The sequence below is a fragment of the Urtica dioica genome, chromosome 4 (assembly GCF_054948205.1).
Source record: "Urtica dioica subsp. dioica isolate 48M chromosome 4, U.dioica_male_clone48M_v1_H2, whole genome shotgun sequence".
NCBI lineage: Eukaryota > Viridiplantae > Streptophyta > Magnoliopsida > Rosales > Urticaceae > Urtica > Urtica dioica.
Window position 1 is genome coordinate 4,893,558 of NC_142759.1, and position 141,560 is coordinate 5,035,117.

Consider the following 141,560-nt stretch of genomic DNA (forward strand, 5'->3'; position numbering starts at 1 on the left):
AACTTCAAAGCGACGAAGCAGCAAGAATTTGGATTACTTCGATTTTTCCTGTTTGGACTTGTTGTTGGCCCGTCTAGGGCCAACGGGAGCAAAGGCATCTCTTCGACCCACATGGCTGGTACGAGGTCTTGGACGGCGAAACCCTGACTCAACCAGGAGCCGGCCCAAACCAATGGCCAAGTCAAAGCCCAGCCATGGGCCGAGTCAATGGCTCACTCGGCCATTGGCCGGGTCAAATGGCTCACTCGGCCATTGGACAGTTCACTCGGCCAATGGCCGAGTGAACCCTTCAGCCACCAAGGCAGTTCACTCGGCCATTGGCCGAGTGAACCTTCCAGCAGTTCACTCGGCCAATGGCCGAGCGAACCCCTCAGCCACCAAGGCAGTTCACTCGGCCATTGGCCGAGTGAACCTTCCAGCCGCCAAGGCAGTTCACTCGGCCATTGGCCGAGTGAACCTTCCAGCAGTTCACTCGGCCAATGGCCGAGTGAACCTTCCAGCTGCCCCTGCAGTTCACTCGGCCATTGGCCGAGTGAACCTTCCAGCAGTTCACTCGGCCAATGGCCGAGTGAACCTCAGCCGGCCCAAGCTTCTCACTCGGCCAATGGCCGAGTGAACCTCACCACCATGTTCACTCGGCCATTGGCCGACCCAGCAACTCAATGGCCGAACCAAGCAAGTTCACTCGGCCAAGGGGGCTCCCAACCACCCCTTGGCTGCCTATAAATACAAGGGTCCTTCCCTTGACCCAGGTAATCCATTCTTGAGCACTGAAACGCTGCCGAACTCGTACCTCGCTCGTTTCTCTCAAGCTTTGGCTTCTAAACACCCCTAAAACCTCTATACTCCACCTCAATCCCACTAATGTTGAGCGTCGGAGAGGTAAACAGGGGCACCCCCCCTGTTTCCCCTTTGTAGTTCACACCTTCTTTGCTTACTTTCCAGGTGCTTGGACGAGACAGAGACCATCTACAGCTAAGGGACGGCTTGGAATACCAAGCCCGACACGCTCGAGTCGAGACGAGACCACTTGGTCCGGCCTTGGGTCTAACCGTCTGCGACTCCTAAATAGTTGTCCGAAAAACTGCGACAACATTTTGGCGCTAGAAGGAGGGCATCTCTCGACCTTGGCAACATATCCCCTCTACCAGTTTTCTTCTCACTTCTACGACTCTCGAGAGATGAGCCGTAGCCCCGCCACCTCCGTGGGCGCCCGAGCGACTAGCTCGAGGCGCGACCTCCAAAGCTCCATGCACGGTCTCGAAGGGCAACCTCGTGATAACGAGAGCCAGCCCCGAGACTCGGCGAATGACCCCGAGGCCGCAGTCCGAGAGGACACGGCTCGAAGGCTCGCCGAGCTCCTAGACCGCCCCAGCGTCACCGGCGCACTCATCGCCGACCTCCTCGACTCCAACAACGTCGACGACGTCAACCTCGAGACCGACCTCGACCACCTTGCTCACGAAAGGGGACGCACGCGCACGCTTCCAAGGGGACACCCTCGGGCGGCCGCGCCGAGACGTCAACTTTCTTATGAGCACGCGCACGCGCCCTCGAGGGAACACCCTCAGGCGACCACGTCAAGGCGTCAAAACTCGCGCAATACCCGAGGACGCTCGGTCTCGAGGTCCCGGAAGGGACTCTCCAAGCTCACCGTCCGCGTCCAAAACCCTTGTGAAGGTGACAACGTCGATGGTCTCGGCCTCCGCCAAAGGCGTCGCCTGAATGATGCGCCCTTAACAGGGGTGATAGGGACGGCCTCCGGAGACTTGAGAGATCGCCTCAACTCTCAAAGAGAAAATCACGAGTTCGATTTGAGAGAAAAACTCGACGCTCAACGTGAGACCGCGATCGTCTTGGGGCAGCAACCACCCAACACTGATCAAGCACCCAACCAAAAGCGCGCAGCCACGCTTGTGATGCCGGCCGTTGGTCCCGAGTCACGAAGGAAAAGGCGCCGGAAGGGTCAAGTCCCTAACGATCACCCTTCTCCAGCCCCGAAGCGATCCTTCGTCCCGCTCAACACAACGCCCGACTGGATCCTGCGCTTACGCCGCGATGAGCTGGGAAGCCCCGCTCCACTCACAAAGGACCCCGCGAAGCGAGATCGAAGTCGGTTCTGCGAATACCACAAAGATCACGAGCACGTGACGATCGAATGCAAGCAGCTTAAGAAGCGAATTGATTCCCTAATTCGAGTTGGGAATCTCAGGGAATTCGTCGCATCTGTTAGCGAGCCGTGATTATCGCGACTACATTTAAATTCACGCCCGAACTCGATCGGCTTCGTGGTCACTCTCATTTCGAAAATGTAATTTCCTTTTTTCAAAGAAGGCCAAGTGCCATGACAAATTGTAATGACCCCCTTATTGCAATAAAGAGTTATTTCACACATGAAAAAATGTAACGCATACTATTGTATACCTCTAACGCGAGAGTTTCTCAACCTTTGTCTCACAAACGCAAGAAACTCGGGGGGCTAACAGGGACCAACGCTCAATCAAAAAAACAATTCAACAACTCAAAAAATAAAAATAAGAGGGCAACTCCACATGTCTCCTCGAGATGCGTTCATTCCTCGAGTTGAGTCCCGAGTCCACAAGCCAACTAACCATTCCTCGTGCAGGTTCTACATGAGCCCTCGAGTTGAGTCTGGAGTTCGCACTCGCTGCCCAGCTCGTCGGCCGATAGGCAACGAGTTACAAATGGGTTCAAGGTCTGCGTCCGCAGGGCGTATCTGGTCTAGCCAGCGTCCACGGGAAACCTCGCCACACAAATGTGGCATCGCGCTCGCCGCCCAGCTCGTCGGCCGAAAGGCAACGAGTTACAAATGGGTTCAAGGTCTGCGTCCGCAGGGCGTATCTGGTCTAGCCAGCGTCCACGGGAAACCTCGCCACACAAATATGGCATCGCGCTCGTCGCCCAGCTCGTCCGCCGATAGGCAACGAGTTACAAATGGGTTCAAGGTCTGCGTCCGCAGGGCGTATCTGGTCTAGCCAGCGTCCACGGGAAACCTCGCCACACAAATGTGGCATCGCGCTCGCCGCCTAGCTCGTCCGCCGATAGGCAACGAGTTACGAATGGGTTCAAGGTCTGCGTCCGCAGGGCGTATCTGGCCTAGCCAGCGTCCACGGGAAACCTCGCCACACAAATGTGGCATCGCGCTCGCCGCCCAGCTCGTCCGCCGATAGGCAACGAGTTACGAATGGGTTCAAGGTCTGCGTCCGCAGGGCGTATCTGGCCTAGCCAGCGTCCACGGGAAACCTCGCCACACAAATGTGGCATCGCGCTCGCCGCCCAGCTCGTCGGCCGACAGGCAACGAGTTACAAATGGGTTCACGGTCTGCGTCCAAACAAAGACGCGCAAATCGATTATGCCTTCGGTGGCAAATCGAGAACATAAGACGCGCACAAAACAACAAAGACGCGCAAATCGATTATGCCTTCGGTGGCAAATCGAGAAAACAAGACGCGCACAATACAAAAAAGACGTGCAAATCGATTATGCCTTCGTTGGCAAATCGAGAAAACAAGACGCGCACAATACAAAAAAGACGTGCAAATCGATTATGCCTTCGTTGGCAAATCGAGAAAATAGGACGCGCACAATACAAAAAAAGACGTGCAAATCGATTATGCCTTTGGAGGCAAATCGAGAAAACAAGACGCGCACAAAACAACAAAGACGCGCAAATCGATTATGCCTTCGTGGGCAAATCGAGAAAACAAGACGCGCACAAGACAACAAAGACGTGCAAATCGGTTATGCCTTCGTTGGCAAGTCGAGAAAATAAGACGCGCACAACACAATAAAGCCGTGCTAATCGATCACGCCCTCATTGGTAGATCGAGAAAATGAGCCACGCACGATCAACCCGAAACAAAAAGTCGTCCCTCGCGACGCGCGAAGGCCATTCCTCATGATGCAAACCCGAGAGCATTCATCCCGCGTCCGCATAAAAGCGTAGATTTTGAGTTCCCACTCGACCTACGCTCGACCGGAAACTCGGGGGGCTAATGTTGTTGGCCCGTCTAGGGCCAACGGGAGCAAAGGCATCTCTTCGACCCACATTGCTGGTACGAGGTCTTGGACGGCGAAACCCTGACTCAACCAGGAGCCGGCCCAAACCAATGGCCAAGTCAAAGCCCAGCCATGGGCCGAGTCAATGGCTCACTCGGCCATTGGCCGGGTCAAATGGCTCACTCGGCCATTGGACAGTTCACTCGGCCAATGGCCGAGCGAACCCCTCAGCCACCAAGGCAGTTCACTCGGCCGTTGGCCGAGTGAACCTTCCAGCCGCCAAGGCAGTTCACTCGGCCATTGGCCGAGTGAACCTTCCAGCAGTTCACTCGGCCAATGGCCGAGTGAACCTTCCAGCTGCCCCTGCAGTTCACTCGGCCATTGGCCGAGTGAACCTTCCAGCAGTTCACTCGGCCAATGGTCGAGTGAACCTCAGCCGGCCCAAGCTTCTCACTCGGCCAATGGCCGAGTGAACCTCACCACCATGTTCACTCGGCCATTGGCCGACCCAGCAACTCAATGGCCGAACCAAGCAAGTTCACTCGGCCAAGGGGGCTCCCAACCACCCCTTGGCTGCCTATAAATACAAGGGTCCTTCCCTTGACCCAGGTAATCCATTCTTGAGCACTGAAACGCTGCCGAACTCGTACCTCGCTCGTTTCTCTCAAGCTTTGGCTTCTAAACACCCCTAAAACCTCTATACTCCACCTCAATCCCACTAATGTTGAGCGTCGGAGAGGTAAACAGGGGCACCCCCCCCTGTTTCCCCTTTGTAGTTCACACCTTCTTTGCTTACTTTTCAGGTGCTTGGACGAGACAGAGACCATCTACAGCTAAGGGACGGCTTGGAATACCAAGCCCGACACGCTCGAGTCGAGACGAGACCACTTGGTCCGGCCTTGGGTCTAACCGTCTGAGACTCCTAAATAGTTGTCCGAAAAACTGCGACAACAGGACTCAAGAAAAGAAAAGGCTCTGATACCAATTTGTTAAGTTATGCTCGCGGAAAAACACTAAATAACGAAAAAACCAACACAAACGAAGATTAAACTGGATCTTCAAGAAATAACTTGCGCTGGAAGTAACCTTCCTCTGAGAGCGCCAAGAAAAGAAAACATAAAGAAAAGAGACAAAGGCACACGAAATTATCCTGGTTCGGATTCAAATCGAATCCTAATCCAGTCGGAGCTCGAGAGAGTCCATTTTGACGATCCACTATCTGCAAACACAGTACAAGAAATCAGATTACAGATGAACACACTCAAACACGCTGAAGAACCTTCGTCTTCACGTTAGCTCGCCGAATCTGCGATCTCGCTGAGCTCTCTCGAAATCTTCTGTGATCTCTCACGCTCACTTGATCTCTCAATCTCTCTCTCGATTTCTCTCAGTACAGAACAATGAATAGAATAAACGAATTACCAAAACTGGGTTTATATAACCACCCGAGTTGTTGGCTTACATCAAATAAGATCTAACAAACTCCAACTACTCTCATGCCACGTGGAAGATGACGAGGCATCTAGAATCCACACATATGAAAAATGGAAAAAAACCGTATTATGAAATATGGTATCGGGACTTTTGTCCCATAACCATTTAGGAAATGAGACGGAACTGGGATCCCCGTTTAGCACCATTTAGTACCATATTTTTAAAATTGTATTTTTTTAATTGAAAATATATATGAATTTTTTTATTTATTTTTAAATGTATTCATGATTAAAATAAAATGAAAAAAGTAAATATGGGAAATATAAGAATCCCGGAACCGCGAAATATGGTATCGGGAATTTCCGGTACCGCGGTATCATTTTTTACGGTTCCGAGAGTCCCATTTCCCGCAAAATATGGGACGGGACCAAGGGATCCCATTTCTCGGGTTCTATATGACCAGCTTTAGTAAAAACTAAAAACTGAGAAAAAGAGAGAGAGAAGAGATCCCATTTTCCGGATTTCGCCACTGGCTGTGGCGACGCTGCTGATTCCACTGACATACACAATGCTCAAATGAATATATATATATATATATATATATATATATATATATATAGTATTTTGTAACCTAATACGTGACGTAAAATCTATAACATAGGTAATACAGATCACATATCTTCTCCCACTTTCATCCTGAGGCCGCCACGTGGCGTCGCCAGGCAGCGACACGTGGCGGCCCTTAATTTTTTTATTTTCGGCCTTTAATTTTTTTTTCCTCTGTCATCAATATATTTTGTATAATTTTTTTTATGTATATTATTTTTTTTCCTCACTCTCTCATCAATATATTTTGAATAATTTTTTTCATGTATATTATAATCATAATTACTAATACTATATTAAACTATATCAATAACATACATTATTTTGAGTATATGTTATATATATATATATATATATATATATATATATATATATTCTTGAAAAAACTATGTGGTATTAAATTAATATTACACGTAGAATTTATATGTTATTGTTTGATATATAATATAATTTTGCAATTTAACATAACAATGTATATTATTAATATAAATATAAGAAACTTTTCTTACTTTCTATTTCTCTATATCTTTTTTTTTTTAATTTTTTTTATCAAAATTTAACTTTAACTTTTATTTACCTAATTTTTTTTTATCCATAATACTTCTAAGAAATCTGACAGATAAGAAAACATGCAATATTTTGAAAATTGAATCATAAAAGTGTTTTTTTCTTCTATATTTTATTACTTTTTAAAAATCATTGACAACGATTTTGTTAAATTTAATTTAATAAAATTAAAAAAAATTTCAACTTACTCTATTTTTTATTTTTATTTTTCATTTTTTATTTAAAAACAATAATAATTTTGTTAGCTCGCGCATTGCCATATTGTTGAAACTAGTAAATTAATAAAATTAAGAGAACATGAGATATTGGCAAGTGGATGAAAGGATTTAAGTTCTACAAGGAATAAAGAAACATGATAAATTTAAAAGCTATGAAGCGGCATAGAAGTAGACAAAAACAAATGGTAGGTGTCTTTTCTTTAGCAACTAAAATATTTGATATATATAGTTTTTTATTTTCTTGAAAATTAATTAATGTCTTGAAAAACAAATTTATGTCCACACAGTTGGTGAACCTGAAATCGACTATTTGCTATATTTGAAAAAAATACGTATTTGAATATTACGTTTACCGTTTATTGGACGAGCCGATTTTTAGTGGCACATACCTTGTACTAACACTCCGTGCCACTTTACTGCTAGTCTTGGTCATATTTATATTTTATAAATGTATGACAAATGAATCAGATCAAGTCTCTTTGGCTTCAATTTTATCTTGTAAACAATTATTACAACTTCTTTTTTTTCTTTTTTTTTTTTAATATGCATGCTCCTTGCACCCTTATCTCATGCTGGCGTGTCTTTCAACTTTATAGTTTAGTGTAAAAAAAAATCCATAAGCTCGTAGCTTATATGCAGGAGTACATTTAGGTTGCAATATAATCTCTCTCTCTCTCTCTCTCTCTCTCTCTCTCTCAGTAAAATTGAGGTTTTGTTTTGAGCGATAAAATCATGAGATTAGAAGAAAAAAAAAAGTATTCTTCTTTTTTTTTTCTTACTATAAATATGCACGAATTTTTTCTTAAATTAAGTCGATAATTAAAAAAAAGTTTATAAATATCAAACCAAATTAAGGTGATAATTAATAATAATTTATAGATATCAAATCTAAAAATGAGTATATGCGTATAAATTAAATCAATTAGTAATATGTAATTTTTAAATTTATGTTTTTTAATGGTGTATTATTTATTCCCTACAAAATATTATATTATTTATGTAATGAAATTTATTAATTAATATCTTGCATTAATTATATTTTATTTTTAAATAATTTATTACTGATTTAACTATATGTTATACAGAATTGATAAATAAAATAAAATTACATTTTATATATCTAATTAGACATTACAAATAAATAATAAGATTAAGACATTTAATCTAAAAGCATTTAGGTTAAAAAGCTTAATAAAAAATCATATTATTGGAATACTCCTTTTACTGTAAGATATAGTGTAATAGCATTGGAGGGGGAAAAAATGTATTATAAAAGGTGCACCAAATTTGGTATGAAAATTACAATAAATTTAGTGTATGCATTGATGATGCTTTTACCAAGTTATGATATTCTATAACCACTTTAATTAGACAGAGAAACTCATAATCGTTATATTTATTTTTTTTGTTAGTATTCTATTTAAGTCAATTGGAGTCTGATAATTATTTATAATTATTAATATTTTTTGGTTTTATTAATAAAATCTCATAATTATTTATTTAAAATTTATCAAAAATGAATTATAGCATCAATTTTATATGAATTGTCTATAGAGCCCGACAATAAACACTTACTTCATTTTTCCCTTATTTAAATACATTATTCTTGTTGGAACTTAGAATTCAATTGATATTTTTGACTTGGACGCATAAATATAAATGTAATACTTAAACAAGTGGAGAACTTTCGTTTACGTGTTGGAAGTCACATCACTTGTCCTCCATTAACTTTCCTTACTGTTTTTTTTCTAAGAAATCATTTTCCTAACTTTATATATTAATAAATAAAATACATAACGACTCGAAGTGAGTGTGCGCAGTGAACGTTCCTGGTATTTGTATCACAGCCGCCGCGATTTGTATTGCGGGTCCCACACTATCATCAAAGCCGTCACGGTTAATTGTTGAGCATTGGTTAATGGGAAAATATCAATATTATCCCTCGTGTTTAATCGAAATGCAAGATTTATCCCCTCTATTTATAGAAATATCAGACATATCCCTCCAGTTTAATATAAATGACATATACATCCCCTAAAAAATGTTATATTACAAATATCACCCTTTTTTCGTTTATTTTTTACAAAAAAATAATTTGAACTCCTCATACCCTTAATGAAATAATTTTTTATTTTCTATTCTATATACAAAAAGTTTAAATTAAAAAATTTCCTTATAATAAGTTAAGGATTTTTTTTATAAAGAGAGATTTTGATTTTTTTTAATAAAATAGTAAATAAATATTTATTCTGTTAAGGGTATTTTGGGGAGTTCAAATTATTTTTTTGTAAAAAATAAACGAAAATGGTGATATTTATAATATAACATTTTTTTAGGGGAGGTATATGTCATTTATATTAAACTAAAGGGATATGTATGATATTTCTAGAAATAGAGGGGATAAATCTCGCATTTCGATTAAACACGAGAGATAGTATTGATATTTTCCCTTGGTTAATTGTTAACGATATTATTTTTAGCCCAATTAACCGAAATTAATTGATTTAACCGATAATAGTTATATGTGATTATTTGCATTTCGAAGTTAATATGAATAGCATTTAATTATAGATATTGTAATTGATAATGCACTATTAAAGGCCTATTTCAAAAGCAAAATATCATAATTACGTTAAATATTAATTAGAAATAATATGCTCTTATATATACATATGTATAAAACCGAAATACAATGTATCACGTTCAGGAATTGAATGCCCATTTGTAGAAAATATTGAATGCAAGTATAAATAGTATTAAATAGCGAATTGTATTACAACGCCTACTTTCATTATATTTACTATTTTATTCCCAAACAGGATTCAAATAATGATTGCATTATTTTTTTTAATTAGTTAATTTCAGTTAACCTAGGTTAACTGAAAGCTTACTCGGTTAAAATATTTTAACCGAAATTTCGGTTATTTTATCCGGATAATTTTAATTAAAAATAAATCAAAATAAAATCATTAACCGAATTTTTTGCTCTAGGGACAATGTAGTGGCATTTTTTTTGGACCCTGAGTTTTTGCTTTTATTTTATCACATATTGTCGGAGAAATTACACAAACAACATATTTTAGTTGCTAATTTACGAAAACAACAGATTTTTCAAAACCTTACAAAAATAACGAATTTTACTTTTTTTAGGACCAAAATGCTCTTATTCAACACACCCAGTATACAAACCAGATCTATGATATGCAAAAACGCGCCGAGCTCCACGCCCGTGAAAGGCCGTCTCCGTGGCTCCAACACTCCTCTTAGTCCTCGCCGCTTGATTCCAACCCTAATTCCAACACCCCGACGGATTCGATATGTACTATCAGTATATAGTATAGAAACCAGATCTACGAGATGCGAAAGCGCGTCAAGTTTCACACGTCGCGCGGAGCTGGAACGCTCATGGGAGGTTGGCTCCGACACTCCTCTCTAACGCTAACAATATAGAATAATCACATGTATATTATACAATATTTCCACCGTTGTCGTAACTCCGACGCTCCTCTCCGACGGTAACTGTATACAATAATCACATTATCAATGTATTATATACGCTATAAGTATATTGTATACAATATCACATAATCAACATATTGTATACAATAATCAGTATGTGATTAAATAAAATATATATGATAAATATATATATATATATATATATACTATTAATTAAATTATGTATTTATATTGTATGTTAGTCGTATACTGTATATGTTAAGTTTATTGGACAACCACAATCAATGCGACAAAAGAACCCGTGGTCGGAGCAAACCTTTAAAACAACTGAGAAATAAACAAAATAAGGGCAAAAACGGTCATTCACATTTCAAATCCGCTGTCTTCGTAATGTAAAACGTTCACCCATCGTTTAAAAAAAAATGACAAAACACGTTACTAGATATAATTTCCACCCCCCCCCCCGATGTAGTATTTTAAACTTTATCTAATTCATACTCTAAGTAATTTATTTATTTATATTTTAGTAGGGTTATATTTATCCCCTAATCAATATTTAATGGATTTTAAATATTAATTCATCAAATTAACATAGTAAAAGTTAGTAATTATGACGGTTGTTAAAAATTTATCAATTAATTGATTTTTGTTGAAAATCACCAAATCGGGCATACAAAAATGAAAAATATTATCATATTACTTTGTAACTTTTAAGTTTTAAACACTTTGGGTCTTCATTTTAATAAATATTATAAAATGTTAATATCTATTTTTATTAGTGCTTTTTTATTAATCAACACGTAAAAATTCAACTAAATATTAATTAGTTGATGAACTTTTAATAAAATATAGTGTTAATTAATATACAATAATTAAAAATATAATTGTAATAACGTTAAAACACATGGCATAAAAACACCAGTCGACTCCTTGAGTTCTAAATGGTATCTTCCTTTTTAGCTAGCTTCCTGGTTTAATAAATAAATCAGTATTTAATAATTAATACTCACCCCTCTATTTTTAATTATCTCTACCGCAAACCTTTGCGTTTTTTTGTTTACATGCCTTAAAAAAAAAAGTTTAGAAATAAAATAATATGTGTATCTATCGCGGCGGGCGCAATGCCCAGATTTAATTATTTATGAGGTGTGTTTGTGTGCTTCTAGAAATAGAAATAGATACTTATATTTGTCCGGCCCCCATATTTATAAATATCCGATCTTGTATCATTGGCTACTTATAAAGCCCTCCCTCAGAAAAAAAAAAAATAATAATAATAATATGTGTATGTGACGTCACTTTATCTTTTACACTATAATGAGTGCAGAGATTCTCTTTCCTCTCGTCTCTATCGTTTTGTGTGTGTCTTGGCGTGGAGAGTAAAGTAAGTGAGAGAAAAACGAAGAGAATTTGATACGGGTGTTTGACCTCTCTCTCTTCTCATCTGCGCTGTGGAATCTTTACCAGGTCCTATAGCTTAACATTCGTCATCGTTAACCTAAAATAACTAAACTCTAACTTTTATTCATTTTCAACTTGACGACTTCGAATCGGTCCGAGTTCTGATTTACCCTGTAAATCGTCTCATCTTGAAAACAACTTCACCAACCACCAAAACTCGGCTCTTTTACTTTTCTTCTTGACTCTTTCCCTCTCCCTCCCTTGTTCGGTCTCCCTGGTTTGTAGTTTTTCATTTTTTTAGCGTTATTTTGCTTCTTTTTTTGTTATGGTTACGAGCTCCAAAAGAATTGAGCTCTGTTTGGCCGAGAACCTTGTTGTTTGGCTTAGAAGATTCCAACTATTTGCCTTGCTCGTCTATGGTCGATAGACAGAGTGAGAGGAACTTCAATTTCTCGTTTTCTTAATATATTATTATTATTATTTCTATATCGTTCGGGTATTTGTTGAAAGGCGACGTATTTTTGTTTATGAATTGGAATTTTGAATATATTCGACGATTTATTTCACTTTCTGAGGACTTGCAGAAGAGCTTTACATCGTAATTCTGGTGAGTACTTTTTCGTTCTCGTTTCTTTGTAGGCTTTTCAATTTGGTGAAATTCTTAGGGTTAGGTTGAGAAGTTATACTTTCACCGTAATCCAACTTTTATGGTCCCAAAAGCTTCGTTGACTTACAAAAAGCCTAGTCGATAATAGTAGTCCATATTGATTTATTTGCATGCGAAGCTCTGAGAATATGTCAAACTATGATTCATTCTCTTTCTTTTACTTGATTTTTGATGATATACATATTAAGTCCGACGCTTATTTTCCCATGAGCTGATACTCTACCTCAGAATCAGTAGGAGATGATTCTAGTTCATCTTTCGTGTTAACCTAATATATATCCTTTGACCTCTGTTCTGTACTTTGTTCACACTTTCCCCGATCCAGGCCTTGAAAATTGGACTTTGGAATACGTCATAAAATTAATTTTACTTTCTTCCTTTCTTTTTCTTTTGGTTGCCGGGTTTTAGATAAGCTCGGTTGTCTATGGGGACTGATTCTGCTGATGTCGTGGGAGCAGTGTCAAACACTCGCTCTTTTAAGGTACTATATAAGACTCTGACTCTGCAAATTAGTTTGAGTGAAGTATATTGTGAAATTAACCTTTGACATATCTGTTGACTTTTGCATGTCAATTTACCCAAAAGTCATATTCTTTTGCTAAAAGGAAAACTCAACCAAAATATCGGTTAAGAGTTAAATTTTCAATGATTAATAAGCGTAAGGTTGATTTCACAATAGACTTAAAGCTGATGGAATGGAAGGATTGTGATGACTTTAAATTTCAGGGTATAAATGAAGCATTTCAAATAAAATTAGGGGATATGAATGCTATTTTCCCTATTGTAGGTCATCGGTTGTTGATTATAAAACAGTCCTTAAATTCTTGTTGCATAGTCTATTGATGAAACTTCACTTGATTATGACTAATTTACTCGAATTGTTACAGGTTCATCAGCTAATGTGCACAGAGCTCTTGAAACTGGTTGGTGGAGTGTCGAGGGTCTTACCGAAGATAGAAGCCGCAAGGCCTCGGAGCACTTCTGGAATACAGGCTCTGTGCTCGTTGAACAATGCGATCGACAAAGCCAAGCAGATTCTCCAGTACTGCGGCGAGTCAAGCAAACTGTATCTGGTGCGTATGTTACTTGGATGATTCAGAATCACCCCCTTCTTATTTCGGAAGAGACATGACTTGAAGAGCATAACCCTATGTCCACCTCCCATTGGGTGATTGTTTGTTAGCTAGTTTGCGATCTGAATTTCGTCGGGTTCGTTAAATTTCTTTCAGGCTTTCACGGGGGACGTGATCCTTTCGAGATGCAGAAAATCAAGAAACTTGTTGGAGCAGAGTTTATGCCAAATCCAAGATATGGTTCCAGTTATGCTTGCTGCGGAGGTTTGTGATAACACCCTGAATCTTTCATTCCTATTTTTATATAAGACCGTGAATCTTTCATTCCTCACAAAATAGAAAATACAAGATATTACAAGCTTTTGAGAGGCTTCTTCTCTCCCCCTGGGAAACATCCCGATTTTTCACCCAGTAAAGGCCTACCTTTTCCTTTCACTCTCTTCTTTTTCACACTATGTAATTGCTTTACTTAACTATTAATTTCTAACTACTCCTTTTTCCCTGTTGAATTTCATTGGTTATGCAATTTTAAATACATCTGTCATGGCTATGGAATTTTAAGGCATTCGAGAATTTCACACCCGTATTTATCTACAGATTTCTCAAATAGTTGACGATCTTTCGAGTGCAACATTTTACCTGGACCCATATGAGGAAGCTGCCGGAAAAGTTGTACGAGAACTTCTCCAGAAAGATTCTTCGGAATCTGATTCCATGGAAGCTTCCAATCTCAAATCGTTCCAACTCGCAACTTCGATGTTACACATTACGTCGCCCAAGACCATCCTAATAGAGAGAAGGGCGATAATAGCGTTGCGTAGTAAAGTTAGCGAGAACGATCCTACAAAGAAGAAGATACTAAATTTCTTGTTACACCTGTTCAAGAAACATGGTAGCTCAATTACGGTCGACCAATCGGACATCGTGCCCAGTGGCTGTGAAGCAGAGCCTCGTGCGAGACAAGGCCAGTACGAGATGGAGAATTACATGCTGAGGCGAGCCGTGCCTCCAGAGGAATTTCGATGCCCGATATCTTCGAGATTGATGTTCGATCCTGTGGTCATAGCTTCCGGCCAAACGTACGAGAGAATGTGGATCCAAAAATGGTTTGACCAGAGTAATGTTACGTGTCCAAAGACTGGTGTGAGGTTGATGAATTATTCGATGACTCCGAATTCTAGCTTAAAGGAGTTGATATCCGAGTGGTGTACTCTCAACGGTATCACGATTCCCAACCCAAACCTTCAAGCGGAGACACAGAAATCGTGGGACACGTCTTGTACCTCCATAGCTAGCTTCGGGAGCTCGATGAACGACCTGTATTTGCCCTTGGATTTCAGCGAAGTTTCAATAGGGTCCCTCGATAACAGTTATAGTTCAGATTATCCACGCTCCAATGCAGGCAATGGGCTTCGTTCGGTGCAGAACGATTGTAGTTCTAATAAATTTCAGACCTACGCTAATCTGGCATTTCTATCTAATCTTGGCGAGCTTTCATGGGAATCGAGACGCAAGGTTGTTGAAGATGTGAGGAACACTTTGACGTGCGACGATAGACCTTGTTATTATTCTCTAACGACTGAGAATTTCGTTGAACCGCTTATCGCTTTTCTGAGGGAAGCAAGAGATCTCAACGATGTGGATGCTCAGAGGGATGGTTTTCAGTTGCTGTTGAAATTTGCGAGCAAAAGCAGGTAAAGATAGTTTATATTATTTCTGATATGAATACATTGTCTGTTTACCCATTGAGTTATGATGGTTATGTCACTTTGTCCTCAATCTAAAAAATCATCAGAGCGGTATTAGTAAGTTAATCGTGGCCATTTGGTCAGTTTATAAGTTGAAAATTGTATCGGTTCAAGGGTTTCGGCTGAAATGTTTTGTTCAGATTTTGGATTTTGTGGTCTGAAACTGATGGGCTTTTTTTTTTCTTTCCTTCTTTGATGCAGAAATGGAATCCCGTACCTACACGAAGACGCGTTTAATCTCGTAGCGTCGTTCCTCGACTCCGAAGTGACCAAAGAAGCTTTCTCCGTGATCGAAACACTCTCCGGCCATCCACACTGCCGAGCCAAGATCGCAGCTTCTGGCGCCCTCGTACCAATCCTGAGAGCCCTCGATTCTCAAGCCCTGAAAATACTGCTCAACCTCTCGGCCGACCCCGACCTCTGCGCACAGCTCGTATCCTCAGGCTGCGTCCCCAACCTCGTCCCTCTCCTCAGCAGCGAAGCCTCGTCTCTCGAGTCGCTCTCGGTGGTGAAGAACCTGTGCAGCACCGAGGAGGGGCGGGCCTCGGTGGCCGACACGCCGGGCTGCATTGCGGAGATCGTGGAGACTCTCGAGGTCGGCGCTCCCGAGGCCAAAGAGTGCGCCGTGGAAATCCTCTTGCTGATGTGCTCTCAGAGGGTCGAGTATTGCTGTCTGGTTATGGACGGGGGCGTGGCTCCGCTCATGAGCCTCGCGGTCAACGGGAGCGACAGAGCCAAGGCGGCTGCGCAGGAGACGCTCAGGCAGCTGCGAGACGTCCGGAACGAGCCGGAACGGCCCGTCGCCGTCGACGTCGCCGTCGATCATGAGGCCCCGATGGGTTCCGTAACGAGCTCCCCGGCTCCGGAGAAGAGACCGGGATTCTTCGCGAGGAGGAAGATTTCCGTGTTTGGTAGGAAGAGATGATGCCACGTAGTTAGTTTTGCTTGATGATTTTTTTGTTCAATGCTAATTAATTAGGTATGTTTTGTTTTTCCATAGTTTCTGATAAGTGTATAGTCTAAAAGTATGTTGTATTTTGTAGTAAGGTATGGTATATATATTAACAATTGTGTACGTAGTAGGTGAGCTTTGCATAGTTTACAGGTTTGGTGCTTGTTCTTTGGGTAGTAACAATTATTTTATTATGTATGAAATAAATAATGTGTGCTTGAATTCAAATTATGGATTGTTTGTTACATTGTTTTCAATATTGGAGTCATATATCCAGTTCCGGCCCACCATTAAGGGTGGTAAAGCCATTTCTTTAGGTCCATAACTAAGAAGAATGTCCACAGCTGAATCGAATGTCCAGAAAATAATAAAACTGCATCAAACTTGAAGCAAAATAATAAAAATGAATTGTTGAGAGTGTAATGCACTTTAGTCATTCTCCCAATTAATTGTCCAACGTACAAGATTTGTAAAAGCCCATTTAAAAGTCAAAAGCCCATTGTTTTTAGTCCAGTTAATTACTCATTGCATAAAAATTAACTATATTAGATCATTTTATTTTAAAAGATGATAATAAGATGTAAATATAATATATTAAATATTAAAATTTTAATTTATCTTTAATATTATCATTATATAAATATATGTATATATGTATGTGTTTATTTGTTCGCGGAAATCTCCCGGGTAATTTAGTATTCTCCGGTTCATCACTTTGATAATGGTATCATACACTTTACCTTTTTATTTACGGGATATCCCGGTAAATCCTTGGTATACTAAGGTATACCCGTAAAATATTTCAACGCTTAATTAAAAAAAATAGGTTGAATTAGAGAGTTTCGACTAGTTTATTTGGCTTTATAGGGTTATAGGTAAGAAAAACTCATAAAAAGTTAGGTAAAAAAAATTAAAATTTCAAAATGTGGGTTAAAGTGTGACTTGTACCATATAACATGAAACCCATTTCTTTTATGTGCCTCTCCTCTTTGCAGTGTGTTGAAGGCTTGAAGCTCAAATTCAGAGTGGGCAATGTACCACGTCTCTTTTGAAGCTTTGGGACACAAAGATTTCGGTAATCACGCGATTTCTTTCGTGAATTTGAGTTGAGACATCCATATAAAAAAAGAAAAAAAAAAAGAAGAAGCCCTATTGAGGTCTCTTTCCTTCGTCCCTTTCTTTATTCCACTCACTCTTCATCCATTTCACAGTCAGTCTAATCCCAAGGCCAATTTTGAGGTAGCTATTTGGAGAGATTATGTGCTTCTTTCGTATATCTCATTTGGTACTAAATTCGATTTTTTTTTTTAGTTCGTATCAGACATCGCACACAGCTTTGAGAGATAATCAGGAACAGCAACAATGGCGACGGAATCGTCGGAAGGGGAAGACGAAATGAAAGTGAGCGGAGGGAATCAGATTCTGACGATCGAAGACGACGATCTCCGAGAGTTGGGGAAGAAAGCCGCTTGGAGTGTCAGCTCTTGCAAGCCCGGCAATGGCGTCTCTGCTCTCCGCGACGAAAATCTAGAGTCATACTGGCAGTACTCTCTCTCTCTCTCTGTCTCTCTCTCTCTCTCAAACGAGCTCTTTTTTTATGATATTGATTGTATCATGATCAGATCGGACGGTGCTCAGCCTCATCTTGTAAATGTCCAATTCCAGAAGAAAGTGAAGCTTCAAGTATGAAAAGAATTATACATAAAAAGTTTGCATATTTATGGTTTTATTCAATGCAAAAAGAAAACCTAAATTTTTCGGGGATTTTATTTTTCTTTTTTCCCGTCACTCCCAGCTTGTGGTTCTATATGTGGATTTCAAGCTGGACGAGAGCTACACGCCGTGCAAGATATCGATTCGTGCCGGCGATGGATTTCACAACTTGAAGGTTATTTGTCTTCTGCGAAGTCTTGATTTCGTAGTAGAATTGTTATTATTAATTTTTTTATAGGTTGGTGAACTTAATTCATTTAGTCTAGTTATAAAGCTGGTTTTGCAGTAGGCTATTGGCACTTGGAATTGATTCGATTGTTTTATTTTTACTAAATTCTTATCCTGTAGTAGTATATGCTATCTGGGTAGAACTTATTTTGATCGGCGATCTGTTCTTGTAATATGTATGTATGTAGGAGATTAAAACTGTCGAACTTGATAAGCCAACGGGGTGGGTGTACCTTTCTCTGTCGGGAAATGATCCAAGGTAAGCAACAAAGGCACCGCCTTTTTCCTGCTTCCAATTTTCCTTTTGTAGTGCTTAGTTTTGGCCGGTCCTGTGTCTTAGTTATATTGTTTATTCCCTTGAATAGTCTATATTCTGGAAAATGTGATCGCGAAGTAAAAAGGCCACATCTTGATTATTTAGATTGTTCATCTTCATTCGTTGTTTTCTTGTTAGGTATTAGTCTTATTACTCTTATAACAGTTCTATTGCTACATTTATAATTCATGCAACAACAACAACAAAAAAAGTAATTATTTCCTACTCTATCTGTAATATAGGAGAAATAGGTAGGTCAAAAGTGCTTTAGATCGCCTTGATTTTTCTATTGTAGTTGTAAGTTGATCAATCAGTTTGAATACATAAAACTTGGTACCGTTTGAGATTATCCGGATGCATTTTGAAACAAAAACTTGGTACCGTTTGAGATTTTTGGATGCGTTTTGACGCAAATGGGTTTTGCAGGGAAACTTTTGTCAACACTTTTATGTTACAAATTGCTGTTTTGTCGAATCACCTTAACGGGAGAGACACTCATGTCCGCCAGATCAAAGTTTATGGGCCTCGACCGTGAGTTTTTTTCTTTTATGCTTGCTCTTTCGTACTTGTAAATTTTACCAATAAATAAATAAAATCAAAATTAACTGTAACGTTGGTTTTAGGAACCCGATTCCTCATCAGCCGTTTGAGTTCACTTCGAACGAGTTCATTACCTACTCAACTGTCAGATGAAACCTTTTGACTGGAACGGAACATTAGAAGAGACAAAGATTGAGTGGTGAAGTGAAGAGACACTCTGGGAGCAGTATATTTGTAGTTCACTTCAACATGTTCATTCTGAATCTGATATGTACCAGAGAAAAGAGATGGTATCTTTTTGTCACCGTTATCGACATTAACTGTAAAATCGAGATTGAGTTTAGTTTTTATTCTTTTTTCCCTGCTCGGAAGCTTCAGATCATATTTATTTCAATCCAACGCGTAATCATGTGAATATAGAAATGTCCCATATAATGTTTTAGCATTGCCCAACACTATGCAAAACTAGTTACTCGTAAGCTTTTACAGGCCTAGTAATGTAGATATAATATAAATAACAACATATCTTTAGAATAAAATAAGTTAATTCTTAGAACGAGGAATTTTTTGCAAACTCTTCAGAAAGCTTACAACTTTACTACAGAAAAACGCATGTGAGAACAACCTTTTCCCTCCAGCTTCTTCAATAATTCATTATTAGCATCTGAAAAGTCAACAGCAACAGCAACTGCAACTAAAACGATTTTTTACAATAGCGGATAAAGCAAAAGTAAAAAAAGAAAAAGAAATAGACATTGAAGATTGAACTACGAATCTTTCCTCTTCGACGGTCTTCTTCAATTAAAAAAAAATCACTTTTGTCTTCATTTTTCGGAAGGGACGACTATTTTTGTTTCTTTTTCTTCATTTCCATATACTAAAAAAAATGTTTTAGAAAAAAGAAGTGTTAGAAAATGATTTCTTCATATTTTATGCATTTTTATATTTATATACATATAACATATCCATAGATTTTACTTGGGTTGTTCGTTCTTTATTTATTTAGCTTTTTTGTTACTAAAACCAAAGCAGTCATATTAATTAACACATGCACTTGAAAAAAAAACAGCAGCAAATAAATATTTGATTGGACTTGGGCCCACGCTCTCCTCTCATAGTTGAGCTGTCTATTATTAAAACAGATAAGGTTTTGGCACGTCTAATTCGGATATGCTTAGATAATTTTCTTAAACTTTTTACACTTATTTTGAATAAAAATACTCCTCAACCTACTTAAACTTGATATTGACGGATTCCGACAAAATTTGATAAATTTCGACAAACGTTAACGGATTTTAACGATCTCAAACGGCATTCATTTTAATTTTTTTTTAACTCTATCATTAGAAAAAGATATTGAATTTTATCGAAATTAATCAAAACTAAGAAAATAATAACTCTCTTTGACAGCATCGACTACAAAAAGAATCGTTGTTGCTTTTAATTTAAATTAATTTTGATTAAATGGATTAGCTGCAATAAATTTTTAATATTTTCGGTGACTTCGCATGGCTTCAGCTTCAGATGACATAAATAAACATCTTTGATTGATAAGTACAAAATGTAAAGAAATAATAATAAAAAAAGGGAGCTTGAGTAGACTAGCCAATCAAAAACATAAAATTGTTAAAATAACCAATGTTTGGTTTATTTTGCGAAATAACCAATAAATCAGATTAACCCATTTGATTAGACAAAAATCTCTTAATTTAAAATGAAGGGTATATAAAGTAATTAACAAAAAATAAAATAAATAAATGGAAACATTACAATAAATAACTATTCCATTAATAGATTAAAAAAATCTCTAAAAATATTACGAGATCTTCACCGCCGATCTTCAACACCGAGTCAACTTCCGCAATTCTTCGTCGATTTTCACCGCCTATCCGTCTCGAGCCGCCAGTTCTCCGACCGGAGACACAAAGTTGCCAATTCTCTCACAAATAAACCAAATTAATACGAATAAATTGAAATAAACATAAACAAACTTAAATTATATATATATATATATATATATATATATATATAATGATATTAACACAAATAAACTTTTAAATCAGGTAGAAATGCTGAAGCAACTATATCGGTATCAACACAAATTTACATACATATATCGATATTAACACAAATAAATAAATATACCTTGCTTTCATCTTCTTCATCTCTCACCATCACCACCTATCTATGTGCAATGATGAAGCACTCCACCCACGACGAATCTCCGCCACACACCACGCCACGAAGAACTCCAACCTCAATTCCACCTTGTGCGACGACTGAGCAGCGCCAAACTTAGATTTGAAAAAACATTCTACATATAGAAAGATCAGATATGAAGAATCAAGGATTTGGCCATGGATCTTATTATTCAAATATGATCAAACACACTTACAACCTGTCTCTTCTCCCTGTTAGCCTCAATGTCGTCCACGTCTAGCCGATCTAACATTGAGATCTTGTCATTGATCTTCTCATCCAGCGCATTTGCAATCGTTAGAATCCTCTCCACAATCTTCTCAAACCACTGCCACAATTACCACAATAGGTTGAAAGAAAAAAAAATGCTTGATTTAAAGTGATTGCAAACATTAAAGAAGTGTACTATAAAAATAATATAATGACGTACGTACATTTTTTTGCATGGATTTTTGATCCATGAACTAATATAGTGATTGCAAGAGTGATCGTAAACACCAATAGATTTTCTATTGTCTTGTGCTATTGTCCGATGTCAGAGTTAATAATTGTGTAGAGAAAGAGAAAGAGATCAATTAATAAAAGCAAATCAAATTAAAAGTATATTGACTGTTGACTTATTCTTTTTATATATTTTTTAAAATAAAACGCAGCAATCTCGAGAGGTTACTTTCGACCTTCAAAAATTGTCTGAAACGTCACATCAACGAATTTGGCTATTTCTCAAAACAATTTTAAACGTTAGCTAATACGTAATCTCAATGTTTAAAGGTGTCTAATCCGTGTAATTTTTCTAAAAAAATCACTTATACATAGCAAGAAGGTGTGTGTTAGCCTATACTGTCAAATTCAAATTTCAATAAAAATAAAGAGATTGTAGAACTCAATTGACCTAATTTCTCTCCCCTATCCGAACTTTAAATAACTCGAGTGATTTCATGAGTGATAGTAAATGCACAACATGATAGATAAATACCATTCATTACTTTCCAAGTTTTAGTCGAGAGTTACAAAACAAAAACAACAAACACATTTCTCATCCATATAAAGATAAAAAGACACCAAGCCTTGCCCTTTTCCCTCATTCACAAGCCGGTTTCGTGTCGAAGCTGCTCAAGCAGATCGCAAAAGCCTGGAAAGCCGAGATCGGATACGCGTAATCCATGGTGAAGATATCTTTCCCGATCTTCCCGAACTGCAATATGACCCGCTCTTGCTCCGGCTCAACCGCCGCCACGAGCTGGAAGTTCTTCACCGACGCGACCGTGACTCGACCCTTGAAGTTGAGGCACCAGCACTGAAGCTGCTCGTGCCACCTCGGCGCCTTGTTCTTCAGCGCCAGAGACTCTCCTTCCTCTCTCTCCTTCTCTTTCTCTCTCTCCTTCTCGTCCTCGAACGGGGTCGGGGTCGTGTTCGTCGGAGTGAAGGCGGTGCCGCCGGGTTGGACGGAGGAGAGGGGTATGGAGGTCATTACGCAGTTGAGCCTCCTCGGGCCCCTCGTGCGGAGGACGTTGAGCTCGTACGAAACGCCTCCGACTCCGTAGTGGCACGCCGGGACCCGCGGGGAGACCTGCCTCGAGTGGAACCTTCTAGAAGCTCGGTTGCTCGTCGCCGGGGCGTGGTCATAAGGCGGTTGGCTGTCGTAGATCGTGAACTTCGTGCCCAAGAAGTTCGACCTGTGCAGTAATTGAGCAATTATTTTCTTCACTACGTTTGCTTGTGAAGAATTTTTTTTAGTGTAAATAGTCCATCAACTATTGATTTTGTAAATTTTTAGTCAGTTAAAAAAATGAAAGTTTAGATTTTTTATTTTTTATTTATTTATAAATGACTAAAATTACAAATCAATAGTTTCGGGACCATTTAGTTACGCGACCAAAATCCCACACGCATTGTAATCCATGGACTAGTGTATTTTTGTAGGAATTCTCTTGAAAATAGTCATCAGGCAAAATATAATTTGGCTGATTACGGCTACACTTTCTAGCTCAAATGATTCCTGAATGCCTTTCTGTGAAACAATTTAGAGGTTCTTTCTTACTTTACTTGCCTGAGTTTGCCGACATAGTTGGTACTGGCTCGGGAAAATTCATCGGAAGCCAAAGATATGACAAAGTCCGTTCCCGTTGCCCTTCTTATCCTTTTGGCTGCTAACAGTGCTTTGTCTTTATGCCCCTCAGCTGTTAATCAGTTCAGTAAGCTGCTTTTAACTCTCAAATTCCACAATCCACTTTTATAACACAGAATTTCTTCGTAAAATACTCACAAGGCACGAGACCCAGATACAGGTAGTACGTTAAATTCGCTCTGTCCCGTTTGATGAAACACTGTATCGGAGATTCACGAGGACCCGGCTACACAAAAATAAAAATAAAAAGTGTTAAATATTTGAAGGATATTCGTGATTCCTCTGAAAAATCAGACAAGTGGTCTTAGATTCGTCCCGATTTTTTTTTTCTTAGCACCAGCGGTTTAAGGACTCTAAAAACTTAGCGATCCGGATCCAATCCCTTTGCGTAACTTCCGTCAATTTTGCAAATGAAATCACAATTCTGCGATAATGCCAAGTGCCATGGCCTCGTGGATCTAAGTCGGGTCTAACCCAGACACCACGGTTACGAAAAATAAAATCATCACCAAATCGACTCAATTCAAGTTTTAACAACAAAATCTGCAAGTCACACCCAAAAAAAATGATTTGTTGACCACTTTTTACTCTATCAAATAAAACCACGCAAATCGCACACTCGAGACTTACCGAAATCATGCAAATTTTCAAGGATCACGAATGCAAATAAAACCTATTATTATTATTATTACTACTATCAGTACCTGCTTGAGCGAAATCGGGAATGTGAGCCTTCCACACTGCTCGGGGGTCTTGACGATCTCGTTGATGATGTGTCTCCACGACCGGCAAACCGAGGCGCAGAACACCACGACCGCCCGGTCCGGCCACGAGGCCTCGCTCTCCTCGACCCTCCTCAGGATGTCGAAGAGCAGCTCCGGGGGCAAATTCGTCCACTGGGACTGATTCTCGGCGGCAACGGAGGAAGAAGAAGAAGACGAAGGCCTCGTGGTCGTGGAGATCGGAGAAGCTTTCACCTCGTCGGGGGCGATCGAGGTCTGAGATCTGTAGCTCCGGCTCCGCCAGTGTTTCCCTTCTCCGACCCGCCTCGACATTGTTCCGATCCCGTCTTTCATTTCCTTAAGCTCCCGGACTATGCCTTTGAAAGACATACTAGCATTTCACTCAATCAGACCTGCGATTTTAAGAAAGAAAACAATTAGTTGTGAAGCGACTGAACCTTGAATCTTCCGTTAGATAGCATAAAGTCAGAGTAAAGATTTTATTTATTTATTATTATTATTAACACGGAAAAAAAAGGAGACTACTTTAAGCACTCTATGAATGAAACTACAATACCATCCCTGGTTATTAGGTCACTAAATTCTCTCATCTTTAAGCAGGGTCTTTAAGCATAAGACTTTCTTTGTGTCAAACAGTTTGAGACCCAAACTAACAAAGAAATGGACTTTACAAAGAACAATAGTAATTAAATCGAGAGATCGAAATTCCAACAAAAAGGAAGAAGAAGAAAAAAAAAAAAAAAAAAAAAGGAATGCAAACGCTTTGTTCTTTTCCACGCTAATAATAGCATTTATATAAATAAATAAAAATAATAATATTAATATCAAAATAGTGAAGGAGAGTGAACCTGAGCATGAAGAAGCGATCTAGATAAACTAGCTCCAAAAAAAAAAAAAAAAAAAAAAATCTCTGATTTCTTTCACCGGAGAACAAAATTCGCCTGGGAATAAAATTCAGAGGAATCGTTTTGATGAAGATGATCGAAATCAGCGAGCGACACCGATTCTGGTCTCGGAGACAATCAGACTCGGAAAAAAAACCCTGAAAAATATCAACGTCACAATCGAAGCCCTTTTGCTTGTTCGAATAGCTCGAAGCTCTAAACTGGATCCAGGAATTCTTTGCCTATATTTCCTTTGATTTTAATATTATTAATACTCGGTTGGATAAGAAGAAGAGTACAGAAATAATTTAATTTAAAACAAAATGAGCTGTAATTCATTTTCAATTAATTTATCATTTTTCTTGTGAATGGATTTGGGAATCTAAGCTGTATATATATGTACTTATTTCTTTTTTTGTTAATCGTACTTATTCATTGATCGTTACACTTTACTGCTGTCTTCTATATTTTTTCAGTAATAAGAAAAATTATTGGAGAAATTCCACAAATATCTTATTTGAAAATGACTTGGTTTAAACTTTAAATGTGCATATATATATATATATATATATATATATATATATATATTTATATATATATATATATATTTATTTTTTTTAGATTTGTAAACAACTAAGTGACTAACCTATTTATATTGGTGATTTTTAAATTATAATAGCCAATATTTCTCATACTTCCAAAATTACTATTGGTTTCATAAAACTTCGTTCTTATTTGTTTGTTAATTCCAAATTTTTTTCCACTTATTCATCATCGAATTTGAATCATGGAATCGTTCGTCAAATCGGAGACAAGTATTTTGCTTTTTCGAATAGTAAATAATATTTACTATCGAATGGCCGGACTATAAATATTATTTACCATTAAAATTTCAGAGTTTCAGTTATGGTCTTCTATGAGTTAATCGAATTGGAAATAATAATTACCATATTTTATAGTTAATCTAAGAAAGAATTGATCGGAGATGTGGGCTAGGGTTTCGATTATGGTGTTCTATGGGTTAATCGAATTGGAAATAATATTTACTTACCATTTTTTTTAAGTCTGAGAACGGAGACATCTTCGTCGGCTTCGGAAGTGGCAAAATCAGAAAATTGGTGGCGGAAAAGGAGGTCGGAGGCAATATCGGAGGATTGAAGGATTCGAAATCGACGAAGAGTTCGGAGGCAATATCGGAGGATTGAATGATTCGAAATCGACGGAGAGTTCGGAGGCAATATCGGAGGATTAAAAGATTCGGATTCGGATGCAAAAATTTTGGTGAGGGGTAAGATAGAAATATAATATTGTTTGGTAGTGGATTTGGCTAGTTAACTAATTTAAGTGATAATTGGGCTAACAAATAATTGATCGGAGATGCGGGCTAGGGTTTCAATTATGGTGTTCTATGGGTTAATCAAATTGGAAATAATATTTACTTACCATTTTTTTAAGTCTGAGAACGGAGACGTCTTCGTCGGCTTCGGAAGTGGAAAAATCAGAAAATTAGTGGTGGAAAAGGAGGTCGGAGGCAATATCGGAGGATTGAAGGATTCGAAATCGACGGAGAGTTCGGAGGCTATATCGGAGGATTGAAAAATTCGGAGTCGGAGGCAATATTTTTGATGTGTATTTGATGAGGGGTAAAATAAAAATATAATATTGTTTGGTAATGGATTGAGCTAGTTAACTAGTTTAAATGATAATTGGGTTAAAATTTTAAAGGAGGTGACTAATTTTGGTTAGATACCTAACCGGTCCTATTTTTTAGATGATTTGCTTATTATTTTTACTAAAACATTAAAATAAAATGGAAAAGACTAAAAAGAACAAAATAAGTTTATTATTTTTACTAAAACATTAAAATAAAATCGCAAAGACTAAAAAGAACAAAAGAAAAAAGAAGTCTAATGAAACTTTAAGCAACAAAAACTTTAAAAAAATGTAGTACTTCTACAGTAAAAGAGATAATTTTAGGAAAAAAAAAACTAAGATATTCTAAAAATATTTATTAAATGAGACTAGACTAATTTTTATATAATAAAAATAATCTAATACAAATTAAAGGTTTTTTTTTAAATATTTGTTTTTGTAAAATTAAAAGGCTTTAGTAATGTTTGATGCACATGCTGATACTAAGACCAGCTTACCTTCGACGTATTTTTGTATAGATTTATGAGAAAAATTATTTTGTATCCTTTATATCAACGTTTTTAAATAATATTATTTAACATAGGACGAGAGAGTAATATATAATCGATGAGACAAGACTCGCAGTTCTTATTTTCCTGATTTTATATCAACTTTACTGTAAGGTGTCTACTTGTAAAAGAGCGAGGTTCAATCATCATCAAATATAAAAAGCTTTAATCTTACATTTTTTTTTATGTATTAAATGCTTAAATATCTAATATACTGTGTAATTTAAGATTGGTAATACTAAAGTGAATTTTTTTTTTGGGAAAATATCAAGAGTATCTTTCGTGTTTAATCGAAATGCGAGATTTATCACCTATATTTTTAAAAATATTGGACATGTCTCTTTAGTTTAATATAAATGATATATACCTCCCCTAAAAAATGTTATATTACAAATATCACCATTTTCGTTTATTTTTTACAAAAAAACAATTTGAACTCCCCAAAATACCATTAATAGAATAAATATTTATTTACTATTTTATTAAAAAAAATCAAAATATCTCTTTATAAAAAAATAATTATCTCTATATTAGACATATCTCTTTAGTTTAATATAAATGATATATACCTCCCCTAAAAAATGTTATATTACAAATATCACCATTTTCGTTTATTTTTTACAAAAAAATAATTTGAACTCCCCAAAATACCATTAATAGAATAAATATTTATTTACTATTTTATTAAAAAAAATCAAAATATCTCTTTATAAAAAAAATCCTTAACTTTTTATAAAGAAATTTTTAATTTAATTTTTTGTATATAGAATAGAAAATAAAAAATTGTTTCATTAAGGATATTTTGAGGAGTTCAAATTATTTTTTGTAAAAAATAAACGAAAAATTGTGATATTTGTAATACATCATTTTTAGGGGATGTATATGTCATTTATATTAAACTGAAGAGATATGTATGATATTTCTAGAAATAGAGGGGATAAATTTCGCATTTCGATTAACACGAGGGATACTCTTCATAAATTAATTATAAAAAGAAACCTGGATGCCGAACACTATATTTGTGCTGAAAAATTAAAATAACTCGCCAAAATTATGTTTGCACAGAAGAAAGAATTTACTGTAAGCGATTAAGAGCCACCGCTTTTGTACAATGCCACCGATGAAATATTCAGGATGATTTGCAAAATAGTTAAAACTTGTCTAAGATTACAAGAATAATCAAAATGTGCAGTAATCATGTTTCAAAAATAAAAATTGATTTATGATTAAAATTTTTGAATTGATAAACTGTTTATAATAATTGTCAAAATTTTTAATTTTGATGTAAAAAAATATTTGACAATGTTATTTTGGTTAGTTTGTTAGAAATTTGAACGTTGGCTATTTTGCTAATCAATTAGTTTTGAATGAATATTTTGTACAATATTTCCATGTTTGAATGATGACATTTCTAGGGCATGTTACGGCTGAACGAACAAATAACTGAACGAACAAATAACTGAACGAACAAATAACATCATCCAATTAAAACGAAATATCAATTTTTCCGCGAAAATAATAAAACTAATATTATTTTTATTTTCTTATGAGGTATATAAGAAGGATATATAATTTTACTAAAAAAAATAATTTAAAAAACTAAAATAGGTCAAGGGGACATGTTGACCCAGGTATGTATGAGCTATATGTGTCCACGACCGTAACGACCATCACTTTTAATTAGTAGTGTTAATTATGAAATGTAAAAGACTACACTATGAATGTCGGAGTAATTATGACTATGACTTACTTTCAATAAATCGTTATATAAAGTATAAACAAATTTATTAACGATGTAGTGTGTTGACAAATAGATGTTTTTTGGTTTCTGTATAAATATAATAAAAATAAATCATTACGTAGAAAAACAGTCCATTTAATAAAAATAGAAGCTCAGAAACGCATAATGACATCTTTGTGTTCAGATGAGTGTGATGGACCCAACCACCACGTTAGCGCATTTATCATCCTAGCAATCTGCACCAGCCGGGAATCGAACCCGGGTCTGTACCGTGGCAGGGTACTATTCTACCACTAGACCACTGGTGCTTCTTGAGAGATATATCTAATTTTAGTTATATAACTAACTTAAATAGACCATGATTAAGGCAACATTAGTGATGTCAAAGGTTTGTAGCTGGGAAACTATAAGACTTGGTTTTAAAGTTTAAGTAACTACTTATTTTAACGGAAGTCAAGAATTAATCGAGTACAAAAATTTAAAAAGTGAAGGATGAGAGAAGATTTTTTATTTTATTTTTATTTTTAGAAGAGATATCATAGTTCAAAGGGTGCAAACTGCAAACTGATTCTTTGCAAAGTGTAAGATTATACAGTTTTTGGACACCTTTTATACAAAACACGTAATGGGCGACTGACACAAATCTCTTGTGCCATAGATTAACCTAACTAATGAGATAAGCAGTATTACAATGGGATTTGGGAAAGCAAAGTTAGTTCGTTTAAACTCTCGAGCAGGAATGGAAACTAAGCAACACATTTAAAATGGTTTGCTGCCCTTAAAAAAAAAATTCAAAAACAAAATTAGATTCAAAATCGATCAGCCATAGATCATGCCTATGACTAAGAAGGTTTCAAACACCAATGATGTAATCTCACTTTCATGCATGAAAGAATACTTGTCCTCTACAACTTTATTCCCGTAATCAGTAATCTAAACGTTAATTTATTCACCGTCAACGAGAACCAAACTATGGTCGAAACCCGCAACGACTTGCGAGACTCTGCGACCTTCCAGAGAGTCGAGAAAAGCCGGTTCGGGCTCGTCGATCGAGCTTCCCAACCCAAGCCTTCCGTTCTTTCCGCAGCCCCAGACCCACACTTCTCCGGCGGCCGTGAGAGCCGCGGAATGTGCTCGGCCACCACACACCGAGACGGGCTTTTCCGTTTCCAGACCCTCGAGCTTCGAAGGGGCACTCTCCGGCCCCGCTCTCCCGAGCTGTGAGCTCTGATTCCAACCCCACGTGATCACGGTGCCTCCGGGCCCGCTTTCCGTATCGTGTTCGGCGATTGCAAGAGAATGGCCGAGACCCGAGGCGATAGACAAGGGTCTGAATCTTGTGTTGACGGGAAATATTCCGAGATCTTGTCGAGATCTTCCTAATTGACTGTATACGTTGCTTCCACAACTTAAAAGGACTCCGTTACCTTAAAAAAGAGCAATGTGATAAAAATAAATATTCATGCAATTTACAAGATCCACATGATCCTATTTAAGAATTGTTGACATTCATTGACAAAAGATTAAGGAGTATCCTAGAGACCATGAACTCTCCCAAGAGCACAAGGTTCAGTCAATCTGTGTATCATTCTCCCGAATAATTATTTCTAATCTCTATGTATTATAAATTCACCCATTAATTAGCTACTACCTATTACAAGTTGCACTTTTGGTAAAAATAGAGATCCCTAGGTTGTGCTTTAGAGGGGCTTGAACCTAGGACTTCTTGGAAATAAACCAAGGGCCTGACCACCCAACATAAAACGCTCAGATTTCTACACCTAAGATCTTAACAAACCCACAAGTAGCAACTTGAAAAAAAAAAAAAAAAAAAAATCGTACCGCAGAGGATGAGGGAATGGTCGAGTCCACAAGAAATGTCGACAACACCGTCGTCAATTTCTGTAATTTGACACGGATCCCATACAATTGGCATGTTGTTCTCCTTTTCCATTGATTCCAAAACCAGTTTCTGGGCAGCCTCGAGCGTCGAACTCGAGAGATCTCTTCGATTTCTGATGGAGTTTGATTCGGATTCTAGCGACGACGGCTCTAGAGTTCCTCCAATGTTTCCTAACCTACCGTCCGCAGAATAGCCCCACCCAAACAATTTCCCGTCCTCAGTCTGAGCCAGAGCATGTCCCCAACCAAATGAAACCTTCGATCAAAAGAGCCAAATAAGGATTTTGTTAGGACACTCAGCACCAAGATAATTAGTTGATTTTTTCTTCTATTAAAAAAAAATTAGTCTATAAATCAGAGATTTGTAAGAATCATCTCCGAGGAATGAATTAGTTTTGTGTAAGGCTTAGCATTTTTTGAGAGTCCTATCATTTCTATCAATGGAAATCGAAGGTTCTTATTATATTCACTAAACAGATTTCTCGTTTCTTAATTCTTACAGATTACCAATATAACGTGCTCTTAATATCACTAAGAAACATGTCTTCCTAGATTAGTTTCACACCTTAATTATCTTTTCCCCGGAAAGTGCTTCGACTTTGGAAGGCAAAACAGCCTCGATGACTTCTTTTCCGAGACCAAGCTGGCCGCGCTTGGACTTTCCCCAAGTCCACAGAGAGCCATCGTCTCCGATCGCAGCTGAAACAACTCCGGAGCCAAAAGCAGCCTTGACTCTCACTCGGTCCAGCCCTATTACTCTTCTAGGCTCATTCCATGAATCTCTTCCAAGGAAAAAGGATAAGAAAAATCTTAATTATGTCCGAATCTTTCTGGAATGAAATCGACATTCATTGGAAACCACTTAGAAAGCCTTCAAACCATCACCAATTAACCATAAATAGTTTTTTAAATACTCACATCGTCATATATTGCAGAAATACCATTCAATTCAATTCAACCATCAACAACAGACTCACACAATGATCAAATTCAGGCTAATAGGGAGCTTAATTCCTTTCCCATTCAAAAAAGAAAAGAATAAGGAACAGAAATTTGAAGTTTTTACCTAGGGGAAGAGAATCCACGGCCAAGCTGAGCTTCGAGGTCTCGTCCCCAAGCCCAGAGGTGTCCGTCGGAAGTGACGGCGAGCGAGTGATAGTGACCGGCTTCGACAGCGGAGATTTCCGATGGAATCGAACCTACTCTGGTCGGTTCGAAAGCGTCGATGCCGAGGCCGGCAACGGAGCTCGGCAGTCCCAGCGCGCCGTGGCTTCCATCGCCGAAGCTCATCACGGTGCTCGAGAATCTTCTTCGGACAGCCATATTTAGAATCTTGCTACGATTGAGAAGTGATCGTACGAGCATTTTTGACTTTTCGGTCCGGTACGGTTTCTGAGTGTTCGCTTCGGCGGAACTGCTGTCCGGTGACTTGACTTGATGAGCGAGTTTGCACTTCGTTATTACTTACGGAGATGGGAAGGGAAAATAAAATAAGGAAAGAGATTTATCTCTTCGATTTCTACAAATATCAAACAAATCCCATAAGTTTAATATAAATAATATACACCTCATTTAAAAAATATTATATTACAAATATCACCATTTTCGTTTATTTTTATCAAAAAAATAAATTAAACTCTCCAAAATATCCTTAATAGAATAAATATTTATTTACTATTTTATTAAAAAAATCAAAATCTCTCTTTATAAAAAATATCCTTAACTTTTTATAAAGAAATTTTTTAATTTTTTTTTGTATATAGAATAGAAAATAAAAAATTATTTCATTAAGTGTATTTTAGAGATTTCAATTTTTTTTTGTAAAAAATAAACGAAAAATGTGATATTTGTAATATAATATTTTTTTACGGGAGGTATATGTCATTTATATTAAACTGAAGGGATATGTTTGATATTTCTAGAAATCGAATAGATAAATCTCACATTCGATTAGACACGAGGGATACTCTTTATATTTTTCCAAAAAATAACCACAATGATTAATATATTTGTACGTCAAAATTTATCCAAAATAATCTACTAATCATTTACTGTACCAATTCTATAGTGCCCAATTTAAAAATTATTATCTAATTAAATTTGTTACAAAAAATTAGATTCGTGAACACTTTAATATAAATTTAGTTTCTCTATTTAAAAAGAGATGATAATTTTTTTTAGGGTTTTAAATCTTCATCCTTGCTTCGCTACTTTCTTCGTGGACTCCAATTTCGTCTGTTTTCCATTGTCAACTAGCGATAAATTTATGATTCTTCGCGATCGTTGTTCGGAGCTCAGTGTCGCTATCATCTCCGCCGTTATGAGTTTGTCTCCATTGTACAAATTTATGTCGATTGATCCCGTCTCTAATGCGCATTTTTTTAATTTTTTTTCCTTTATGTTTAAATAAGCTATAGATAGATCTGATCTTATAATGTGTATTTTTAAGACCATCTCCAACCCATAACATCAAATTGGTGTAACTTTTACATCAAATTGGTGTAACTTTTACATCAAATTTAATGCAACTACGGTGTTTTCACTTCAATATTTTTTTTTATATATACTTTTCAATATTACTTCATATCAATTGCATATTAATTCCTCTATTGATTTGTTACGTCAATAATAATTTTATTAAATATTAGACTATTTTTTATATCAACAATATTAAATTAATTTATATTAATATTAAATATTATGTAAAGGCTACAAAAATAATATTAAAAAAATCACCCTAAAAAACAATCATATTTTTGGATAACATACATAGAATAAAGATTACATAAACATTGCATTTCATGGGCAAAATTAAATACTTAATAAATTAGGGGAAAAAATACACCCAAGAAAAAGTAATTGGTGTGTATTTTATTTTGTATGTATTGTGCTTAATTAATGTTATGTATTTTATTTATGTTATCTTATTTATTCTCTTTTTTAATTGATGATATGTATTTTTTATATAAATTATGATCAAAATAATAAATTAATTTTTTTGGGGGTGAATTTACAATTAAAAATTATGTTATATCAAATTTGGTGTGTGGATGAATAATCTCACACCAAATTTGGTGATACACTATTTATTTACATCAAATTTGATGTAGGATTTGGTGTGGGTTGAAGCAAACTCACACTCTCCAATCCACACCAAATATGTCACTTCTCACATTAAATTCGGTGTGGGTTGAAGTTGCTCTAACAGTGTGATTTTAATTCGATTTTACAAGTCTCATACAAAAAAATGATTTCTTTGTTAATGGCGTGGATTACACTCGTACGTCCCAGCAAACGAAATGTGTAACTGATGAATGCATAATTTTTTTTGTCCGTAATATATTGACTAAAAGATTGGTAACTCATTATTCTTATTATATTTGTAATTGTTTTTGTGGTCTACTTTTTATTTTTGTAAGAACTTCTTTTTGAGCTTGCTCAAAAATCTAAACTGTTTTGGCTTTTATCAAAATATTTTCGTTGAGGAGCCATTTTAATAAAAATAATAATAAATAATAATATAGTTGTTAAAACAAATTGATCATAGTCGTAGAGGATGCGAAGTGCTCTATTTGCGGATGCTTGGTATTGTTAAAATGTTATGCGTAGAGACTAAATATCGTAAATGAATGCAAAGTATAACCTAGTTCCTCTAAAAAAACTGGGCAATTAAAAAAAAATCGCTCATATGGGCATGACTATGTTATTATGGATTTGTGGGCATATATGGAGCAAGAGAGATCAGGGCAGGGAATTTCGAATACAAGATGATAAATAAATACTCTCCAAAGCTTAGTCTGAACTGTAAATGCAACGCTTATCTGAGCAAGATGAAATGTGATATCATCAACTATGATTTTCGACTTGGTAATGAAAAGGTACCTTAGTCCTTGTGATTACCTTTTAATCTCCTTCGTTTCACACTTACTCGTCGGGATTATCTTTCAAACTCCTTCATTTGAAATCGTACTTACTCTTTTAAACTTTTAAAAACTAAACTAACAATTTATTAGGAAAAAAAAAAAAGATTTTTGAATTAATAATTCTACATGGTATCAGAGCAAGTTATGCGTTATGTGAGATTCGAACTAAGCACAACTTAGTCTGATAACATGTAAGATAACCAATTGACCCAAATAATCTTATTTGTATGAATGTCAATATTTAATATTAATACAATACATATCATTCTAAATTTATCCGGTTATAATTTCATCCCAACTTTCGTTTTCCTAATAGCTCAGTTTTAATTAGTTGTCTTGTTTTATCTAAAATAAATACATTAAAATGCATAGTAAAGGTTATAATAAATATGTAAAATACCTTCTTTTTTGTTATAAATGTAAAATACCTCATTAGAAAGGAGGATTTAGTCTCAACAAATCCTATCTATATAATTTACCAAAAATAAAAATAATATCATCAAACAATCTGTCCAACATACAAGAGGGGCTGGTTCGTTTTTTTTTTCTTTCCTAACCTAACGAAGTCAGTGGCAATTGCCAAAAAAAAAAAAAAAATCAACGAAGGAACTAAAATTCAAAATTTTAAAGAAGAAATTAGAAAAATTAAAAATTAAGGATGAAATTGTTAAAATTTAAAAGTTCGAGTCAAAATTACAAAAAAAATCAAAATGTTTGAAATTAAAAGAATCAAATTATGATTGTGGATGTTCATATGGAATGGGTGTAGAAAGAGTCCGTCCATCCCTTTTTCCAGTTTACGAAAGTAGAAATTCTATTTGGTGAAGGTAGATCCGCAGAAATGAAATGTTGTTTTTGTTGAATTTTTTTGTCCATTTTGCTTTTTTTATTTTTTTATTTTTTTTTATTTTTTTATTATTTTTTTTTATCTTGTTTTATTGATAGTTGGATCATTTTGCACTCATGATCATACTCAAATTATAATTTTATTACAAAAACCCTTAAAAGTTAAAACTAGTATAACTAAAAGAACGAGATTAGACACATAATTATTTAAATCCGTTTTGTTAATCTATAGTCTAATTATTTAATAGTTAAGAAAATAATATAGCTAAAACAACATACATAAACCATGTTACGGTAACAAAAGTTGGTGGCAGGGGTGGTGGATTATCCTCTATTTTTTACTTATCAGAAGTCACATCTCTATAAATGAAAAATTATTTTTGATGTAGTACTGAGAATCACTTCTCAGTTGCTAAAATTGCTTACAATTGTATATTGATCTTGTTTGAAAGTTGCTGAAGTTAGGAATGAGGATATGTAAGCTGTGTGTGTGTGCATGCGTGTGTTTTTTAGTTTTTGTTTTTGTTTTTTTTTTTTACAGATTTGTATATGTGTGTGGTTGTACTTGTATGTATGCGTACGAGAGAGAGCATTTTTTTAAACATAATAATAAATAAATAAAAAAAATAAATAAAAAAATTAAAAAAATACCAGTTTACTTTTAATTGCTTAACACCAAAAGCTAACAAAAGAACTATATTTGTTACAATATAAGATTACAAAATCAGTTATCTAAGATTTCGAAATTCAAGGAGTAAACAACAATTCACCCCTGAATTTTTTTTTTTTAGGAAACGTGGTCGGAGTCAGGAAATATCATAGAAGCCCTCACGTATGGCGGAGGAAAACCGTGGTTACAAACAAGAATGAAACAGAAATCAACGGAAGATAACAGAAATAAACTCAAACAACAAGGGCCCTAGGAAGCCGTGCGGGACCGCAACTCGCGATCATCGACCCTAATGGCCTCTTCCGAACAAGGCGGGACTAAACCCACCCCTGAATTTATTCGTGTAAAAGTTGAAAGAAGAATATATATATAATTAAGGGATCCCTATAATTAATCCTTTTAAAAACTTATAGCTATTTTTGCAAGAATATCCGAATTTTTTTGTTCTACGGACAAAATAGACAACGGCTTAAACGACCACGTACCTATTTGGAGTCTCTCAGCTCACTCCTTCACACTCTCACACAGAGATGGCTATGGCTTCTTCAATGGCGATTCCGGTTCCCACTCCAACACGCTCGTCCTTTCGCCGAGTCAACAGGTCTGCTAATAGAGATCTGATTTTATCTTTATCTTAATCCATTTTTCTTTCTTTGAAAGAATTATTTGAACACGCGATTTCGGACCTCGTGTGGCAGATATTCAGGTACAATGGCGTTTGCGAGCTTGAGCAGAGAAAGTGCTTCCCTGGGCGTGAAGGTCACCGAAGGAGAAGGCGCTTTACCCAAAGTCGTCTTGACTTCTTCTCATGGAAGGTAATTCCAATTTAATCCAGTCCATGTCAATTTTCAACGCATTTCTCGATTTATGTGGAGATTCTGATATAATACACAGGATTGTTAATGTTAATAGCGATGTTAAATTGAAGCATTTGCTACTTTGCCGACGATTATAAATGAAAGTTATAAAATTCGTAATTTCTTATTTTGTTTTGTTTCCGTTGCTCAGATTCATGTCTGATTTTTTCCGTGTAAGGAATTGAAGTTGATAAGAGTAGAGGAATTTATTTAGGATTCATCAGTGGTTTAGAGTTTTGAACTGAAGCCGAGGCATCGTTTGGTAGTGTTGATGGAAATACAGGTAGTACAATATTGTTTAAAGGAAATGACATATGCTAATGAATGAAGTTTGAGATAGAGATTCATATGTTATAAAATGGTGTCTTTATTTTATTTTTTGATTGTTCCTTATTTTTTTTTTCCTTTTTGCAGTGAGGCTGATATATACTTATTTGGGGGTTGCATTACATCTTGGAAAGTCCCAAGCGGAAAGGACCTACTGTTTGTCAGGCCTGATGCTGTATTCAATAAAAAGAAGCCAATCAGGTTCTCTTCGCTTTGATTTTCTAACACTTGTATAGTTGTATGGCATGGTTTAGTAATTGGATCATATGACGCTATACTTTGTGTCTTGTATTGCTGAACTGTTCAAAATGACCTTCACAAACAATAACCCAGTTATGATAATACCCAACATTGTGTCAAGTCGTGTTCAAGGACTTTTTTTGAGGATTCTGAAATTCATTACTTTCTATTTTCTATCATAATTATCTGGAGCATGGTTTCTTAATTAAATTTTTGTTGCGACAGTGGAGGAGTTCCACACTGTTTTCCACAGTTTGGGCCTGGAAAGATCCAGCAGGTATGCTTGTTTTATGTCCTGTTTTTTCTTTTCTTTTCCCCTCGGTCATCAAACATTAGTTATTATGTTCCCAAAAATATTCGTACATCACAAAATCTCTTACGTGCATTTTTTTTTTCATATTAAATATTCAAGCCTTGATTTCTTAACAACGCCGTAAATTTTATAAAAATGTGCTGATTCTACAGCATGGCTTTGGAAGAAATTTGGATTGGTCTGTTGTCGACACTGAAAATGTAGAAGGAAACCCTGCTGTAACTTTAGAGCTAAAGGACGAACCTTACAGTCGTGCCATGTGGGATTTCAGCTTTCGGGCTTTGTATAAGGTTAGCTCCGAGAATAACGTGTTACTAATAGTAATAAATCATCCATATCCACAATAGGTATTGTACATAATTCGTTCCGTATGTTTTTTTGTTTGTTTTAATTGTCATTCCATCATTCCTTATGTTACAGGTACTTCTGAAAGAGAACAGTCTTTCTACTGAACTCGTGGTTACAAATACAGACGACAAGCCATTTTCATTCAGCACCGCACTCCATACATATTTTGCTGTAAGTATCGAGTTACATATTGTGGTTTGTTGAATCTTTATACGAATTCGTTTCCGAACTCATAGTGACAATGTGAAAGCAAGTTTTAGGTATTATATGATCTCAGATTAAATCATAATTGTAAAGCATCTTTCTCCTTTATGATGCAGGCTTCTGTAACAGGGGCGTCAGTTAGAGGCTTAAAAGGCTGCAGATCTCTAAATAAAGACCCTGACCCAAAGAATCCAGTGGAAAGCACTGAAGAAAGGTTCGTTTCGAAACCTTAAGAAGATTTTACTTTTTCTATTCCAATTCAAACAAAACTGATCTGATAAGAAAAATGTAGTTTTGTATAGTGTTTTTTTTTTTTTTTTTTTTTTTTTTTTTTTTTTTTTTTTCCCCTGATAGTTGTCTTATGTAAACAGGGACGTAGTCACTTTTCCCGGATTTGTAGATTGCGTTTACCTCGACACCCCTAATGAATTGCTTCTCGATAATGGCTTGGGTGATGTCATTTCTATCAAGAATACAAAGTGAGTATAAAAAAGAGCTCAACATTCGGTTAACGTTTACTTGGTTTCTGTAATTTTTGTTATATACATATCTCACATTCTTGGCACCCTGTAAATTTTGCGTCGTAGTTGGACCGATGCTGTGCTGTGGAATCCGCATTTGCAGATGGAAGCGTGCTATAAAGATTTTGTCTGCGTAGAAAATGCTAAGGTGTGACACTCGTTTCTAAGTTTCACGTGTCACTATTTTGAACAAAAAAAAAGGTCTTGATTAGTGCAACATTCTTCCTCATATGTGTAACGTTGTTTTTGTTTTCTCTCACGCCTCTTTCAGATCAGAGACACAAAGTTAGAGCCTGGACAATCTTGGATTGCTACGCAGCATCTCAGCATCAACTGAAGTGTCCAATTTTGTAGCCTTTTCTTTTTCTTTGCATATTCTGAAGATTTGATATGAAATAAAAGCATACATTGACTCAAACCTGTGGTGAATCGAGAATGTAAATGATTACTTGATTATCACCAATAATCTCCACAAGAGCACTTCCCTTCCTTGAAAACATGGAAACGAACTCTATCTCGCAAAATTATGTCTCTCTCGTAAATATCTGATATGAGCTTCGCTGCATTATGGCAGTCTTGACAAACTCGCAGGTTATTGAAAACTCGAACAGGTTCCCCCGAATTACTCTTGATCAGCCCGAATGTGATAGCAAGTTTCTCACTGTGCTGCTGAATCGCCGTCTGTTTTTCTGCTTCATCAAGGTCGAGTAACAAATCGCCAGTCACAGGTTCGTATCCTCGTTCTCGCAGTCTCTTGGCTACTGATTCCCACGCACGATTTATTTCCTGGATTTGCGGATGAGACCTGTCCCCGGAAAAAAATTCATGGATGATCCCATTCGCGCTGATCAAACTACAGCCCGGGAGTTTCAAAACTCTTGAATCTCTCATCCGATTCCGAACGTTCACCGCTTGGTCCCACTCTCCCGCCGCGGCGTGGATTTTCGACAACTGAATATATCGTCCATCGTGTTTAGGGTCGAGTTCAATCAGCATATTTCCTATCTGCTTTCCTAACTCGAGGTTTCTATGGATATTACAGGCGTTGAGAAGCGCCCCTAAAATGGTTTTGTTTGGCTTCAGAGGCATTGCATCGAGAAAATCTTTTGCTTCTTTTAGCAAGCCTGATCGGCCCAATAGATCAACCATGCATCCATAGTGCTCTATCGTGGGGTTTTTGATGCTCCGAAATAATAGTTTCCCTTCATCGATCAGTCTCGCGTGGCTACAAGCAGTTAGAATCGCGGTGAAAGTTATGCTGTTAGGCTTGATTCCCGAGTCTTGCATCTTTTCAAACCATTCGAGAGCTTCTCTTCCCCGGCCGTGAATCGCAAAGCCTTCTATCATTGCAGTCCATGTCGAGACCTCTTTTCTCTTCGTGTCTCGGAAAATCTTGAGAGCACTTTCAATGTCGCCGCACTTGACGTACATGTCGATAAGAGCACAACCCAATCTCGAATCAACGTGAATTCCGTTTTTTTCAATGTAGGAACAGATCCAATTCCCTAGTTCCAACGCTCCGAGACGAGAACAAGCCGCGAGGGAACTCGTTAGGGCTACATTATCAGGTTCAAAGCCGTCCATTTGCATCTCGTGGAACAAGCTCAAAGCTTCTTTTTCCAAACCCGCGTTCACATATCCGGAAATCATTGTCGTCCACGAGATGATGCTCTTCTTCTCTGGCGTGTTTCTGAAGAACTCTTCGGCTTTACTCATCTCGCCGAGTCTCACGTACCCGTGAATCATCGAGTTCAAAGAAACGATGTCTCGCTCCGGGATTCTGTCGAAAATGAGATTCGCTGATTCGATGTTGCCTTTTGCAGCGTAGACATGAAGCAGCGAGTTCAAAGCGTAGATTTCCGACCCAAATCCCATCTTGACAATGCGAGCGTGGATTTGTTTTGTTTCTTCCAAAGCTGACAAAGCCGAACATGCTTTGAGCACGGATGGGAAAGTGTAGTTGTTTTGAGGAGCAGACCGGCTGACCATTCGACAGTAAAACTTCAAGGCCTCTTCTGGTTCGGCACTGTTTGCATAGGCTTTGATCATCGCGTTCCACATGAAAGCATTGGGACTTTTAAATCCGTCGAAAACCTTCCGAGCGTGGATTAAATTACCGGGATTTCGTAAAGCGTAGAAAGCTAAGAGCTTGCTTGCCGGGACTAAGTCTGAAACTTGGCCTGTTTTCAACATCCGGGCGTGTATCTGCTTTAGCTCTTCCATATCAGAACATCTTTCAAGCAAAGATAATGTATTTGAAGTTACAGAAGCCATGAAAGATGTCACTGCAGTGCAGTTGAAGTGTTTTGTTGGCTCAAATTGCTGAAGCAAGAAAGATATATGGATAAGGTTCTCCAATGCAACGTTTTCTTAGTGGTCCATTTCCTTTATAATTTTCTTTTATCACTTTCGTATAGTCAAGATGTTTTTTTTTTTTTTTTTTTTTTAAATCCTTGAAAATTATTTTGACCCCACAACCAAAAATCAAATAACATCAATAAAAGATTCGTAATCGTCTATTTATAATGCAAGAAAGAACCACCGTTTCGGTAGGAAAAAAAAAAAAAAAAATCTCAGATCATAAACACAATTTGAATAAAATCCCAAGCACTTCGCTGAATTGCATTTCTATTTAACGAGGATATTAACAGAATTGTCAACAAACTAACCGAAGAACTCGAACAAACCCCAACCCATTAAGGAACATAAAAAAAAAACCCTATAGGAGCTCAGAAAGCTCAACCAAGACATAAACAGCCCAAACCCAGTAGACCCACTTAGTCTTCTTCGATCAAAACTCAAGAAGCCAACATGGAAATCAAGCAGACCAAGAGGATGACTATAATAACAGCCCAAACCCAGTACACCCACTTAGTCTTCTTCTTCTTCATCTGCGCCGCGTAGTAGAGACTCCCGGTCCCGCCGCTGACGAACTCGCCGGCTCCGGCGACGTTCTCCTCGATGTCGTCTATCCTCTCTCCCTGGGCCTCGACAAGGACCGCCATGTCCAAGAAAACCTGCCCTAGCCGGTCCAGGCTCCGGCGAAGCTCCACGACCCCCTCGTGCCTCGCCTTGTTCCCCAAGTCAGCCTCGCTCTTCCCTTCGAACATCTCGACCCTCACCGCCCCCGAAACCATCTTCTCCACCAGATCCTCGCTCGGCAACTCCCCCGTGTTGCAGTAGTACTTCCTCCTCAGATCCTCTCTGTGATCCGCCGCGATCTTCTCTCTCAGCGAGTGGAAATTCACCACGATCTCCCTCAGCTTCGCTCTCAAGCCGTTCGTCACCGAGACCCGAGAACGGTCCAGCGGAGTCCCCGCCCCGTGGGCCCCGCGGCTCTCCGCGTTCGACCTGTCGAGGCCCTCTAGCCGCTCCTTGACCGTCCGAGTCTTTCGGAGAATCGATGCCACGTCGGAGTCTGTGCGGTCCCTCAGGCCGCGGAGGATCTTCGTGCTGTGCGTCGATTTTGCCTCCTCGTTCAGCGATCGGAGGTCGGACAAGAGATTGGTTATCTCTTCGATCTCTGACCTCACCGCCTCGACTTCTCTCTGAAAATCGGAGATATTCTCTTCTCCCTGGTGTTGCTGGCCCTTCTCGAGGTCGTGGCTCGATTCGCTGTCGATCTTGGCTTGTTTCTTGAGATCGACATAACTTAGGAACGATTTCGTCATCAGATCGTTCATCTTCGCTGAGACTGAGTGAATAGTCAAGAAACCTGGAGAGATAGTTTTCAAGTTAGAGAACGATAAAAAATTTAAGTCGATATCAATTTCGATTTACCTTTGGGATAATCAAGAATCGGATGATGTTTCTCTGGTCTGATTCAGTCTCTGATTCTCTCTTTTCCTCTCCAAGATCTGAACTTCGCGTCAGAGAAACACAATGATCGGAGTCAGAAAAGAATAAAGTGTGTAACGAAACCCTAAGAGAACGAAAACGAAATTTTCCTTGGAGAATAAGAAATGCAACGGAGGAAACAGAAGCGAAAATACCTTGGAGAATAAGAATCAATGGCTTTTTCCTCTCTCTTTTTTTTTTTTTTTTTTTTTTTTTTAACTTCGGAGCGAATTTAATTACTCTATTCCTTTGAGTCGGAGAAGAAGAAAGTGTTCTGAATGAATGGGAGAGAAATGATGAAGAAGAGAGAAGAGGAGAAAGAAGGAGAGTCTTTCTTATAAGTTTCGATTTATTTCAAATTCAAATTCTGGTTTAATAGCCGTTTATTTAATATAGACGGTGAATGGGGAAAAAACGATAGCGCGGATTTAGGTAATGAATCGGTCGTTTATACGAATTTTGATGTCGTTTTTTTATATTTACATGCCAGATTTGTTTACTTTCGGAAAATATGTTAATTTGTTTACTGGATTTCTGGTGTCATATCATACCCGAGCTTGTTTGTATTTTATTTTTGTTATTTAAATAAAATAAAAAAAACTTCAAGATTAACCTCTTGAAATGTTTGTTTTTAAGTAGACAATTGTTTTTGTTGTAAATAGTCTGTTTTAATTAAGGAAAACAACATGTATCTAGCCAAACAAACATTTTTTTTTCTTGATAAACCAAACTATTCTTTGTCGTACATTGGATGGATATTCATCGAAATAAACTCTTTAAAGTGTATATTCACGTCTGCGCATCTATAGCCGAGCAAGCCTTTGTCAATGCGTTTGCACTATGTTGACTGCCTTAGTCTTCGATTCGAGCTCACCAAAGTCTACCATAGGATCACATTTCCAAAATTTACGTAATTTAATGTTTCATTTCAAACCCTCGTTGTAAAATCTCAAATCCTCAGTATGGTATAGTTTTCCAATATTCGATGTAGTTGAGATTTTAGCCCAATCAAATTTATCCTTGGCATGTTTTCTCAATTTAGCTAAATAGCCAATTAAATTAATTAATGTACAAAATAGCTAGTTAAAATTTGTCTAAAAGCAATAAAATAGCTAAAATTTACAAAAATGTGCAAGTAACGTTTAAATTGACCCTCCCAATAATTTTTTTTAATGTCGTAAATTACTCATATATAGTGTCAATATTTTTATATACTGACAGAATTAACAAAAAAAAATTGACAACGTAATTTTGATTATTTTATCAAAACTTAATACTTAAATAATTTTGTTAATCAATGGATTTTTTTTTTGGTAGTTTCAATCGTATTTTGTATTTTTTTTTCTTCTAAAAGTAATGTAATAACAAAACCCTCCGTTTTTAAAATGATTCAAAGAATAGTAATTGGTTAAAATAAATTATTGATATATTTCTTTTTTACATTAATCAATCGCATGTAGTATGCCAATAAAAGTGCAGTGGACCAAGAGACGAACGAGGATGTTGAATAATACATATTTCCAAGGTCTAGGGGACTTTATTTAGTATCCTGTTTAAGAGCAAAAGTTTTGGCAAAATTTAGGTACGCACGTGAACAAGAAATCAACACGTTGATTAGTTTTGTGTCTTTCCTTTAAATGGAAACAATTGATTAGTTTTGTGTCTTTCCTTTAAATGGAAACAAAACAGCAAGCCAAAACTAATCACCCATACTACTCTCAATAACGTTACAATACAACTTTGCTTCACTCATCACGTCGTTCTACTTCATCAAAACTACATAGCCAAAAAAACATATTCGTAATCATACCACAACGAAACTGGCTAAACTGAGATTTATTAGCGAGAAAAAAAAAACTTCATTTATTGTGACAAAAAAACATAAAATAAAAACTGTGGACGAGCTTACATCTTTGGCTGATTCTTGGCATTCTCAGCCTCAAGTCTCCGAAGTGTTGACGAGCTAAGCTTCTCTCCGCTGGAACCTTCGGAAACTAGGTCCACCACTTCAATCTGCTTAACATATATAGATATCGAAAATAAAATGGCTATTAAGAAAAAAAAAAATGATTTGGACACTTCTAGGAAAAAAGAAAGAACCTTGAGTTGTGAAAGCCCTCTTTCAGCTCTCCTCTTATTCACAGAAATTCCACCAGGTAAAGTTTCTTTGCTGAGACAACCAAATAATGGTTAATCCGAGTCTCAAGAAAAAAAAAATCAACTGAAGGGTTATTCAATTGAAAAACGCTAACCTCACAACAATGGCTTCCAAAGCTTCATCAACAATAGAAGGTCCGTAAGGGTCAGTAATCGGTTCAGCTTGAACCGCCAATTCTGGTTTAATTGTCTAAACCCCCAGAGATTACAGCTATTTAGTTTTATACAACGATCGCAAATCCAAAATATAATTATAGAAAAGCTTAGAGCTTTGGAAAAAGTAGTAGTAATACCTTAATGTAATTCTCAACATTTCTCATCCTTTCCTCAATGGGCTGGATTAACTCACCAAACTGTAAAACATTGATAATAATAATAATAAATAAAAAAACGTCAAATGAATTCAAGAAATAAAAAATCCAATATTACTTCTGTTATTAAATCATAAAAATGAAAAAAAAAACGTTGACCTGTTTTTTAGCGAGCATTGGACCATCACAAACTCCGATCACAATCCTATCTCTTGCCATCTTCGCCGAGGCCTGAACTATCGAGATATTATCCAACTATTAAAAAAGGTACAAAATTGACATATATATATATATATATATATATATATATATATATATACATAGAGAGAAGACCTTGAGAAAGAGACGGTGACCGTCGTGTAAGCGGTCAAAAGTACCGCCGAGAACCACAGCTCCGTAGGAATTCTCCGGAGACAACTTCGATTTTATGTCCGATTCTTCCAATACAGCCATATTTCTTTTTTACAATGCAGGAAGCGGATCTGGTTCGCGGTGGTCGAAGAAAGTAGCGTCGGCGAGTTGGGGATTCGAGAGCGATTGGGATTTCGAAATGTAATGGGTTTCGGGGAATCGTTCGAGATCGTTGGGTGAGGAAAATCGGGACTGTATTCAATGATAAATAGACAGAGATTCAACGATAAACATCGTTCGAGTTTGATGAGTGAGCGAAATGGGTTTACAGTCAAATAATGCCCAGAGAAGATAAAGACGTACCAGAAAGAGCTTGCTTAGCCGATACACACAGAGAAGAGCGAGGGTTTTCCGAAACCCTAAAGAGAAGAAAACACTTAAGTACGGACAAAAATGTCGAAGCAGGAATAGCTTGGTGAGAAACAGAGAAAGAATTTCAACTGTCTTTATTTTCTTTCAATTTTTTTTTCTTTTTCTGGTTTTGCTCAGTGAAAGAGAAAGGCGCTTAATTGCGTGGGTTTTTTTTTTTTTTTTTTTTAATACATGTCTCTCTCTGTCTTTACGTTTTTTTTTTTTAAAGTACAAAAATAAATAATTTGTTGTTGTTATAGGGTTACTGGAGCGAGATTACAGACACATGTTTAACTAGTCAAATAATGCCGCTTGCGATAAACAATTTGTAATAAATGCATATAAATAAATAATTATTATTTAATAAATGCATATAAATAAATAATTATTATTTAATAAATGCATATAAATATAATTAATGCATACAATTTGTAACGAGAAAGGGAAATATAAATAAATAAATGCATATAAATAAATATTTTCTGTATTTATGGGAAACAGTGCCGATATAAATAAATTTTTACAATCCATACTTATCTAATTTGTAATTATAATTCACATATATGCATATAAATAATCATATTAATAACTATTATTTCATTTTTAAGAACATGTCTATTTTAGTCTTTTTACTATAATATATTTATTTTACCAAACGCTAAATCAGCCTTTGTTACCAGCAACAGCTGTTTTATAAATAGTTTACCAAACACCTGTCAGTTTTTGAAAAAAACAGTTTTTGAAAAAAACATTTTTTTTTTAAAACAAAGCTATGTCAAACGGTGCCCTTATTGCTTACAGAGTTCAGACAGATATGGGTTCGGTAGAGTTTTGAGTCGCTCATATGGAGCGAAGAAAGAAAGAAAGAAAGGGTAGGCGTGTAATTTCGCCTCAAGTTGTTGGTCCAATCCGTGTGAGTTAATCCGAAATTAACCCGAACCAAACTGGCGGTTCAAAGCCGACCGGATCAATTAAGTCTAACCTCTCAGTCAACATTTTCAGATCAACAATTTCAACGATCAATAACTTCAGAAACCCCCAATTTCAATACCGAAAACCCTAAATCAAAGCCGTATAATTATTAATAACAAGCAACAAATTACATACATCTTTTGCGCCTGTCTCCTACTATCCCAATTTCGTCTGGTCAAGCACCACAGAAAAACTACGAGTCTCTTCAATATTGGTTTTCAACTTTCAAGATCATACTTGGAAGCACGGGAAAAGAACTACTAGGTAGATATTACTAAGTTCTAATTAATATATAAACATATATATTGGCTGCAAGATATTACTTAATACAAGCATACAGAACACATTTCGTCCAATTTGATTATAATTTTAAAAAAGATGGATACTAAATAAAGTTGATTTATTTCGAGCATCTGAAAGAATACACTTTGGCCCTCTTTCAATTCACAATTCCGATAGAAATGTGGCCTCACCATATCTCAACGAGCTATACAGTAACCAAATATCTGACGGAAAAAAATAAGTACTCGATAGAAGAAGAATGATTTTCATATTTCGCAGGCTCTATGGGGATCAGCCTTAAAACATCCCTCAAGGAAATTTTCGAGCTCCGACGAGTAAATTTTGGGAAAATTTCTGTAATGATCGACATGGGGTGACGAGACGAAGTTGAATGCCTTAACTTCCTTTCCAATCCGCCTTTGCTCTTCAAAAAACAACTCGATTGACCGGTACGGAATCACTTTATCGGCCGTGCTGTAGAGGTAAAGCTGAGGACAAGAGGGCTGGTTTCCCATGAGAACCGATTCCAATTTTCTTAACCTCCTGCAAAACAAAGCAATGCATAACTGTTTTCTCAATTTTTTTTTTAATGCTTTAGGGCAATTAGTCTTTGAATTGTGTACGAGTGACATTTTGGTCATCAAACTGTTGATTTTGTAGAATTTGTCTTTTTTTCATAAAATATAATTCTTTTATTTTCTTTTGATGAAAATGGAATTAAATACAAGCAACCTGAAACATATTTACAAACTTAAAATTTTATCTTATTTATTTAAAATTTGAAAAGTCTCATTAAAAAAATATAATTTTACTCTTAAAACTCGAAATTGTTTTATTTTGTCTAGAGTTTCTTTTATAAAACTCACAAAAACTTACTCAAAAAAGTTTAATACTTGTATGAAAATTACTAAAATGTAAAAAATCAACCACTTGAAGACCATTTTTCACCGAAAAAACAAAGTAATTTGGGTGACCAAAATGTCACTAGATTCAGGGACTATTTGCGCAAAAAATAATGAGAATCGGCTATTACTTACTGATCAACATTGGGGAGCTTTAATATGTGAAAGAAGAGCTTCTCTAGTAACTGTAGAAGCATGGTTTCGACCAAGGGCTGGTCGTTCTCTTGTTGTTGGCTTCGTTTCTTGAGAATGGCAGCGGAGAATCCTGCTGCCCAGACCTGCAATCCGATTCTTAAAATGGCGAGACACATTTTCCACAAAAAATATCATCAAATGAAACAAAAAGACAGTTCGAAGTCAAACCAAAGTTCATCTGTTTTCAGCAAAGTCAATCCAATCTCCTAGATGGTTATGGACAAGAATTCATAAAGCTGGTATTCAACATTCTAATCTGATCGAATCATATGTAACTAAGAACGTATAATTTTCCGACTAATAATCACACACACATGCATAAAAGGGATAGAAGAATTATGAATGTGAAATATGCTTTTGTACCACAATATGTTATTCCTTACCTATCATTACTAGCTAAGCAAAAATCAGAGTTTGACACTGCAATACATTACTATATCTATATCGATTCAACAACTACACATCCTTAATGTGACAGTGATTCCAAAACCTGAGGATTGAATGGTTCAGCTCCCCCAGAATCTACAACACACCCTTTAATCCTCTCCATCATGTCCTGGTTTCTCTGCAAAAATATTTCAAGAATCGAACCATATCTGCCCAAAAAAAAAAAAAAAACTCGGTTTTTCTAAGCTTTCATTCATTCCAAGAAAGACAACAAAACTTGCTACCAACGGAAAGAGCACATACACAAACCAACCAGTATTGCTAAACGTGTGAAACACCAAGCACCGTTCTCGACCGTCCGATCCTCTCTCCGATACCCAGGAGACGAGCTCATTGGTCAATTCCGAAATCTTAATATCGACCCTCCGACCGAAATCGAACCACAAAGTTTCTCTCACGTCGGTCACGAATGTCACGGCATCGAAGCCTCTGGTGTTGTACCAGTCCACGTACCTCTTCAAGTGCTTCGTCTCGGAGCCGAGCCACCCCAAGAGAACAACCTTCACTTCGCGTTTCTCGCCGCCGTGAGCGACGGAGTTTCCCTCTCCGCCGGCGACGACGCCACCGGGTTTCTGGCTCCACGAGAAATCGCCGTCGTTTGGCCGAGAATCCGGAGATTTGGAGTGAAAGCACTTGCTAGGGTTCGAGCTTAGGGACGAGAAGGGGAGTGAGAGCCTGAACCGGTTCGGGTTCGAGTAACGACATGCTATCGAGGGTTTGGCGAAACGACGACAAATCATGGCCGATGATTGCGTCGTTTTGACGAGCAAGTGGCGATTGAGGCTGAGAAACCTCACCGGAGCATCCATGGCGGAGAATGGGGTTTGGATTTGGGCGAGAAGAGACGAGCAATACGATTCCAACGAAATTGATTATGATATTGTGAACGATTCTTCGTTAGTTAAGGTATGACCGTATGAGTAACGAGTGTAATTATGATTATGTAACTTTGTCAAATGTTTTACTTACATAACTGAACTATCTCGTTACTTCTCTCAATTTCAAGCATTTATAAACTCTTAATCTCAAGTGAGAATTCGTGGGCTTGGCTTGAACACTAAACTTATTTGTGCTTACAATAATCATGCAACAGTCCAAGACTCCAATGACATTTTGTGATGTTAATTTTCAACGTCGGCTCAAACTTACATATTTAACATGTATCGTACCATCTCAATAAAAAAAAAAAAACATGTATGGCATGTTTGTTATTTTCCGCTCGATATTTGTTTATATACACGTGTTAGAGTTAATGACAACATAAATATTTAATATTTTCGATTTTATATACTATTTTTTTGCCATAAAAATACCAAATGTTACTAAATGAAAATAAAATTATACATTTTAAGATCAATGTATATATAATTTTCGATCTGAAATCACCAAAAATCGTCCACCTCTTTTCGAGTATCCTCTCTGCCGCGAGGCCGTCGGAGGTCCACAGTTTAGTCATCGTCCGAGTTCCGAACAAATAGAGAGACGCCAAGCACTAAACACTCGGATGCCGACGAGAAATCAATTCTAAATAACACGTGGCTCCATCTCAACCGTCCCTCACAATCATCATTGTCATCATAATTTTTCCATTCCTCTTCATCGATGATTCTCACGTGTTTATGGTGGTCCATCCATTCGTTTAGCACCTACTACACCTCCTGTGCACTCAAAACCAGACCTTGCCATCGGTATAACTTTATCCTACTTATAATACATATATACACACATTTGCATTTTGGTGGATTTAAATGGATTAGATTTATGTTGCAAAGTACAATTGTATTCATAAATTAAGGTCAAAGTTCTAGGAAACTAAGCAAATAAAAAATAAATTAGCGAAGAGAGAGAATGAACTTCGAGAAGTTCCTTCGAAGGATAGGTCTTCAGAGAAATACTAGAGGACCGGTTGATGCTAAATATGACTTCCATTCAGTGTTGAACTTGTTGGACATGATATTTTTTCGTTTCTTATTTTGTTTAATTGCTTAATTATTGTTAAAGGAAAAAAATTAGATTGCCTTTAAAATCTCAACTTTCAATGTGAAATATTATAACGGGCGTCTTGACTCTAAAGTCTTAACACATTTGTGTTTGATATTAATGCCAATGAAAAAAAAGTGGTATTTAAGCTATAAAATCGAAAATATTAATTAAGTATTTATATCCCTATTAACTCTCTCTCTCTCTCTCTCTCTCTCTCTCTCTCTCTCTCTATATATATATATATATATATATATATGTATATATATATGTATCTTAGTCCATTTCATTCTTTTCAAAACTCGCCCAATTTTTTAAGTGGTGGATTTTATTTCCTATTTAAGTTTGATAAAAAAAAAATGCTATCAAACTGATACCCAAATCCAATGTTTAATTGTAAATACATGTGGGCAATCATCGTCATTTTCTGTTTCAAAGCTTCTAGCTTTGGTCGTATCTCAACAAAACAAAGTAAAAACGACTTGTCGTTTGAGATTAACGGAGCGATGACAACGACACGATTTGGCGGTGCGCTCTCTAGAGAAAGAATCTGATTGAATCATTGGTTCAGTGGCCTCCAACACTTCCATAAACTCCGCGGACCACATTTTTTATTTTTATTTAAATTCTTTTGAATTCATATTAATTCTTAACAACTAAGTATCTCTCTCAACTTCCCTCGTACTCTACAAGTCTTCTGGTTGTCTCTGAGACATTACTTATAAACACACGAGAATGTCTTGCTCTTCTAGTGTATCCACGTCAAATCTTAGAACAACCGAGCTCTTAAACCCCATTGCCAAATCAAGCAAGCTCTTTGGTCCCGCAAGAACGCTTCACTATAGTAAGATCAATTCTATTTTTTTATTTTTTATTTCTTTCATATGATTTGAGATTGGATTGTGAATAAAGAGGGAAACTTTGATACCGTGTTTGTGATTTGATTTTGTTGCAAGAAAGCAAGTGTGAAATAGGGAGAAGAGGGTTTGCTTTCAAAGGAATTGTGGCTTCTGGGATTTCTTCAGTGATGGGTTCTTCTTTGGCAGCTGACCCAACTCAAGGTTTACTATTTGTCTTCTTCAAAACATGGATGATGGCCATGTTTCATTTCTTGGAAAGGAAAAGGAACTAATTTTTTTTTTCTTTTTTTTCTTGTTTTTTGTCAGGTCTTGAGAGATTAGAATTTAAGGCAGATGGGTACAATTTTTGGACGTGGCGTGGTCACAAAATCCATTATGTGGTACAAGGACAAGGCTCTCCGGTTGTTCTCATTCATGGCTTTGGTGCTTCTGCTTATCATTGGAGGTTTTTTTTTAGCTCTTTAGCTATATAGCCTTTGATTATAAATGGGTGTTTTTTTTTTGTATTTTTTTTTTTTTGGGGCTAAGGGTGTGTTTGGAACCTAGATAATGGGAGGGAAAAATCCCTCATAATTTCTTTGTGTTGTTTTTTTTATTTTTATTTTTTTGTTAGGGAAAGATAGAGATATCTATTAGCTCTTACTGAGCATCAGCCAAATTGGCTAAAAGTTGAGTTCTGAGGTCTCATTTGTGAGACCTTAAACACCAAGGGAATGAGCAAAATGTCTTCAGTTATGTTTCCTTCTTCCAGATCAAACGAAGAAGGATTCCGTAGCAGAAGGAGCAGTTCTTTAGAATCGGAATCGAGTTCAATTATGTTATTTGTTCGGTGGATTTGAAGGAAAATGGAAGTGAAAGGAAAATGAGTGGGAAAATGCATACCTAAAGAGAAGATTCCACTTTCTAAACAAAACCGGGTGGAAAATGAAATTAAAAGAAATTTGGCATTAAGTTATACCCTTTTGATTATCATTATTTTCTTTGGATGTTAGAGTTTTGGTGACCTGAATCGGTTTTTCCGGGCCTGAAAAGCCCGTGCTGCGACAAATCTGATTTTACAGTTTCGCGACTTTGGCATGAAGTTTTGTTTCCTCTCGGATTGTAACCAGTTTTTCCGACAAACTGATAATCCACTTTTCTTATTGGGTTTTTCATGTATATTTGTGTTTTATTGCTTTACCTTCATTGATTTCTAACACTTAAGGATGATAATTTTTCTAATTCTATGCAATGAAGGTATAATATACCGAAATTGGCGAAGAGCCATACGGTTTATGCCGTTGACTTGTTGGGGTTTGGGTGGAGTGAGAAAGCACTCGTCGAGTACGATGCGATGGTGTGGAAGGACCAAGTTATGGATTTCTTGAAAGAAGTTGTGAAGGAGCCAGCTGTTTTGGTGGGAAACAGGTAAATTATTTATTTATTTATTTAATCAGAATGAACATGGTTTCGTGATATCTATACTTAAGCACGAAATAGCGATGATCATCAATGACGATGGACTTGATTGATATAGCCTCGGAGGGTTCACTGCTTTGGTGTCGGCGGTCGGGTCGCCGGAGCATGTCACCGGAGTCGTGCTTTTGAATTCAGCCGGGCAATTCGGAGATCCGAATAGAGAAATCACGATGCCTGAAGAGGAATCAACATTACAAAGAGTCGTGGTGAAGCCGATTAAGGAGGCTTTTCAGCGTGTAGTGCTCGGAGTTCTTTTCTGGCAAGCTAAGCAACCAACTCGTATTGCCTCCGTCTTGAAAAGTGTGAGTCCACTTGCCAATTTTTCTTATCAAAACTTAAAAAAATAGTTCTCTCGAGTTTCAAAATTATTATTTTTATATCTTTTTTTGTCGCACAATAGGCGTACAAGTACTAGAAAAAATGCGACAACAGAATGGAGTTTGATAATCATAAGTGATAGCATACCCAAAAAAAGAAAAAATAGAAAAAAAAAATCAGTGTAGATTCGGACAAATTTGACATGCTCTCTCTCTCTCTCTCTATATATATACATATTTTTTTCTATATAGGTGTATAAAGATACTGCAAATGTCGATGACTATCTCGTGAACTCCATCACTATGCCAGCGGCGGATCCAAACGCCGGAGAAGTTTATTACAGGTCCAAAAAGAAAATTCTTTATCCATGTGTATTGATAAAGAATTTTATCTTTTTAGGCTAATTTTATTAAAATTTTTGTTGTTGGCCCTCACAGATTGATGTCTCGGTTCATGTTGAACCAAACCCAATACACTCTGGACAGTGTCCTGAGCGAGATGACTTGTCCGCTTTTGTTGGTGTGGGGCGATTTGGACCCGTGGGTGGGTCCCACCAAGGCCGACCGGATCAAAGAGTTTTACCCGAAAACGTCCCTCGTGAAATTGCAGGCCGGGCATTGCCCGCACGACGAAGTCCCCGAACTCGTTAACAAGGCTTTGCTCGATTGGCTCTCCACTCTGCCCACTAATAATATTAAGGCTTCTCTTCCATCGCTTTAAAAAAGCACATTTTTCAAATGTATCTCTAGGTTATACTTTTAGAGAACCGATTTGGAAGTAATTTATAGAATACGCAGTTCCTTTGTGAGACAATAATCTGCGAATGTAATATTCAATGGTCACAGTTTTATCTGACTTTTGGTGCTCATATAATATACTTTTTCTTAATTTGTTTGGTTTATTTGCATGTTAACTTTCCCTTTCTCTCCAACATGAGTTTTTTTTTCTTACATTGGCTACTTTGGTAATTATTAGGAATTTTTATTTTTATTTTATTTAATCTTGTTTGTAAAGTATATATTTGCACAAAAGTATAACTTTTGAGGTAAAGTTTATATCAATGATCACAGTACTTGGTGAAGTATACATTTTTGCATGTTCAAATTTTGTTGGCCAAGAAATATGATTTTTTTTTCCCCCATCTGCTGTTGTGTTATTGATGAGTTTTCTTATTCTATAATTGCGATACTGTGAATATTACGGAAAAATACATCCAGAGATATGTTCCATCTGAGTTATAAACAGAGTGGATTGTTGTCGAAGCTTACAAGCCATCAGCTAGATATTTCGGCTATAATGTGAGCACAAGGAGATCTATAAATTCTGCACGGTTTCTCTGCGAAACAAAGCAATCATTCTCCGAAATGGAATTACAAAAGGTATTACTCTTAGCTGGAGAAATTGCGCATATATTCGTTGATCTGCAGATAAAAATCGACTGAAATTTGAATTCGCCTCTCTCTTTCAGGAGTGTCATAGGAGGAGAAATGCAAGGAAGATTGATAAGCTTTCACATGTCCCAGAATAGAACCATGGTAAACATATTATTATCAACATTTATCAAATTTTCTGTTTTGTCCATTTTTAATTAATCAATAGACTCCAAAGTACATCCTCCAACAATAGTCAAAATGGACAGAAAATAATTATTGGGATATGATAAGATCAGTATAAAGGAATAATCAATTCTATTGGACTATTAAGAAGCCACGTGAACAATGTGAATCAATATGCAATCAAGATGCTTATATAATTTCAAATTCATATTGAGAAGAACAATTGAGAGCTAATCCACTCATGACCAAATAATTCAGACATTTCCAAAACTTGGTTTTCCAAAACATTGTTGGAGCAAATTACAATGGGTGAGAAAAGTAGGGTTTTGGTGATAGGAGGGACTGGTTGCCTTGGAAAATTCATAGTGAAAAAGAGTGCTAAATCGGGTCACCCGACTTTTGCACTTGTTAGAGAGACCACAACTTCTGATCCTCAAAAGTCGGCTCAACTTCAGGGCTTCAAGAGCTCAGGAGTTACATTACTCCATGTGAGTGAACATAGTAGCCTTATGAGATTGTTGAGACGTGATCATATATAATAATTGAATTTTTTTCCCTCAGGCAGATCTCTATGATCAAAAGAGTTTGGTTGAGACAACAAGTATAGTTGATGTGGTGATCTCTGCTGTGAAGGTGAGATCCAAATTTAATAAATAAATAAAATTAATTATTAAATTTGAAACATGGTAAATTGGTAATAGAGATTTTAGCCGTCTGGATTTGGGATGGATGTGGATCAGGTCCATCCGATTGAGCCGGTCCGTCAAGCTTTTCGGAACAAAGCAAACATAAGGAGAGCCATTGAAGCCCAATGAATTCCTTACACTCTAGTCCTCTGCTACAGCTTCGCCAGCTATTTCCTATCCAATTTTGCGCAATTCGGCTCAAATGTCCCTCCGCGGGATAGAGTCGAAATACCAGAAGACGGGAATTGCAAAGGTATAACCACCATTTCAAAGTTTTTCGAGTAGTAAATCTGAAGCAACAAAGTTGTTTGTTTTGTTATTTTTTCTCTCAGCAGTGTTTGTGGGTGAAGAAGACAATGCGAGTTATACGATTAAAGCGATCGATGATCCGAGAGCCTTGAACAAGATCCTTAAGATAAGACCGCTGAAAAACATGTTGTCCTTCAATGACGTTGTAGCTCTTTGGGAGAAGAAGATTGGCAAAATCATTGAGAGGATATACACCTCAGAAGATCAGCTTCTCAAGAAAATTAAAGGTAAAACCATGAACTAGTTTTGTTTGTTAATTTTGTTTGTTTGTTTGTTCGTATGTTTTTTGTAAACAGTGCTGATAATTTTACATTACAGACTCTCCTTATCGAATGAAGATTGCATTGTCTATATTTCACTCAGCATTTGTGAAAGGCGATGATTCGATCTTTGAGACCGAAGGCTCTTCGTGTGTCGAAGCAACAGAGCTTTATTCCAAGGTTGAGTACACGACCATTGACGAATATCTTGATCGCCTCGTGTAGAATCTGCTATGATTATCGTCCTCTCTTTTTCTTCATGAAAAATCAAATCGGTGTATGTGCTGATACAGATGCGTAGGATTTTTTTGTAAGTGGTTGTATTATGAACGAACGCTCCCATATAATTTCGTCATTGTTTGAAGTTTAACTTAATATTAAGTATTAAAAATCGATAAAAGCCGAATTATTCTTGTTGTTGACGGAATATTCCATGTGCTTAAGAATACCGTCTTGTTCTAGCATGATTGCTTCCTTATTATGCCATTAGGAATATATTATTGATGAAAATATGATTTTTTTTGTTTTTGTTTTTAATGTCTGGAAACTTCTCAAATATAATGTGTGAAGGGAAAATCACATATATATTCATTTATTTCCTAAAAATTTACCTTATATCTTCATATTAAAAAGATAGTTTTTAGTAAATTGATAATATATTTACTGGATTTATTAATTTTTTGCACTAAGAAATTTATATCAAACAACAACATTTTCTAAAATATCAACTTATTATACAAAGATTCCGGGATTCAGTATATCAACGTATTTGAATAAAATATTTAAGCTAATTTGATCAATTTTGAGACGGGTGAAAACATAATTGTTTATTTCCACTGTATAGATACTTATTAAACGTGAAATGTGCTCTCTGAAACTCCTCATTAAACCAGATTATAGTTTTGTCATGGAATTTTTCTTTGAAAAAAATGGTCTTCATTTAATTTGTGACAAAATTATGAAGAGATTTTTCCCGTCTAATTTTGGGACCAATACGGACCGATCGAGTCCATCCTATCGAGCCCAGTGGAAAGTGTTTTTAGGGACAAATGACAAATAAAGCATTAGAAGAGCGAGACAAAGTGGTTATCATAGGAAGTGGGAAATACAAAGGTATATATATATGATCAAATCACGTGACTTGTGGCACAAGAAAGTCTCAAGTTTGTAACTGAGATTTTTTTTTTTTTTTTTTTTTTGCTTGTAATAGAAATGTTTATGGACGAAGAAGACATCCTTTGTCATTGTTTATATCATAATTTATTTCATGTGACACACACGTGCACGCCCACACACCCTAGTATGTTTCAGTTTAACATATTCTCCAGTAGATGAAAAGAATTGAAAATCCATCAAATTTATAACTAAAATAACCAATACAATTAATCCCATAGTAGAGTCGTTTTTATCCCTACTTAAATTATTGGTATAAGTGAAGCTACAAAAAAGTACTTGACCATGTTAAGTTCCATAATTAAAAAAAAAAAAGGCACTTGGCATAACTAGACAAAACATAGGCTATTATTTGTATTTATAAATCTTCATAACTAAATTCACGTGAGAATATACATGATGCAAAAAAAAAAAAAAAAAAAAAAAAAAAAAAACTGTCTGCCTTAAATGAAAAAAAAAAGTTTATAGGCATATGGTCAACACTTACACATTGTCATGTCTCCTTCAAAAGAGTTAACTGCAGCAACAACTCTAACACTTCCTAACCTAAGTTGATAAGGAAAATCATAACAAGGTTTTGCTACCGTACTTCTTAACAAAATAGCTACATATAGGTATGTCTATCTAAACTAAAGAGCAATACCCCAAAACATGAAAGTAAAATATACTGGAAAAGTCTACGTACGGGCAATTGAATAATCAGATCGGCTATATATTCTTAAATACTTAATAAGTCTTTGAATTCACAATGATCAGAACTGAGCAGATTATATTTATATATATAATAATATAAGACCACTAATACACACACAAAAGAAAAAATAGCTCAACCTAGCTTACGCATGTATATATAATTAAAAGTTATTTTTTCATCTCTATTCACAAAAATTGATCCCCTGTCTAAACTAAACTGACATCATTTTTTAAAAAGATTAAATATAAAAAATACATAAGATACTATACCTTAATCTAATGCACATATATACTTGAACTTAATAAAAGATAAAAAGAAAATAACATAACACTTTACACTTAAAGTTAGAGATGTTCAGTAATTGTTATTCTTGACTATATCAACATTCCAAAAGTTAGAAACACTAACGAATTTCATACCATAAGTTATTTTAATTAATATTTTTCATATCATCATCACACAACATATATAGGTCCTTTACTAAGTTTTATTGCACTATAATACTCCAACATTTTCTCATAAACAAAACTAAAAAAATTATACACCCACGTAGATATACATATAGATATGGATCCGGATGTATATCATAGGCTTGAACAACAGCCTCTCTTGATACACGTTATATATTTGAAGTTGCAAAGCATCCAAGGTGGCACGAATAGAGTGGTTCGAGGGTTAGGTCTAGATCGTTCCTCCTCGTAGCCTCCGGACCTTCCTCGCCGTTACTATACATTCCACTGCGGCAACTTATTATCGTAAGGTATATTTATAAAAATGGCCAATAAATAATAACAATTATAACAGCTTTTGAATATATACTTTTCCCTGGTATAATAAAAAAAAAATGCTACATACTTACCGTACCAGTTTATACCGTAAATGGTCAACTGAGACAATTTACACATTGTGATAAGAGCAAGTAATCTTTCAATTAATTATTATAACGCTACTTATATATGTGCCTAATGATTATATGTACAATGATCATAGTAATAATATACTCCTGAATTCTCTTTAAATTATGTTTGACTAGCTGTCTAATATTTACTTGAAATTGAGTTTTAGATCCCTAGGTCTCATGCCTCACCTCACAATATCAGGTAAAGTGGATTACTAACAACCGGATTGGCCAACAACTCTAAGCTGACTAGTTATATATTATTATTGCCATATATATACCTAAATACACTAATGATATATTACATAACCATTCCATTTGATAAGTTTGATATAACTAGAAGTTATGTAGAATTTTATAACTATTTGAGGGATATGATAATATATATATTTACCCCATGTTTAAGCAGGGAATATTTTGGGTCGGAGGAATCACAAAGGAAGCATTTGCCATATGTGTGTGTGGCTCCCATTGCATCATCTGCTCAACATTTTTCTCCTTTTCCTTTATCTATTGTTAAATAATCCAAGAGAATAATTGTTGTCAATATAATATAATAGCAAAAAATCATAATCACGTTTAATAAAAAATTCGCCCCTGCAATATGTGATCAGTCTCTTTTCTTAAATAATAATAGTAGATGCTTTAACCACAATTAATGAATCCAAATCTAATATGTAATCGAGTATACATCAATAAAACACGGTTTAAAGAAAAGAAAAAAATTATAACAGCATAGAACTGTAGTAAAAAAAAATTTAATAAAAATCAGAACATTATATTTTACCTGTTTTTCGAGCATGTTGTTCTGGTCTCTCACTGCCTTCTCCTGGAGAAAAACACAATTATGGAAGCTATATGTTTGACATTTTTTTAAAAAATAGCAAAACAACTTCTGAATTTTTTAGATACTTCCAAATTAACCTAAAAATTGTTTCTATGCGCTAGGGTCTTATATGCCTACAAATTCTTAAATAAAAAAATAACGACTATCTTACCAATATATTCTTTCTATTACATGATTTTATCTTATATATCGTTCTTATAAAACGTTGTTAATTACTTGAAATTGGCTGTTTTTGTTTGTTCGCAAAACCTGTTGTTTTAAGAGATGTTGAGAACATCTAGGCTGAGACATTAAATTCACTTTCCACGTCAAATTTCTATGACATGAAAATTATGCAATCTCTTTTTTGTCTGATTTGTTTCTGAGCTTTTTTTGATCGACCAATGAAGTTTCACTAAGTACATTGGGAAACCCTAACCAATGACACTAAGCTGGGAATGTGTTATATAAAAAGAATGTTATAAGGTTACACACTTAGGTTTTTGTGAGAGTCGTCATCGTCGAAAACCTGATCTTAGGTGTGCATTTTTTACTCTGATGTTATTGATCGCCATTGTTGGAGTTTTGTTAACAAAGTTGTTTTGAGTTGTTCTAATTATTATTAAACACGCATTGTTATAAGAGCTGTGAAACACTGAGAGAATATAGTGAGTAAAAAGTGAGAGAAATTCAAACAGAGGGGAGTCTGGGTTAGAGATTGCTAGGGTAGCTTAAAGTTAAAGAAAATTAGAAGATGATCATCTATAGTTGTCCCACGTAATATTTATTCTACCAGCTCCCCGAAAACAACGTTCGACTTGCATGTGTTTTAAGTATATAGCTAGCGTTCCTTTAGTGACGTTCTATTTTCACCAAGAGTATCAATCCCTCTAGAAGTAAGCACGCGTGGTCGAACTGAGTTACCAACTCCTTATCTCTTTTCTTACAGTTTATTTTAGTTTGCCTAATCTGAGAAATTGCTAAGCTGTTCATAACTTGTTAGAACATATCAAGAGACATCACGAAAACAGTATTTTTATTTTTCATAAAAAAAAATATGATTTCTATATTATTTGATATATTCATCGTAAGAAATAAAGTGTGATATTTATGCAGCCAGGTTACCTTTTTCTGGAGCTCGGATATGGTCTCGTACATAAGTTGATTCTGCAATACATTATCAGCTTTTTGGTTATTTAACGTGTATATATATATTATATGTGTAAGAGTCAAACAATAGGCTGTAATACGAGAACATACTTTTCTTGATCGAACATGTTTTAGAGACGTTTCAAGTTGTTGCTCCAAATTATGGAGTTCCTTTTGACTCATAGTGTCCAGATCTTCTCCCAAATAGTGCCTGAAGGTTTCAAAAGAGAATTATTTTTACTTTATAATAGTAATGATATACATAGTCTAATTATGGAATAACAGATTATAAAACATATAAAAGGAATTTATGTACCTTCCGTTTCGTTGCAAAAGTTCAATCTTAGAAGAGAGCCTAGCAAATTCCACACTCCAGTTTTCATTCATCATCTAAGTACATCAGAAACACTATAGTGCATAAGAAAACAAAGAAAAGTACGAAAACCTAATAATAGTGTTTTTTTTTTGGTAGTATATCATCAAATCCAGTTCATAAACTAAAAAAATAATTATTTCAAAGAAAAAACTACAATATTAACCATATCATCAGAAAGCAACGGTGAAACTGCATTAATGAATTTATATATAGGGGCTCTCTCATACATACAGTTAGAAGTTCCCTTAGAACACGTAGTTATTTTAACAGTACTTTGCTTATAGTAAGAGAAAAGGTGAAAAACAAAATGTATGAGAAACCTGATAGTTGGATTCAGACTGCATTGTTGACAATTGTCTCTCAGCATAACAGTACCGATCATAGCGTTCCAATATCTTCTCCATTCTGTCATAAATTAACAAAAAGAACGATAAAAACATTACCCATATGATTTTATAAATTAAAGCATTCACAACTCCATGATGCCAGAAATGTAGATATACCTACACACACACATATACATATAATCTAAAGTTCAAACAACTAAATATACTTTCTCTCACTATTTATAGTAATTTAAAACATAAATTTATCAAGCAATTACTAACAAATAAGATGATTCTTTCCTCCAAACAAATAGGATAATTTACCAAACAAGTTAAATTGTTTCAGTAGTAGCTACGAATTCTCTTACGGAAAGTCAAAAACAACTTTTTTTTGGAGCCTAATACTTTGCTTTAAGTGCACGAACAAACGTATTTCGAGATACACACCTACCTTCGAATTGTCATTTCTGAAATGAAATTTTTTAGAAATGGTTTTAGTTGTTATTCCAGCGTGTAAGGTAATATTCAATGAGTCTATTCTAAGCTAAAACAAACTAGCTATGAAGTAAGCTAAAAACTATGAATCGTCAAGGTTAGAATAAGAATTACACTTGCGCGGAAATCTATGCTCAATATATCATTCTATAATCTCTTAATTATCACACTGACGCACTCTTCTAAGATATTTAAACACGAAAATCAAAAGTTTATGAATTGTGAAATTAAGGATTCTATATTTGCATTTTATAACTTTCTTTTGAGCTCATATTATGGCTTTGAGCTTAACACAGAGAAGGCATTTGGTAATGCTTCCGTAAGCTACGTTTGGTTTTTTACTTTAACTATATAGTCTTAACTTAATTTAGTATTTGTTGAAACTGCTTATTAATAACTTCAAAACATGTAAATATTTTTTTCCCAAACACTTAATTAAACAGTTTAGCTAACATCTATGTGCTTTTGAGAGTATCAACGTTATTTTTCTTCAGGACAATCTACAACAGTTATCTTAGAAGAACACAGTAATAGTAAACTAGTTATAGGGGTCCTATGACTTGCTTTTGACTACAAAAATTCAAACAAATACATATACAAACACTGAAATACATATATTATGTTCTATGCATCAAGTTAGCTCTCTCTCTCTCTCTCTCTCCCTCTCTCTCTCTCTCTCTCTCTATATATATATATATATATATATATATACACTCACACACATAGTTATATAGACCCTTATTCTACTTTGCAATTTTACTAGGCAAGACACACAAATGAATACACTGACTAATAAGAACATAAAGCAGACTTTTTAGTTTTAACGAATGTAATATTATATATGAGATACGAGAATTTGTCATTTTAATTACTCGCAAGAACTTCGATCTTTTTAATCATGGTACAATTCCTTATATACCGATAGATTTGTAAACATGTAGGTAATCACAAATCACATGTTGGCGTCTGTTTTGATTCTGCTTTTTTTTCTTTAGAGAGAGAAAAAATGAATCTGAATATAGTATAACTATGATTTATCTATATAATTATCTTAAGCTACACAAGAATTAGTTACATATTATATTAAAGGGTTATTAAGTTATATAGCCACACGGATATAGTGAATTGAGATATAGCTCACCTTTGATTAATTTATTGTAAATAGCCAAGTAGACTTATTAACAGATAAGTAAAAGACTTATTTAAAACAGCCAAACATATATTTTAGGTAGTTAATAGGCTGCCACTTACGCAAGTTGGCTATTTACAAAGTATTTACTAAATGTTGGCTAATTTACAATTCCTATAGTTTAGGTGGCTTACGTAGCCAATTTTTTGTATATTAAAAGAGGGCACATCCCAGACTTGAAAACATTTTAAAGCAAATTAGACATCTCTATTTATTTTAATTACTAATAGCTTAATTGCATTTTCCTTAGTAATTAGTGGGTACTTCAAATTGTGAAAGTATTATGGGGTTCCATCTCAAAACCAATTGTTAATGAGAGGAGTAATTCATGACCTTTATAAGGTCTTGTTAGTTCCCATTCACTTTCGATGTGGGATTCCTAACACGCCCCCTCAAGATGAAGGCTCTTTGCGTTCGCTCATCTTGGGCCGAATCCCAATGATTGGATCGAATATCCGTTTGGGCTTAATGAGAGGAGTAATTCATGACCTTTATAAGCTCTTGTTAGTTCTCATTCACTTTCGATGTAGGATTCCTAACACAAATTAACATATATATATAGACAAGACCATAACGCTTTAGCTTCTTTAACAAATTAATTAGTATATATGTATCTAAGAGATCAAAAACTTAGTCAAATATACTTCTTTAAAAAAATACTATTACATTCATATTCATAACATTTACCAGAAATACATAGGATTATAGGGATTTAACAGCACTTCTAACAAACAAAGATAGCAGAATAATGATCCCTAGAATAAAATTCTGTATTCAATGCTTTGTATAGAAAATATAACATCAGATTAGATATATTATCAACCTCAAATTAAATTTCTATATTTTAAGTTCACACCTATGCTACTATGTGTTTGATTGTTGTAAAAATAGCCCAATGTCAGCCTTTACCCTAAAAAGATATTGCCCATTGGTTTGTTGTTTCATTCTTAGTCTATTTTCTTTATGCAAACTAGACGGATCAAATAATTAAGGCAATACACCACATGTTATACTAATTAATTAATTTGGTTTACTTGCAACTAATTATATTCCCTTATATTTTCTGTTAATAAAGGAAAACAGCTCCCCGGAACCTCAAAAGCTAATACACAGAAAATATGGATTATATACAAGAAAAATAATAAGTATTATACTTGAGGGTACGAACTTCAAATGAAACGATATATTTTGTTTAAAGTTTTGTTAAGGAAAAAAAAACATTAAAGTCATCACAAAATAACATCATCAAATATGTATCCAACAAAGCATGGTCAATACATTGGGGAAAAATGTTTTAATTTGCTGTATTTGTAAATTAAGCTCGTAAATTGAACTTCATCAATACAAGTTACGATATGCTGGAACCGCAAGTAAAAAAATTGCAAGCAAGTTGGAATTGAACTCATAACAACACACATGTTATTTGTAATTACTTAATTTGATATCAAAATAGATTTGACATTCAAGAAACAAAAATATTTTAATTTGCTGTATTTTCTTATCTTTTTATAAGAGATTGTCAAACACTATCTATTCTAAATAACTTAAACTTTCTTGGTAGATCTAGGTTGTAAAGATTTAACCTATCAATAAAATATTTTATTTCCAAATAGGTTGTAATGTACAGTCAATTCAGATAAATAAACTATACAAGCTGTACACCATATGCATGTTATTTATAGCAATTGTACAGCAGATTTTAAGGATCACATATTATTAACCACATATTGTTTTTCTTTTTCTTTTGCTTTTTATTGTTCTCTTTTTGTACTGTTAGTAAATCTTTTATCAGATAAGACCCTCTGATAAAAAAAGCTACCAAAAAAATAAGGCCATAAAGCTCATGAATATGAATGAAACAGAAAAGACTCTTACCCAAAGATCTATATCTCTCACACAATATAGGCTGTATTATTAACAGCTCGTTTAGTCAAATCCATAGCGTTTCTACTTCAAAATAATTAGGTAAGGGACAGCTGTAGCAATTAGAAAAATAAAGCAGTTTTTAAAAAAATATGTAGAGAGTACGTTGTAGAAGTGAAGATCACTATATTATAGATCAGAAGCGAGATCTCATTTTTTTAACGTTTTTAAAGGGTTAGTGCTACTAAGATTTTCATCAATATTTTTAATTTAGGCATACATGAACTATTATTGTTATTTATCTCTCCAAAACCCATAGCCCTACTGATTAGTATACACGAACATAACTTTTACCTAATCCTTAACCCAAACTAAACAAATATCACTGACATAAGAATTCGGTGATAGAAAAGGAATTGTTTTATTAATAATCCATTAAATAGCATTACTAGTCAAATCTTTCATTTTGACTCATGGATATTATGTCTCCATATACACATACTTCAGGAATAATCAACATAAAATAAAAATAATAATAATAACAAAACTTTATATCGTTGACAAAAAAAAAAATGTAGAGAAACAACAAATCGTTTTAAAAAAAAGAATGCTAAGTAAAAGAACCCAATTAAAAAAATTCATCAAACGGTTATATGATATATATATATATATATATAGAGAGAGAGAGAGAGAGAGAGAGAGAGAGAGAGAGAGGTATATGTATATATATATATGTGTGTGTGTGTCTGCGAGTAATTCTTACCCAGAATCAGTGGAGTATTCAAAGAGCTTTCCTTTGTGAGAGAAGACAATACAAGCAACTTCAGCGTCACAGAGGACAGAGATCTCGTGGGCTTTCTTCAACAATCCATTTCTCCTTTTGGAAAAAGTCACTTGCCGATTGATCTTGTTCTCTATGCGTTTCAGTTGAACCCTACCTCTTCCCATTTTTTATTTATATATAATTTCTTTCTTTTTTTGCTAGTAATCGTTTGTTTCTTGTGGGGAAAATAAAAGCACAAAGAAGGCAAGTTCACTCAAACATAAAAAGAAACAAATCCCCAACCTGAAATCTGAAAACCCCAATTTAAGAGAGGGCTTGAAAGAGGAAAGAAAAGGGTTTGTTTTCCAAATGTGAAGGTGTCTCAAATAACATGTGAAATAAAACCGCTTACTAGGTATACTATATATATATCTGTAAAAAGGAAAGAGAAGTGAATGGAAGGTTATTGAAATAAATTATGATTACTACGGATGGGTTTGTGTTAATTGGGAATTGAACTAATATTGTGGCTGAGAGAGAGAGAGAGGGAGAGAGTACACATTTAGTGGTTTTGAGGTCAAAACCACGGTTGTTTTTTGGAGATGCGTTGTCGATCTTTGATTGGTTGTCTAATTGTGTGCATGTCGTTATTAGCTGTAGTGGAAAGTGAGAGAGGATGGGATATTACAAGGGTATTGTACGGACACACTCAAAAAAGCATTCATTGCTTCTGTACCATCAATCTACCAAAGATTCTTCTTCACTTTGATTTTTTTTTTTTCAATATTATTTTTATTTTCATTTTATTACTTTTTGACGCATTTCTCCTTTTTTTTTTTTATTGTTGCTCGAATTACCCCTTTGTCGTCTTTTAAATTTTAATCCTGATAGTAGGGCTAGGGCTAGGACTAGGGCTATTCCTTACTTTCGTTTATTGGAGAGAAAAACATAGTGGTTTCTTTCGTGGAACAAGGATGGGTCCGAGCGTCCTTAGCACTGAAGTGTAATATTTTAAAAACAAACAATGTATTTTGTTATTTAAATATATTACCTTGCTGGCACTTTATTGAAATATTTACACGGTCAAAAGAGAACCCGACTCTTCCCCTACTCATCTGAAATTTAGTAATATATGTCCTTTACAATTTCATAAAAATAAAAACTATTTTACTCTACTCATCGACCATATATTACACTACCAATTACCAAGTACTATGAGCACATGTGGTTCTATCCACAGCCTTTCATTGTCATAGGCATCTTCTTTTATCATTTAAAACGTATTAATTAAGCAATATATACAATATGTAGTATATTTTGGTCATCTGATAAAAAGCACTTCAACTAAATAGCAAAATTTTCACCACTCTTTTAATATTGGCAACAGATTCTATAATGGTATATATATGATAACAAATATCAGGGTAGAAAACTATATATAAAACGCTGATTACAAAATACTTAAAGCTGTGGATCTTTGATTTTTAACAAGGCTGCCTATACTAGATTACAAGTATAATTCAAAGGTTACTCGACCGGACTTCCAAAAAGGATGTTCGGCGAGGTTTTAAGGAGATCCATTTTAAAAAAAAGACAAGCAAGTATAATGCATATTTATTTTCGGCCGACATGCTCTTTAATTGACAGCGAAAGCGATCGACGCAGACTCTCTTAACCCCGACGACACTCTCCAACTATTTCTCGGGTACCAACTCTTCAACACCACCTATATGGTATTCATATAGTTGCACAACCTTCGCCGAGTTCCATATCGGCCACTTGATGTTGCGGAGCACAAGACATATAGAGAGCTCCCACGAGTTTCGAGCGTCCTATCTTTGCGTCTTTCCTTTCCTTGCCACAAAAATTCTCATTAGTCATCTGTGAAGGGCACATTTAGAATTGTGGTATGTTGTCAAATGAACCTCCGTGCCGTCACCGAATTGTTTATTGTGATTACGGATACACCAATTCAATTTAGGTTCAATTTTTTTTTTTTATTTACTGATTTACATATACTAAAATTTCGAGATTGGATTACTAAAGGTATATTCGAGATTAATTATTGTACCCTGTAATTTGTCAGTTTCTTGATGAAATATATATTATTTTTAATTCTCTTGTTCTTTTTGGCGAAAGTACTTCAATTTTTTGCAAAAGTAAACTTTTAACCAATTATTTAGGGTCCGTTTGGGACCTAGTGTGACGACCCGACTTTTCGGACCGTCATACTTATCTTAATTCTCTTACTTTAAAAAAAAATAGTGGAATTTTTTTTTTTTTTAAACATCGTTTCATATATTTATAAAGTTTGGACTTTAAAATAAAACAATCTTTGGAAGATAACCAACACTTGAAATCTTACAAAATATTTAATGAAGATAAGAAAATTACTTAATTCGGAATTCCAAACTAAAGTAGATGGTTGGAAAATTCAACGGAAATAAAACCATAAAAATTTAATTTCAGTTTTGCAAAACTAATTAAACTTGGAAAGTATCTTAAGCATAAAAAATCTCAAACCGAATATTTAGAAAATTGCATAGCGGAAGTCTTTTAAATAAGCGAGCGGAACCACAACCCAACCCCTTAGCCATCGAACGCCGCTGATCCACCCTCCTCACTTGTTCATTTGTTGCTTACCTACAATACGGACGAATATACATAATATGAGCTAACGCTCAGCGAGAATAACTATGACTCACAAAAAGATGAGTAATGCGATGCATGATCCGGTTATTAGTGTTTTAAACTCTAAAAGTGTCATGGTCTTTCGTATCATAAGTCTTATCATATTTTATTCGGGGTGCCCCTAGAGTAGTCGTACCAATTTCAGTGTACACTTTGGAAACGAACTACGGGGCTGCGACCTCCCATAGTTCGCACCATCTAATAACATATCATATGAGAAAACTCCCTTTATGAGCCCGTAGGTCGGCTCGAGAGAATTCTCTTAATACCTCCGTAGCTCGAGGCGGTACGACTCTCTTACTTATCTTATCACTTGATTATTTGCGTTACATACAAAGATGACATATGACATAAACATAAATGAAACATGCTAATAAATAGAACATGTTATGCCAAAATTGTACTACACTCATACATAAACTCATCATAACGAGTCATAACATAATAATCACAATTCACTCAATAACATATACATGCACATAAGAGATATCACACAATCAATCATATAACACATATAAACCAATTCAGATCACACACTCATCGTAAATTAATTTTGAACTAATCCGTATTGTAGTGAGATTATTCTCACCTTGTTACGGGAACGTGCGACTTTAAACTATCGAACGATCGGAAACGTATTTGGCTCGGGACCTAAACGAAGAAAAAAAAATGAATAAAGCTTATCACTAACTATCTCTGGTACACTTAAAAAAATACATACAAGGCTGCTGGAAAAAGAATTCCAGAACTGAAAATTGGACATGAAAAGACCAAAATACCCTTAATCCTAAAGTATTGGGGAAAAAACGTTTTCTGGAAAAATTCTAAAAAAATTACAGAAGCTAGAGAATAAAAAACTGAACGTTTTCATCTTCAGTGGTGTTACCAAAATCGGATCCCAAATAACAGAACTAAATTAAAAGCATAAAATGTAAAAAGACGCTTTAAAAAAAAACTTCTGGAACCTATCTGCGCACTGGTCCAAAATTTCAGTTTAGAAATAGTTCTGCTAATTAAAAACTCATCAAAATTTTATCATATAATATAAACACATAAATGTAGCTTGTATAAAAATATCATTCAAAAATACATCTTCTAGGTATTTTAAAAAAAACAAGACATTGCTGATTGAATCAATGTAAAACTATATGCGCACCGATGGTAAATGTTTTTTTTATAAAATAAACCATTCAACTAAAAATCATAAAATTTTAAACACATACCGAAGACATCTATACTATTCAGGTATAAAAATTCCAAATCACCATTCCTTTGTTAGCTATTTTATTTTAAATCAAAACCTTGCTGTTTGAAACAGAAAACAAAAATTATGCGCGCTGATCATAATTGAATTTTTAGAAACAAAATGGTTTGTCCAAAAATTATGAAATTTAATATACATATTATAAACATCTTGATTATTTCGGTATAAAAAAATCAGACTAAAATAATATGCGTAGCTAATAATGATTCATATGTTTTCTTACTGCCTAAAATTTGACAAATACAACACGGTTAAGACTATATATATATTTTTTTTCTTCATAAATATATCATACCTAACAAAAATATGAACACCATAAGAGAGACCAGCAAAAATCTGAAAATACCTTGAGGAAAACGTGAAAGACTGCTCTTAATTCTTCTTAGAACCACAAATTAGGCGATATTAAGTCTTTGGGTTATTAGGGTTTGTCTTTACTGATAGGGAAAGGTATATAGGGGAGATAGAGAGATTCTACGAGAGAGGGAGGGAGAGGATTTTTGAAAGAAAAAGAAACTACTTTTGATTCATTTTTTTTTTTTTGAAAAGGTTGTAGCAAAGGCCTAAATAAAATCGGTAGAAAAGGAATACTAATTGCTTCCTTAATACATTATTAGCTTTAATTGTAAAAAAAAAAAAAAGAAACATAAAAGTCAACTTTTGCTGCTAGGAACATTCTCTATCCGTAATACCTATATGCATATATATACATTTCATATACACACAAATATTAAAGTGGTAAGTCTACACAAATATACCCATGTATATAAAAAAAATTAAGACATAAATGTATATATTTTCTCCTTCTTTTCGTCGGTTACAGTAATTGCAAAGTATCCCACATTTAAAAAAAAGAAACTTAAATGTGTATATATATATATATATATACATACATATATATTATCTCTTAGCTAATTTTTTTTTCTTTACCGCTTATATATATATATATATATATATATATATATATATATATATATATATATATACTTAGAAAGTATGTTCTAATGGTAATATAAAACAGCCAAACGTGTATGAAGACCTATATAATATCATCATACATATTTAATATATAACTATATACATATATACCCATAACGATCTTTCATATATATATATATATATATATATATATATATATATATATATATAGATGTATATATATACACCTTAAAAATTCAATAATTTTTTTTTTATATTTCCCGACCTAAAAAAATAGCTCATATCAATCAACAGCGGAACAAGCTAAAGCATATACAGCAGTAGCACATAATAAACAACTCATAAATAAAATTCTCATACACCAAATTTTAAATTCTGAAATGGCTAAGTTTCGGGGTTTCACAATCTCCCCTACTTATTAGAATTTTCGTCCCGAAAATTAACAAGAAGAAAAACGTGAAAATTTTTACTTGAACATATTATACTTCTAAGAAAAGGTCGGGATAACGCAATCTCATATCATCCTCGCGCTCCCAAGTGGCGTCTTCGATTTTATGATTCCACCAAAGTACCTTGACTAACGGAATCACCTTGTTCCTTAGGATCTTTTCTTCATGATCAAGAATTTTTACTTGCTTCTCTTCATACGTCAAGTCTTCGTGTACTTCGATAGGCTCTTGGATTAGCTCATGATTTGGATGGGACAGGTACTTTTTAAGCATCGAGAAGTGGAACACATTGTGCACCGATGCTAACTCGGGTTTCGAAGCTAGACGGTAGGCTACATTTCCAATTCTTTCTATGATTTCGAAAGGGCCAATGTACCTCGGGCTCAATTTTCCCTTCTTGCCGAAACTCATCACCCCCTTGAGAGGTGCTACCTTCAAGAACACGAAGTCTCCTACTTGAAATTCCAGTGGTCGCCTCCTCTTGTCAGCGTAGCTCTTCTGTCGGCTTTGTGCAGTTCTCATTCGATCTCGTATCTTCTTGATGGCTTCAGTGGTGTCTCGAATAAAATCTGTCTTCTCGAGGCTATTTTCTCCGGATTCGAACCAGTGAATCGGAGATCGACACTTTCTACCATAAAGAGCTTCATATGGGGCAACGCCGATTGAAGCTTGGTAGCTATTGTTGTATGAGAATTCAATAAGTGGCAGCCTCTTATTCCAACTCCCACTAAAATCCATGACACATGCTCGTAGCATATCCTCTAAGGTCTGAATAGTCCTTTCGGATTGACCATTCGTCTGTGGGTGAAAAGCGGTACTGAACTTCAATTGCGACCCCATCGACTTTTGCACACACCTTCAGAAGTTAGAAGTGAAACGACCGTCACGATCTGAGATGATGGATAAAGGAACGCCATGCAGTCTCACTACGTTATTAACGTATAGTTCAGCCAACTTCTCCACGGAGTACGTGACTTTTATCGGTATGAATATGGCGGATTTGGTCAGATGATCCACCAATACCCATATAGCATCATAGCCCTCAATTGTCTTAGGTAAACCAACCACAAAATCCATTGTGATTTGTTCCCATTTCCATTCAGGAACCTCGATTGGTTGTTATTCTCCAGCTGGTCGTTTATGTTCGGCCTTCACTTTTTGGCAGGTAAGACATTTACTGACGAACTTAGCAACGTCGCCCTTCATTCCGTTCCACCAGAAGTGGTCTCGGAGGCCTTGATACATCTTCGTGGAACCTGGGTGAACTGAAATGGAGTCTCATGTGCTTTGGTCAAAATCTGTCTTCGTAACTCATTTTCGTTGGGTACATAGATCCTTCCATTGAAAAAGAGTACATCATTCTCTGCGAGAGAAAATTTTGACTCCTGACATTGCAGTGCATTGTCCTTCAGCCTTGATATCTCAGGATCACGTCCTTGCGCTTCTTTGATTCTCTCAAAAAGATCTGATTGTAAGGTCATGTTGGCTAATCCCCGTGTGACAATTTCAACCTCCAAGTTGTTGATTTCGTCAATGAGTTGAGGAGATAATGCATGCATCATCGATAGTCGAGCCTCATCTTTCCTACTTAACGCATCAGCTACCACGTTCGCCTTTCCGGGATGGTAATGGATACCACAATCGTAATCCTTAACCAATTCTAGCCACCTTCTTTGTCTCATGTTCAACTCTTTCTGAGTGAAAATGTACTTTAAGCTCTTATGATCGGTAAATATCCCACACCGAACACCATACAAGTAGTGTCTCCAAATCTTGAGGGCAAACACCACTGCGGCTAACTCCAAATCATGAGTAGGATAATTCCTCTCGTGGTTTTTGAGTTGTCGTGACGCATAAGCCACGACTTTGCCGTTTTGCATTAACACAGCACCGAGACCTGTCTTTGATGCATCGCTGTAGATAGACAAAGGTTCTTCACTTTCAGGGACTATAAAGATTGGAGCGGTGGTGAGTCTTCTCTTCAACTCGCGAAAACTCTGTTCACACTTCTCGGTCCACTCATACTTCTTATCTTTCTTTGTGAGGGCGGTGAGTGGAGCAGCTAATGTAGAAAATCCTTCCACAAATCTTCTATAGTAACCTGCTAGACCGAGAAAACTCCTTATCTCTGTCACACTTCGAGGTGGCTTCCAATCATTCACGGATTCTATCTTGGCAGGATCGACGGAGATTCCGTCTTTAGAAACCACGTGTCCGAGAAAATGCACTTTATCCAACCAAAATTCACACTTCGAGAATTTGGCATACAATTGATGTTGTCTCAGCGTCTGGAGTGCAACTCGTAAGTGTCCCTCGTGGTCTTCGGCGCTCTTAGAGTAAATCAGTATGTCATCGATGAAGACGATAACAAACTTATCCAAGACGTCGCTAAAGATCCTATTCATCATGTCCATGAATGCTGCTGGAGCGTTAGTGAGTCCAAAAGGCATGACAGTGAATTCGTAATGACCATAGCGGGTGCGAAAAGCTGTCTTCGGGATATCGTCATCCTTGACCCGTAATTGATGATAGCCGGATCGCAAGTCTATCTTCGAGAATACCTTCGCCCCCTTGAGTTGGTCAAACAAGTCATCAATCCTTGGAAGAGGATACTTGTTCTTGACCGTCACTTTATTTAGCTCTCGGTAGTCAATACACATGCGAAAAGACCCATCCTTCTTTTTGACAAATAGAACGGGTGCTCCCCAAGGCGAATGACTAGGGCGAATAAATCCCTTATCTAACAATTCTTGAAGTTGAGATTGTAATTCTTTGAGCTCGGCAGGGGCCATACGATAGGGTGCTTTGGAAATTGGACCTGTTCCAGGTAGCAACTCGATTGCGAAAGAAATCTCGCGTTCGGGCGCTAAACCAGGTAGATCTTCAGGAAAAACGTCAACATATTCCCTCACCACTAGCACATCTTGTAGTTTTGTTTCGACCTCCTTCGTCTTGTCCACCACAGACGCTACGTATCCATGACACCCTTTACTCATCAATCTCTTAGCTTGCAATGCTGACACCATCATCTTTGGTTTCTTGAGTGGTCTTCCTACAAAGGTGAACCTCTTCCCCGTCACCGGTTTGAAGGTTACTCTTTTTCGCCGACAATCGATCACTGCATTATTCTCCACCAAGAAGTCCATACCCAAGATGGCATCAAAGTCTTTCATTTCTAAGACAATGAAGTCACTCTTTAGCTCTTGTCCACTTATAATTATCGATACCTCTTTCAGACAATATTCCGATAATAACATATCGCCAGACGGTAATGCCGTCCTGAAAACCTTCTTAGTTTTCACTACACTGTCGCCTAATCTCCTAGCCAGTTCTAACGAAATAAAGCAATGCGTAGCACCAGAGTCAAACAATACTAAGGCATCAAGATGAGCTATAGGAAGCTGACCTGCTACTACATTCGAAGAGCTGGCTAAGGCGTCGGCGTAGGTGTAGGCGTAGATATGAGCTTGAGCTGGTGGTGGCATTTGGGTGGATGTAGGTGCTTCCAAACGACCCAAAGAGATTTGTGGCCCTTCTAGTGCGGTCGACATGTAGTTGAGTCGCCCGTTCTGATTATGAGGCTGGTACTGTCCACTATGAACAAAATTCGGCTTCGAGCAGTCCTTGAGGAAGTGACCCGGCTGACCACACTTGAAGCAGGTCACGGTCCCTCTCCGGCACTCTCCAAGAAGCATCTTTCCACAAGTCTTGCATACTGAAAAATTTGTTCCCTCTACCTTGACCTTGTTGTTGGCGTTACCTCCATTACCGGGATAAGTCCTTTTCTCCCCATTCCCATTTCCATGGGGTTGCGTTTTGAAGCCTTGATTGTTGTAGTTAGTTTTGTGGCTACTTGGTCGATTTGGCTTTTTATTGGTGTCGGGACCCTTGTTTTGAATTTTCTCCTTTTTCGAGCCTTGTAAAACTGAGTTCGTTCCTCCTTTACTTGGATCATGTGGTATTCGGTACTCGTAGGATTTGATAAAATCTAAGATGGTGGAAGATGGGTTACTTCCCTTTAACAATGGATTTATTCCGAAACAGCTCAAAACACCCTCATCCTTTTGCATCTTCTTCCCTTGGTGTATTTTGTTCCTCGATTCCTATATCTTAGTTTCTTGAGCTTTGAACCGATTGAGTGAAGTGGTGTTTGGAACCACTAGCTTTGGTCAAGCTATCAAGGCATGAAACTAAGATAGTGCTCTTAGTAATCCTTTAGAAGTACCAACTCAACTGAGATCACACTATTGGTATTTCTATTTACACTAAAAAAAAAAAATATTCTTCACATATTGCCGTAGAAGATTTCATTTGAACATGAAATAAGACATAATCATAACGTAAGATGGCATCTTGTAAGCCATTGAAAAATTCGTAAAAGAAAAATGTATAAATACAATCGGAATGGAGGTAATAACATCTTATAAATAAGGAAAAAAAAAAGAGCGGGGTTTTGTTTGGTAAGGACCACGATCCAATCATCCATAAAATAGACAAGTCTTTGGTTGTCAATAAAATAACGAAAACATCTTGACTTCTAGCTCTTCCGTAAACTTCACTACTAATTTCATTTCAATAATAATAAAAAAAAATTGCAACTAAAACATATTAAGCTTACTTGAGTAAGGGGGACAGCCGTGCGATCGAATAGCGAAAGGGGGTCGTAGGTTCGTTGCTCTGATACCAACTGTGACGACCCGACTTTTCGGACCGTCATACTTATCTTAATTCTCTTACTTTAAAAAAAAATAGTGGAAATTTTTTTTTTTTTAAACATCGTTTCATATATTTATAAAGTTTGGACTTTAAAATAAAACAATCTTTGGAAGATAACCAACACTTGAAATCTTACAAAATATTTAATGAAGATAAGAAAATTACTTAATTCGGAATTCCAAACTAAAGTAGATGGTTGGAAAATTCAACGGAAATAAAACCATAAAAATTTAATTTCAGTTTTGCAAAACTAATTAAACTTGGAAAGTATCTTAAGCATAAAAAATCTCAAACCGAATATTTAGAAAATTGCATAGCGGAAGTCTTTTAAATAAGCGAGCGGAACCACAACCCAACCCCTTAGCCATCGAACGCCGCTGATCCACCCTCCTCACTTGTTCATTTGTTGCTTACCTACAATACGGACGAATATACATAATATGAGCTAACGCTCAGCGAGAATAACTATGACTCACAAAAAGATGAGTAATGCGATGCATGATCCGGTTATTAGTGTTTTAAACTCTAAAAGTGTCATGGTCTTTCGTATCATAAGTCTTATCATATTTTATTCGGGGTGCCCCTAGAGTAGTCGTACCAATTTCAGTGTACACTTTGGAAACGAACTACGGGGCTGCGACCTCCCATAGTTCGCACCATCTAATAACATATCATATGAGAAAACTCCCTTTATGAGCCCGTAGGTCGGCTCGAGAGAATTCTCTTAATACCTCCGTAGCTCGAGGCGGTACGACTCTCTTACTTATCTTATCACTTGATTATTTGCGTTACATACAAAGATGACATATGACATAAACATAAATGAAACATGCTAATAAATAGAACATGTTATGCCAAAATTGTACTACACTCATACATAAACTCATCATAACGAGTCATAACATAATAATCACAATTCACTCAATAACATATACATGCACATAAGAGATATCACACAATCAATCATATAACACATATAAACCAATTCAGATCACACACTCATCGTAAATTAATTTTGAACTAATCCGTATTGTAGTGAGATTATTCTCACCTTGTTACGGGAACGTGCGACTTTAAACTATCGAACGATCGGAAACGTATTTGGCTCGGGACCTAAACGAAGAAAAAAAAATGAATAAAGCTTATCACTAACTATCTCTGGTACACTTAAAAAAATACATACAAGGCTGCTGGAAAAAGAATTCCAGAACTGAAAATTGGACATGAAAAGACCAAAATACCCTTAATCCTAAAGTATTGGGGAAAAAACGTTTTCTGGAAAAATTCTAAAAAAATTACAGAAGCTAGAGAATAAAAAACTGAACGTTTTCATCTTCAGTGGTGTTACCAAAATCGGATCCCAAATAACAGAACTAAATTAAAAGCATAAAATGTAAAAAGACGCTTTAAAAAAAAACTTCTGGAACCTATCTGCGCACTGGTCCAAAATTTCAGTTTAGAAATAGTTCTGCTAATTAAAAACTCATCAAAATTTTATCATATAATATAAACACATAAATGTAGCTTGTATAAAAATATCATTCAAAAATACATCTTCTAGGTATTTTAAAAAAAACAAGACATTGCTGATTGAATCAATGTAAAACTATATGCGCACCGATGGTAAATGTTTTTTTTATAAAATAAACCATTCAACTAAAAATCATAAAATTTTAAACACATACCGAAGACATCTATACTATTCAGGTATAAAAATTCCAAATCACCATTCCTTTGTTAGCTATTTTATTTTAAATCAAAACCTTGCTGTTTGAAACAGAAAACAAAAATTATGCGCGCTGATCATAATTGAATTTTTAGAAACAAAATGGTTTGTCCAAAAATTATGAAATTTAATATACATATTATAAACATCTTGATTATTTCGGTATAAAAAAATCAGACTAAAATAATATGCGTAGCTAATAATGATTCATATGTTTTCTTACTGCCTAAAATTTGACAAATACAACACGGTTAAGACTATATATATATTTTTTTTCTTCATAAATATATCATACCTAACAAAAATATGAACACCATAAGAGAGACCAGCAAAAATCTGAAAATACCTTGAGGAAAACGTGAAAGACTGCTCTTAATTCTTCTTAGAACCACAAATTAGGCGATATTAAGTCTTTGGGTTATTAGGGTTTGTCTTTACTGATAGGGAAAGGTATATAGGGGAGATAGAGAGATTCTACGAGAGAGGGAGGGAGAGGATTTTTGAAAGAAAAAGAAACTACTTTTGATTCATTTTTTTTTTTTGAAAAGGTTGTAGCAAAGGCCTAAATAAAATCGGTAGAAAAGGAATACTAATTGCTTCCTTAATACATTATTAGCTTTAATTGTAAAAAAAAAAAAAAAAAACATAAAAGTCAACTTTTGCTGCTAGGAACATTCTCTATCCGTAATACCTATATGCATATATATACATTTCATATACACACAAATATTAAAGTGGTAAGTCTACACAAATATACCCATGTATATAAAAAAAATTAAGACATAAATGTATATATTTTCTCCTTCTTTTCGTCGGTTACAGTAATTGCAAAGTATCCCACATTTAAAAAAAAGAAACTTAAATGTGTATATATATATATATATACATACATATATATTATCTCTTAGCTAATTTTTTTTTCTTTACCGCTTATATATATATATATATATATATATATATATATATATATATATATATATATATACTTAGAAAGTATGTTCTAATGGTAATATAAAACAGCCAAACGTGTATGAAGACCTATATAATATCATCATACATATTTAATATATAACTATATACATATATACCCATAACGATCTTTCATATATATATATATATATATATATATATATATATATATACAGATGTATATATATACACCTTAAAAATTCAATAATTTTTTTTTTATATTTCCCGACCTAAAAAAATAGCTCATATCAATCAACAGCGGAACAAGCTAAAGCATATACAGCAGTAGCACATAATAAACAACTCATAAATAAAATTCTCATACACCAAATTTTAAATTCTGAAATGGCTAAGTTTCGGGGTTTCACACCTAGAACATGTGAAGGAAAGTGAAAATTTATAGGAAATTAAAATAATACAGGGATTGAATGGATTTTTTTTTTAAATTGTTATATTTGAAAGTTATGGAAAATACTAGTGAAATAAAATGAAAACCCTAGCATTTTTTCATTTAATTTGATTTTCATTTTATTTGGATGTTCTAAAAATGTTAAATGAAAAATACAAAGAAAATGAATCCCAAATCAAATTTTATTCATACTACAATCTATATGAGAGCTTGTTTAATATATATTATGTGTAGCTTTAGAGAAGATAGATTGACAATCTACGGACTGGATTTCATAATTGATGCAGGGCAAATTGGGCTATAGTTTCAAGAATGTTGAGATCACTGAAACGGACAAAAGAGTAGTGTTTTCTGAGTGGAATCAACCTAGTAAACAAGACCCACATAGTGGGGTCTCGGGATTTAAGCCGAATTCTGACGTTTAGGCTTTCAAAATGACGTTTTGTGTTCTTCTCAATTAATTTAATTATAGCTTTTATTATTGTATTAAGTAGATTTAATTTATGCATTAATTTTCAGTTTTGGATTATGAAAAGTTTCTTGATACATTTATAAATCATGAGCACCTATTTTGTAATGGATAGATTTTTGATGCAATGAAAAAATTGAAACTTGAGTGTTTCTCCCAAATCCGAGCGCGTGAGCGAGCTCCGAGTTGATGCCCGAAAACCGGCATTCGTGCACGAATCAACGGTGATTGGATGCCCCGAGTCTAGCATTCACGAGCGAATCAATAGGCGAAGGAAGGTTCTTCGATCGGTTATTCGTGCGCGAATCAACGATCAAGTTCGACTATCCGGTTACGTTACTTTTTATTTTGGTTTTTATAAATCAATCTCCTATCTTTGAAATCTCCGCTGCATCAGTTGGTATCAGAGCCGAAGACGATCGTGAATCATGCAGATTTTTGCTGGATTCATTGACGACGACTCACACGTGTTCAAGATTGATGTCGAAGAAAAAGAATATTTCTTTGATCCAATCGGTGATCCTATCTACGATGAAAGCGACGATGAAGAAGAAATAATTGGTGAGCAATTGAGCAGTCCAACTTTTTATGAAGAACAAGAAGATGACGAAGAAAAACAAGAAGTCGTGAAGATAGCTATCACTCCAACGATTAATAGTCAAGCCGATCGAGCCCATGATGACTTCGTTGATGTGTCCTTTTTGTTTGAAGTGGTGTTTCGATCATCAGAATTCAAGAATAGCATCATCCTCCTTCCACACCACCTAAAGATGCATCGAATTCGAGGACGAATTCTGTCAAACACGGGGAGAATGATGCAGGGTAAATTGGGCTATAGTTTCAAGAATGTTGAGATCACTGAAACAGACAAAAGAGTAGTGTTTTCTGAGTGGAATCAACCTAGTAAACAAGACCCACATAGTGGGGTCTCGGGATTTAAGCCGAATTATGACGTTTAGGCTTTCAAAATGACGTTTTGTGTTCTTCTCAATTAATTTAATTATAGCTTTTATTATTGTATTAAGTAGATTTAATTTATACATTAATTTTCAGTTTTGGATTATGAAAAGTCTCTTGATGCATTTATAAATCATGAGCACCTATTTTGTAATGGATAGATTTTTGATGCAATGAAAAAAATTGAAACTTGAGTGTTTCTCCCAAATCCGAGCGTCGTGAGCGAGCTCCGAGTTGATGCCCGAAAACCGGCATTCGTGCGCGAATCAACGGTGATTGGATGCCCCGAGTCTAGCATTCACGAGCGAATCAATAGGCGAAGGAAGGTTCTTCGATCGGTTATTCGTGCGCGAATCAACGATCAAGTTCGACTATCCGGTTACGTTACTTTTTTATTTTTGGTTTTTTTAAGTCAATCTCCTATCTTTGAATCCTCCGCTGCATCAATAATGATAGCTAAGGCTATTAGTATTTGTTATATTGGTTCGACGTCATATATAGAATACAGTGAAAATGTCATAGTAGCTCACAAGCTACCAAATCCATGCAAATTACACGCGAAGTAGAAAAAAGTTCATTGTCTTTTTTTCCCCACAAGAGTATGATATTATTTAATCTTAAAGAGCAATAAAGACCTTTCAAAGGTCAAAGCATCTATCAATAGAAGCAGAGCCATCCATTAGGTTTTTCACACTCACTTGGTCTCTACCCGCTGTGTTGAGATTATCATTATAACTGCAAAATAATTACAACAAGAAAATAAATACGAACTAAATTCAATATATAGGTGATTAAATAGTTTATTAATATTCTTTTCAAAAATAACAAAATTCTACCAATGTTTGTATAATTATTGAGTCGATCCGAACCAAAATAATATTTAAAAGAAAGAGGGATATTACTTTTACCTAATATGCATAGCATAATCAGGTTGAAGAGGCTCAAAGTTGAATTCCATCGGTTGGTTAGCGAATGTACCATTTTGCCCTTCGGCATCACATACACTAACTTGCTCCAACTACATTTCATCATCAAGAAATATAATTAGACCCTAATTGTATATAATTTATTCTCTTTTATTACAAATTATGAAAAATATTTATTAATCAAACAATAACATAATAGCTCTTCGGTGTAACATTACTTTGATGCTCGTATATATGACAACATCAAGTGCAACTATGTACTTATGGAATAGAGGAATTATAATAACAATTAGTATTACGTGCAAAAAGTTCAATACTTAATATTGTATTTATGAAAAGTAAAGTATAAATAACATGAACACAAAATCAATAACATAAACGAACTACAAGCGAAAAAAACAGAGAAGAAAAACAGCATATCTACAACCAAGAATCAATGAATTAACAAATGGGATATATAACACACCCCGGAAATTCCATTTCAGTGTCTAGTTGTCAACTCTTTTGAGGAATTCATACGTGAAACACTTGCATTTAAATATAATGTACATTTAGCAAATTATAGAAGACACAATTTATTAGTAAAAATGTTATTGAGATTATGTTACACGAGCCGTTGTCTTAGTAATAATAGATTTCAAATCCATAAATTTTTCCACACGGTGAAGCTTAAAGGTTATTTTTGTAATTTTTGTTTCAGTACTATCTAATATTTTAGTGCTGATTGTGTATGTATGTTATAATTTACATTGCATATGCGTTATATCATCGTTAGGTATCGCGACATGGCATTTCTAACATGATACAAGATGATGGCTCCTTTTACAAATGACTCATCTTCTTGAACCGAATCTCGTTGACTAGATTGAAAATAATCAAATATCATAGGATGTTAATTATTACTATTAGATTTCGTTTCAAAATCATTTGACAATGGGAGAAATGATTGTGATCTTATAAATGATGTTAGTTCCTATTCTATTTTCCATACGAGATTTATAACGAACCTCAACAATAATATTAGCATGTCCTTTAGAGATAATTATACAAAATAACATTTTGAGACTAATTGATTAAAAAAATTGTGGAGGTTGTAAGTTTATAACAAAATAACCCAAGTTTTGAGTTTGTCTAGTTTATTTCTTACATTGTCTATAAATTTTGACATTTTATAAGGTAGGAGTGTGCACGATCCAGTTCGGTCTAAAATTGACCTCCAAATCAAACCGGACCGTTTTAAACGGTTTGAAATTTTTTAAACTTGATCGGTACGTTTAAGAAAATAAACTAAATTTAACCAAACTGTTTTAGATGGATCCGATCAGGTTTATACCGTTTACGTTTTAAGTTATTTTATTTTATTTTTTGTACAAACTTAATTAGAAAATAGAAAAAGAAAAAAAAAGCCAATTAATATTAACATAAACATATATTCATTAAAATGTCCAACTCAAATGAGTTCATACAAATTTAGAATTATTATTTTTTTTAACTTAAAAAATTAAGACCGGTCCGGTCCGATCTAAACCGTGGTCTAAAATTTTCAAATCAGACCGCGCCGTTTTAAACTGGTTTGAAAATCGGACCGTACCGAATTACACAAAAACCGATTTAAAACGGAGAGGTTGTTTAAAAACCAATGGTCTAATCCAATTTAGGTTTTTCATTTTTTTTTTTTTTTGCACACCCCTAGTACAATGTACCTAACTTTTTTTATCTCAATTATGGACTAGGTCCAGGTCCAAAAAAAATATTCACACTTGGTCATTGCATTTATTGTAAAATTCAAATATATATATTTTACTAATTTTAGATAATATCTTAACTATTTCGAAAATTTATAAGTTTAAATTAGTCATTTAGCTAGAAGAACGTCTTACATATATTTAGGCATTCAATATGCTTCGCAAAAACATAACATTAGCCTTCTTATATGGATACTTGAAAAATTAAATAATTATTTTAGAACAAAAACAAAAAAGCGCCAATGATCTTATTGTTTTAAATGAACAAGTTTTATTGTCAACGAAACGTATTAACGTAATTAACAGTAAACATTTAAATTACCTTCCTTTTCAGTTCACTGTTTACTTCAATCAAATCTTGTTCCTGCAAATTAAATTAATCCACATTTTTGTCTTTCAGAACCATATATATAAAACATTTAAAAAAAAAAAAAAATTTCTTGCTACACGTCAATCGTACAGCGCACATACCTTCTTTCTAAGAGCGGAGAGATCATCACTCAGATATTGGTTCTGCACGAATAAAAAACAGTGTACTCAGTATAGGACTGTTTTAAAAGACTGCTTTCATGCATATACCTAAACAGTGTCAATATATATTCAGAGTTTTCCTAACAGAAAATAAAGAGTAGCTAATTAGAAAATAAGATTAAAGTATAGGCAATGCAACCTTAGTTTTTCTCTGCTGGAAGCTGTTTACAGTAGTGTGATAATATAGAAGTCAAAATTATCACAATCAGAAAATGATAGTGTCTAATGGTATAAATACCCATCAAGACTCGTCTATATCATCTGAAAATTTATGCTTAAACTCTTATCTATATTCCACACACACGAGGGCATAAATGCTCTAGTTATTTCTGCTGTCCTTTTTCAATTTATTTATTGTTTATTTTATTTTAACCCTTCAACGTGGATGTGTACATAGTCTAGATTCAATCACTAAGTTCTAAAGCCTTTTTCTTGTACTTTTGACTATATCCTTATAGTGTATTCCTAAAAGCGACCATTATTCAATTTCAACTCTTTGTATATTTTGCACATATAAATACCATGTATGTTTCACATGTAAATCTTTTAGTAAGTTCCAGTAGCGCATGGATCTAAAACAATAAATTGTTTTGGGCCACAGTTATTTTATTTAAAAAATAAAAATATATAATACGTTTATTTTTTTTAAAGGGTGAAAAAATAAATTAAACATAATTATAAGAATCTCATATAAATGATATTTGACAAGATAAAATTTAATTCAATTTAATGTAAATTAACAGTGTATTTCATCTTGATTCTTTTTAATATTATCAATAAATTGTTACAATATTCTTAAATTGTAAACACTTTGTTAAGTAGTAATGTAAAGGAAATAATAAAAATTATAATACATTAGTTAGGATATTGTTCTTCTCAACTCTGGTTTATAACTTTTAACCTAAGCCGACATGGTTAAATCATTGCTTTTTTTTAACAACATAGTTGAATTTAACCATTCATTTAAATAATTTAAACGAATGGAGCAAAGTAGGAGGCTAATATGATTACAGTCCTATCAGGGCCTTCCGCGATATGCATCTCTCCATTCATTTTATGATGTTTTGCAAGCATAAGGCTTTTGTATGACCATAAAATTGTTAAAATTTACTCAGTTTGCTAAATTTAAATGTCGTTCCCTAAATTTTGTTTTGATCTCGATTTGATTTATCGTACCATGAGAGAATGTGTCACGGTGCTTTCCAAATACTAATTAATAAAAAATTCCTCAACCAACTAGAATTTAACCCTAATTAATTGTATCCATCATCATAACTTTGCACATACCTAATATAGAAGGGTGTACATTTTTTTTATTAAATTTGGCTAGCTATTAAATTTTGTTATTAAATAGCCAAATATATGCATTAATCAACTTATTAAATTAATTACTTAATCCTTAAATTGGTCCATGGTTAATAATCATGAACAATTTATTAACCTATTAATATTTATTAACCAGGTCTAACTATTATTTTTGTCAATTATATTCATGTCGTCAAATTTTTGGATACAAAAAAGTTGTGAAACTAATTATTTAAATGTGTCATGAGAAGTATTTAGCTATGCTGTCATATTTTAGCATGTATTATTTACTGAACTACTTTCTTATATTATGTTTACCATAACTTTGAAACTTATATATATTGCCAAACAACTTATTATGTTGCCTTCAATATCTTTTGTTTTGATCACACCCGGTTTATATGATCACAACTCTCTCTCTCTCTCTCTCTCTCTCTCTCTCTCTCTCTCTCTCTCTCTCTCTCTCTCTCTCTCTCTCTCTCCATATATATATATATATCAATCAAATTTTAACTGTTAAATACTATTAGGAATACCTTTATTGACCTAATTTGCTTTAATGCCATGTCAAGCTTATGCTCAAGATGTCCAAGGTCCTTCAGTCCCAATTGCTCCAAATCCTCCCCAAGAAGGTGCCTAAAAATGTAAGAATATCCTTAAAATATTTATTTTATATTAACATGGAAATCGTATATGTATATAAACATCATCGCACAGTCACACTGAGTGCAATTTTTTTTAATGAATTCAATTAAACCTCCGATTTATTATCGAGTAATTAATATTACCTCTGGGTGCGTCGCAGGCTCTCGACTTTTGCTTTCAGCCTTAAGTACTCTTGGTAGCTGCTCTGCTGATTGTGAAACTCACCGTGATTAGTTATAGACTGAATTATATATAAAAGATGTGTTCATATATATATATGGAAACAATATATAATATATATCTCATTTCACTAACACTTGATCACATACAAAATAAAAAAAAAAAAATCATATCATTAGGCCTCAGAGCCCTTAATAATATTGCTTACCAATCAGATGTTATTATCAGTAGGTCCACGCACATGAGAAAGTTTTATTTCAATTAAATTTTGTAGAGCTCCGAATTAAAAAAAACTGTCCAGTTATTATATATAGTATGACAAAATTAATAAATGATACAACCAAAAAATGAAATATGGCTTACTATAAATGACTTTCATAGTCTCCCTTTTTTAAGGTCCTGTCACATTTGTCCACAGACATTGTAATTTAGTGTAAATACTTTACGCATATACCTGTGAAATATTTTCCTTTCCAGATTGTATTCCATCCTGACCTCCATAGCAACAGCTTTCATACCTTTCAATTGTCTTGGCCATGCTGGATCATGATTATCAACAAGAATTAGCTTTCTTAGACTATAAGATGAATTGGACCCACTAAACGCTTATCATATATATGTATATATATTGATTAAAAATCAAATCTCTTAAAAATCAAATCTCTTGGACTGATCATGGTGATAATTTATCAGTACTACTTACGTGGTAACAGTGTTCATTAATTATTACTTTATTGTGCTATATGTGTGTAGTGTACTGTTCTCTTCAAATTATGCTCCAATTGGTCGACTTTACCAAAGTCATATAGTGAATTATGGACCTCTTTATCCCATGGCGTATATGGAAAAAGGGTATATTTGATAATATAAAAAAAAAAAAAACATAAGGGGGGTATAAAAATTATTCAGGGTGTACATGAAAAAAAAATCATATAAATTTGGGTTAAATGTATAAAATTGATAAATTTTGTGGTAAAAGTTTAATTTTCAAAAAAATGCGCGCGCAGATGCACCGCCAGATCCTTAGTTATCTCCGCCCTTGGCTCTATCAAACCTGCTTAAAGATATATAAAGAGATTTACAAACTATATATGATACATCAACCCTTTGTTTCTGTGTGTGTGTATAACTACTGTTTCCTTATCTCTTTCCCTCGGAAAATCACCTTTGGAAGAATTTTTTTTATCATGAAACTTGTGAAAACTTTTAAGATAGTATACCCTTTCAAGTCACATTGCCTTCGCATTAGTACTATAATGACAGTTTAGTATGACATTATGTCATTGACATATGTAATCTTTGTACTTGCAAGAAATTCTCTCTCTTAGAACTATGAAAGACTTATTTGAAGATTATGAAACACTATCAATTTCTTTTGACTCATAAAATAGATCATAAGTAAGAACGACATACAATGAGAGATTAAGAGATTAAGTGAACCTGTTAACATATGCACACCAATTATTGACCAAGGGATAAACTAAGATTCAACTTTTTAAAGAAAAATGTGAAGCAAGTGTATAAAGATATATATATATATATATATATATATATATATATATATATATATATATATATATATATAAACTTTTAGGAAAAATAATGAAACATGTTGTCAAATTTATTTTGTCTAGATTTATAAACCAAGGCCCCATATAATTTTGTCTAGAATTTTTTTTTTTTTTTTTTTTTTCTGTATGCATGATGCTAATTTTCTCTAGAATAAAACACACATGACTTCTCAATCACATCAAGCCTGCTTGAATGGTCATAAATTTCAAACTTTATATCAAATATATTCTTTATTCTTAACTAGTTGCATTATCTTGAATCCTTTGCAGTCTGATTTCCAAGAAAAAAATATGCCACTCAGAAGAATAAAATCAAGTAATCAACTGAGTAAGCATGACTGAATATACAAACAAGCAAAATCTCAATACCACCATATATCATGAATATTCTTCTAAAATAAAATAATAAAAATAGAATACACTATTAGACACATGAAAATCCTAAGGAAAAGTGAACGCAAACTCACTTCATTTTTTTTTTCGCTCAAAAAACACAGAATCACTTGACCAAAGGATTAAAGTACTATATGTATAATAAAATTAAATTAAATCGATCGAGTCGATCATTAATAATGTACAAAGTGACTTCTCTAAGAAACTTTTATAACAAATTCCACATATATACTTTGAATTCGAAAATGAAATTAACAGTCATATATTGACACATCATGTCACTCAAAAACGAATTTAGTACATACAAATTTGATAGATCGGATCAAAATAGAGACTAGACTGGGTTGAATTTCATTTTTATTGCTCTTAATATCTTACACATCAAAGAAGAGCTTGCAAGCTAATTAACGTCCTTAAAATATACGCTTCGTCAACTGTAAGTTTAAGTACAAAAGATCATAAATATTCCTACTGTTACATTGTTTAATGAAAATACTAGAAATTAATATAAATGATTATATAGAAACATAACCTTGGTGCGCATGTAATAGTTGAATATTGTTGGATGAAAAACAAAATCAAAAGTGCTCTAATTCAAATGTATTAAATTATATAAATCTAAGAATAATGTTACAACATTCGAAATGGTAGTTTCATCACCAATCAGGTAGATGAAAAAGTAGTAATTACTCAGAAAATTAATATAAAAGAAGAGTAGCAAAAATAAGAAAAAGAGTAAATATATAACTATAATTACAGAATAGATTAGAGAACAAATCATATAAATTGTAAAAAAAAAAATCATATAAATGATATATGCTTCTAAGTATTGATAATCATAGCTTTTTTTTGGTACAATTTATGACTCATAATTAAAGGATCTATCTTTTTGAACCAGATCTCTTGATTCAAGAATGTTACTAAATGAAAAAAAAAAAAAAAAAATTATATGAAAATATCAAAGAGTTAATCGGATCACTGAAGAAGAGTATCGAATACTCAGTTCTCCCTCTTTATTAACTCTTTCTATTATTATTTTTTGGAAATATTATTACAAATACAAAATTTCAAACCCAGACATATCATCGTTTAATGTGAATGTTTCTTTTTAGAAAGAAAAGGAAAAAAAGGACAATAGCTGAAAAACACAGTACAAAACCCAAGATCGCAATACCAAAAATACACCCAACACCATAACAAAAACTCTCACCCAGTTAACCGTAACTAAAAGTAGATCTGTTTAATATATTCACATAAAAATAGATTAAAAATAAGAATCAAATAACATATATACCTAGAGCCACTGCAAAACTCATAGAGCTTGCCGCGATTGGAGAAAATAATGAGTCCAACCTCAGCGTCACACAGAACTGAGAGCTCATAAGCTTTCTTCAAAAGCCCATTTCTTCTCTTAGCAAAAGTGACTTGACGATTAATCTTGTTCTCGATCCTCTTCAGCTCAACTTTTCCTCTTCCCATACTTATAGATAGGACTGTAATTTTTTTCTTCTTCTTTTTTTTTTTTGCGATCTTCTACTTCTTCCTCTTTTAGGGTATTGTATTTTCTGGCCCTCTTATGCAAAAGACGTACGAGCGCTAATTATAGGCTCCAATATGTTTTTGTGTTCCAAGAGAGGAAACGATAAAAGAACACCATATCCGGAGAGAGAAAAAAAAGGGTTTGGGAGAAGGGTTGTAATGATAATAATTATTATTATGTTTATTATTATTATTTTTTATTTTTTTTTAATAGAACGGATATTATGTTTATTATTTTAGTTGATATAATTTCTTTTATTATCAATGCAAATATCAGAGACATGTACTTTTTGCTTTGACTCCACTATCAGTTAACTTTGTGTAATTAGTTCTTAAGATTCCAAGAAAAGTAAAAAAAACATATAACTGTGACAGAAGAAGAGAGTACACTTGTTACTATTTATCTACTGAACTATAAATATTCATTCATTTACCATGGAATAGAAAAATGTGGCTCTAAATGGCCACATATCACTTCCCTATCACTTCTTGTATTTCTAATTTCTTTTCTTTTTTTTCGAAATTTGCTATCAACTTAAGACATGGAACGAATTTCATTTTAACAAACGTTTCAATCTTTCTAAAAGAATAGCTTTAAAGCTGTGGCAAATGAAATCACTCAATAAAGTATTTCCATTTTAGCATGATTTTAGCCACATTATATCATTTCGGGCTCCAAAATGGTGTATTTCCATTTTTATTTGTTGTTATTTTCATATTTCGGTATAAAAAAAAGTTAGAAAATTCGTTTTTTTTTCTCGTGGTTGTTCTTCATCTTTTCTAACCCTTAATCTACATCACTCTCTCTTGGTTGGTTTTGTAGGATTTTCTAATTTTTTCTTTCAAATTGCTTAGTTAATAATCAATCATAACTGTTAATAATCAGTAACATGTATTTTTGTTTGGTTGATTTTTTATGAATTTTCAGTTAATTTTGGTTAATTATCATTAATAGGGCGCTATAGTATGGTTTCGGATTTTGTTCTTTTGAATTATCAATAAATTTTTCGTTAATTATAGTTAAAATTTTAAATTATCGTTAGTTATCATTAATAAATAATTGTGTTTTCAGATTTTTGGTCCGGTAACAATTTTAATTTTTTTTTATATAAAAGAGGAATTTATGTGTAATGATTTTGTTTTTGAATTTTTAAAAATAATTAATTGCATGTATTTTAGGGAAGTAGTTACTTAATTTGTGGGATTTTAATTATTTTCTTTTTTAATTTATGAAAATACATTAAAGAGCATTTGGGTAATAGACTAACATGTCATGGCTAATTAATTAAATGTTTTAAAATGTTTGTCTGATTGAAATTACAATCTTTCAAAATGGTGGTTGGTTGGATCTGAGGTGGTAGTAGATCTGGGTTTTTGTGGTTGGTTTTTCTGCTTTAGCGGCTGGTTTTTGGTTTTTGGTTTTTGGTTTTCAGTTTAACTTTAGGGTTCTTGGTTGGAGTATGGATCATTTCAATTTTTATTATGTTTGTTTTGTTTTGGTTTGTTTTGGACTCGGATTAGCCGTAGTCTCAACTCCCGTAGTGGATTTCCTGTTAGGTTTTTATCTATGCAAGTTGAAGAGCCACCCTATTCGTGGTTTTCGGACCGAGTTTGGTTGGATTTTTCCATCGCCATTCTTTGGGTTTTTTAACGAGCCTCTTGTGTGCTCTATTGGTGCTTGTAATTCTTCCCGTTGTCGGAAGTTTGCACATTTCGTACTTTTACCGGAATTTAATGTTAGATTAACCTCGACTTAGGTCTTGGTAATCCATGTACTAAGGTGTTATTCTCTTGTATTGATGGGTTTTTTATCCAATTTTAATGGAAAATCCGTTCTATTAAAAAAAAAAAAAAAAATGGTTGGGTTTTTTTTTTTTTTTTTTTTTTTATTTATGGTGTTGGTGTCGTTTAATAACTAATACAAACGAAAATAGTAATTGGTCATGTCTAGTAGTTGTCCTATATATCTCTAACAACTAGGGTTGCTACGTGTCAGTAGACGGATAGACGAGGACCACCACAAGCATTAACAAGTTTCTGAAATGAATTATTATAGCTAGCTTATTTGTGATTATAATTAGTATAATTCACCATTATTATCATATACTAACGCACGAAAATTAGTATAAAATCAGTTGGGGCTAAGAATTTAGAATCCTTGATCTATCGTGAATGTGTAGGATTTTATATAAAAAACTCGATCGGCTATATTAATGATATAAGCAAAGCTTAATTGCTAAATAAACTTTGCCCTAATTCTGCCTAAATTGGGAAACTACGAAAAATATAGTGATTGAAACTTGAAAGGCAACAGATTTTAGAGTGTAGTGCTAGCTACATATGTTAAGTTCAATGTGTCCTAATTTGGGTCTTCTTGTAAGATTTTTTTCCCCCTAATAAGTGAAATATGAAGAAAACTTATGATTAAAGTTGAACATATTCTTGAGTTGTAGAGTTAAGTATTGGTAAGATTGTGAAGACTTTGCAACGACTATGTTGAAAGTCAACATGTGATTTAGTGTGTGTGTGTATATATATATATATATATATATATATACAAGCAAAATATCCCGCGCGTTGCCGCGGATTGCTTCATATATTTTTATATTAATAAGTTAAGAGATATTAAAAATATTATTATTGTTTGTGGGCTTTTTTTATATTATTATCGCTAAGAAAAGCTCTAAGAACCATTTTGTGGCATTATAACTATCAAATTGAAAGATAATTTTTTTTATATAAGTCCCTTAATATCAAAATCTATTTACATTACAATTTTGAAACTTTGAAGTAATTAGGCAAAATTTGGACAAATATGAAATGCAATAAAATCCTTCACAATAATCTCAATTGTAAAAATAATTTTAAAGCCCATTTAAAAAATCCCAGAAGCCCAGCCCAACAGTCTTTTCTCCAACTCAATTCTTGATGTTATATTTGTTTAACAATATGCTAATACTCTGATTCTTTTAATTTTTTTTTTTTTTTTTGCGTTTGTCAATCAAGAGAAAAGTAAAGGACCAAACACATTAATGTCGGATATTAGGGTTAAGAAAAAGAGTCTCTCTCAAGTTTCGAATTTGGGAAGAAGGGAATTCAAAGCAATTCCAACTTACCGGTTTGTCTTCGTAATACTCTCTCACTATATATCTAATTTACCTTATTTTGTTCTGAATTTGAAAATACAAATTCGAGCTAAATTGCTGCATTAGTAATTTGACATTTAGAGAGGTTGTTCTTCAATAGCTGAATTTATGGTCCCAAGTATTTTTCACATATTTCTTTAATTACCAAGTCATTGTAGGGGTTGCTTCAATTGGAAGATAGTAAAGAAACATTAAGTTGGTAAAAAATAAATCTGATTTATGAATTATTTTATGCATCACATTTGTGTCTTAAAATTGAAAGATACAAATGAAACTGTAACTCGAGCTAAAAAAAAATCAGAACTAAAAAGAAAAAGAAATAACGAATACATATATGTTTTGCTCAGAGAAAACAACATATCTCTTTTACTTTACTTTTGAATATCTCGTCCATTCTCTCTCTCTCTCTCTCTCTCACTCACTCTCTCTCTCTACGTCAGCGATTAGGTTAGGGTTTTTAAAATCTTTCCATCGAAATTGGTAAGATTTTCTTGATTTCTCTTGATTGTATTTTTTTTTTCTCGCTCTCAGATTAGGTTTTTTTTTTTCTCATTCTCTCGTTCCCTTTCCTATTAGGTTTCCTTTTTCTGTTTCAAAAACTACACCTTTCCTTTTAGACTGTTTATTTATTTGATAATTCCCCGTGTTTGTCAAGGTTGGATGTGGAACCGCTCTGCGCCAATGTCGAGGTTGAAGATCGAGCTGGAATCTAGCTCGTCCAGGTCGCTTTGCTTCTTAGTGATGGAAGTTTGGTAAGATTTCATTTTGATTTGTTCAAAATTTTCAGGGTTCCTTATTTTTTTAGACGATTTTATTTTATTTTGTCTCTGAATTTTCTCAATTCGAGAGTTTGATTATATGGAAGTGTTATTCAAAAAGCTCAGAATTCTCGAGATCTCAATCAATTTGGAAGCTATGTTCCTGCTATGATTTCGTATTGATATGATTGATGTGTGGTAAAAAAAAAGGCATTCTTTGGCGAAATGGGTTAGTTGAACTGCAAGCGCTTTTCAGGTATTGGGATTTCTTAGTCATACATCCGCATTTATATTTTACAAATTCGGTATTAACAGACACTACTAGAAAAAGAAGAATTGGTGGCACTTGAACAATGGCACTTATTTAAAAAACTGTCGTCTATTCAAAAAAATTGGTGGCAATGATATATAAAATGCCGCTAAAACATTGTTAAGCTAAAAGACGGCATGCATAAATCAATTGCCACTAAAACCTAAAAAAGATGGCACTCATAACCGCCATAAAAAATATATGTGATTTTATAAATTTGTATTTAGTCACAAAATTTTTAAATTCTATTTCCCAAAATTAATTACAAGTATTTAGTAAATAAAAACCGAAACTCAACTTTTTCCCGCCGTCAAATTTGCACTAAATTATTTTCCCTCTTCATCTTTTTATCATAGTGGTTGCTTTTCCTATATTTTCGTTGGATTTTTTAAATTAGCTCATATTTTTTCGTAGTAGTTACATACCACTATCTTGTGAAAACAAAATCAGGGAAACTTCTATATTCTTTCAATCAAAAGCATTATTTCTTACATTCAAATTGAATGATTCAATTCAGCAAATGTGATTTTATTTTATTCTTATTTGCAGTTTCACCTCGCCGATCAATGGACAACCATTGTGGACTTCGTCGCTCGATGGCAACACCATGCTCCGGGGATACATCCGACGCGGCGGCAGTGAAGGAAGATAAAGTGAAGTTGAGCTCAGTCTTGGGGAAGGAAAGAGGTGATAAGGAAGTTCAGTCCCAAGGTTTTAGAATATAGCAAGGACAAGGAATAACGTGGACAGAAAGGGGACTGAGAGATTGGATAGAGGATACGCGCCGCGCCAATGGTTTGTTTCGAGAGGGAAGTGTCGGTGAAATGTAGAGGTCCGACGAGGTCTTTCTGTTGCACGAGATATGTTCGATGAAATGTCTCAACGAGTTGCAGGAGGAAATCATATGTATTTGTCAAATTTTTTAATTGTTGATGTTTGTTTTATAAGTAGAAATATAATGTCTCATTCAGTGGTTGAAATTTTTTTGTTCATTTTATCAGTTCCCAGGATTTCATGCTTCCTTGATGAAGAGTGTTTCCTGGTGTTGGGAGCAATTTGATGATCCATAAGAACTTCCACGATGATGCTGGAGATATTTTATTGTTTACTTTTGCAATTGAGAGGGTGATTTTTAGTTACAAAAATCCTTCGGGATATTTTGGAGGAATTCAGTTCTTTTTTTTTTTTTTAGATGTTGATCAAAGATTTGATTGTTATGCTTTTATAATTTGATGCAAATTTTTCTATATATTGGATTACGAACGAACACTGTTTACAAATTAAATGATAATGTTCAATAATAATTTCTTTGGGACAAAGTATTCAACAATTAATTGAAAAATAAATAGTATCCACAAACAAAAGACCAGTTATTATTAATATTTAACTAAATCAAAATTTAAATTATTAATGTGTTTTTAGTGGCGGTTATATAGAAACCGCCATCTAAATTTGACCGCCACTAAAATCACAATAACTTTTAGTAGCATTCAGATAGATAGCACTTTTTAAGCGCCATCTTTTATTTATAGTAGCACTTAAAATCCGCCGCCTATTGTCATTTTCCTAGTAGTGAGATGCTTTATTTTTTGTATTTGCCTGGTGATAGAAATATGTTAAGCATTGCTCAATATATTGTAATTCATAGCTCTTTATTTTACGTGAAAGCTTGCTGAAAATATGACAGATATGTTGATTTGTTTTTTTAGCTATTGAATAATTGAGTATCATCTTATATGTTGAGCATTTGAGTTTTCTTCAAAGAGAAAATCAGGCTTGTACATGAAAGCTTGCTGAAAACATTATGTTGGCAGATATGTTGATTTGTTTTTTTAGCTATTGAATATTTGAGTATCATCTTATATGTTGAATATTTGAGTTTTCTTCAAAGAGAAAATCAGGCTTGTACATGAAAGCTTAAAGAGAAAATCTTTTGGCTATTGAATATTTGTTTTCTTCAAAGAGAATATTGGGCATGTACATGAAAACGTGCTGAAAACATTTATGTTGGCAGATATGTTGATTTGTTTTTTTAGCTATTGAATATTTGAGTATCAGGCAGAGAGAATCACGCTTCAAAGAGAATCAGGCAAGATTTGTTATGGTTAATTTTGTAGGCAATGAACTGAGGTTTTTTTTGTCTAAGGGTCTGATTTTTGCTTTGTTTTCTGTATAGATTTGAGCAAGGTTTGGTAGCTATATATATAGACTAAAATGACTGACGTCAAAATTCCAGAATTTTCAGGATAAGAAGTAGAGTCCAAAAATCCAAAAATTTCAGGATAAGAATCCAAGACATTCTGTCATCTGCGACATGTGCGACATTTATCTAGAAGTCTCCTTACAATTTTTTTTTTTTTTTTTTATCTAATAGCCTGAGTGGCAATTTTGTAATATCACTAAATGGCAAGTTATGTAATTATAAGAATTTTAAGGGGCAAATTCGTCACTTCACTTTTAGACGTAACAGTAAAATGAGTCTGTATGAACAGTAAAACTGCGTTTCTCTTTATATATATATATATATATATATATATATATATATATATAGAGAGAGAAAGAGATCAATTCAATTTAGGGATTATTCCTATTCTATAACCTCCACAATGATTTTGGACCAAAATCAAATAAGTTCAATTTAATCCTAAACTATGACTATCTATTTTCTTTAAGTACAAAAATACCCTCAATAACTCACTGTGACTTTTTATTGACATTAATACAAATAAGTTCCAATGTTTATTGACATTAATTTAAAAAAAAAAAAAAAAAAAAAAAAGACCAAACAAAATCCATAACAACTCAGTTACACACGGCAAAAAAAAAAAACAGCATACACGGTCAAGTCTCACGGCCAAGTCCAAAACACGTCCAAAAATCAGCAAATCCATGTTAAATTCATCCAAAATTCGAAAACAGCCCAAATCAACAATCCCAAGCATAATTCCAAACACAAAATCGACTCACAATATCAACAATTCTCAAGATTATCAAAACCCCCAATTTCTAATGAACATACCCTGATTTTTCGGCCAAAATAATCAAAATAATTTCCGACGCTGAAGCTCCTGGGAACGACGGTCATGGCCGCCGAAGAGCAGCCCATGGCCATCCCGGCTGCGGCGACCTCGAAGTGTCCGCCGGAACAGCCCGCCATGGATTCCGCGTAGAATTTCTGTGGTTTTTAAAGTTAAAAAATCAAAGAAAAAACGATTCTCGGGATTCTGGATAATTTTGAAAAGTTTCTGAATATTTCTGGGTTTTCGTTGAAGATTTATTGACGTTGATGTCAATAAAAATGCATATTTATTGACATCAATGTCAATAAATCTTCAAATGAATTTTCCAGAATCGTTGAAGATAAATCTTCAACGAAAACCCAGAAACGTTGAAGATTTATTGACATTAATGTCAATAAAAATGCATATTTATTGACATTAATGTCAATAAATCTTCAACGTTTCTGGGTTTTCGTTGAAGATTTGATTCTGGATAATTTTGAAAAGTTTCTGAAAATTTCTGGGTTTTCGTTGAAGATTTATTTACATTAATGTCAATAAAAATGCATATTTATTGACATCAATGTCAATAAATCTTCAACGAAAACCCAGAAATTTTCAGATTTTTCTTACCCAATTCCTGTGAAATTCACTATCCTCGGTGGGTTCTCTTCCTTTCCCGGCGTTCGCTTCCCGGTCGGTCTCCACGGCGACGCGCGGCGTTCTCGTCTCCTCGGTGGGTTCTCTTCCTCTTCCTCCGCGAGCTCAACTCCGTCTCACTCTCACTCTCTCTCTCTCTCTCTCCCGAATTCTCGTTCTTCTTCTTCCTCGCTCAACTCGGCGACAAACCACGAGAACCTCAAACTAATTTTAGTGGTTTGAAACACCCGTGATAAGCCTCGACGGAGTTCTTCTTCTTTTGGACGCAAGAGAGAGAGAGAGAGAGAGAGAGAGAGAGAGAGAGAGAGATTTTAAACGAAGAAGAAGAAGAAGAAGAAAAGAAACGCAGAAGAAGAAAAGAAATAAAGGATAAAAAAAACAATGAGAAAAAATTGAAAGAAATAAAAGGATAAAAACGTAATTGTGTAAAAAAGCAAGTCATGTTTTTGGATTAAATTAGAGATATTGGATTTTGGTCCAAAACTATTGTGAAAGTCATACTTTAGGAATAATCCCTTCAATTTAAATACTTTAGGTCCAATCAATTCATATTCTTGTTTTTTAAGCCCATGTGAGGCTAGGACCAAGTCAAGGGTCAAGCCCATTAATTAGGGGACGAGCCGAGCCTAGCCTGGGGATTTAGGTCCAATAAAAAACTTTTAACTTGTTATGTTGCTCAAGCATTCGATATATATTTATTTATTTTCATAATTAGATTTTCTGCTTTGGTTGTAGTAAATCCGTGTGTATGGTTGATATACATTCAATTTTGGGTCTCTATTGCTAAGAGAAACACAATATAAATTATGTTTCCTAGATAAATCTTTATTATCTAGTATGAAGATAACGAGATACAAGTGTTGCTCAATTTATTTATTGCTACTATTTCCAACATTATGGTAGATCAACGATATCAACTCAAGACACTTTCTATTTGCAGGCTCGGGCTCTATACCCACCACCTTCCCAAACAAAGCTCTCATATCTTCACTGAGGACGTGAAGCAGTCTACATATTATTTAGGGTAATTAAGCTAAGTAGCTTCCTGAAAATAGCCAATTTATTTTTAGCCAACGTTCTGTAAATAAGTGGTAAATAGCCAGGAGGATTTATTTACAACAAAAATTGGCCGAGACTACCCTTCCATTTTTCCCGCCCACTATCTTCCGGGTCATTAATACGTGATCAGCTGTAATATTTGGATATTAATGCACGCGAAAATCGAGGAGTAATTAAAACCATCAGTTGCGTTCACATTAACACGCAACCGCTCAAAAAAATTGTTTAAAAAAAAAGAGATGCCCAAAAATCGCAGATAAGAAACTGCTCAAATTTGAACTGGAAAAAAGATTCAACACCTTTATTTACAATCGAAATCGAAACCCAGAGAAGAAATACAGCGACGACGAAGAAGAACGAACACGGGTTAGTAAATAAATCAAAAATACGATTTGTATCGGTCTTGTTTTACTGCTCTTCAGGAAAAAAAAAAGAGAGAGAGAGATTTGGCCGCCATCAATGCCGAGCCCGAGCACCCCCCTCCTCTCTCTCTCATCGTCATCGTCTCCTTCATCTCCTTCTCCTATCTTCTTTTTCATTCCTTGCGCGCCATCAATGGCCGAGACCGAGCACCACTCGCGCGTGTTCCAGCCGAGAAAAAGAGGACAGCCACGAGCCGCCGAGGATGCCGAACCGAGAGGAGACACCGGGAAATGACGCGTAGAGCACCGGAGAGTTGATGGCACAGCCATAAATCGTCATCCTCTCCGCGATCTGCGTCCAAGGTCCCGAGCTGCGACACCGCGAAGAACAGTTTTTTTTTTTCCTGGTTGTTGTTCATAGAAAACATATTTACAGTATATCCGTGTAAATAAGAAGCATATTTACAGTATATTCATTGTAAATACACAACATATTAACAGTATATTCATTGTAAATAAGAAGCATATTTACAATATATTTACAGTATATTTGAACTGAAAAAAATTCTGGAAATATTTTGAGCACGAAAATTCTGGAAATTATGAATATATGGAAGACAAAATAATATCAATAAATGAAGAATATATTTACAGAGTTTAACCACGAAAATAGATACTAATTACCTAAAGTCAACGCTAAAAACTTCCAAAAACATAACAATAAATGGGCTATTAATTTTCAAAATCTGCATAAAATTTCAAATTTGAAAACTTCCCTATTCGGTTTCTGCGAATTAAATAAGGGCAAAAGTGTAAACCTAATTTAATTAATAAGCTGCCACGTAAGCAATATGGCTATTTACAGCATATTAACGAAAGGTTGGCCAATTTTAAATTGCTACACTTTCTGTGGCTTAAGCAGCCAATTATTTGTATTATTTATCTGGTATTTTAATTATAAAATATAATGGTTTGTAAATTATGTTCGTTCCGTTGAGGCAGATTAGCAAGTGTGTTTTTAAAGTCCATCGCAGACTCAAAATATGTATGATGATCAAGTTTGGTGCATTTTCATTTGGGGAACCAAATCCTTCACGTCTAATCAACAACAACAACAAAAATAAATTAGACCTATAGAATTTAAATAAGTTGATGTATTCATCAATGATATATACCCTGGGCATTCCTTGATTCTTTCTATACCAGCCATAAAAACCATGAATTATAAAGTTATTGCCTCCCTTGCAATCCAATGGCATAAAGGCCGGCTAGAGCTGTGAAAAGGATCAGACTGGGCCAGCTCAGCCCTTGTTTTTCAAGCCCATGGGAGGCCAGGCTTAGTCACAAGTCAAACTCATTAAGGGATCATTTCTAAACTTCAAAAATATGACTTCAATATATGTATTGATACAAAAATACCCATTTTTTTTTTATTTTGTTATTTTTTAATGGTCACAAAAGCAAAGGTAGAGATCATTTTTCGTTTGTTATGTGGAGTTAAAAAAAATAAAAATAAAAACTTGGAAAATTTAAAACGATTATGAAAAAATTCTTTAAAGATTTATTGACATCGTTGTCAATAAATCTTTAGCAGACCAAATTCTTTGAAGATTTATTAATATCCAGAAAATTTATTGATATCGATGTCAATGAATCTTCAAAGAATTTCCCACATTCGTTTGGAGATTTATTGATATTGATGTCAATAAAAAGATAAAATGTTAATAAATCTTCAAACGAATTTCCAGATTCTAAAAGCTATTTTTTTCAGATTTCCCAAATTATTAGGTATATACGAGACTTTGGAGGGAGTGAGATCATGAAACACGTTGATATGGACATAAATCTCTCTCTCTCTCTCTCTCTCTCTCTCCGCCTTCACGTCAATTCCTCTCCTTCTCCTTCATGATTTCTTCTTTTTATTCTTCTTCACCCAAAATGACAAAGAAACATCAAAATCCAAACCTTCAAGTTAAAGTCAAAGTCACGACAAATAAACATAAATCATCGCCGGTTATTGGAGAGAGGCTTAAAACGAGATTGATTTTGGATGCGTATTTGTTGATTTTCGATAGGTTTGCTTGAATATTTTTTTATCGAGATTTTTCAAGTTTTCAGAAAAAAAAAAAAAAAAAATCATAATGCTAACAATGTCGATAAATCAAGTAGATTATTGACGATCATGTAAATAAACTAGACAGAAGAAATATCAAAGAAAAATGATATTTTATTGAGGGTAGTTTTGTACCAAAAAATATAATGAAGTCATATTTTTGGATTAATTTAGACATATTGGATTTTGATCCAAAAGTATTGAGGAGATCATAGTTTAGGAATAATCCTTTTATTTTATCTTAAAAAATTAATAATTTAACTCCCTGTGATTTTTTTTTTTGCATATTAGTCCCCCTTAATTTCCACGTTATTATTGTACTGAGTAGTGGACAGATGAATATAATTTACAAAAAATTAGGTAATTAACCAACTAAAATGTTTGGGATCAAAACGTTGACCATTTAGCAATCTCAAACGGACTCGCTTCTATATTTACGTCAATTTACACGTGTACATACATGAACGTGACTATTTAACTAAAATTTACGAAACATTGATTATATAAGAATATGAAACTGTAAATATAGTTATATATATACCTAATGGACCCTATAATTTATTGGGATCAAAATAAGACATCAGAATATAGTATCTCATATGAAATAAATGACAAATTATAGAACAAAAAAAAATACCTTAACTTATCTGATCTAGGGCGCAAATGGTGTTTGTGGTGGCGGTGGCTGTCAGCGCGGTGGAGGTTTTGGCGTCGTTGGTGGCATTGGTTGTTTCCAGCGGCCTGATCTCTTTGTTTGGCGGCGCTGACCAATATTTACATAGAAGTTCAGACAGAAAATAATTATAATCATAATTTTTATGCTCTAGACACAACTAGTTTTTGGCACATGATGGGTTATTCTAAAATGCTCGAGTATTTGTCCTATTATCATTATTTCTCTTATTGCAATTAATTTCCAGCCTTGTTGGGAGGACATGGTGTTCGTTCTTAAATGATTAGTAGGATATAGTCAACAAGCCAGCTAAGCCATCATATGGGTGTGGGTCAGTTTTAAATAGATACTAGATAGATACAAACAATTTAATAGTTATATCTGAAGTGTAAGCGCGTAGTTCGCATAAAAAAAGGTTGAGGACGTATCTACTCTGAATTTAGAAGAAAAAACAGTGAAAAAATCGGTAGATAGATACAAGGATAAAATTAACAAATTTCCGCTGATTAGCCATTTTATCTAAGCTATCTGCTAAAAAATTAGTAAATGTTGATAAAATAATCAAGTATTCTGTTAAATAAATAGTTTGTTCCACATTTATTCAATACGGACGTAAAAGTAAATGTATTATTCAGGTCCAAAACGACATTTGTATGACACGAACATTGTTTTAACATTTCACGACGATCTAATGCAAATTCAATTTTGAAAAAGACTCATGTATTATTATTAGTACTATTATAGATTGTATTGAAAATTTGAATCAAATAATTGGACTGTAGTCCGTACAGATTTGCCAATCCTTTAGTTAGATGGATTATTATAATGACCATGACATGAGCTGACGTGGGGAGCGGAAGGTCCCAAACCTCATTTATTTTATTGAATTACTTCTTATTTAGACCCAACTTGCATTACGAGATCTAGGAATCACAATGGGACAGCTACTTATTTCATTCATCGGAATGTCGTTGGTTCTTCGATGCATCTTATCAATGTAGTCTTTGTTTTAGGTGAATCGCTAGTATATATAGTTTTTAAAGGGAAATTCTTGTTAACAAAACAAAATTAGCTACGGACTTACAAAGATCTCGGACAGAGACCGGTACTTCATTCAACAATCAAATGTCTTGAAATGAAAATGAGAAACTCAAATAAAAATAAAAGAGACAATTATGATATAACTTGTCAATAATAACTCTTTTTGACCCTTTCAACAAAGATCTTTTGCAAATCTTGGAACAAGCCAAACTAGCTAGCACTGTCAATAGCAGACCAAAGCTCGAATCCTACGCCAGCCTCAAAATCTCAAGGGTCTTCAAATCTAGCACGAGTCTAGATCTGAACTGGCTTTCCAAATTACATCAGACGAGCACACGACTCCAAAACACCATCCGAAGTGGTGGACTACCACCAGGGCCGGCCCAATGATTGTTGAGGCCTTAAGCGAAACATTAAAATGAGGCCTTACAAAAATAAATAAATATAAAATTCAAAAGTAATAGTATGACTTTTTTAACAGCAATTTTTAACATTGTCTTCTTAAATTAAAAGGAAAAAAAAAAAGAGAAAATGTCTTTGGGTTCGTGATTTTCGGTACCCTTCTTTCCGGAACGGCAATACCGAGAAAGTCGCCTCTGATCTCCCACCCATGGGTTGTTAAGTCCGTTACGGCTCTATCTACCCTCGATCGATCGATTTGTTGAATTGTTGAGCTATTTTGTTGAATCAGTGCTAATTCGCGAATCAGTTAATTAATTAACTAACTGAATTGAGTTAGAATAATTAATTAATTGATTGGTTGAATTAAGAATTAGCTTAGGTTCTGATTTTTTTTTTTGTGAGTAAAGTTAATTTACTAACTGGCTGAATTAGGAATTAGGTTAATTAATTGAATGCTTTGAATAGGAATTTGAATGCTTTGAATATGAATTAACTTAAGTTCTGATTTTTGTAAATTTTTTGTGAATTTCCAATCCAAACATTTAGTTAATTAATTAGCGTAACTCAATTCAGTCTGTTAATTAATTAACTGATTCGCGAAGGGTATAATTGTCTGCTAAGAAAAAATGGGCTATTTCCTTAATTAAATGAAACTTAGGTTATTCCCCTAACAAAAAGTGTAAAATGGGCTAATGGCAACAAATTTCACATAGTTTATTTTATAAAAAAAATTCGAGGCCTTTTTTTAAAAAATATGAGGCCTTTTTTTAAAACTTTTTTCACAAAAAATTTGGGGCCTTAAGCCTTTGCTTAAGTGGCCTACCATTAGGGCCGGCCCGGACTACCACACTAACCACCTAAGAAAGACAAAGACTAAGCATATACAGTAAAAAAAAAAAAAAAAAAAAGAGACCTAGCACTCTGCAAGCAAAAAATAACACAACAAATTCACCCCTAACTTCACCTAGTTCCTCCAGCCACATATCTCCCGATCGCCGTTCAGGGCCTCGTCATGGCTGGGGCGCTGCGGTCAGTCTTGTTGAAGTAAAAGCAGAGCCAGACACCACAAAATCCTTGCCGCCGCTGAACGACCATCACCGGAGCCAGACGATGGACCACGTGCAAGCGTTGGTGAATTGCTAGTAGGTTGTCCTTGACGTTAACCTTAAGTAAAAAACAGTAACATTAAATATATTATTATTATTATTAGAGAAATATGTATCCCATGTGTTAACTTAATTGAATGCTGCGATGATTCAATGGTTTCTAGAGAAATATCATACATAAACTCTTTTTTTTTTTTTTTTTACGATTTTCAATTGAACTTCTTAAAACTATTTTATTCAAAAAGGCAAGTTGATCGACAATCGGAGAATCATTGAAAAAGTCATCCGAATGTCATAAAAAGGTCGACATATTTGACTCAATAAAAAATTTCAGGGTATAAAGTATAAACATATTTACAGTAGTGATATAAAGATATAATTATGATATTTAAAAAAAAAAAAAAAAAAAAAAAAAGTCGCTGCAACTTGTATCATAATATAGACCCAACTTGCATCATGAGATCTACGGATCACAATTAATGGGACACATACTTGATGTATAGAAGCGACGTTGGTTCTTCAGTGCATCTTGTATCAATGTAGTCTTTGACATAGGTGGATTGCTAGTAGGTTATTCTTGATGCTCACTTCTCTATTAATAACAGCAACATTAAATATTATTATTATTAGAAGATAAAATATGATATGTATCTCATGAGTTTATTCAGGTTATTATTGATGCTCACTTCTCTATTAATAACAACAACATTAAATATTATTATTATTATTAGAAGATAAAATATGATATGTATCTCATGAGTTTAATCGAAATGTGGTAACTATTTCCATGATTTCTAGAAATATCATGACTTTTTAGTAACTTTCAATTGAACTTCTCAAAATATATTTTGCAAAAAGACAATCAGATTGACAATCGGATAAAACAATTTCTTAGAAAGTAAACCAAATGTCGTGAAAAATTCATATTTGACTCGATAAAACTTTTAAAAGTATAAGATATATTATTTATAGTGACGTAAAAAGATAGATTTGATATTTTTATAAATCTTGAGAATAGTGCCGCATTTCAATTATGCACAGGAAAAACATATGATATTTTTGTTACTACTACTAGGACATACAAAATAGTTTTGTAAATAAAAAATTATAAATTATGAGAAAACATCCATTGGATTTTGGTCAAATTAGGCATCCATACATTGCGTTAAAAACTAATAAAAATATTGATTTGGAAATTGAATGAAAATTAAGTAAAATTGTCACGGCTATCAATTTTTTTTTTTTAGTAACAGAGCTACTTGTGATTAAAAAGAATAAAATTATATACGGTGATATTAGGCATACAACTTATTTAAATCTCTTACATTAAAATTGTAGTCGAATTATCTAAAAATTTATATTTTTTAAAAAATATAGTTCAAACTAAAGTAAAACACATGCATCATAGTAAATGTAGGTTCTTAATTAAACTATTTATTTAATATGTAAATCATTAAATTTTAATTTTCAATTTAATTAAATATAGCCGTTTAACTATTTCATAATGTTTCTTAATATATGCATCAATCAATCGGCCACAAACTCGGTAACATTGGAGGGAGGGACATGGATTCACACGAGCCTAAGTTGAATCCAACATTTCTCTAAAACTGTCAGCAATATATATTGTGATTGCGTATAATCTTTTAATCACTTTTTTTACTGATGAGAAACATTTCAAACCCATTTGGCTCCTCTTGAATTCTTGAATATAAAAAAGGAATGAAGAAGAGAGAGGAAGATTATCTGACTCGAGAATCAGAATAGAATGAAAAGAATGTATTGATTTGATTGATCTGATTCTAGGTTCAGTCAAACCTTTTATACAAACTAAGAAAGAAACGACACAAATAAACTTTAAATAAGAAAACGACATAACTCTTTATAATTACAGATATTAAAACTCAAAACACCCCCTCAAGATGAACTGAATATACTCAACAAGTTCAGCTTGGACAACAACGTAAGAAGAGCTGGTGAGGTTAAAGGTTTTGTAAAAATATATGCAATCTGAATATGAGTTCTTATAGGAAGTAATTTTACTAAACCACATTGGAGACATTCTCTGACAAAATGAAGGTCAATCTCAATGTGTTTAGTTCTCTCGTGATACGTTGGATTTGAGGCAATGTGAATGGCTGCCTGATTATCACAGTAAATCACCGGAGAGACTTCAGAGTTGATCTAGAAATGCTTTGCTAACTGTTGCAGCCATATGACCTCGCTCATCACAGCAGCAAGCGCTCGATATTCCGACTCTGCAGAACTCCTAGACACAGTCGATTGCTTCTTTGACTTCCATGAAACCAAAGCATCACCAACAAAGACACAATATCCTGTAACAGACCGACGTGAATCAGTGCACGTACCCCAGTCAGCATCAGAAAAAGCACGTAAATTTGTAGAAGAGTTAGAGGGATAGAATAATCCTAAGCCAGGATTTGACTTCAAATATCTCAGTAAATGATGAGCTGCTTGTTGGTGCTGAGAAGTTGGAGCTTGAACAAATTGACTTAAGCAATTGATTGCAAAAGTAATGTCAGGCCGTGTAATTGTGAGATACAATAGACGTCCTATAAGTCTCCTGTAACCTGTTGGATCATCTAACAAAACACCATCAGTTAAATTCATAGTCAGTCTAGGATTCATGGGAGTTTTGACTGGTTTAGAGTCAAGAAACCCTGCATCCTCTAATATCTGTAGAGCATACTGCCTTTGACACAAGACAATCCCTGTATCCGACCTAGCAACTTCTAATCCCAAAAAATATTTTAAAGTGCCTAAATCTTTCAATCTAAAAAACAGAGCTGAGAAAACTCTTAACATCAGAAATCACAGATTGATTAGGACCAGAAATGATAATGTCATCAACATATAATAAAATGACCACAGAAGTAGAACCATGTCCTTTTGTATAAACTGAATAATCTGACTTGGATTGGACAAACCCATTGTTTTGAACTGCCTCTGTGAACTTCAAGTTCCATTGCCTTTAAGCTTGTTTCAATCCATAAATGGATTTGTGTAATCTACAGACCAACTTTCCATTTGAATTGCTTTGCACCCCCTGCACATTATAACCCAAAGGCAACTCCATGTACACTTCCTCAAATAAATCTCCATTTAAGAAAGCATTACTAATATCTAATTGTGATAAAAACCACTTTTGAGAATAAGCAATACTTAACAGAAATTTAACTGAGACAAGTTTTGCAACAGGAGAAAAGGTATGTAAAAAATCAACTCCCTCTTTTTGTGTGAACCCCTTGGCAACCAACCTTGCTTTTCTTCTAGCTAGTGTACGATCAGAGTTCAACGTATTTGTGTAAATCCAACGACATCCTATAGCTGTCTTGTCCGGTGGCAAAGTGATTATAGACCATGTATTATTCTTATGCATAGCCTCCAATTCCTCTGTCATTGCATCTGTCCATTCCCTTGACTTGACTGCCAAGTGATAGAATTCAGGAGCTGGATTTGATGTGACAGAGAGAACAAAATTTATGAAGGACATAGATAATTTTCCATAATCAAGAACAGTATCAATAGAATGCTTGGAAGAATAACTTGAAACTGTTTTTAGAAGATTGCAGTGATAGTCTCTGAGATATGCTGGTGGAATATGAGCTCTTGATGACTTCCTTGATCCTGTCTCTGATTGTACTAATTGATGTTCTATCGCATCACTTTGCACAATTTCTGGACTAGAGGTTTGTGGAGTAAGAGACTCATTACCAATAATAGTATCACTCTCAGTATCATTGTCAACAGAGTTCTCAATAGTATTATGAGGAATACTAGAAGAATTTCTGATAGGTAAAGGTATAGAATCAAAAGGATCTTTGATTTTAATCTCAGTGTTGCTTTCATGAAAAGGGAAAACTTTTTCATGAAAAACAACATCTCATGAAATAAAAACCTCATTTGAATTGAGATCAAATAACTTATAACCTTTAATACCTGCAGGATACCCAATCATAACACATTTACGAGCTCTAGGTTGAAATTTAGTTCTGTGTGCTTTCAAAGTCGAAGCAAAACACAAAGAACCAAAAACCCTTAAATTCTCATATTCAACTTGTTTTTGGAACAATATTTCATAAGGAGACTTTTGAGACAAAATAACAGAAAGACATCTGTTAATAAGATAAGTTGCAGTGAGGACGCAATCAGTCCAAAATTGAACAGGAATCTTGGACTGGAAGTAAAGTGTGAAATCCAGAAAATTAGATGCAAAAAAAAAAAAAAATATATATATATATATATATATATAATTATGGAATTTTTTTTTAGATTTATGTGCTTTTATGCTTTCATTGGAAGGTTTTAGATAATATGGAGTAATTTCTTCAAAAAAAAAAATGGAATATAGATATACGTTTAAAATTATACATAAAAGAAACATTATTTGTTTCTAGTGAAAACATCCTCTATAATATATATATATATATATATATATATATATATATATATATATATATATATAATCCTTATAAAATATATTGGGTTTGCACGTGGTTTTTTTTTCTTTCTACGTAAAAGATATACTAATATTTACATATATAGATAATATGTTATTTGGTCATTATAATAAATAATATATATATATATATATATATATATATATATGTATCAGATAAAGTTATATACATAGTTATCTACCAGGTGTTGTTGGCGCGATATATGATACCGATTTTGATTTTGTTTTTTTTTTGTTGCCGATTTGGGCTTTTTCTTTTTAGCAAAATAATATATAATATAGGTGAATTTCTCATCACGTTCAAACTTTAATAACCAGCCTTATAAATAGATTAGGTTTAGGGTTAGAAAGGGTTTACGCTCCCAGCCTCTCTCCTTCTCTCCATCTCCCTCACTTTTCATTTTCATAAAAACCCTAGCCACAAATATATATATATATATATATATATATATATATATATATATATATATATATATATATATATAAAAGAGATCCTTCATAGTTTTGTTCTAAGAGCGTTAAAGTTTTGTTTTCCATCACGACTGAGGAGTTTAGGTATGAAATTCGTGGTCATATCAAATTATTTTCTATATTGTTTGTAATTTTTTTTGTGAGCTTTTAGATATATAAAAAAAAATCCCGGTTCGGTTTTATTCAAGCACTGATTTTCATACGCTTACCTTGGCTTCAAAAATAATTATTTTTCATCGATTCTTTTTGGAAAAGTTAGGTTTATGTTTCTATCTGAATCTTTAATCGAAAAATATTTTTATGAAATAAAGAATATTTTCTGATTATATTCCGATCAGTGCACGTACCAGTTTTACAGTTTTGATCAAATTTTAGAAATCATTTTTAGACGCTTAATGTGAATTGTCCATTAATTATTTTTATTCGAAAGTTTTTGCAATGGTTAGTACTATGTGTCGTTTTTCTAAATATGTAATTTATTTTAAGTTTCACTGAAAAAGTTTTACGGTATAAGAATTTTGGAAACGATGCACAGATTGGTTTTTACAAGTTCTTTTTTTAGTCAAATGGTTGCATCTTATTTTATTTTTAATTAATAGTTAAAAATTTATTTTGGCCGTGATGATTTTACAAAAAGTGCTCAAAATTATATTTTAAACGTACTGGAATTTTTACAAAAGTTTTTCCAGAGTTTTAGTTTTCCCCGAAACCCTAATAGCCAAGGGTATTTTAGTAATTTCACGTCGGATCTCGTTTATGAAAATTTCCAGAAACTAAGTCATGTATTAAATCCTTTTCTTACCTGATAAGTAATAGTCAACCTTTTCCGTTTAGATTCCGAGTCATTAAGAGCATCTTGTTCCTTCGATGGTGTTCGATCGTAATTCCGATATCCAGGTGAGAATAATCTCACTGCAACACGGATTAGTTCAAAAACTATACTAAGTATTATGTGATATGAAGTATTTATGTATTGTGTGAATTTGTGTGTGTGTGTGTTTGTTCGGAATGTGCTTGGTATGATATGGTATGACGATATGTGAGTTTATGTTATCTTATGCTGTGTATTAGAATATCTATAACACCTCTTATCTTTCTAGCTATGTTTCATGTATGTTTTTATCTTATGTCGCTCATGCTTTTAACGTAATAAACACGATTAATAAGTTAAGTAAGCAAGAGAGTCGTACCGCCTCGAACTACGGAGGTAACTAGAGGAATTTCTCGAGCCGAACTACGAGCTCACATAGAGAGTTCCTCATATGTTTATGTATTTGACTGGGCGTTCTATGGGAGGTCGCAGCCCCCCTGGTTCGTTACCAAAGTGTACACTGAAATCGGTACGGCTACTCTAGGGGACCCCCGAACTAAAATACGATAGACTTTTAATAGGGTATCTCATGTCACGGTTAAATTTTAAACTACTAATAACCGGTTCATGCATTTTATTTTATTGCTTATGTTTTGTGAGTTATAGTTATTCTCGCTAAGCGTTAGCTCACTCTATGTATATACGTCCGTGTTGTAGGTAAACAACATATGAACAAGTGAGGAGGGTGGATCAACGGCGGCGATAGCGAGAGGGTTGGGTTATGGTTGCCGTTTTCGAAAATAAAAGACTTCCGCTTTACTTTCAGTTTTTCAATAATCTAAACCCAAGGTTTTATTTTTTTCATGGTTTAAGTTATGTTTTTCATTTCCGTTAAATGTTACGACTTTATTTATGGTATTTATTTACAATGGTATTTTTGGGTTTTAGTTTCCGATTATGCAACTTCGACTTTTTAGTTGTTTTCGTTCAACAAGTTTTAAATGAAAATTTATTTTTAGGTTATGAGTTTTCAAACTTTATATTTTAAATTATGTTTTAAAAAAAAAATTACCTCAAATTTTCTTAAGTTTTAAAAAAGTAAGATAAGTAAGACGGTCCGAAAAGTCGGGTCGTCACATAAAGGGCTCTAGCAACATTGAGCAAGTGCTGATGCTTTCTTTCAACCACGAAATTTTGTTGTGGTGTTTTCACACAGGAATACTGATGTAAAATACCATGCTTAGAGAAATACTCAGTAAAAGTAAGCTCTTTTGCATTATCAAATCGAAACTGCTTCACATTAACAACAAAATGGTTAGAAACAAAAGCACAAAAATTAGGAATGATGGTATGAACCTCAGATTTGTATTTCATGAGAAAAATCCAACAAAATCTAGACTTGTCATCAACAAGAGTTAAGAAAAACCGATGACCATTCCTAGAGGGAACACTGTATGGACCCCACACATCACAATGAATGAGGTCAAAGCAAGAATCAGCAAAATGATGTGAAGAGTGAAAAGGCAACCTATGTTGTTTTGCTAATGGACAAATACAGCATGGTGAATGATTATCAACATCATTAGCATGATAAGTTAAACGGTTTTTCAAAACATCTAAACATTTAAAAGAAAGATGACCTAAACGTTGATGCCATATCTCTACAGAGACTTTATTCAGGTAGGTAGTAGGACTTTTGATGCAGTTTTTGGTGAGGATATAGAGCTCATTACTCGTTTCACCCCTGCCAATCATCCTCGAATCCTTGACATCCTGAATCTCAAAATAATCATGAAAGAAAACAATTTTAATGTCAGATCTTTTAGTTAGTGCCCTTATTGATATCAAGTTGAACTTGAAGCAAGGCACATAAAGAACATTGTATAGAACAAGATTGTCACTTAGCACAATATCACCAAAATAATGCACCAGAATCACTACATGGTTAGGCAAAGTAACAGTGGAATTCTGCAAGGGTTTAAGTCTAGTGAAAAGAGATCTATCAGCACTAATATGACTAGATGCCCCTGAATCAAGAATCCAAGAGGCACAAGCAGAATTAGTATTATTTATAAAATTAACCCAACCATGTAAACCTGTGTTGAAAGTCGTTAGGTTGACTTCATTGGATGTGGTCTGACCAGAGGAGGCTGATGTTGTGAGTTGATTAGACAGATAATTGATAAGCTAGTGGATCTATTCAGATGACAAATTGGACGTTCCAGCAGATGCTGATCCATCAAAACCTCCACCATTGCTTTGTCCTTCCACAGTATTTGCTTGTCCTTTGGCCTTGAACTTGAAACCCGGTGGATATCCATGTAGTTTGTAACATTTATCCATTGTATGTCCAAGAAGCTTACAGTGCGTGCAGAGAGGATGTTCCTTGGGCTTGAATTTCTTTTGTTCTTCATGGATGGCCATAGCATGAGAGCTGGTAAGATCATTGGATGCCTGATTATCCAAAGATGCGGATTTTTTAGTTTCTTCTTGACTCAGCATGGCATAAACCTTGTTTATTGGTGGAATAGGCTCCATTAACAACACTTGGCCACGAGCATGCTTGTATGTATCATTCAGCCCCATAAGGAATTGCATAACATACTCTGACTCCGCGAATTCATTCAACTTCGCTTTACCACCACATGAGCACGCGCAAGTACATTCCGGCTTGAATCCACAGAGATCTTGATGTACTGCTTTCAACTTGGTGAAATAGACACCAATCGTCTGCTGATCTTGTGAAAGATTGGTGAATTCACGTCGGAGCTGAAAAATCCTTGGACCGTTACTCTGTTGGAACCGATCTCTCAGATCATTCCATATCTCCTTCGCAGTACCTCCAAAAAGGATGCTCGCAGCAATTTCTTTGGAGACTGAATTCAAAATCCAGGCGATGATAGTACTGTTGTTGCGACTCCATAGGAAGATTCTTCAGAAGAAGGCTTGGTTATGGATCCATCAATGAAACCTAATTTGTTCTTGGATTCAAGAACAATCAGCATCGACCGGCTCCATGAAAGGTAATTCGTGCCAATCAAGACATTGGAGACGAGACTTCCTCCATTGGAATCGGAGTGATGTAGAAAATACGGCGAGAACGAATCTTCAAGAACTGACCTAGATCTCGAAGATCCAGTAACACGAATCGCTTGATTCTCCATCGATGAAACTTCTGAACCCACCATGATTGCAATGAGGAGAAACTTGATGTTCGAGAGACGAGAATCAAAAGGCGGTCTACGATCTCAGATAGCGCGAAAGAGCTCTGATACCATCTTGAATTCTTGAATATGAAAAAGGAATGAAGAAGAGAGAGGAAGATTATCTGACTCGAGAATCAGAATAGAATGAAAAGAATGTATTGATTTGATTGATCTGATTCTAGCTAGGTTCAGTCAAACCTTTTATACAAACTAAGAAAGAAACGACACAAATAAACTTTAAATAAGAAAACGACATCTCTCTATAATTACAGCTATTAAAACCCAAAAGCTCCACGTACGTAATGCACGTAGTCTCCATTCGAATTATAGCATACGCACTACTACGTACGCACCAAATCTTTCGAATATTGACTCCGTCTAGATTTCTCAAATTAGCGTTCCGATCATTCACATGATTTTTTTTTTTTAATAAAATAAGCTAAACGCCAAATCTGTCCGTTTTGCAAATATTTGAATATCAATACTTTGATTTGTTTATAATCATTAATAGGCTAGGTAGTTGAAATTTTGGTTCAATAATTAAGCGCTAGCTAGCTTATTGAAAACGAATATGCAATGCAAAATATTTTGATATCTAGATATTTTTAAAATTATCTTCAACTCGATCGAGATGTAACCAAACCCCCACGTTGCTATACAGTAGAAATAACCGCATCAAAGCTCATGCATTGAAGAAGAAGGAGAAGAAAAAAAATTGTAATTTCGTGCACTGATTTGGACATGATATATAGAGACGCAATTCAAGTATTTGGAACATTTTTTCTTTTAATGTTGTGTTTGATTGGGTAGTTGGCTCAGGGCAGGTCCTTACTGGGGTCGAAGAAATAATAAAAAGAAACGGTGATTTGATTGAATAGTTAAAGTTAAAGATTTGCAAAATAGTTACGGTTTACCTAAGATTTAAAGAATGATCAAAATGTACAATAATACATTTTAAAAAACAAAATTAATTTTAGGATTAATATTATTGAAAGTGATAAATTGTTTATAATAAATTTCAAAAATTTTAATCTTGGTGTCAAAAAATATTTGACAACTCAACTTTGGCTATTTTGTTGAAAATTTGAAACTTAAGTTATTTTGCTAATCAGCTAGTTTCAAATAGTTATTTTGTACAACTTTTCCCAAGAAAAAATGAGCCACTTACATAGACAAACCTACGAAAGTTAAAAGATTTTTTTTTTTTCTAAGAATAATCCCTCAATCAGAATTCGAATTAACCGTGTACATGTTAACTGTTTTTTTTATGTTAAATATGATGGAGTTTCATCATATCAAAATTAATTGACAATTAATTCATGATTATACAAATTTATATTAATTATTTTAATAAGCATTTATTGCAATTAGTCAATTTTTTACATCTTTTAAAGATTTAATTTAAGTTTTATTTAACTAGAAAAATAATCCAATTGGTCGAAGTTAATTAAATTAACTGAATAATTTATATAATTAATTGAATTATTTTTTTTAATAAAATGAAATTTGGACTATTTTTTAAAAGATTGTAGCTTATTGAATTACTACCCTAATAATGCCAGATTTTCTGATACGACCTAGAAATGACCCAGAATGACGGCTCATTTTGATTTTTGAGTAGAATCTCAGCAATTAAATCAGACATTTATTTAAACTATTGGTTGGATATATTATCGGATGAGTCAGCTGTGACCCTGCACTGCCCATAAAAAATTAATAATTCTTAATGTAGGGCATTCATTTCTGACTTCTACTTCTTCCTGATTAGTTGGTTTTTGCATGTGGTTATTAAATAACAGCCTGTCCAAGCGATAACCATTCCATTTCCACCCACACGTATTCACAGATCACAGGCTTACTATAAAAGGATCTGTGACACCAATTGCCTTTAGAGCCAAATACACAACGAAAAGAGAAAGACCCATCTTTCGGTCTCTCTCGGCATATGGCTTACGAGGACTCAAAGTGTGATGCACTACTCCTGAAAAACGACTCCGGCGAGGCTGCTAATAATAATAACAGCCTCGACTCCACCATAGAGAGTCTGGTCGGCGATCTCGGCTGGAGCCAGCTCCTCCAATCCACCTTGGCCTCCGCCGCCTGGTTCTTCGACGCCCAACAGACCTTCGTCACCGTCTTCTCCGACGCCGCGCCCACGTGGCACCTCCTCACCAACCCATCATCATCCTCAGACCAATGCCAACTCGCTCCCGGAGCGTGGGAGTGGGACGCGCCGCGACAGTCGTCGACGGTGTCGGAGTTCGGACTGGAGTGCGCGAACCCGATCCTGGCCGGCATGCCGGCGTCGGCGTACTTCGCGGGGTGCCTCGTCGGCGGCGTCGTGCTGGCCACGCTGGCGGACTCGTTTCTGGGGCGGAAGAAGATGCTCTCCTTCTCGTGCCTGGCAATGGGACTCTCGGCGCTCCTCACGGCCGCCCTGCCTTCCGGCGTCTGGTCCTACTCGTTGCTCCGCCTCGCCGCCGGCCTGGCCCGGTCCACCATCGGCACCTCCGCCCTCGTGCTCTCCACCGAGCTCGTCGGGAAGCGCTGGCGCGGAGCAGTGGGCGTGGCCGGTTTCGTGTTCTCCACGCTAGGGTTTCTCTCCCTCCCCGCCTTGGCGTACCTCAACTCCTCCTCCTGGAGAAGCCTCTACGTCTGCACCGCCATCCCGACCATACTCTACTCCCTGCTCGTCTACTTCTTCGTCGTCGAGTCCCCGAGATGGCTCTTCGTGCAGGGACGCTGCGACGAAGCCGTCTCCGCGCTCAGAAAGATCGCCGCTAATAATAACAAGACCGTTGATCTTCTCGATTCCAGTCTGATTATTTGCTCCCGCGATAGAATTTCCAGCGTGGATCTCTACTCGGCCCTCAGGATCTTGGTCGGGAAGCGGTGGGCTCTTCGCCGGCTCGTGGCGCTCTCGTGTGTAGGGTTCGGGGTTGGGTTTATATACTATGCGATGCCTTTGGCTCTCGGGAACTTGGACTCGAACTTGTACGTCAGCGTGGCTCTCAACGCGCTCTCGGAGATCCCGGCTTCTCTCGTAACCCTAGCTCTCATCGAGAAAGTGGACCGGAAGACGTCGCTCTTGTTCTTCACGTCCCTGAGCGGGATATCCAGCGTGGCGCTCTCGGTTCTCAAACAACAGGACGTTTTTGCGACCGCGCAGTTATGGTTAGAGCTGGTGTCGTTTTTCGGGGCCTGCGCGGCGTTCGGTCTGATGCTCATATTCACGACGGAGCTATTCCCGACCTCCATTCGAAACTCGGCGGTGTCGCTGGTGAGGCAGTCACTGGTGCTCGGCGGAGTGTTCGGGCCACCGATCATCGCCGCCGGAGAGGGCTTCTTGTCGTTCGCCGTTTTCGGGGTGGTCATCGGGTGCTGCGGGTTGTTCGTCGCTTCTTTGCCTGAGACACGTGGCGGTGGGATTTGTGATACAACTGACGAGGAAGAGAGAAAGGACAAGAGCTTCGCTGCGAATCACATCAAGTGTGGTGGTGGATTCACTGAAACCGACGTCGTCTAGATATGTATCATGTAATTGTTGTCAAATAGGTTTCTAGCTTGTCGGGGGTTACACATGAATCATGCTGTCATCTTATTGGTGTTTGGTGAACAAAGAACTACGCTATTCAAATTGTATGCTCTCAGATCGATGATATGTCGGGGTCACACTCTTGCAAATTAATCACACGCAAACGGACGTGTCGCCCAAATAATACAGTGTACATAAAGTACGAGTATCGATCTCACGAGAATTAAATATTTCAACGATTTAATCTAATTTGAATGCGAATTGATTTCAAGATATGACGATTGAAAAAACTATGATTAAACTAAAAATAAATAAAAGCAAGAAACAATAAATCTAATTGAGCTTAAATCAAAGAAGAAAAAAAAACAAGGACACAACTTCACCACGAACTTACTACGTTGACTATTCATATTTTGTCTATTGTTGACTTATTCCTATGTTATCGATCTCACTATTTCTAACTTATTCGCTAATCTCTCTCTCGTGTTTTAGCAAACCTATGCAATTGACGGATTGTTATTCTCTCGGACTCTAATTCCATTAAAACAATGCAATAGTTTGAATTCTTGTTCTCGCCTAGAGTTTTCTACTATAACCTAGGTCGATCATGATGATTAGAATAATTCAAACGATTTCCTTTTTAGTAATTATAGCAAAAACACGATAATTTAATTTCTCTCGAACAATAAAAACAATCTTAACATTAAGCATGACTAATAATCAAGCAAACAAATTTGGGAACGAGCAATAGATAAAAATAAGGGAATAATCATCGCGCTAGTGTCGGTACAGATTATATCGCAGTCTCATAAAAATCTAGCTTCTAAACGAATTCATAAGCAACACTAATTAAGCACAAAATAATAATTGAAAGCAATAAAATCAACATCGAAAGGGAAGAAGAAAGAAGAACAAATGAATTTGGAGAAGAAGAACTCATCGGATTGTCAATTTCGTCGATGAAAGAAAGAAGAACGAATGAATTCGGAGAAGAAGAACTCATCGAATTGTCAATTTCGTCGAAGAACACATTTTTTCCTCTCCAAAAGCTCTAAAAAACAACCAAACACTAAAACAAAAACTAAAATAATCTGAAAGATATGTTTTCGAGGTCGAATATATAGGTCAATGAGTGTTTATCGGAGCAATATGGACCATTAGATTGGATCCAAAGACTCAAAGTCGTCAAAAATCGGGTAACAAAAATTGCTGAAATTGACATCAACACATAATTTTTTACATTAACGCAGCGCCCCATGACGGAAAGTTTCAAAGAATGACTCTGTCTAGATTTTTTTGACTTTTTTTTACCCTTGAAAATTTTCGATTACTTCAAATAAACTTCCATGATGTTGTAGCTCTCGATTTATCACCTTTTACCTAAAAGGCACATTAAAATCACAAAATAACTTCAAATACACTTCAACACTTCAGAACTCACTAGATTCACACTCGAAAATGAGAGAATTCGCATCCAAAAATACTATTTGTCTTAGTGTCATCACACATTCTCTCTTCCTTCTGTTTACCTAAAAGTCACATTAAAATCACAAAATAACTTCAAATAGACTTCAACACTTCAGAACTCACTAGATTCACACTCGAAAATGAGAGAATTCGCATCCAAAAATACTATTTGTCTTAGTGTCATCACACATTCTTTCTTCCTTCTGTTTACTATTATTGCACTACCACTTTGATTTTAGTGATAAATAGTTTACCGGTTAACTGCGAGGAATTCAAAAATAAATAAATACAAATATATTTATATATAATACTTTACAAATTAATTATATCCCATATATTATTTAAGATTATTGTAATAAAAACAACTGTTCGACGCTCTCTTAATGGTAAATGTCTTCATTGACTATAACATTCTTATTATTATTAACTTGTTAATCTGCTTACATACACTAAAAGGCTCAATAATTTTAAGGCCTGAAACGTTTCGTCACCCTAGCTATTTGCCACGTGTCAAGTTTTTTTTTTTTTTTTTTTGCCTTCTTTTAAATCAATCAAATATAATACGAAAGCTTTTGCTTCTTCAATGTTGTATTCACATAAGTTTTTTTTTTTTTTTTTTTAATTTCTTATCAAAAGCTTAATTTGATAAAAAATATTAGTAAATCATTTGTACAAATACAAGTTTACCTTCAACATGATGTCAACAATTGACACCTATTATTGACATAGATATCAACAATTAACATATATTGTTGACATATATGAGTTTTAAGTTCTCTGTTTATTGACGTAAATGTCAACAATCGATATCTATTGTTGACATTTATGTCAATAATTGACATAAATTGTTGAAATCAATTGTTAAGGGTAAAATTGATTTGTATAAATGTTTTAGTAGTATTTTTGATCAAATTAACTTTTTTGTGAGAAATTGGAAAAAACTTTTTAAACAGTGATAGTTGAAGCAATTTTTTCTATATAATTTATGGGCTTACTAATTTCGTCATCGCTCTCAATTGTCACTCTCTACTTTATTTTTATTTTATTTTTCTTTTTAACTCAGCCACAAAGCAGACACGTGGTGTACATGTGAGCACTCTGCTTCTTTTTTTTTTTTCTGAGATAGGGTATACCTTATATGCATATTTGCATGATTTGGATACAAAAATAAAAAGAATACCACAGGCACACGGGAAAAAGAAAAAAGAAAATAACAAAACAAAGAAATTAAAGAATATAAGGGTGAGCTTCAAGGATTATATGGCGGAAGCTTCTTTGATTTGTGCCACTCTCTTAAATTGTGATCGAATGTTTTATCAGAGCAGCTGGAGTTAGTGATAAAACACACACACATATATGTATATATGACAATATATCCATACTTATATTCCATATATATATATATATATATATATATATATATATATATATATGTGTATTACAATATATCATCTCTCCATTATCGAAAGAGCGAGTCACATCAACGCTGTTAATAGTGACGTCAGATAGAACAACATGATCACGTCGTCGATCAGTGGAATTGCGACCTGTTTTTCGATCTGAGGAAGTTGAAGATGGATTATTGAAGAAACTGCTTTCTGAACGATCAGATTTTGGCAAAATAAAGATCGTTGTCCGATATCAGAAAAGAGAAAAAAACCTTCATCTCTTTTGGATTGTTGTTGGTAGTAAAGAAAAGAGAAGAAGTGGGATGAGTAATAAAGACACAGTTTTTGGAGATAATATTAAAATTATCTTCTGTCGGAGATAAGATGATGCGACAATATGTTTCGATGTTATAAATGAAAAATATAAATTCAGTGAGTAAAGTAAATGACACAAATAGTGATAAAACAGTTGGGTATAATGTCATTTACTCTGGAAAGTAATTTTTTTATTGGAAAGAAAATTCAATATATGAAAAGTAGTCAACAGTACATCAATGGACTTATATGACCGATCTTCGCTTCAAGGTCATTTTGTTATTACTACCTGTGAATTACAATTCAGACTCTCCTTGAATCTAAGTTTCCCTCACTTTATTTCAAACACTCTCTTAGTGTTTGGTATTCGGATCAAACTCCAACTGAATCTGAGATCCCCTCAGTTTCACTCTCAAACACATTGTTAGTGTTTGGTATTCCTTCGATGTCAACGCTCGTGAAAACTTCAATCACGAAATCACGGAACCTAAAAAAATTATAACACTTAATAAGACGATGAATAGCGTACAAAGTATTACACCACAACTACCACACAATTAGTTTCCAAGTCCGCTAGTCTTGTATGTCTAAGAACCCTAATTGTGTGAATGAATGTGTCAAATGACCACTAAGAGCATAAGGTTTCTTTTATAGCGGTCTACGTCTCTGGAAGTCGAAAATGAGGTTTCCTTATCCATTCACGCGGTGAAAATAAATGTAGAAAATCTTCTGCTGTCAATTTTTGCGAAACAACAAACTTTTCGAAATTACAATTTTGCGCACAACAACCAAGATGTCTCAACGTATCCTGGCTCATGTTGCAAGACATCCTGGCGAATGAACTTGCCATATAAAAGAATAAGTCAACATATGTAACAACAAATATCAAGTTTGAGAAGAAACTCATCTCATGAAAATGAAAATGTTGAATTATGCTCAAAACTTGGAAGAAGAAGAAGAAGAAGAAGAAGAAGAAGAAGAAGAAGAAGAAGAAGAAGAAGAAGAAGAAGAAGAAGAAGAAGAAGAAGAAGAAGAAGAAGAAGAAGAAGAAGAAGAAGGACCACCTACCATGTAGGAAATTAATTGATTTGGTGAAAGATATTAGTATTTTTCTCTCTATTATTTAAAATCTTTTTATTTATAAATAAAAATGATAGAAATAGTTGCAGGTTATAAAAGATGATCTCGTATTTACTTTCTGCTTATCTGTATCATATTAATATAAAAAAAAAATTAGGTAATTGACCAATTAAAACGTTTGAAATTGTTGTATAGTCAACGTTTCATAAAAATTTTAGGTAAATAATCATAAAGATTAAGTGATATTTTTTGTTTTCCCTGCTATTTACATCAATTTACACGTGTAAATACATGGACGTGACTATTTACTTCAGATTTACGAAGCATTGGTTATATAACAATGTGAAACTGTAAATATGGACCTATTAATACATATAAGTGAAATATATGTGCATATGTTTTATGATAATTCATCTTGTTATTATTAGCCTGTCATGTCAATGATGTTTCATGAAACTATTGGTTGGACTTGGATCTGATCTGGTTGCCGTAGCTTAATTGATTCAAAAAAATTATATTCTTGGTTAAAGTACTTACTATGTATGAATTTATTTATTTTTGTTTAGAGGCGCCACTTTGTGAGAATATGAATATTCGATTATTGCCCTTAAGTAAATAAATGGACGTTTTCCAGAAGAAAAAAAATATATTGGATATTAAAATGGACGAAACGCTACTTTCGTTTCGTTGTACGTTTATGAAAAAGATTTATTTATTTATAGTACATCACATCTGTCACTCATCATAACAATTTTTTGATATCACTGCAAAAATGAAAATAGATATCCCCTACAAAAAATGTTGGATGCGAAAACAAATTTTTTTTGGTTGGTTATGTGTTATGTCAATAAAGAGATGATACCGTGTTATAATAGGAGGGACACACCGACAATTGCAATATATATAACTATTTCTTTTATTCATATATAAATATTAAAATGTTGCATTATTGGCTTGATTTATTCATAATACATCCAAAGTCCAAACCTAAACACCAATTATTAGAGACACAGCTGCGATCGTGCATTATTACGAGGGACCACAACTTTTAATCATATTATTGTACCATACCACGACTCACACACATACGATAGAGATGACTAAAACACATACATGGCGGATTTGAGATCAATAGGGTCAGAGCTTTTGACTTCGAGGTATTGTTTATAGGTCGCTTCAACGTACATGGCCGGTGAAAGTCATCGACGAACTACGACGCCGATTTCACCACCATATCCTCCGACTTTTGTTCACATCTTAAAAATTATATTGTTGTTAATTTTCAGATTTTTATTTTATTTGGACTTATTTGTATTCTTTTATATAATATATATTCTTCATAAAATATTGATTAGGCCGTTTGAAATGCTAAGAAGAAGAGACTCTTTTAAAAATTTATTAAGAATACTAGAATATCTCGTGGACGTCAACAATTTTCTTTGATAATTTCAATCTTTCCAATCTCGAATGTCATGTACTCATAGTTTGGCGAGTGGTTTTGAACCCATACAAGACCGCTCCCAAGTTAGATAGATACCTTCAAGTTGCGATCACTAGAAGCTCAACGTCGATGTATCAATTCCAAAATCTTCATTGCATTGGTGTCGGAGCCTTCATTCGCGACTCTTTTGATTTAGTAATGGATGTCTTGGCTTAAAGTATTCCGACTAATTCACGATTAAAATGGCTGAAGCTCTCGATGTTTGCCTTAGCTTATCTTGGACTTTGGTAGTATTTTTGCATATTCACTTTGTGGAGTCTGATGCTAAGACGGAGGTTCAAGCTCTCGAGAAAAACTATAATTTCAAAATGAGTTTCATTCGATTTCGTCGAATGTATCTTGTTTATTGTCTAACTTCCAAGAGTAAAGTTGGCATACAGGGAGACCAACTCGGTAGTCCATATTTTACAACTTCAGCTATTTTCATAGATGATAAACTCATTTAGTTGGAGAATACTCAACTTTCTATAGAGTTTGTAATTAATCAAAAACATTATGATTAATAATAGTTTTTTTTTTCTTCAAAGGAATGGCATTAGCTTGGCGGTTAAAAATTGCAATAATATATTCAACGTGTCTTAAAGGTAAAAGGAAAAATATCAAGAGTATCTCTCGCGTTTAATTGAAATGCGAGATTTATCCCTTCAATTTCTAGAAATATTAGACATATCCCTTAAGTTTAATATAAATGACATATATCTCTCATAAAAAATTATTATATCACAAATATCATCATTTTTGTTTTTTTTTTACAAAAAAATAATAATTTGAACTCTCTAAAATACCCTTAATAGAATAAATATTTATTTACTATTTTATTAAAAAAAATCAAAATCTCTCTTTATAAAAAAAATCATTAACTTTTTATAAAGAAATTTTTTAATTTAATTTTTTTATATAGAATATAAAATAAAATAAAAAAATATTTCATTAAGCGTATTTTGAGGTGTTCAAATTTTTTTTGGTAAAAAATAAACGAAAAATAGTGATATTTGTAATATAACATATTTGTAAGGGAAATATATGTTAATTATATTAAACTAAAGGAATATGTTTGATATTTTTGGAAACTGAAGGTATAAATCGTGTATTTTGATTAAACACATGAGATACCATTCATATTTTTCCAACTGAAGGTATAAATCGTGTATTTCGATTACAGGAGATACCATTCATATTTTCCGAAGGTAAAATCCAAATATTATCTAATTACTCTAACTAATAAAAATAAAAGAAGACACACACACTGTACGTCTTCGTCTCGCCGGAGAATCTTCTTTCTCCTAAAACGCTGTTAGCTTCATTTCCAAACCCATTCTTAAATAGCTGTAGTTGATTCTTGGCGTTTGTGGACGATTATCCTTCAAATGAATTAGAGATTGATATCCACATCAAAGTGCAAAACAACTCAACTGTCTTCAAAATCAAAACCACGAATTTAATTTTTTACAGCCCGGAGAAATTCATATCAAGAGCATAAATGAAAAAACGAAGAAGCGAAAGCCACCAATTGATATCTTCAACTAAAATTCAAACAAATCAAAAGCGAGCTCAATAATTTGTTAAAAAAATATATATGCACGGATGAACTGCCATGTGTATGCTCGAAAACATTTCAGAGGTAGATAGATTGGAACTCACGGTCATCTTTCAGATTTTCTTTCCTGAACTGCTTGGGAATATAGTCGAAGGATTTCGCAGTGGAAGCGACGAAGCATCTGCGAGCCGAGACTCTCCTGGGAAGAGCAAGTGAACAAGACGGTTCGGGAAAAAGCTTGCCATGGAAGAACACAGAATGAAGTTTGGAAGAACTGAACTCAAAATGAAAACGGAACTGCGTTGCTTTGTGGCTCTTCTATGGTCGCTCGAATTTTCTCTTTAGGCTTTCTACCTTTTCCGCTACGGCGTCGTTTTCTTCGGCCATTCCATTTTGGGGTTTTTCTGAAAAATCTAGTGAGAATAATTTATATGAAAAATTATAAAAAGAAAACAGCTATTTGAGCCATTCCATTAATTTCCATTTGTGCCTGTGACCTCGTCGTACGCAGCGATGGGCGCCATGTCCAGGTGAAGGTCTTCTTTCTGATTTTGCTGTAATTAGCGTCTCAGACGAACAAGAGCCAAGGAAAAGAAAAAGAAAGAGAGAGCGGGAGAGAGAGTTTCATAAATTAGATTTTTTTTTTTTGCTTTGTAGATTTTTAGTTTTAAACTAAACTAAACCAAAAGTTGATAGAATCAAAGAAAAGAGGGAAGATCAAGTCATCAATTAGTTTTAAAATATTAATAACCGGTTCATGCATTGCATTACTCTTTTTATTTTGTGAGCTTTATATTATTCTCGCTGAGCGTAAACTCATCTCTTCGAAAAAAAATATACGTCTGTGTTGTAGGTGGTAAACAACCGATAAGAAAGTGAAGAGGGTGGATCAGCGGCGACGATGGTGAAATGGTTGGGTTATGGTTTCCGTTTTCGAAAATAAAAGACTTCTGCTTTGCTTTCAGTTTTTCAATAATCCAAACCCAAGGTTTTATTTTTCATGGTTTAAGTTATGTTTTTCAATTCCTTTAAAGGTTACGACTTTATTTATGATATTTATTTACAATGATATTTTTTGGTTTTAATTTTCGATTATGCAACTTCGATTTTTTGAGTGTTTTCTTTTGTCAAGTTTAAATGAAAATTTATTTTAAGTTATGAGTTTTCAAACTTTATATTTTAAGTTATGTTTAAAAAAAAAAAATTTACCTCGAATTTTCTTAAGTAAGACGGTCTGAAAAGTCGGGTCGTCACAAAAGTAATCACTAGCAAACATTAAATTTGCAAACTAGCGAACTTTTGATTAATTTTAGCAACTAACTAAAATAAACAATTTAAAAAGAACCTTATGGTTAGATCCCACGTATTCAAAGTAACAAAATAAAAAAAAATTTGCAGATATTAAAAAGGAAACACAATCAATCAATTATTAATTAAAAAAATTAATTATCACACGGTTTAGCAATTTTTTAAAGGAAAAATGATATGCAATAGCCAATTCAAACTATGACTTTTGCAAAATAATTATAGTTTAATTAGGTATAACAAAATAGCCAATTGAGAGTACTACGACTTTTAATCCTGCCTCGATTAATTTTAAGTCAGTCTTCATAAAGCTTACATTCTGTCTTTATAGTTCCTTGGTATTAAATTTAATCCAGTCTAGATTAATCTTACTTTGGCTAGTTTGTTTATTGTTGGCAAACTATGACTATTTTGCAAAAGCTTAAGTTCTATTTGGCTATATAGCCGCTTGACAAATCTCTCTCTCTCTCTCTCTCTCTCTCTCTCTCTCTCTCTCTCTCTCTCTCTCTCTCAAATTCGTCTTCAAATCATCATATTAAAAAATAACTAAAATAATTTTGTAGCTCAATTTATATATTTATAAAAGTTTATATTGGATAATTTTAGTAACTAACGAGTATTGTTAAGGCCGACACACATAATAATTAACTTCGTAGTCTATTGCAAATAATTGTTAAATTTGGTACATATCGAATTTTACACAGACATACAATTTCTACATATATATATATATATATATATATATATATAAATAAACTAAAGATAAAACAACTAAAAATGATACAAAAATGAAAAAAAAAATATGGATTGCCAAAATTGTTTATAAATAATTCTGATAATAGATGCGAATTTTTTAAGAAAAAAAAAAGGAAAGAGGGAGACTTGTGATTCTGACTATTGGAAGGAAGTGTCACTTCCATTTCCAATAAACTATCTTACAAATGCTTATTGAAAGTGACACTTCCGTTACGTAAATTGGTGTCTTCCATTACTTAACGGAGGTGAAATTTCCGTTAGGCTTAATGAAAATATGGATTTCCGTTAAGTTTCATTAAGTAATTAAAAAAATAAACTTACTATGTAACAAAAAATAGAATATAAACTTAATAATATAATAAAAATTTTACAAACTTAACTATATAATTTATATGAAGAGATTGTTGTAGATAAATATTTGTAGAGAATTTGAGAGAGAATAAAGTTTGATTTGTGAATAAAATGGTAAGAAATGAGATGTATTTATAGGAGAAATAAATAAATGGGTTAAAAAAACAAAAAAATTGGCTACGTAAGCCACCTAAACTATAAGAATTGTAAATTAGCCAATCTTTGGTAAATACTTTGTAAATAGCCAACTTGCATACGTGGCAGCCTCTTAACTACCTAAAATATACGTCTGGCTATGTTAAATAAGTCTTTTATTAATCTGTTAATAAGTAGGGATGACAACGGGTACGGGTAAAGCCGGGTACACCTATTCCGTTACCCGTACCCGTTATAATTTTTTACCCGTTACCCGGACCCGTTTACCCGGATTTTGAGACGGGCCGGGTAACGGGGATACCCGCCGGGTAAACGGGTTAAAAATGTTGGACCCGTTACCCGTTTACCCGGTTTAAAAAAAGGGTAGCGGGTCGGGTAGACCCGCTTACCCGTTTATAAAATAAAAATCTATCAACAATATAAAGTTTAAAAATAATATATCATCTTTAGGTAAACATATGATTTATTATATTTTTTTAAAACAATGTTGAAAATATATCATCTAATTATGTAAACATATGATTTATTATATTTTTAAATATTTAAAAGTTAACGGGTCGGGTCCCGGGTAACCGGGTACGGGATGACTATTCCGTTACCCGTACCCGGACCCGTTAAAACTTTAACGGGTATTACCCGTTTACCCAAAAAGAACGGGTATTACCCGACCCGAATAAATCGGGTAACGGGCCGGAACGCGGGTAACGGGTCAAATTGCCATCTCTATTAATAAGTTTACTTGACTATTTACAAGAAATTAACCAAATGTGGGCTATATCTCAATTCACTATATCCGTGTGGCTATATAACTTAATAACCCTTAAAAAAATGTGCAAAGAGCCTCCTTCATCTCCAACGTCATTCTCTTCTCCCCTTCAATGGCAGGAAAGCCTTCAATCTCCTTCCGACACATGCCTGTCACTTCTAATAGGGTCGGAAGTCCTCTGCCGATTTCCGTCCTTATCGAAGCTGGAAGTTCTGCCAAGCGCGAGGAAGCCACGAAAGACCTTCCTTCGGTCTCTCTTTCAACCGAAAGCCCACCGAAAGCCCACCATGAAGGGAGAGAGGAGAGAGAGAATTAAAGAACTAAAAAACCAAAAAAGAAAGTTTTTGAGTGGAGTGAAAAGTAGAGAGATAATTATAGAAAAAAAAATGAAAAAAAAAAATTGTTGTATGACAAAGGTTAAAAATGAGATTGAATAATTGTTGTCATTGACACGTCATACAAGTGGGTTATTTTTCTAAATCTTTCTAAATATCGATCATTTTACAATCTCAAAACACATTTTACAATCTCAATGTTTTGCTATAAGTAGTCCAGTTCGATTAAAAGTAACACATTATTATTACTTAAAGAGTTAAGAAGAGTTTTGCATTCTTTGGTTACATTTCTTAAGTGTGGAACAGTGTTTTCTTCAATTGTTATAGTGAAAGTTTTATTTAGCTTCTAATTAAATTGATCGATTTTAAGATTGTTTTTCTACATATTTTGTCATGAATTAATGTAGTCAGTATTTATTTATTTACTAAGATTTTAATGATTATTAAAAAAAAATTGCATTGTCAATGATAAATTTTCATGACGAACTTTTATGAATCTCTTTAGAAGTTATCGAACAATATGATGACATGCTAGAATGAAAAATTCATGATAAATAGAGAACAATCTCTTTTGATGATATTTTAATTAATTAAATGAAAAATTCAAATAACATCAGCTAAACATGGTTTTGAATTTATATAATTCTTATAATAATAATAATAATAATAATAATAATGATAAACTATATAAATATTTGTAATATGTAATTTCCAATAATTTCTACACTATTTATATTATAAACAGTTCAAATAGTTTAAATGACCGAACATTAATAATTTATGTTTTCTGTTTAAATTGTCTATTTTAAGTAACTTTCAACAACTCAACTGAACCTGTGTCTAGTTTTCTTAATAAAAATCCTCAAGGACACTTTATTTGAGCTAGCCCTTGATTTTTCAAGAAAAAATTCATAAAGTATGTGCGATAATGCATGAAATTCGATTTATAGACAGAAATTCCCATCATAAACAGGAGATTTTTTTTTTTTTGCTTCATGTTTGAATCTCTCTGCATATCAATTGTTGCTGATGGGTGGTGATGTGGTGCCGACCCCCGACCTGAATGTTCAGACAGAGAATGACGTGAATAATAATATCTTTCACCGGTGAAAAATGATTACTTTTTTTTTTTTTTTTTTTTAGATATTGATACTCATTTGAGAATATGCTTGAGCGCGATATATAGAACTAACTACAAACTTAGAAAATATTGAGTAAGTATGCCTATGATCTGGTAGTAATAAGTCTATTTATTTTGTCCATTATTTTCTCTTATCTAAAGATATTCAATATATTTTTTTCTCGCTAACGAGGTAGGTCATACACAAACAATACAGATAATGTGTTTGTTTATTTTCTTTTTTGTTTTTGTTTTAGCAAATTATTTTCCTGTTGATTCAAATTGAGCTAGTCCTCTTATCAACGTGGTGTTTGTGTTCGACCCGATACTCTTAATTAAGAGTTTTTAGTCAGCTTGACCCACTTTAAAAAAATAATGGATCGAATCGAGTTTATTAAGAGTTTGCTGGACCTTGGGCATATAACAAATGACAAGTCAACAACCCGGCTAAAGTCATTTTTACCATTATCACTTCTATCAACGTTTTAATTTTTTCTTGTCTAATAGCGTTAGCGAAATGATTCCATAAAAAGTCAACGAGTCAACATGCCAATTATTATGAAGCAACATCTTAGGTAGATACATAAACTTGACAGTAATGTAAAGGCATAAGTTCGTAGTCCTAATAAAAAAAAAGTTAAGGATGTTATAATCCGAATTTATGGACGTTGTATATGCATATTGAGTCGTACGTTATAGGGGATATTATATTTCCATTGTCACACTACTGTATTTAGTTGCTGGTACTCAAGCATGACATTATCTATTGTGAACTAGCGTACATATATAGAATATTGGTTTCTAAATGTAAACTATTCATATATTACTTTCAGTCAACTCTGTAAAACTAAGTTGGATCGCCACTAATTCTCAGCAATCCAAGTATATATACAGCAAGTAACAACCAAAAAAAAAAGTACTTCATACAAAGTATAGAAGAAGACCGTTCAAACATAAATCATCATAGTCTCGATCGACATGCAGTCACTATCTGGGATGTGGAGAGTCTGGTGGAAGTAGCACTGGCTCTGCCGGTGAAGGTGGTGATCGTGGTGGCGGTGATTTTGGAAAACCGAAGCCAGAACCTCCACGGCGTGGTGACAGCAATGGCGGTGGCGGCGGTGCTGAATGGTGTTGCCGACCATCGACCTGACTGTTCACACAGAGAATACCGATAATAATAATGATATTAATATTTGACCATGGGTGACAAATTACTTTTTTACAGATATTGATACTCATTTGAAGCTGCTTGAGCGTGATACAACTACAAGGGCTTAAAAAAAAATATTGAATATGGCGCTATGGAACTATGTTCTGGTAGTAAGCCTATTTATTTTGTACATTGTTTTCTCTTATCTTTCAAGATACTTTTTTTTTTTTTTTTTTTTTTTTTTTTTTTTTTTTTTGGTGTTGCTGATTAATAAGGTTGGCAGTTTTTGATGCCATGCATTTAGTTTCACGCGTTTTTCTTTGACAAATATATGCCATGCACATAATTTGGTGTTTGATCAGTATCTACTAATTAGGAATGATTATGGGTATTGGTATGGACCGAGACCCCTATTTACCTATTTTAGTATTGATATTCATTACAAAAAATACTTATTTTTTAGAGCAGGTCGAGTAACAAGTGTTAAAATTGAGTACCCATTACCTATTAATCTGATTTACAAATATAAAAAAACTATTTTTTTTATAAGTTAAAAACTATAAACTAAAAGTCAAATGCATTTTCAAATGAAAATAATAAATAAATTATAATTCATAGTTACGATACAAATAAATTAAGCGATAAGAATGTATCTAATTTAAGAAAAATATATATATATAAAAGTTCTAACGAGGCGGATTTGAGGTTAACAGACCAGGTTAACATATAAATGTTAACAAGTATTGTATGTTTATCGATTACTTGTTTTATACGGATATTATCTTACTCGTTTAGACCGACGAACGGATAACCAATTGGGTAAACTGATATTGGACAATTAATAACGCTAATACGCATGAGAAGCAAACAAGTCAACGAGCTAATGCGTCAAAACCCAGCTAATGTCTTCCAATCACTTTTATCAATGTTTAATTCTTTCTTGTCTAATCTAATAGCGTAAGCCCAGTAACTCCATCCAAAGTCAACACGTCAACCAATAGATATAAACTTAATACTAATAATGCTAATATGCATGAGAAGTAAACAAGTCAACAGGTCAACGAGTCAACAAGTCAATGAGTCAAAACTCAGCTAATGTCTTCCAATCAGCTTTATCAATGTTAATTTTTTATTGTCTAATAGGGTAAGCCGCTGCCCAGTAACTCCATCCAAATTAAGTCAACATGTCAACCAATAGATACATGAACTTAATACTAATAATGTAAAGCGTAAGTTCGTGATCCTAATCAAAATGGGTTAAGGACGTTCTAATCCGAATTTGAATGTATAAAAAAAGAGTAAATTTTGGCTGATTAGCAATATTAACTGGTTGGTCGGGTGCCATGCATTTAGTTTCACGTGATTTTCGTTAACAATATGTCATGCACATAATATATAATGGATCACATGGTATCATAGCTCTCAACCACGTCTTGGCCGCGGACCAGCGTTGCCTCACAACATACTCCCATGCAAACGACGATGCCTTCACTGCAAAGATTTTCGCAAACGACTCATGAACTGTCATCGGTGACATGTCTAGCTCAGAATAAGGGCAAAGGGAAATCAGGGAAAGGGAGCAGATCGAAGGAAAAAGGATAAAGAGGACGAACACGAAGAGCGAGACCATCAGAAGGGTGACCACCATGATTACGAGACAAAGACATGCATCATGATTCGTGATTTCATGATGTTTTGTATGACTTGGTTATGTATATATTAGACTATCGTATTTTGTACGAATTTTATATTAGTTTGTAAGACATATGCACGACTTTTATATTAGTTTCTAGGAGATATCTACGAGTTTAATATTATCGTATTTATTTTTTATAGTTGTTTTATATTAATTTATAAAAACAATTATAATCAATAAAAAAAAATAAACAACATAGAATCATACACGAGGATGTAGCGTCTATAAAATACAACCTTATTATAAATAAAATACAAGCAATATGCCCCGCGCGTTCACTAGGACAAAAAACGTCATCCGGTGCGACGATTGTCGCACCAAATACCTCAAAATTCGCACCTAATAGTTTATTAGGTGCGACTTTAGGTGCGACAAAGTCGCACCTAATAGTCCGTATCTAAAGGTATTAGGTGCGACATGTCGCACCTAATATGTATACCTTTAGGTGCGACACTTTTAGGTGCGACATGTCGCACCTAATGCCCAAGCGGGTCATTTCATATCAGGTGCGACTTTGTCGCACCTAATAGGTTATTTTAATTAAAAAAAAATTAGAAAGAGAGAGTGAGATGTAGGCGGCGGCGGGGCGGGGGGGGGCTGGTTACGGCCGACGGGGCGCGGGGCGGTGGGCTGGCTGAGAGTGAGTGAGATTGAGAGACGGTGAGACGAAGAGAGAGAGGGAGACGTACCAGAGCGGGTGGCGGGCTGGTCCAGGCGGCGGGGCGGGGGAGGCTAGTCACGGCCGGCGTGGCGCGGGGCGGGGGGCTGGCTGAGAGAGAGAGAGCGCGGGGCGGGGGAGGCTGGTCACGGCCGGCGGGGCGCAGGGCGGGGGGCTGGCTGAGAGAGAGAGAGAGAGAGAGAGAGAGAGAGAGAGAGAGAGAGTGAGAGAGAGTGAGAGAGAGAGAGAGAGAGAGAGAGGACGTACCGGAGCGGGCGGCGGGCTGGTCCAGGCGGGGGGCTGGCTGAGAGAGAGAGCGCGCGGGGCGGGGCTGGCTGAGAGAGAGAGAGCGAATGAGTGAAAGAGAAGAAGGAAGTTCGAGTTTAAAAACCCTAATTCATATTGGGTGCGACTTTGTCGCACCTAATAATCATATTGGGTGCGACAATGTCGCACCCAATATGAAATCCCAGATCCGAAAAATTTCGGAGGGATTCGGCGGGGAAGTTTAAATTTGAAACCCATTGGGTGCGACATTTGTCGCACCTAAAGGTATTAGGTGCGACATTTGTCGCACCTAAAAGTATTAGGTGCGACAAATTCATATTAGGTGCGACAGTGTCGCACCGAATACCACTAAACATTAGCGAAATTTTTAGTCATCCGGATGAGTATCCGGTGCGACATGTCGCACCTAATATGGGCTTAGGTGCGACTATTAGGTGCGACATGTCGCACCTAATACCCTTCCGCACCCAATATGTTAATTTGTAGTAGTGGTTGCTGCAGAATAATTAATATATTTTAATATGAATAAAGAAATATATAGAGACAGGTACTTAAATATTTAGGTTTGACAAAATGCATTTAAAATTTTTTGGAGATATTTTTATCTTTCTAATTAAAAAATCGATACGAATGAACACTACTTGTGTTTAGGGTTCAATCATTGAACTGTGTTTTGTTAATGAACAGTGTATTGTTCATTAAAAAATATTTCTTTTACTTTTTATATATATAATATAATATAGGACAGAACATATATATATATATATATATATATATATATATATATATATATATATATATATAACTGATATCTATTATCTATTATATATAGAAGATATCATATAACGAATTGGTATTATATTATTTTACAAATAATTAGGTAAGTAGCCATATTTACACTTTCATATTGCTATATATTCACCATTTCGTAAATATGAGGTAAATTGTCACAGACATGACGTGACATTTCTGGTTTGCCATTTTATTGAAATAAAATGATGAGATATTTACGTCAATATACGCGTGTAAATACATGGATATGGTTATTTACCTAATATTTACGAAAAATTGGCTATATAGAAATGTAAAAATTAAATATGTCTATATATATAACATGATAAATATGTGATATAGGTAGGTGGTTGACTATATATATATATATATATATATATATATATATATATATATATTATAAAATTTTGTATAACTAATTACTAAATTTAATAAGGGCTCTCTATTTATTTATAGTTATATGGAAATTCACGTTTTTTCATATAATAAACATTTGGTAAATTTTAAGTAAATAATCACAATATTTTATTAACAAAGCAAAAAAAAATTAATAGTTGTAAATAATCGTTAATAATTGTAAATAAATCATCATATTCTAAGGACATAAATGAAATGGTGAAAATGTCCAAACAAATATCACATCCCCATAATGACTATTTACATTGAAGGCGGGTCCACTCCACACGAAACCAAAAAAAAAAAAATATATCCGCGCATGTTGAAGGTTGAATGTTATTTTTTGTAATTTGTTCTTAAATTATTAATGAATTATTCAAAAGGTATGCATAATTGAAAGACTTCTTCCATTATCCATTAGAAATGCTTCATTCCACTATTATGACAACACATCTCATGAAATAAAATAACAAATAATAACGTACGCTTCAATCTTGAATTCAAATTCGTTTGAATCTCCCTACATATCAAGTTTAAAAAGTATTATTCGAGTTCAGCATATAATATCTATGTTTGTTCCTGAATTTAATTACAGGCGCTGGATCTATTTGCCGCTTTCTCAAACATGATGACATAAGCTACTGTGAGCTAACTTATATAAATATATAATTTTAACAGTTTATATTTTATTTCCAGTTAGCTGTACAATAAAGCTGGATCGCGGCTACAAAATACTTTCGATATAAAATACCGTACAAGTCTTTCTTCCAAAGTATCATAGGTATATATCCATAATACATAACATCACAAATTATAGGGAAAAAAAAAAAAAAACCGTTCTACTATAATCGTAGTCTCAAGTCTCGACAAGCACACTCTATCTATGACGTGTAGATGATGGCGGCGGCGGCGGCGGCGGTGATGACGGTGGTAATGGCGGCAGCGGTGGCAGGAGCGGCGGTTTAGGTTTTGGCCTTTTGAACCGGCGGGTTATGAGCCGGCGGCTTGAAAAGCCTTGGTGGTGGCGGTGGTGAGGGTTTTAAACGGTGCTCGTACCGCCGGTGCCGACCATCGACCTGAAAGTTCGGACAGAGGATATTAATTAGCTGATAATGAGTAGATATGACCATCGACCATCGACCATCGACTTGTACGGCATGACAGCTAATAATGAGTTTTTGTTCTTTGATCATTAAATCAATTAAGAACAGGCTAATTGATATTAATGTAACTGCGACCATATATGGCTCATTTTCTCGTCAATAATAAATATACAAAAACTTGATTGTAATAATATAAAGTATAACCGAGTCCGAGTAGTACTCCCCAGTCCCCATAAATGGGGTTCAGGACGTTCTTGTCTGAATTATTTAGAAGAAAAACCAAGGAGTGAAATACTGGCTAGGTGAGTAGATGAGATACACGAATAAAAATATAGTGAATGACTCAATCTCGATTCAAAGCCAAGCTCGATAATAGTTCGAGGGCCTTTCTTTCAGCTCAAGTTTGAACTCAAACAAGCATATTTACTATGAATCCAAATCGTCTATCACCTAATGGTGTCCCTTACCCTGTCAATAAATCTTCAAAAATTTTCTCAGAATCGTTTGAAAATTTATTGATATTCATGTCAGTCAAAAGATAAAATGTCAATAAAATTGAAGCATTTTATTTTTATTTTGGACCTATATGAAAAGTATTATTTCACTTTTTTTCTTTTGTAACATTTAATTTTTAAGTTTTGAATATACATGAAAAAAAAAAAATCTTATTTTCAACAACTTTTTTTCTGTCTGGAATTTCCACTGGTAACCACAATTTATATATGTATTTCACTTTTTAATCTTTTTTCGTTCCAATTCTGGTTGGCCGTTGAAATTTCCGATTTACAAAATCATTGACAAGTAATCGCTCAACAACGTTTCAAAATTTAGATTTAGTTATTAATAAGGGAACAGAGACAAAGAGTCATAACAAGAGAGCCAGTCTAGGACAGGTAATTCATGCGGCTAAAAGATAGTAGAACGTGTTACTTCTACTTAACGAATTTAGCTTCATGTTTGTATCTCTACACATCAAGTTTAAAAAGAACTAGTTCGGAGTTTTTTTCTCTCTCTTTTGCTGGATCTACGGAGACGTTAATAGCTCATTACGTATTTATCATAAATCATACGTCAAGTAAATATTCAACTTATCACACTGTATCCAGTTACTCAAACGTGACACAATCTACTGTGAGCTAACTTTGATACAACCTTGCTACAGAGAGTATCATAGACCTTTTCTCTTCAAGTGAGGCTAATTCCAATTCTCTGGGTCCAATGCTTCAGCGAAATTTAGAGAAAATTAACAAAATATCTTATTACAGGACTGAATGTTCACGCACATCTTTTCTTCCTTACATACAGTAATCGGCTTATTACACAACCAATAATAAAGCGCCAGCTCAATTCTATTACTTCTAAAATGAAAAATGGTCTCAATTAGTAGCAACTTTGGACCAAAATAAACTAAACTAGTTTGTGGACATTTCTATTAGTAACTTAGACTTATATATCTGCAATTATTTTTATTTGTAGACTTATAGTCAACAGTTTATGACAATTTTATACTTTCATGTCTGCAATTACAAGACGGACCAAGACCGTCGTTTAAAAAGTTTAATCGATGGACTTATTTCCGTCGTAAAAACTTACCAAGAAAATGGATTGAACGATGGAAAACAGCTGTTGTTTAAATTTTAAACGACGATTTTTAACCCTCGTTTAATCCACTTTTTCCTCTAGTGGACCAAACCCGGAGCCCAGCCTAAAAAATATTGGATTTTAGTAGGCATGGACTTAAGCGCGGGTCGGCCCAACGATAAAGGGGCCGTGTGGGCCCAACCCAAAACTTGGTATCATTAGGCCCATAGCGGGCCCAAGAAAAGACTCCTGATTGAGGGTTTGACACTTTGACCTGTATTGAGCCTGTGATAGGCCTTTTTATGGCGTTTATGCTTATTTTTTGTTTTTATTATAAAAAGTGGACAAATTGTTATCAAAATGATAAGAATTCTCCAAACAATAATTTTTTAAAAAAATTAACATTTCAGTGTCATTCAGCCAAAATCTGTGTTAGGTTATGTTGGGCACGTGCCTCGCACGTGCCTGAGCCCGTCGTTTGGGACATGTGCTTCTAAAACGACGGTTAAACGTTTCCACGATATGGCACTAAGCCTAAAATAAAGGGCCAACCTGAGCCTAATTTTATGTCTGGACCTGTCAAGAAAAGGTCAGGCCGGCCCAAAACCAAGAAACATATATAAAAACATATGCCAATTTAAAATATATATATTAAAATACTTGAAGAATACCCTCCTAACTTAATTATAGTCTTATCAACCAAACATATATAAAATGGGTCACAGCTCTGCCCGGGAGCCGCCCGGCACCATTGACATGAAACATATGTAAAAACATATGCCAATTTAAAATATATATATATATTCAACCTACTTGAAGAATACCCTCCTAACTTAATTATAGTCTTATCAACCACACTATCTAGGAGGCATACGGCGATGGTGGTGGAGGTGGTGGTGGCGGTGGCTGTCGGTGCGGTGGAGGTGGTGGTGGCGGTGTTGGCGGTGGCTGTCGGTGCGGTGGAGGTTTTGGGGCCGTTGGTGGCATTGGGTGTGTCTGGCGGTTTGATCTCAGTGGCGGCGGTGGCGCTCTTATTTGGCGGCGCCGACCATCTGCCTCGAAGTTCAGACAGAGAACAATTATAATTATAATTTTTATGCTCTGGCCACAAATTACTTTCTGGTACATGATCATCACGGATTATTCGAAAATGCTTGATCGTGAGAGAACTAAAACTTAGGGAGATCTTGAGTTTATGGTTATGTGGGTAACCCTATTTATATGTGTTTTACATTTTATTTTTTTCTCTTCTTGCAATTAATTCACGCGTTGTTGGGTGACATAAAATATGCGATGCACAAACAATAGGGATAAATTGGTGTTCGTTATTTATTACTTGGTACGATATAGTCAACAAGCCAGCTAATGTCTCTTTGTCCGTGTCCGTGATCACTTTATTCAATGCTATAACAATTCACCGGTTAAAATACAGGGCTTAAGTATTCTGATTACTATTTCAGAAGATTAGAAAAATAGTTAACTTAAATGTTTGACATTATTAAATACCTAATGTAAATATTATGTAAATAACAAATGTTTGATATATGAAAATGGTTATTTACATCAGATTTACGTCTGAAAATTGTTATTTATCTGAAATTTATCAAATTTTGGCTTTTTAGCGATGTCAAATGTTTAAATTGATTATTTTCCTAATGAATCTTTACTATTTTAACTGCCAATCTATATGACTCAGTTGTGTAATATTTTTAACATAGCATCTATTTTAAATCTTTTTAAAAAATAGTGTTTTTCAAATGATAAAATGTTATTTTCTTTATAAATAAAATTGTAAACAATAAATAAAGTCAAACAGAGCTCAAATAATAAACAATTTTTTCAAGAAATTGACTGTTTCCAACGCTATTTTCTTGGGAAAAATTTTAAACGCACTATTTTTTGTAATAAAGTACAAAAAAATGCTACTAGAAGCAATTACCACTGCTTTATTCAAGTGCTTTGGGCATTTGGAGAAATTACAAAAATAAAGTGTCACATTTTTAAAATAACAATTTTTGAAAAGATACGATAAAAAAAAAATTTAAACATCAAGAAAAGCGATTTGTTTACAACTTAAAAAAAAACTATTTTTGTAGTAAAAGCTTTAAACACGTTATTTTTGTGAACGTACAAACAAGGGCTACAAGAAGCAATTTCCACTATTTAATACCGAAATTACCTAGAAAAATGTAAAAAAAAATTAAATATATTTCCGATCTAAAATAAATTAAATAATCTAAGTAAATGTAGGGAAAAAAAACCTATAAAATATACTTGCTCGAAAATTCTAGAGCTGTGCCTAACAAGATTGATACAAAAAAAATTTGTGTAACTTACTAAGCCATTCCAAATATCACGTTTTGAGATGCAGGCGCAACGTTTGAAAACTTATTATTTAAAAGCCATTCTCATAAAAATATATAGTTAATCATCTACTTTAAAAAAAAAAAATCTAACTCGAATTTCATTTTATTAGGAAAATAGTCCAACATGCGAAAATTAATTAAATTAAGTGAATAATTAATTTAATTAATTTCGACCCGATGAGTTATTCTATTAATAAATGAAAAATTGGTTATTGGACTAGTGACCTTATTGTCCCTCAAAATATATCATGGAATATCTCCATACCGAAGAAGAGACCATTCTATAACTTGAACATAGTCTTAACATGCACACATTTTGTGACGTGACCGTAACGCAGTAGTTGCATGAAAAGTCAACAAGTCAACCAATCGACATATTAGGTATACATACATACATACACTCAGGGGCGGAGCTACGTGGGGACCAGCGGGTGCACGGGTCCCCACTGGCTCGGGACAAAAAAATATTAATAGGTTTAATTATAATTATTAAAAAAATTAAATAATGCATATTAATAAATATATTAGGTACACTAATAATGTCACAAAGCTGTTGCAGCTCAAATGGTCAAGGTTTAAGGGAAATGTTATCAATGTCCCAAGTTCAAATCCCAGGTTGGACAAAAATTTGCATTTTTTTTATACAAACAGCAGCGTTTTTAAGAGAAAAGTCAAAAAAAATATTCATTAACAAGTCTTCTTTCATCTTCAATGTTAAAAAAAACTCCAAATAGCAACCATACACTTTTTTTTTCTAGTTTCTCATTTCAACTCTTCTATTTTCTTGTTTATCATTAACAAGGTAAATGTTTAATATATGATTCATACGTGCATTGCTCATTTTGTATTTTTATCATTAGAGTTCTCTAATCTTTTAATGCATACTACGTGTTTGATGAAAGTCCCAAATGAATTTTTTTTTCTCTAATCATTTGGTGTTGGTTTTTTTGATGAGTATAGATATGGAGAGATATTTCAAAAGAAAAGTAGACTCAACAACGACATTAATAAAAGAACACGCTAAAAGTGCAAAAAAGAGAAGTGGAGATTTGAAGGCCAACATAGAAGAGCTCGCTACCGATCCGGGGTTAAGGATTCCAATTTTGGGTAAATACTACATTGCTTCTTTGTGTAGCGTGTTTGTATCCCGATAATTTGTTTGTTGCTTTCGAGAAGCAAAAGCTTATTCAACTTGCGGTTATCACCCAAAAGATTTTTTTTGAAATTGAGCTCATGGAACTTGATGATCAACTTGAAAACTATATTGTTGTATACACTCAAGTGTAGAGTTTTCATATTTGAACGGGATTAGTGATCTTGCAAAAAAATGGTTGAAATGGGAATAGATAAGGTGTATCATTTAGTCTACCGACTATTGACATTGGCATTGATTTTGCCGGTTGCGACTGCTAACGTTGAAAGAGTGTTTTCTGGAATGCATCTCCTGAAGACCAAGTTACGCAATCGTATTGGAGATCAGTGGTTGAACGACAGTTTAATTATTTATGTTCAGAAAGAAATTTTTTATTGTATTGATAATGAAGTAATTATAGATCGTTTTGATAAATTAAAAACCCGTCGTGGAAATATGTAATATTTTTATCGAATTAGATATTTTTATTATATATTATGTATCTTTAATTTTGTTTAATTTTTTTTTTGTCCCCCCTGAATTCAAAAAAATAAAAAACATACACTCGATGGTTTTTTCAAAAAAAAAATAAAAAACATACACTCGATGGTTATAGTAATAAATGAGTAGTCCTAAGTCCTAACCAAGATTTGACGATAATTAACTGTAAAGAAAATAAGAAATAAAAAAAGATTTAGACGAAGATGAAGACAAATGATTAACAATAATTAGCTATTATTAACGAAAATTTACAGTTAAATAACTATACATGATTCAAAAGTATAACCTAGCTAGTAAACATGAAAAATAACATAAATTAATATTTACGAGATTCAGAAGTAAAACCTAGTAAGGCTATACAAATATTTCCAAAGTACAAAAAAAAAAAAAAGCTGATCCCATACAAAATCAGCACTTATTAATTAACAAATCTGCACTTACCTAGCGCAATGGGTTATAAAATGAGTGAGTTTAGTCTGATTAGTGCGAAAATGTAACACATGTGAAGTCAATCAGTAAATTTTACAACTAACTTCTCGTACACAAAATCCAAACGTGAGTTCATCAAATATAACTAATTCCTCTCAAACAGTGAACTCCAATTACTCTGCCATGGAAAATTTCTATCGCAGAACCTTCAAATGCTCTCACTCAACCAAACTCTCTCTATAAAGTTTGATTAGACCAATTATCTTCTCAGGAAAACTCAAGTCAACAACACAACCAATAAACATATAATTAGATAGATACATAAACTTGATAACAATACTAATAAAATGCGTAGTCCTAATACATATTGGTCAAGGACGTTCTAATCCAAATTTTGATGATAAAAAAAAACGTGTGTATTCGGGCTGATTAATTAACGTGACAATAACACATATGCAGTCAATCAGTTAATCTTAAAACTAATTATATATCAAGTTGATGTAATATTGTTGGGTTAGTTTGAATCAATAATAAAATTCTCTCTCTCTCTCATATGGTACCATAGCTCGAAGGTCCAACAATGGCGGAACCTCAAAACACTTATCAAACACAAAATCCAAATGCGAGTCAAGCTGATATACCTAACTCCTCTCATATATAGCGAACTCTAATTACTCTATCATGGCAAATTTTTATAAAAACCTTCAAGTGCTCACACTCAACCAAACTCTCTCTATGAAGTTTGATCGGACAAATGATCTCCTCTGAAAAACTAAACTGGAAAATATAATCATCGAC

General features: G+C 34.4%; 14 protein-coding genes, 1 long non-coding RNA gene, 2 other non-coding genes and 1 pseudogene across 32 annotated transcripts; 7 read left to right on the forward strand and 11 right to left on the reverse strand.

Annotated features, from left to right (window-relative positions):
- The first annotated feature begins 11,655 nt into the window (after positions 1-11,655).
- On the forward strand, positions 11,656-16,374 carry LOC149399568 (ARM repeat superfamily protein). Its single transcript, XM_089612492.1, has 6 exons — positions 11,656-12,313; positions 12,782-12,854; positions 13,261-13,446; positions 13,603-13,710; positions 14,044-15,140; positions 15,396-16,374. The coding sequence occupies exons 2-6, from the start codon at positions 12,798-12,800 to the stop codon at positions 16,117-16,119; spliced, it is 2,172 nt and encodes a 723-aa protein (XP_089468618.1). The 5' UTR covers positions 11,656-12,313; positions 12,782-12,797; the 3' UTR covers positions 16,120-16,374.
- A 722-nt stretch (positions 16,375-17,096) lies between these two features.
- Positions 17,097-19,337, forward strand: APC10 (anaphase promoting complex 10). 6 transcript variants are annotated; one of them, XM_089613688.1, is made up of 8 exons: positions 17,112-17,221; positions 17,358-17,385; positions 17,458-17,690; positions 17,769-17,829; positions 17,942-18,034; positions 18,276-18,346; positions 18,830-18,934; positions 19,027-19,337. In XM_089613688.1, exons 3-8 carry the CDS (start codon positions 17,509-17,511, stop codon positions 19,094-19,096), a joined length of 582 nt encoding a protein of 193 aa, XP_089469814.1. In that variant the 5' UTR covers positions 17,112-17,221; positions 17,358-17,385; positions 17,458-17,508; the 3' UTR covers positions 19,097-19,337. The 6 variants fall into 6 exon arrangements, with proteins under 6 accessions (XP_089469813.1, XP_089469816.1, XP_089469814.1 ...); XM_089613687.1 differs by having other exon boundaries at positions 17,097-17,385; XM_089613690.1 differs by lacking the exon at positions 17,358-17,385 and having other exon boundaries at positions 17,097-17,221.
- A 2,770-nt stretch (positions 19,338-22,107) lies between these two features.
- On the reverse strand, positions 22,108-25,201 carry TLP2 (tubby like protein 2). 2 transcript variants are annotated; one of them, XM_089611467.1, is made up of 5 exons: positions 24,862-25,201; positions 23,975-24,405; positions 23,409-23,496; positions 23,193-23,322; positions 22,108-22,818 (listed from the first exon to the last, which is right to left on the reverse strand). In XM_089611467.1, the coding sequence occupies exons 2-5, from the start codon at positions 24,380-24,382 to the stop codon at positions 22,224-22,226; spliced, it is 1,221 nt and encodes a 406-aa protein (XP_089467593.1). In that variant the 5' UTR covers positions 24,383-24,405; positions 24,862-25,201; the 3' UTR covers positions 22,108-22,223. The 2 variants fall into 2 exon arrangements, with proteins under 2 accessions (XP_089467593.1, XP_089467592.1); XM_089611466.1 differs by lacking the exon at positions 24,862-25,201 and having other exon boundaries at positions 23,975-24,719.
- A 3,786-nt stretch (positions 25,202-28,987) lies between these two features.
- On the reverse strand, positions 28,988-29,074 carry LOC149399571 (small nucleolar RNA snoR114). Its single transcript, XR_016296890.1, has one exon. It is a non-coding gene; the product is annotated as a small nucleolar RNA snoR114 (small nucleolar RNA).
- A 2-nt stretch (positions 29,075-29,076) lies between these two features.
- Positions 29,077-29,147, reverse strand: TRNAG-GCC (transfer RNA glycine (anticodon GCC)). Its single transcript has one exon. It is a non-coding gene; the product is annotated as a tRNA-Gly (tRNA).
- Positions 29,148-29,479: 332 nt separating this feature from the next.
- On the reverse strand, positions 29,480-32,205 carry RUG2 (Regulator of chromosome condensation (RCC1) family protein). Its single transcript, XM_089612501.1, has 4 exons — positions 31,808-32,205; positions 31,307-31,523; positions 30,682-30,997; positions 29,480-30,266 (listed from the first exon to the last, which is right to left on the reverse strand). Exons 1-4 carry the CDS (start codon positions 32,104-32,106, stop codon positions 29,785-29,787), a joined length of 1,314 nt encoding a protein of 437 aa, XP_089468627.1. The 5' UTR covers positions 32,107-32,205; the 3' UTR covers positions 29,480-29,784.
- A 4,414-nt stretch (positions 32,206-36,619) lies between these two features.
- On the forward strand, positions 36,620-39,504 carry LOC149399574 (Galactose mutarotase-like superfamily protein). The gene is made up of 10 exons (XM_089613526.1): positions 36,620-36,781; positions 36,879-36,995; positions 37,452-37,565; positions 37,830-37,881; positions 38,070-38,207; positions 38,338-38,436; positions 38,586-38,683; positions 38,841-38,948; positions 39,057-39,138; positions 39,262-39,504. The coding sequence occupies exons 1-10, from the start codon at positions 36,711-36,713 to the stop codon at positions 39,325-39,327; spliced, it is 945 nt and encodes a 314-aa protein (XP_089469652.1). The 5' UTR covers positions 36,620-36,710; the 3' UTR covers positions 39,328-39,504.
- LOC149399575 (Tetratricopeptide repeat (TPR)-like superfamily protein) lies at positions 39,292-41,345 on the reverse strand. Its single transcript, XM_089613525.1, has one exon. The coding sequence runs from the start codon at positions 41,262-41,264 to the stop codon at positions 39,447-39,449; it is 1,818 nt and encodes a 605-aa protein (XP_089469651.1). The 5' UTR covers positions 41,265-41,345; the 3' UTR covers positions 39,292-39,446.
- Positions 41,346-41,567: 222 nt separating this feature from the next.
- Positions 41,568-43,181, reverse strand: SYP112 (syntaxin of plants 112). 2 transcript variants are annotated; one of them, XM_089612862.1, is made up of 3 exons: positions 42,983-43,181; positions 42,771-42,852; positions 41,568-42,705 (listed from the first exon to the last, which is right to left on the reverse strand). In XM_089612862.1, exon 3 carries the CDS (start codon positions 42,671-42,673, stop codon positions 41,789-41,791), a length of 885 nt encoding a protein of 294 aa, XP_089468988.1. In that variant the 5' UTR covers positions 42,674-42,705; positions 42,771-42,852; positions 42,983-43,181; the 3' UTR covers positions 41,568-41,788. The 2 variants fall into 2 exon arrangements, with proteins under 2 accessions (XP_089468988.1, XP_089468987.1); XM_089612861.1 differs by having other exon boundaries at positions 41,569-42,705; positions 42,771-42,847.
- Positions 43,182-44,246: 1,065 nt separating this feature from the next.
- Positions 44,247-46,252, reverse strand: COAD (4-phosphopantetheine adenylyltransferase). 3 transcript variants are annotated; one of them, XM_089612865.1, is made up of 8 exons: positions 46,010-46,252; positions 45,629-45,898; positions 45,455-45,526; positions 45,278-45,337; positions 45,080-45,174; positions 44,928-44,997; positions 44,737-44,840; positions 44,247-44,376 (listed from the first exon to the last, which is right to left on the reverse strand). In XM_089612865.1, the coding sequence occupies exons 2-8, from the start codon at positions 45,746-45,748 to the stop codon at positions 44,355-44,357; spliced, it is 543 nt and encodes a 180-aa protein (XP_089468991.1). In that variant the 5' UTR covers positions 45,749-45,898; positions 46,010-46,252; the 3' UTR covers positions 44,247-44,354. The 3 variants fall into 3 exon arrangements, with proteins under 3 accessions (XP_089468991.1, XP_089468989.1, XP_089468990.1); XM_089612863.1 differs by lacking the exon at positions 44,247-44,376 and adding an exon at positions 44,518-44,603 and having other exon boundaries at positions 46,010-46,251; XM_089612864.1 differs by lacking the exon at positions 44,247-44,376 and adding an exon at positions 44,518-44,603 and having other exon boundaries at positions 45,629-46,251.
- Positions 46,253-47,367: 1,115 nt separating this feature from the next.
- LOC149399578 (alpha/beta-Hydrolases superfamily protein) lies at positions 47,368-49,857 on the reverse strand. Its single transcript, XM_089613696.1, has 4 exons — positions 49,099-49,857; positions 48,899-49,004; positions 48,349-48,491; positions 47,368-47,854 (listed from the first exon to the last, which is right to left on the reverse strand). Exons 1-4 carry the CDS (start codon positions 49,662-49,664, stop codon positions 47,578-47,580), a joined length of 1,092 nt encoding a protein of 363 aa, XP_089469822.1. The 5' UTR covers positions 49,665-49,857; the 3' UTR covers positions 47,368-47,577.
- Positions 49,858-51,226: 1,369 nt separating this feature from the next.
- LOC149399579 (alpha/beta-Hydrolases superfamily protein) lies at positions 51,227-54,421 on the forward strand. Of its 2 annotated transcripts, none has more exons than XM_089610903.1 (7): positions 51,227-51,679; positions 51,792-51,896; positions 52,002-52,140; positions 52,932-53,102; positions 53,212-53,455; positions 53,723-53,814; positions 53,909-54,421. In XM_089610903.1, the coding sequence occupies exons 1-7, from the start codon at positions 51,571-51,573 to the stop codon at positions 54,189-54,191; spliced, it is 1,143 nt and encodes a 380-aa protein (XP_089467029.1). In that variant the 5' UTR covers positions 51,227-51,570; the 3' UTR covers positions 54,192-54,421. The 2 variants fall into 2 exon arrangements, with proteins under 2 accessions (XP_089467029.1, XP_089467030.1); XM_089610904.1 differs by having other exon boundaries at positions 51,579-51,679; positions 51,796-51,896.
- A 911-nt stretch (positions 54,422-55,332) lies between these two features.
- On the forward strand, positions 55,333-56,676 carry LOC149399580 (phenylcoumaran benzylic ether reductase TP7-like; annotated as a pseudogene). The gene is made up of 5 exons (XR_016296661.1): positions 55,333-55,515; positions 55,589-55,660; positions 55,729-55,966; positions 56,046-56,249; positions 56,341-56,676. The product of XR_016296661.1 is annotated as a phenylcoumaran benzylic ether reductase TP7-like (transcript).
- Positions 56,677-58,526: 1,850 nt separating this feature from the next.
- LOC149399581 (truncated transcription factor CAULIFLOWER A-like) lies at positions 58,527-66,512 on the reverse strand. Of its 2 annotated transcripts, XM_089612193.1 has the most exons (8): positions 66,035-66,505; positions 61,719-61,803; positions 61,339-61,412; positions 61,134-61,233; positions 60,999-61,040; positions 59,835-59,876; positions 59,442-59,557; positions 58,527-58,886 (listed from the first exon to the last, which is right to left on the reverse strand). In XM_089612193.1, exons 1-8 carry the CDS (start codon positions 66,217-66,219, stop codon positions 58,769-58,771), a joined length of 762 nt encoding a protein of 253 aa, XP_089468319.1. In that variant the 5' UTR covers positions 66,220-66,505; the 3' UTR covers positions 58,527-58,768. The 2 variants fall into 2 exon arrangements, with proteins under 2 accessions (XP_089468319.1, XP_089468320.1); XM_089612194.1 differs by lacking the exon at positions 59,442-59,557 and having other exon boundaries at positions 58,743-58,886; positions 66,035-66,512.
- A 14,557-nt stretch (positions 66,513-81,069) lies between these two features.
- Positions 81,070-89,592, reverse strand: LOC149399582 (agamous-like MADS-box protein MADS2). 3 transcript variants are annotated; one of them, XM_089612195.1, is made up of 8 exons: positions 89,214-89,592; positions 86,410-86,494; positions 85,919-86,016; positions 85,667-85,766; positions 83,766-83,807; positions 83,617-83,658; positions 81,532-81,641; positions 81,070-81,358 (listed from the first exon to the last, which is right to left on the reverse strand). In XM_089612195.1, the coding sequence occupies exons 1-8, from the start codon at positions 89,396-89,398 to the stop codon at positions 81,262-81,264; spliced, it is 759 nt and encodes a 252-aa protein (XP_089468321.1). In that variant the 5' UTR covers positions 89,399-89,592; the 3' UTR covers positions 81,070-81,261. The 3 variants fall into 3 exon arrangements, with proteins under 3 accessions (XP_089468321.1, XP_089468322.1, XP_089468323.1); XM_089612196.1 differs by having other exon boundaries at positions 85,919-85,983; positions 89,214-89,591; XM_089612197.1 differs by having other exon boundaries at positions 85,919-85,980; positions 89,214-89,589.
- A 2,913-nt stretch (positions 89,593-92,505) lies between these two features.
- LOC149399583 (uncharacterized) lies at positions 92,506-96,197 on the forward strand. 2 transcript variants are annotated; one of them, XR_016296600.1, is made up of 3 exons: positions 92,506-92,576; positions 93,260-93,618; positions 95,687-96,197. It is a non-coding gene; the product is annotated as an uncharacterized LOC149399583 (long non-coding RNA). The 2 variants fall into 2 exon arrangements; XR_016296599.1 differs by lacking the exon at positions 92,506-92,576 and adding an exon at positions 92,968-93,084.
- Positions 96,198-112,045: 15,848 nt separating this feature from the next.
- On the reverse strand, positions 112,046-113,037 carry LOC149399584 (uncharacterized). The gene is made up of 2 exons (XM_089610332.1): positions 112,821-113,037; positions 112,046-112,725 (listed from the first exon to the last, which is right to left on the reverse strand). Exons 1-2 carry the CDS (start codon positions 113,035-113,037, stop codon positions 112,046-112,048), a joined length of 897 nt encoding a protein of 298 aa, XP_089466458.1.
- A 1,914-nt stretch (positions 113,038-114,951) lies between these two features.
- LOC149399585 (organic cation/carnitine transporter 3-like) lies at positions 114,952-116,863 on the forward strand. The gene has a single exon (XM_089613656.1). It carries the CDS (start codon positions 115,001-115,003, stop codon positions 116,579-116,581), a length of 1,581 nt encoding a protein of 526 aa, XP_089469782.1. The 5' UTR covers positions 114,952-115,000; the 3' UTR covers positions 116,582-116,863.
- Positions 116,864-141,560: the final 24,697 nt, after the last annotated feature.

What these genes read in the sequence shown, in the direction of transcription:
- LOC149399568 (XM_089612492.1), top strand. Translation starts at nt 12,798, where the DNA reads ATGGGGACTGATTCTGCTGATGTCGTGGGAGCAGTGTCAAACACTCGC. An exon ending in AGTCAAGCAAACTGTATCTG is followed by an intron (nt 13,447 to 13,602) that starts GTGCGTATGTTA and finishes AATTTCTTTCAG; the next exon opens with GCTTTCACGGGGGACGTGAT. An exon ending in CAGTTATGCTTGCTGCGGAG is followed by an intron (nt 13,711 to 14,043) that starts GTTTGTGATAAC and finishes ATTTATCTACAG; the next exon opens with ATTTCTCAAATAGTTGACGA.
- APC10 (XM_089613687.1), top strand. Translation starts at nt 17,509, where the DNA reads ATGGCGACGGAATCGTCGGAAGGGGAAGACGAAATGAAAGTGAGCGGA. An exon ending in ATGGATTTCACAACTTGAAG is followed by an intron (nt 18,035 to 18,275) that starts GTTATTTGTCTT and finishes GTATGTATGTAG; the next exon opens with GAGATTAAAACTGTCGAACT. An exon ending in AAAGTTTATGGGCCTCGACC is followed by an intron (nt 18,935 to 19,026) that starts GTGAGTTTTTTT and finishes CGTTGGTTTTAG; the next exon opens with GAACCCGATTCCTCATCAGC.
- TLP2 (XM_089611467.1), bottom strand. Translation starts at nt 24,382, where the DNA reads ATGTCTTTCAAAGGCATAGTCCGGGAGCTTAAGGAAATGAAAGACGGG. An exon ending in GTATCTGGGTCTCGTGCCTT is followed by an intron (nt 23,323 to 23,408) that starts GTGAGTATTTTA and finishes ACTGATTAACAG; the next exon opens with CTGAGGGGCATAAAGACAAA. An exon ending in AACTATGTCGGCAAACTCAG is followed by an intron (nt 22,819 to 23,192) that starts GCAAGTAAAGTA and finishes ATTACTGCACAG; the next exon opens with GTCGAACTTCTTGGGCACGA.
- RUG2 (XM_089612501.1), bottom strand. Translation starts at nt 32,106, where the DNA reads ATGCTCGTACGATCACTTCTCAATCGTAGCAAGATTCTAAATATGGCT. An exon ending in CCGGGGAAAAGATAATTAAG is followed by an intron (nt 30,998 to 31,306) that starts GTGTGAAACTAA and finishes TTTTGATCGAAG; the next exon opens with GTTTCATTTGGTTGGGGACA. An exon ending in CCATTCCCTCATCCTCTGCG is followed by an intron (nt 30,267 to 30,681) that starts GTACGATTTTTT and finishes CTCTTTTTTAAG; the next exon opens with GTAACGGAGTCCTTTTAAGT.
- LOC149399574 (XM_089613526.1), top strand. Translation starts at nt 36,711, where the DNA reads ATGGCTATGGCTTCTTCAATGGCGATTCCGGTTCCCACTCCAACACGC. An exon ending in TCCTTTCGCCGAGTCAACAG is followed by an intron (nt 36,782 to 36,878) that starts GTCTGCTAATAG and finishes CTCGTGTGGCAG; the next exon opens with ATATTCAGGTACAATGGCGT. An exon ending in TTGACTTCTTCTCATGGAAG is followed by an intron (nt 36,996 to 37,451) that starts GTAATTCCAATT and finishes TCCTTTTTGCAG; the next exon opens with TGAGGCTGATATATACTTAT.
- LOC149399575 (XM_089613525.1), bottom strand. Translation starts at nt 41,264, where the DNA reads ATGGCTTCTGTAACTTCAAATACATTATCTTTGCTTGAAAGATGTTCT.
- SYP112 (XM_089612862.1), bottom strand. Translation starts at nt 42,673, where the DNA reads ATGAACGATCTGATGACGAAATCGTTCCTAAGTTATGTCGATCTCAAG.
- COAD (XM_089612863.1), bottom strand. Translation starts at nt 45,748, where the DNA reads ATGGCTGTATTGGAAGAATCGGACATAAAATCGAAGTTGTCTCCGGAG. An exon ending in ATGTTGAGAATTACATTAAG is followed by an intron (nt 45,175 to 45,277) that starts GTATTACTACTA and finishes CTGGGGGTTTAG; the next exon opens with ACAATTAAACCAGAATTGGC. An exon ending in TTGGAAGCCATTGTTGTGAG is followed by an intron (nt 44,998 to 45,079) that starts GTTAGCGTTTTT and finishes TGGTTGTCTCAG; the next exon opens with CAAAGAAACTTTACCTGGTG.
- LOC149399578 (XM_089613696.1), bottom strand. Translation starts at nt 49,664, where the DNA reads ATGGATGCTCCGGTGAGGTTTCTCAGCCTCAATCGCCACTTGCTCGTC. An exon ending in AGCAATACTGGTTGGTTTGT is followed by an intron (nt 49,005 to 49,098) that starts GTATGTGCTCTT and finishes TTTTTTGGGCAG; the next exon opens with ATATGGTTCGATTCTTGAAA. An exon ending in CTGAACCATTCAATCCTCAG is followed by an intron (nt 48,492 to 48,898) that starts GTTTTGGAATCA and finishes ATCGGATTGCAG; the next exon opens with GTCTGGGCAGCAGGATTCTC.
- LOC149399579 (XM_089610903.1), top strand. Translation starts at nt 51,571, where the DNA reads ATGTCTTGCTCTTCTAGTGTATCCACGTCAAATCTTAGAACAACCGAG. An exon ending in GCTGTTTTGGTGGGAAACAG is followed by an intron (nt 53,103 to 53,211) that starts GTAAATTATTTA and finishes TGATTGATATAG; the next exon opens with CCTCGGAGGGTTCACTGCTT. An exon ending in GCCGGAGAAGTTTATTACAG is followed by an intron (nt 53,815 to 53,908) that starts GTCCAAAAAGAA and finishes TGGCCCTCACAG; the next exon opens with ATTGATGTCTCGGTTCATGT.
- LOC149399581 (XM_089612193.1), bottom strand. Translation starts at nt 66,219, where the DNA reads ATGGGAAGAGGTAGGGTTCAACTGAAACGCATAGAGAACAAGATCAAT. An exon ending in TATCCGAGCTCCAGAAAAAG is followed by an intron (nt 59,877 to 60,998) that starts GTAACCTGGCTG and finishes GTTTTTCTCCAG; the next exon opens with GAGAAGGCAGTGAGAGACCA. An exon ending in ATTCCCTGCTTAAACATGGG is followed by an intron (nt 58,887 to 59,441) that starts GTAAATATATAT and finishes AAGTTGCCGCAG; the next exon opens with TGGAATGTATAGTAACGGCG.
- LOC149399582 (XM_089612195.1), bottom strand. Translation starts at nt 89,398, where the DNA reads ATGGGAAGAGGAAAAGTTGAGCTGAAGAGGATCGAGAACAAGATTAAT. An exon ending in GAAAGGAAAATATTTCACAG is followed by an intron (nt 86,017 to 86,409) that starts GTATATGCGTAA and finishes TATATAATTCAG; the next exon opens with TCTATAACTAATCACGGTGA. An exon ending in GATTATGCTATGCATATTAG is followed by an intron (nt 81,359 to 81,531) that starts GTAAAAGTAATA and finishes ATTATTTTGCAG; the next exon opens with TTATAATGATAATCTCAACA.
- LOC149399584 (XM_089610332.1), bottom strand. Translation starts at nt 113,037, where the DNA reads ATGGTGGGTTCAGAAGTTTCATCGATGGAGAATCAAGCGATTCGTGTT. An exon ending in TGAATCCAAGAACAAATTAG is followed by an intron (nt 112,726 to 112,820) that starts GTTTCATTGATG and finishes TTTTGAATTCAG; the next exon opens with TCTCCAAAGAAATTGCTGCG.
- LOC149399585 (XM_089613656.1), top strand. Translation starts at nt 115,001, where the DNA reads ATGGCTTACGAGGACTCAAAGTGTGATGCACTACTCCTGAAAAACGAC.